This window comes from Perca flavescens, chromosome 2 (assembly GCF_004354835.1).
Source record: "Perca flavescens isolate YP-PL-M2 chromosome 2, PFLA_1.0, whole genome shotgun sequence".
Classification (NCBI taxonomy): Eukaryota; Metazoa; Chordata; class Actinopteri; order Perciformes; family Percidae; genus Perca; species Perca flavescens.
Window position 1 is genome coordinate 23,195,156 of NC_041332.1, and position 121,696 is coordinate 23,316,851.

At 41.9% G+C, this 121,696-nt stretch overlaps 8 protein-coding genes and 1 pseudogene across 14 annotated transcripts in view; 5 read left to right on the top strand and 4 right to left on the bottom strand.

The window, feature by feature from the left end:
• The first annotated feature begins 227 nt into the window (after positions 1 to 227).
• Positions 228 to 8,837, top strand: zbtb5 (zinc finger and BTB domain containing 5). 4 transcript variants are annotated; one of them, XM_028567092.1, is made up of 4 exons: positions 228 to 281; positions 2,437 to 2,650; positions 2,893 to 3,732; positions 4,973 to 8,837. In XM_028567092.1, the coding sequence occupies exons 1-4, from the start codon at positions 250 to 252 to the stop codon at positions 6,128 to 6,130; spliced, it is 2,244 nt and encodes a 747-aa protein (XP_028422893.1). In that variant the 5' UTR covers positions 228 to 249; the 3' UTR covers positions 6,131 to 8,837. The 4 variants fall into 4 exon arrangements, with proteins under 4 accessions (XP_028422893.1, XP_028422913.1, XP_028422883.1 ...); XM_028567112.1 differs by having other exon boundaries at positions 267 to 684; XM_028567082.1 differs by lacking the exon at positions 228 to 281 and adding an exon at positions 768 to 873.
• A 5,301-nt stretch (positions 8,838 to 14,138) lies between these two features.
• Positions 14,139 to 19,073, bottom strand: grhprb (glyoxylate reductase/hydroxypyruvate reductase b). Its single transcript, XM_028602990.1, has 10 exons — positions 18,718 to 19,073; positions 16,821 to 17,011; positions 16,182 to 16,315; positions 16,016 to 16,088; positions 15,782 to 15,898; positions 15,422 to 15,510; positions 15,208 to 15,312; positions 14,782 to 14,917; positions 14,477 to 14,607; positions 14,139 to 14,348 (listed from the first exon to the last, which is right to left on the bottom strand). Exons 2-10 carry the CDS (start codon positions 16,991 to 16,993, stop codon positions 14,227 to 14,229), a joined length of 1,080 nt encoding a protein of 359 aa, XP_028458791.1. The 5' UTR covers positions 16,994 to 17,011; positions 18,718 to 19,073; the 3' UTR covers positions 14,139 to 14,226.
• Positions 18,173 to 30,442, top strand: uba6 (ubiquitin like modifier activating enzyme 6). 3 transcript variants are annotated; one of them, XM_028602969.1, is made up of 32 exons: positions 18,173 to 18,382; positions 18,887 to 18,979; positions 19,134 to 19,228; positions 19,346 to 19,374; positions 19,500 to 19,594; positions 19,762 to 19,873; positions 20,269 to 20,349; positions 20,472 to 20,594; positions 20,972 to 21,095; positions 21,604 to 21,707; positions 21,798 to 21,860; positions 22,376 to 22,452; positions 22,629 to 22,695; positions 22,801 to 22,944; positions 23,162 to 23,308; positions 23,400 to 23,480; positions 23,597 to 23,674; positions 23,875 to 24,056; positions 24,261 to 24,366; positions 24,513 to 24,602; positions 24,703 to 24,783; positions 24,908 to 25,036; positions 25,151 to 25,202; positions 25,312 to 25,375; positions 25,465 to 25,534; positions 25,612 to 25,683; positions 25,772 to 25,895; positions 26,134 to 26,327; positions 27,566 to 27,693; positions 27,963 to 28,050; positions 28,196 to 28,290; positions 28,582 to 30,442. In XM_028602969.1, exons 2-32 carry the CDS (start codon positions 18,939 to 18,941, stop codon positions 28,721 to 28,723), a joined length of 3,078 nt encoding a protein of 1,025 aa, XP_028458770.1. In that variant the 5' UTR covers positions 18,173 to 18,382; positions 18,887 to 18,938; the 3' UTR covers positions 28,724 to 30,442. The 3 variants fall into 3 exon arrangements, with proteins under 3 accessions (XP_028458770.1, XP_028458762.1, XP_028458754.1); XM_028602961.1 differs by having other exon boundaries at positions 18,894 to 18,979; XM_028602953.1 differs by lacking the exon at positions 18,173 to 18,382 and adding an exon at positions 18,429 to 18,620 and having other exon boundaries at positions 18,894 to 18,979.
• Positions 30,230 to 48,663, bottom strand: polq (polymerase (DNA directed), theta). The gene is made up of 35 exons (XM_028602938.1): positions 48,340 to 48,663; positions 48,081 to 48,177; positions 47,506 to 47,960; positions 47,159 to 47,400; positions 46,345 to 46,521; positions 46,136 to 46,266; positions 45,864 to 46,020; positions 45,669 to 45,780; positions 45,369 to 45,570; positions 45,107 to 45,248; positions 44,845 to 44,991; positions 44,528 to 44,740; positions 44,204 to 44,346; positions 42,182 to 42,371; positions 41,839 to 41,981; positions 41,456 to 41,649; positions 40,834 to 40,958; positions 40,122 to 40,365; positions 37,928 to 39,428; positions 36,202 to 37,843; positions 35,810 to 35,950; positions 35,524 to 35,726; positions 34,956 to 35,163; positions 34,637 to 34,830; positions 34,405 to 34,533; positions 34,138 to 34,312; positions 33,886 to 34,009; positions 33,036 to 33,136; positions 32,849 to 32,931; positions 32,667 to 32,768; positions 32,482 to 32,593; positions 32,144 to 32,268; positions 31,888 to 32,023; positions 31,660 to 31,766; positions 30,230 to 31,245 (listed from the first exon to the last, which is right to left on the bottom strand). The coding sequence occupies exons 1-35, from the start codon at positions 48,408 to 48,410 to the stop codon at positions 31,132 to 31,134; spliced, it is 8,382 nt and encodes a 2,793-aa protein (XP_028458739.1). The 5' UTR covers positions 48,411 to 48,663; the 3' UTR covers positions 30,230 to 31,131.
• A 1,661-nt stretch (positions 48,664 to 50,324) lies between these two features.
• Positions 50,325 to 63,552, top strand: ptpn9b (protein tyrosine phosphatase non-receptor type 9b). Its single transcript, XM_028602980.1, has 13 exons — positions 50,325 to 50,418; positions 54,095 to 54,238; positions 55,977 to 56,066; positions 56,341 to 56,465; positions 56,638 to 56,743; positions 56,876 to 56,986; positions 57,088 to 57,989; positions 58,177 to 58,273; positions 59,120 to 59,189; positions 59,351 to 59,429; positions 59,580 to 59,730; positions 59,931 to 60,138; positions 60,807 to 63,552. Exons 1-13 carry the CDS (start codon positions 50,386 to 50,388, stop codon positions 61,028 to 61,030), a joined length of 2,340 nt encoding a protein of 779 aa, XP_028458781.1. The 5' UTR covers positions 50,325 to 50,385; the 3' UTR covers positions 61,031 to 63,552.
• A 1,235-nt stretch (positions 63,553 to 64,787) lies between these two features.
• adamtsl7 (ADAMTS-like 7) lies at positions 64,788 to 73,804 on the bottom strand. The gene is made up of 12 exons (XM_028605246.1): positions 73,613 to 73,804; positions 72,585 to 72,714; positions 72,254 to 72,429; positions 72,007 to 72,115; positions 70,038 to 70,214; positions 69,436 to 69,565; positions 68,444 to 68,666; positions 67,631 to 67,804; positions 67,299 to 67,472; positions 66,873 to 67,052; positions 66,320 to 66,464; positions 64,788 to 65,230 (listed from the first exon to the last, which is right to left on the bottom strand). Exons 1-12 carry the CDS (start codon positions 73,739 to 73,741, stop codon positions 65,076 to 65,078), a joined length of 1,902 nt encoding a protein of 633 aa, XP_028461047.1. The 5' UTR covers positions 73,742 to 73,804; the 3' UTR covers positions 64,788 to 65,075.
• A 5,100-nt stretch (positions 73,805 to 78,904) lies between these two features.
• melk (maternal embryonic leucine zipper kinase) lies at positions 78,905 to 86,182 on the top strand. Its single transcript, XM_028598038.1, has 18 exons — positions 78,905 to 79,077; positions 79,349 to 79,452; positions 79,546 to 79,631; positions 80,095 to 80,211; positions 80,344 to 80,487; positions 80,630 to 80,698; positions 80,984 to 81,076; positions 81,323 to 81,421; positions 82,199 to 82,267; positions 82,578 to 82,676; positions 82,992 to 83,078; positions 83,272 to 83,403; positions 83,577 to 83,696; positions 83,867 to 84,158; positions 84,979 to 85,075; positions 85,288 to 85,444; positions 85,553 to 85,656; positions 85,745 to 86,182. Exons 2-18 carry the CDS (start codon positions 79,383 to 79,385, stop codon positions 85,920 to 85,922), a joined length of 2,013 nt encoding a protein of 670 aa, XP_028453839.1. The 5' UTR covers positions 78,905 to 79,077; positions 79,349 to 79,382; the 3' UTR covers positions 85,923 to 86,182.
• A 20,098-nt stretch (positions 86,183 to 106,280) lies between these two features.
• On the top strand, positions 106,281 to 106,342 carry LOC114549043 (uncharacterized; annotated as a pseudogene).
• Positions 106,343 to 108,119: 1,777 nt separating this feature from the next.
• The window catches only part of pax5 (paired box 5), a 54,087-nt gene continuing 40,510 nt past the window's right edge, over positions 108,120 to 121,696 (bottom strand). For both annotated transcript variants that reach the window (XM_028595992.1, XM_028595984.1), the window contains exons 7-11: positions 121,487 to 121,619; positions 117,225 to 117,326; positions 114,496 to 114,582; positions 112,490 to 112,576; positions 108,120 to 110,531 (exon numbers count right to left, since the gene is read on the bottom strand). In XM_028595992.1, coding sequence (XP_028451793.1) covers positions 110,449 to 110,531; positions 112,490 to 112,576; positions 114,496 to 114,582; positions 117,225 to 117,326; positions 121,487 to 121,619 — 492 coding nt within the window. In that variant the 3' untranslated portion in view covers positions 108,120 to 110,448. The remainder of the gene's footprint in view (positions 110,532 to 112,489; positions 112,577 to 114,495; positions 114,583 to 117,224; positions 117,327 to 121,486; positions 121,620 to 121,696) is intronic.

The window sequence follows — 121,696 nt, forward strand, 5'->3', positions numbered from 1 at the left end:
CATATACAGTATATAAAATAGTACATTGAAAGCAACAAAAAGTCAAGAGCCCGGGTCAAATTCCTTGTACGTGTTTACTTGCACATTAAAGCTTTTTTTTTTTTTTTTTTTTGATTCTGATTGACACTCTATAATCTTCATCTTGACCCTCTCTATAATCTTCGGATACACAGGCTCTGAGAAACAGCGCCCCCCTGTGGGTGAAACGTATAGTTGCAACCCTTAATTCACCTCGGCGGATGTCATGCCATGGACATTAAAGTGAAGCACAGCGCCACCCTGTGAGTCTGGTTGGGAAAACCCGTCTGAGTGTGATACATTTTTTAGAAATGATAACAAGCATCTCGGACCCGCATAGAGATTAACAGTCAGTACTTGTCGTATTAATAGATGTTTTATCTGACTGTGCCTGGGGGTTACACTGACAGACGGTCACCGTGAGCTCACATCCCTGGCAGCTTTCGCCCCCATAGCCAAAACCGAAGGGGACGTGGGATGTAGCAGCAGAAATGTTACCCAGCTATTGCTACCTTTGATGGGGGTAAAAGCTGCTTCGATACAAACAAGCGGTCCAAGCTAGGTGACCGTATGCTAAGTTGCTGCTTCTGCTGTAGCTAACTTTAGCCTCGTCAGTTTCTGGTCAAGGCCTCTTGATTCTGCTAGCTACGCTTTGAGAAATTCAAGGTAATGTTATTATTGGCTCTCTTATCTCACCGTCATAACAATAGAATGATATGCTAATTTAGCTGGTCATGTGTTAGCCAATCTAGACTTCTTATCTAGCTAACGGTATTAAACTGCAGAGAAACGTTGCATGGCGCGGCTAACGTTATGCCCTGTAGTAGCTGCTGTGTTGTCATTGCGGTTGTCACGGTAAATATCATCTCTTAAGCAACAGTAAACAGTTGGCAGTAACGTTAGCTAAAGTGCAAGTTATTTCCATAGACCGTATATAATTTCACAGCAACAATAGCAAGGAATTCAGCCACTGTAAAACCTTGTTCTGGGTGCACATTAACTATTTCACTGGAATTTGTGTAGGCCCTCTTTATCTGCTTTCTCCTGAATACCACCAAGGAGCTCATAATAGACTACAGAAGAAAGAAAGCGGACATTATAACACTACGGGGAGGGTGGCGGACTTCCGCTTCCTGGGAGCCCACCTTGAGGAGGGCCTGACCTGGAGCATGAGCACCTCTGAGTTGCTGAAAAAGGCCCAGCAGAGACTGTATTTCTTGAGAGTACTCAGGAGAAACAACATCCCACAGAGACTGCTGGTGTCCTTCTACCGAGCCTCCACAGAGAGCATTTTGACATACTGCATGTGCGTGAGGTTCAACAGCTGCACAGTGGCTCAGAGGAAAGCGCTCCAAAGGGTCATTAAACACCGCACAGAATATCGCCGGCTGCCCTCTCTCTTCCTCACTGAAAGAATAGCTACACAGTTGTGTCTCAAAAAAGTCCAGAACATTCTAAAAGGACACCTCCCACCCAGGCCACCCGCCCTGTTCGAACTGCTACCGTCAGGCAGACGGTACAGATCCATCAGGGCAAAAACAAATAGCTAGATTCAAAAACAGTTTTTACCCAACTGCAATACCTAAACCGATGCTGCTAAATTGAACTGAACTGATAGTTCATTGAGGGATTGTGCAATAAGTGTGACTGTGTATGTAAGGATGTATGTAAGGATGTATGTATGCCTGTTGATGCTGCTGTGTATGTATGCAGGTATGAAAGCCTGTATGTATGTATATTTATCATTTTATTCTTTTTTTACTACTTGGTTATATCTTAAGAATGACGCACTGCCGGGCCAGTACTTGGAAACTTTCGTTGTACAAGTGACAATGACAATGACGTTCTATTCTAAATCTGTAGGACCACCACCACTTACAGTATGCCTGTTTTCACCCCATCTCAGTTTTTGGTTATTTTGTCACTGTGCCCAAATAACATTATCAACACCTTCACAAACAAAAGTGGCACATGAAAACCATCATCTGTGTAAAACCTCACTCTAACCCCACCTTTACTTCCATCTATCCTGTACATACCCTCATTAAGGCCACCATAATCTTTACAGTCTCTAAAGCTGTAATTTACACATATTTTATTTATCAGTTAATCTGTGCATAGTTAACCAATGAATCAGTTGATCATTTAGTTTATGAAATAGTGAAAAATGCTTATCACTGTTTCCCAGAGCTCAAATGTGATGTCTTCAAACTTTTTTTTGTCCTACCAACAATCTAAACACAAATATGTTTAGTTTTCTATGACAAATCATTACATGTTTGGCTTTTTTCGACAAACCTTTATCAAAATTGGTGTCGACAAAATATCCATTGACTAATTGCATCAGCTTTGATATTTTTTATTTTTTTTCCTCTACCCGCTTATCCGCCTTCAACCTTTGCCTGCCTCTGTCTTTAGGACCATGGATTTCCCGGGCCACTTCCAGCAGATCTTTCAGCAGCTCAACTATCAGCGTGTCCACGGTCAGCTGTGCGACTGTGTCATCGTGGTGGGCAGCAGACACTTCAAGGCCCACCGCTCGGTGCTGGCAGCTTGCAGCACCCACTTCAGAGCCCTGTTTACGGTTGCAGAGGGAGATGCTAGCATGAACATGATCCAGTTGGACAGCGAGGTTAGGACCTTAATAATACTGTGAAAAAAGAGGGCATTCATTACTGTACATTCATGTTTGTAGTCATGAATGGATGAGTTTGATGGTGATCAGAGGTAGGAGTTGAGGAGAGAGTGAGTCTTCAACTTCAGATAATCATAGAAGTGATAGTTTTAAAGTAAAAACAGATTTTTGTTTAACTCTGTGTTGCTACTGTTTCAAATAGTGGCAACAAGATGAATCAACTTCCTGTGTACTTGCAGGTGGTGACAGCTGAAGCTTTTGCTGCTCTGGTGGACATGATGTACACCTCAACGCTGATGCTGGGGGAGAGCAATGTCATGGATATGCTCCTTGCAGCCTCACATCTGCACCTCAACAACGTAGTCAAGGCCTGCAAACACTACCTGACCACGCGCACCCTGCCCATGTCCCCCTCGTCCGACAGAAGCACCCATCATCACCCTCAGCTGGAGCAACAGAGGCACAGGCAGCAGCAGCAAGTAGCAGATTTAGCAGTGAACCCTACTCTAGCAGCTAATGCTAACCTCGCAGCAAGCACGGCCACATCCAAGTTGCAGCGCTCCTTCCTCTTGCAGCAGCTGGGGCTTAGCTTGGTGAGCTCTGCTTTGGGTGGGATGGAGGAAGACAGAGTTGGAAATGTAGTTGGCAGTAGTGGGGTCGACCAGAGAGCCTCCTTCCCAATCCGACGCTTCCAAAAACGCAAGCCCTCCCTGGCCCTGTCAGAGGAGAGACCCAGGCAAAGGCAGCGCCCCTCGGCTCCTAACTTAGGGCTGTTAGGAGAAGCAGGGCTGAGCGTCGAGCGAGAAGAAGGAGCACTACTCTCCCCCGACTCCCACAAGATGGAGGATGAATCCAAATTGGATGCCGCTATCACTGGGCTAGTAGGGGTGTCACAAGATGATCCTCAGATGCCCAGCCAGTCAGACAGTGGGCATTGTGAGGAGGAGGACTTGGGTAGAATGCAGGGAGGGGTGAGGAAGGAAGAGGACATGGAAGACCAGGACCACCAGGTCAACAGAGCAGTTGGGAAGAACAAATCGGGGACCGAGGAGGAGGAGGCAGAAGAACAGGAACAGAAGGTAACGTTGTAGCCAGATTTATTGTTCTTGACATAGTAACTCTCGTTAAGCCGCATGGAACATTTGTATCCTAAATCTCGTACTTTAATTTGATGAGGTTTGCTCGTATGTGTGTTCGTATAAGTCAGATTCTTAAAACACTTAACTGCACAAACCTGTTATCATAAATTCCCTATTTCTACCTGATAAATGCCACCCATTAGTGAGCAGGTGTGTATTCGTGAGATTTGATCATGTGCATAATGCATGGCCCAAGTACAAAGAAGAACGTCACACACAGCATAGCTTCAAGTCCTGCCGTTGGAATTCAGCAGTGTCAGTAGTCATGTTATGGGACCCAAAACAAATTAGAATATAATACGTAGTTGGCAGCTGTATTATAATATTGATACAGCTTTACATGTCATCAGAGCAGCGCTGTACTGTAACAGATATGATTTGACATTAAGTTAGGTGCTTAAAAAAACATTTTGCCAAAGCAAAACAGTCAAGGGGACATGCCAGTCATGGAGATGGATAAAAGCAAATCACAACGTAGGTGAAGATGCAACACTGCCTGGTGCAACAGAGGATGATCCCTGGGAAGGCGACTTGTGTAAAGACCCTGAGGCAGCTTTCACAGTGTGAAATGCTCTCAAACCTTTCAGTAAATCTGCAAGACATGGTGATGATATGGTGAACAGAATATTAATGTTGTAATCTATTTAAACTGCACATTTATTAAGTCAAACAAGTGTTTTTTTCCCACTGGTTATCACTTGAAATGATGACCGCACTTGCAAATGACAAGGTATTACCAAATGCATTCATTTCACTCTACCTCTTCACTTAATATTTAATTTAACTAGAATTCTTTTCACAAAATAAACTAAACTACTGATAAAACGGAAGATTGTGGGTAGATAATAGAGAAAACATATGAAATAAATTAGAAAATTTCCAAACAGACAACAATCTCTAAACAGAAAGATAAATCACATTTGGATTTAGGTCAAATATTTATTGGAAGCTTGTTAACTAAATATTTAGTTAACCGTGAATGTGAGTTTTCTTAAATCACTCATATGGGCCATTAAAGAAAAAAGAAATCCGTTTGTACAGGTTCTTGAATGAGGCTTACTGACAATCCCAAAAGGATTGTGCATGTACACGTAAAATCATGCTGCTCTAGTTTAGCCGCTGTCTAAAGAATGTAAATCTCCTTTGGCCTGAGATGAAACTCCTCCTTTGCTCCACGTAGGTGGTGGTTAAACGAGAGCCGCTAAGTTCGCCTGAGCCGACTGATGAAATCAGTGACGTGACATCGCAGGCTGAGTCCGGGGGCCAGGAGGAGGAGAAGGCGGAGCTGAGCCCAGAGAGCAGCGACCGCAGCTTCACCACTGAGCCCCAACACAGCTCGGACTCTCTGCTGCAGCCGCTCCTCAAGGGCAGCATGGGAGGCGGCGCCGGGGTCAAAGGAAGTTTTGGCTGTAATAGCGGACTGGGTGCCAAACCTGGTTTTAGCATATCTAGCTTCCTCAGCCCTAAGGATTTTGGGCGTGGCGGGGCAGGGTTGGTAGCCGGAGAAGATGACCTCCCCAACACAACAACTGGCGATGCTGTAGCACACCACTTCCTGCTCAGACAGGAAGCTGCTGGTTCATCAGGCTCCGCGTCTTCCTCTCTTCTGAAGTCGGGTCCGCTCAGTGGCGAGAGTCGCAACAGTTTTGGAGACAACCTACACGCGGATTCTCTGTTCCTCCGCCCCCTGCATGATGGTTTAGGGAACCCTAGAGGAAGTGGGGAAAGTGGTAGTTCAGGGCATGGAGGGGGTGGAGGGGGAGATCCCTTTGGTTTGGACTTCCAGCGCTCTAGTCTAGGTCTTCACTCCCTGGGGCGACCGTCACGAGGAGCAGGGGGAGTGACTGCCGCTGCTCTGGGTTACCCCGGTTACAGACGTATTGCTCCGAAAATGGCCGCTGGCATGGGAGGAGGAGGAGGAGGAGAAGAGGGAGTGGGTGGTGTTCTCCAGGATGCTGCCTCTTCCTCCTCAAGTCTGGCAAGTCCTCTGCTCCTAAACGAGAGCGGTGGATATGAGATGAACAATGGCAGGCCCACCTCCCTCCCCCCTCAGCTGACCCGAGCTTCAGCAGACGTCCTGTCAAAGTGCAAGAAGGCTCTGTCGGAGCATAACGTCTTGGTGGTTGAGGGAGCTCGGAAATACGCCTGTAAAATCTGCTGCAAAACCTTCCTCACCCTGACTGACTGCAAGAAGCACATCCGCGTCCACACAGGAGAGAAGCCCTATGCATGTCTCAAGTGTGGAAAGCGCTTCAGCCAGTCCTCCCACCTGTACAAGCATTGCAAGACCACCTGTTTGCGCTGGCAGAACAGTAACATGTCCAATGCCCTGCTGTAGGACTGAGGTCACAGTGCGGCGGGGCGACCGGATGAATACAAATTAGGAATCAGTGATGGGCTGTATTTAAAATCCCAAAAGATGTTTCGATTTTTCTGAAGCTGTGACAGAGCAGCTGGATCTGATCAGCTGTTCTGTCCTGATGGCAGACCAAAGATAGGGATGGTAATGTAATCATACATCTTCTTTTGCAGGAGAGACCCACGCTGTCAAGTCAGCTAAAGTTATTGTAAACACATTTAGAAAGATTATAGGGATGCAGGACATGCAAAGGGGCCACATTTGTTACAATGGATTCGTCATAGAGAACCATGCATATACACTGTATACTCCCCTGTTGTAATCATAAGTGTGCTATGAGGATTTTCCATCAGTGTCAATGCATGCAGCCTACGGACTTCGCATAATATGGCCAGTCTCGGCTTTTTGAAAGCTGCTACACTGTGAGCTTAATTGTCTTTCTAAAAGGTATCATGTGTGCCCTCTTGCTGTCAAGTGAAATTTTGTTCAGTTGATTCCTCAGTGCTGAACATCTGTAGTTTATGGTACGCTCATTGACGCAAATTTGAGTCTCTGTGAGAGTGTTTGCAGATGACAGGCAGCTGTGCAGCACCAACATTAAGAACAAATATTATGTAAAATAGTGTGCTTATGTGTCGATTTGTAATCGCGCATTTGTAAAACATGTAGCAGCATCCCACATCAGACTGTGCCTTGTTCTGTGCAAGGCAGTCCTATAGACAGGACTAACTGATTCAGATTCAGTTTGTGCACCAGATATAATGCCTGTAAGTACTCAAAACTGTTGATGGTTGTGTGCTCTTGATAGTCTGCTGTACAAAAAGGTGGAAAGATTCAGTCCTGTGAGGTGGGCCGATGTAATGCTGAAATCTGTCACTTTTTGCAAGTTCAACCAACAGTTCAACCTTTCTCAATAGCTGATAATGGATAGTTATGCATATTCAACCATCAAGTCAGGTCAGTGTTTGTCCCCTGTAGTTACCTTTCAGGCCAACCCCTTTGAATTACCATCGTCAGAAGTGTTGATGAGCTCAGTTAAAATTGTGTCAACTTGGAGCATGGTTTTATTAAAAGCTGGAAAAAAATCTTTCACTGGGCCTTGCAGCATTTTTTGCATTATATCACCATTTTATTACCGAGATAACAACTTCACAGGAAAATGCGCTGTAAATGCACCTTATTTTGTGTCATGATGTGCAAGACTTGCACATTTGTTGTGATTTTCAATTGTATAAAATATGGTATTTAGCGACTTTCCCATCTTATTGGTTACGGACTGTGAACTGTGAACATTTCAGCTGTGGTTCAACAAGTGTACTGACTGTCCAGACATTAGCAAAGTTTCCCTGGTCGCCGGTGTTGTTGTGTGTCTGTTTATTAAAAGGGTAATGAAGTTTTCGTTGAGAGGCAGTGTTGTCTGAAGAAAAATGTCTAGTTTGCTGAGGTTCAGCATGTGTTGAAAAGTGCTTTAGAAATGTAAATATTACACATTTGTGGTTGATTTAATCATATTTCTCTTGGAGGAGAGACAAAACAACTCTTAAAGAACTAAAAACTGTGTATAAGTTTGCTACTGTACTTGATGTCAGTGCTTTATACATGTCTCTTTATACATCTAATGTTGCATCTTTTACAAAAGCACTTAGACAAATCGTTCTTTTTATAATATGTTTACTAGAATGTTGAACTATGTGAAAACGTTGCTGTTTTGCAATTAACCAACTCTACCAGCTCTCGGGGTTATTTGCTTCTTTACAGAACCATCAGGATGAGTTTGCTAGCTAAAGGTTGTAGCATTTCTGCTGGCAGGTGATCTATAACACATGATTACCACAGTTTGTGAAATGCAAATACACAAAAATTAAGAAAATAATTTGACAGGGTCTCCTGTAATTGTTTTTATGTTAATTTCAGGAGTTTTAGCTGTTTTGTATGTAACTTAATGTCTACCTGTAACTTGGTTACTGTAGGTATGATAACTATGTTTCAATTGGCGAGTTGTGTAAGATTTAAAGATAACAGACATGCTGTGAAGGAATCAAAATTTGCAGCTCATAGAAAATGACATATAAATGATTTGCCTGACTCCTGCATTGTTGTGAATGAGAGGGGCTTCATTAGGAGACCGTTGGTTGATTGAAATCCGTGTTCATGCAGTGTTCTGTTTGAGTTCTGTTTTATGAACCAAAATGAAAAAAATACATGTTTGCCTTTGTGTATGCTTAATTGCTTGCTGTGTTGCGTCATCTTCCAATGAGAAACACATTGTCATTGCAGTAATTTCTAGTCGGCACCTTATTGTACTGTACAGTCATTATTACACTGTTAGCCTGTACAAAATGACATGTCTTTTATGTTAATGGGTAATCTTGACTTTTTTACTTCAGAAGAATAATCGCCCTGTTTGCCCTGTAAACATAAGCTAGCCAACCGTTTGCCCTGTAATTCTTGACACCATGGAATCAATAGTAAAGTCGTTGAAGCTTGGCCACCGAATTTAAAATGAATACTGATCTAAAATCTGTTCCTCTTTGTTGCTTACTCACATCCAGCCTCCTCCACACTCTGGAATGAGGGATATGCTCTTGAGAAAAGCAGAGTTGTAGGGGAGAAATGGCTTCCACGCAGTGGTCTGTTAAAGCGTAACTCTTGCCAAAATGCAACCTAGGGTCTTTTTGTGAATGTACTCGAGTCAAACTTTCGTTTAAAAGCATATTTAGGACGGAAGCGCCACTTTTAAGATTTACCGTATTTTTGTTTTTCGGTCAAATGGCCTTTTGAATGGGAGTGCTAGGGGCACTTTTATGCTAGCCTCAAAATAGCTATTTTTAAAACACTAAGAAGGCTCGACACAACATTAAACTTTCCTCGAAGTATCACCAGGTGCTCTACACCTTAACGAAAGCATTGACAACACTGTTTTTGTACCCAGAGTTTACTAAAAAAGGTTTTTAACAATTCACCGTATCTCTTGTTGTTTCCAGCCACAGCCATTTTATCAGTGAATTTGTTCCAAATATGTGGAGCATAAAAACTGAACGCTGCTTCCCCCTGTTTAGTTCTGACTCTGGGGACAACAAGTAGACCTGTCCCAGACCACCTGAGAGGTCTGGGTGGGTCATAATGTAGTAGCAGATCAGAAATGTATTTTGGCCCTAAACCGTTTAGTAATTTATAAACCAGTAAAAGTATTTTGAAATCAATTCTTTGAGGCACTGGAGGCCAGTGTACTGTACTGGAGTGATGTGATCCACTTTCTTGGTTTTAGTAAGGACTCGAGCAGCAGCGTTCTGAATCAGCTGCAGCTGTCTGATTGATTTTTTAGGGAGACCTGTAAAGACACCGTTACAGTAGTCAAGTCTACTGAAGATAAAAGCATGGACAAGTTTTTCCAGATCCTGCTGAGACATAAGTCCTTTAACCCTTGATATATTTTTAAGGTGATAATAGGCTGATTTTTTAATTATGTTGATGTGGCTTTTAAAATTTAGGTCTGAGTCCATGACTACACCAAGATTTCTTGCTTTTTCTGTTGTTTTTAACATTGTCGTTTGAAGCTGAGCGCTGACTTTCAATCGTTCCTCTTTTGCTCCAAAAACAACCACCTCCGTTTTTTCTTCATTTAATTTAAGAAAATTCTGGCACATCCAATCATTAATCTGTTCAATGCACATATTTAATTGTTGTATTGGGCTATAGTTCCCTGGCAATAAGGTTATGTAAATTTATGTGTCATCCGCATAACTATGGTAACTTATTTTGTTGTTTTCCATAATCTGAGCCAGTGGAAGCATGTAGATGTTGAACAGAAGAGGCCCCAGAACTGAGCCTTGGGGAACTCCGCACGACATATTTGTATGCTCAGATGTATAATTACCTATAGACACAAAGTAGTCCCTATTCTTTAAATAGGATTCAAACCACTTTAGTACTGAGCCAGAAAGACCAACCCAGTTTTTGGTCAAGCAATATGTCATGGTCTACCGTATCAAATGCAGCACTGAGATCAAGTAATACTAAGACTGAAATTTTGCCACTATCTGTGTTTAAGTGGATGTCATTAAAGACTTTAACAAGAGCCGTCTCAGTGCTGTGGTGTGGTCGAAAACCTGACTGGAAGGCATCAAAACTGTTGTTTAGCGATAAGAAAAGGTTGAGTTGTTGAAAAAACTATTTTCTATGATTTTTAAGACTTAAAAATGGAAGGTTTGATATTGGCCTATAGTTGCTCATTAGTGTCGTGTCTAGATTGTTCTTTTTTAGGAGTGGCTTGATGACTGCAGTTTTCAGGGCCTGTGGGAAGATACCTGAGAGCAGAGATGTGTTTACAATCTGTAGAAGATCAGAAGCCAAACAATTCGAAACATTTTTACAAACACCCGTTGGTAGAATATCAAGGCAACAGGAGGAGGTTTTCAGATGTTGTATAATGTCCTCCAGGTTTTTAAGGTTGATCGTATGAAATTGTGTCATGTTGGAATTTGTTTTGCGTGCACACTGTGACAACACATATCCTGTACTTGATATGGAAGCACTGACTGTTTGTCTAATTTTCTGAATTTTGTCTGTGAAGAAGGAGGCAAAGTCATTGCAAGCCTTGGTAGACAACAGTTCAGATGCTACTGGTACTGGAGGGTTTGTTAATCTATCAACAGTAGCAAACAAAGCATGTGAATTATTATTGTTTCTGGCAATAATGTCAGAGAAAAAGGACCGCCTTGCATTCCTTAGTTCCATATTATAAATGCGAAGTCTCTCTTTATAAGTGTTGTAATGGACCTGGAGATTAGATTTTCGCCAACTGCGTTCAGCTTTTCGACACACTCTTTTTTTCTGTTCTCACAACTATAAAATTTCTCCATGGAGATCTTTTCTTACCAGAGACAGCTGATTATAGACAGCAGTTCAGTAAAGTCATCAAAGAAGGATGCACAGTATCTAGGTGGCCTGTACATATTTAGAAGTAGAGCTTGAGGGGAGGATCTTAGCTGAAGAGCCACATATTCAAAAGAAGCAAAATTTCCGTAAGATATTTGCGTACATTGGAATGAGTCATTAAACAAAATGGCGACTCCACCTCCTTTCTTATTCACTCTATTCTCACTCATAAAACTGAAGTTAGGGGGGGCTGACTCAATGAGAACAGCAGCACTGTTATTATGGTCCAACCAGGTTTCAATTAAAAACATAAAATCAAGATTGTGGTTGATAATAAAATCATTGATTAAAAATGATTTTCCCGCCAAAGACCTAACGTTTTGTAGGGCTAGGGTTAGTGCGTTTTCATTTTTTGGGACACACTGTGGCTGACGAGGAATGGATGCTAAATTTGCAAAGTTTGCAGTTACGTGCTTATTCACCATTCTTTTTCTATTACCTATCACAACATAAATTGTGGAAGAATCTAATACGCAGGGCCCAGGCTTGTCTTGGAAAAAGTCCTGAGTGCTACAAGGCATGCAGCCTGGACCCGGCCCATATCAGTTAATGCTAACTGCATTTTGCACACAAGCATCCTTATCAGTTTGGGGAGAAGGAATTAACTGCCGTCCTTGAGGGGGCAGAGGTGCCTGGCGTTTTACGATGGGAGAAGGAAGTGGGGCATACTTGGTTCCAGCATTTACCAGCTGCTTCATCTGGTCAGTGAACTCCAACGTGGGGATGGGGGAAAGAGGGGAGAGCGACGTATCCTTAAAGAGGTCCTCAAAGCTTTCGTGGTTGTCAAAGGGGTTTGAGGAGTGTTGGACGGGTGAGAAGGGGTGTTGAGATTTCTCATCTCCGGTCTTTGGTCTCCCATGGTCAAATCTTTGCTCAGGTGGGGGCTGTGGTGGCTCACTGCCGCACTTTGTTGTGTCTTCCTCTTGTTTTGGTTCATCTTGTCTCGTGTCCTTGGCCAAGGGAGCAGATGTTAAAATTGTCAATGAACTGCATAGAATGGTTGTTGGTACATGCAGTTGAAAGCCATCTGTTCAGTGCCAACAGTCTGCCGAAACTCTCAGCTCCTCCTCTGACTGGCGGTATAGGGCCACTGACAAACACCTTTGCGTTTAGTGAGCTGACTGTGTTCAGCAGATTCATAAAGTCACGATTCAGCACTTCAGACTTTTGCTTTACAACATCATTTGACCCTATATGCAGTATAATGTTCTTCACGGTTGGGTGTGCTGCTACGATGTCTGGGATTCTTTGGGCCAAGTTAGACACCATGTCTTTGGGAAAACAGAGTATTTTGGTGTTTTTACTGCTTGTTATATCTTTCACAGCAGAGTCACCCACAATCAGAGTTTGGGGCCCAGTCATTAGCTTTCCCTGTAGCTTTTTACTTTTAGAATTGCTCTCAGTCCTTACCCTGCTGTGTGACGATGAGACGTAATCCAGGTCATGTCCAGGGTCCTGCAACAGAGGAGCAAATCTGTTCTTCACCTGCACACTCAGTTGTTGGGGAGGCATTTTGTTGCTGATTTTCCCTTTTGCAGCTGTCCACGACCGTGTCCTACTAAGTACAGGGGTTGAAGAGGCGCTCTGCCTGGGTGGTAATGCAGGCCAGCCGGTCGTATCACAAATCTCAGGGCGCTGTGCCTGCCCGTTAGTAAATCCTCCCATTTCCCAGGAAAATGATTTACTCTTAGGCTTTGCACCAAAAGAGTTCCAGGGAGGACTACCACTTGTTGATTTATTATCCGTTCCACAGCCCTCCTGTTTCTTTGTGGTCTTGCTGGTGCTAGTTAGCCGTGTGTTAGCATGCTTTTGTCCATTGTTTTGGGTCACTGGTAAAGTGGTGTCATTTCCACATGATCCGTTCACTTCCATATTTACTTCTAACCGGTAAATTTTGGTTTCCAGAACTGCAATCTTCTGAAGGAGTTTGTAGTAGTCCTCTATGGAGAAGGGTGGCATCTTGCTGCTAATTAGCTTGAGCTACAGTCACTTTAGGACAGGCTTGAGCTATTGGTAGGCCACGCTCACGCAGAAAATTTTTCAAATATGACAATAGCCTACTATGTCTACAAAAAATGTATAGTCCAGTGATTTATAAGTATCCAAGAGCCGCTGCTCATAGTTTCTCTCAGAGGAAAAGCAAGATTATCAGCAGAAATATGCAAGCAGGAGCAAGCAATAGAGCGTCTGCACTGTAGCGACCGGAAACAACAAGAGCTACGGTGAGTTGTTCAAAACCTCTCTTTTTGTAAACTCTGGGTACACAAACAATGTTGTCAATGCTTTCGTTAAGGTGTAGAGCACCTGGTGATACTTCGAGCAAAGTTTCATGTTGTGTCGAGCCTTCTTAGTGTTTTAAAAATAGTGATTTTGAAGCTAGCATAAAAGTGCCCCTAGCACTCCCATTCAAAAGGCCATTTGACCGAAAAACAAAAATACGGTAAATCTTAAAAGTGCCGCTTCCGTCCTAAATATGCTTTTAAACGAAAGTTTGACTCGGGTACATTCACAAAAAGACCCTAGGTTGCATTTTGGCGAGAGTTATGCTTTAAGGATTATTATGGTGCTGTCTTCGAAAGCTGTTGCATAAACAAGTCAAGTGAATCTCTGAAAAATGCACTGACTGTATTACCCCTGTATGAATATGCCAAATGTTAAAATACATTAAAAGGCCTAAATTGATTATGAAAGTCACTGCCTTATGCTCTCTAGCTTGAAAAGCTGGGCTTTTGTTGATATGCCAAATCTGAAGTGTTTCTGTGCTTTCTTCTGTATACCTAACATAGTTTAACCATGAGAGGACTAATTGTATGTTTGTCTCTTTACTGTTGAAGGCTATGAAGATTGTACAGTATGTTCAGTTGTCGTATAGACTGAATAAAAAAACATTGAAATTCAAGTTTTGTTGCTGTTGACATTTTTATGAAATATGAGCTGAAGTGGAACAGAGGTTATACAAAAATAAGACAAAATGTGATGTTAATGTACATGTTGAGTTGACTGAGGAATTAAAACGTAAACAAATAACGATGCATACCATTAAAAACTTCAAGTTGTGGTTTTATTTTAATCTTCTAAAGAATAATTATGAGTTGAACTGATGGTCCAGTAATCAGCCGGAGTGGACCAGTTTATTCTTACAGTTTGAGTTCTTTGATCATCGTCTCACCCCGCAGGCCGAGGAGGAGATTGTTTGCTGCCAGGGCAGACATGGCATTACGGGTAGTATAAGAGGCACTAGCAATATGTGGGAGAATCACTGTGGGAGAAGAGAATTTAAAAAGACAGTGAAAATTGAGCTGTGACGACAAGTTAGCCTTAATAGTGTTACTTGAAAACCAAGTATTTTTCAGGCAGTTTAAGCCCTAATAAGTCCGAGAGACTCACCGCAGTTTTTGAGGGTAAAGAGTGGGTGGTTTGTGGGCAGGGGCTCAGGAACAGTGACGTCTAACCCAGCTCCTGCAATCTGTCCAGTGGACAGAGCCTCATACAGGTCTTCCTGGTTCACCACACCACCTCTGACACAACACAATGACCAGAATTACAGACATCCACGAAAAACAGATAATGTACTCATGGCCAGATTTGAGAAACCTTGATGTGCATCTTAGTCGAGTCTTTCATTACGAGGATATTCTGTAAAATATGTGTTAAACTCATTTGGTTTGTGTTTTTGTTTAGGATAAGGGTACCTGCTTGTGTTGATAAAGATGGAGGTGTTTTTCATCTTGGAGAAGAGGTCTTTGTTGCAGATCTCCTTTGTTTCCGGTGTTAAAGCACAGCACACAGCCAGGAAATCTGACTGCTTTGCCATCTCGTTGAAAGAGACTAGAACAAGAGACGGTGCCATTGATGTTATCACATTAAAATAAAAAGCGGACAGCAAATTCTCATTACATCTTATTTAATTTCTTCAAAATAACAACATACCAGCATATTGAGTATCTCTGAAATCAGGAAATGAAAGGTCTCTTTGACTAGCCAGTGAAGTAAATCATTATTAAACCACTTCACCATCCACTTTGTTTACAGTGCATGCATTGTGCATGATTATAACTGATATATGATTATAACAATACAAAATTACATTTTAGTGACCACAAATATATAATGCTTACCATACTCTGCATTAATGATACTGGCCAGCTCAGGCCTGGGGGCCACATCTGTGTAGATGAACTTCTTTACTTTGAAAGGTGCCAGACGCTCAGCGATAGCCACACCTGAGAGCACAAAGACACAGCGTAAGAAGTATCGGATTTACAGAAATGGCAGTTTGATGTTAAGATAATGTGCATGTTGTGTGTAGTGTTTCGGATAGTCTATGCTCACCAATCCTCCCCAGGCCCAGGATACCCACAGTGCTGTTGGCCAGCTCGTGTCCACACAGCCACAGAGTTCTCCATGTGCCCCAGCCACCACTGACACAAGAGAGACGATAATTTAACCTTTGACCCCAAAGGGGGGTGTGCGTGTGTTTGTATACATGGATAGATTTGAGTGTGAGTGTGTGTGTGTGTGAAATGTAACAAAGCTATTTACAGTACAGTATACCTTCTGGCTATTAATTACCATATTTATGTATTGATGTTGTTATTCTCCACTGTAGTTGTAATTCACTGTCATTATTGAATATGTTTACAATTCTGTGTGTGTGTGTGTGTGTGTGCGTGTGTGTGCGTGTGACATTACGTCTTGGCTTCATGTGTGGCCTCTATGAGCCTCCTGGAGGTAGTGAGCAGCAGAGCCACAGTCAGCTCAGCCACAGCATCGGTCAGAACATCAGGAGTATAACCCACACGGATTCCTCTGGGGAAAAAAAATAAAAACACAAAGTTACACACAACGTTATACACACATGACAGTCACGCAAGTATACACACAAATCAACCTTGTGTCTTAAGGAAATAGAAAGATAAGAATCACCTTTTCTTCAGCTCCTCCAAAGAGAGATGGTCAAAACCCACGGACATAGTACTGAGGACCTTCAGGTTTGGACCTGCAGGAGTTCACCAAACATAAACACACACATACATTAGAGAGGGCTTTCATTTCATTCATCATTCAACTGACTCAAAGACTGTCCTCAGACCTGCAGCATCCAACAACTCTGCATCAATCTTCTCTGTCAGCACGCAGACCAGACCATCAACACCTTTAACCTTCTGCAGGAGCTCTTTCCTGGGTACAGGGACATCATCTGAGTCCCACAGCTCAAACTGCACCCTGGGAAAACATAAACCATGGCAGAAGATCCAAATACAATGTTCTTAATTATTCACAGAAAGGAATTAATTGGTTACTAAAGCTTCCGTTAAAGCTCCAACTGAGATATGTATCCCAAACTATACTGGGACTTTAAGGTGCAGTGACATTTCTTCATCTCTGCTGTGGGAGAATACCCTTTTAGGCTACCAGTCTTATCTGACTGACCTAAGGGCAAACATAAGCAGTCCTGTTTACCCAAAGTAAATGATGAACTTTACAAAGCAGACCATTCAAAAAAGGTATCACAGTCACATCAGGTACATGTATCAGATTATATATATATATATATATACATATATATATATATATATATATATATATATATATATATATATATATATATATATATATATATATATATATATATATATATATATATATATATATATATATATATATATATATATATATATATATATATATATATATATATATATATATATAATGACTTAACAGGACTCACTGTCCAGATTCACGGAGGATCTTCAGGCCCTCGGGTGGGATCTGTCGGGTGACATACACCCGTGGCAAGGTGGACATCTTCCTCTGCACGTTGCTTGTTAGACCCCCAGTGATATTTAAAGGAGTAACAGCGATCCACTGGAGCCGACGCAGTGCCATACGACTGCACCACATTTCCAGGAGAGAGTAAATCTGTGAGCAGGTGAGATGACAGTGTTACTCTGGAGTTCAGAGTCTGTTGTGTGCATGTGATTTGGCCTATTTCAGGGGGAGGTTCCTGTGTGGGTCTTTGACCAATATGATTAGAGGGAGGGTGTCTCTAAACACACACACAAACACAGACACAAATTACACAAATATATTAAAGACAGCCTAGACCTCCTAGAATGGGAGTCAGTAGGATGTAAATGTTTCACTGGCCGTTGACCTTTGTTTCTTTAAACATTGGAGGACCCAAACGCTGTTTTGTTTCTGTTCTGTTTCTCTGGCTGGGACTGGTTCAGCAATCTGTCTTTACTTTGTCAACTAGCGCTTAGTTTGAAATAAAGAAGAAGAAAAAAAGTTACCATAATATATATTTTATTATATTATATTATATTTTATTATATTATATATTTTAAAAAGATTTTAAATAGTTTTTTGAGTATTTGGATTCTGGCATTTATCAATAGCATTAAAATAAATTTTAAATCATTCTTTAAAACAATGAATAATGGTTTGCTTGCTGACCATTGAGTTCAGAAATAATATAATTGTATCAATGAGATAAGAAGATTGATAATCAAACAAATGCCTTTGTCGGTATCATCATGAAATTCTAAGAGACACTGCTTGCTCGACGACTGATTCTCCTCAGATTGAAAGAGACTGTACCACTTCTTCTTAAATGTTGGTTGAGGGAGGCTAAAACATCCCAAGGCTCATCATCCAGAAATGTTTTATAGGATGGCAACCGTTTCTGTCCTATTTTCACACCTCTTTTAATGTCATTAATCTGTACATTGTATCAGGGTACACCTCCAAGTAAACCTTTCTTTCATTTCTCTTTAGTTTAGAACAAACAATAGAGCATAGGGCCTATTATGCTATACTGTCAACTCAAGAAATGAGTGTGTAAAATCTACTATTTCAGTAATCTCAGACAAATTAATATGATTGAGAAGATATGAGTTTATTTAATTATTTGTATTATTAGTATTAGTATTTTTTTCTATTTTATTTATGTATTTTGAATATTGTACATGTATTAAATATTCTGATCCACACTCCATACCAAGAAGAAGAAGAAGAAGAAGAAGAAGAATAAGAAGAAGAAGAACCACGGTTTCTCTCATGTTTTTTTTTTTTTTTTTTTTATGTAGTTTGGATAAATTGATTAGTACAGAAGATCTTTGATTACAGTAAGAGAAGGGTTTCTCTCTACATGGGGACCATGGATCCATGCCCTGCAGGAGTTAACTAACTAACTCCAGAAGATGGCAGTAGTTCAGCCTTGAGGATGCAAGCTGACGTTAAAACCCAAAGAAGAAGACATTCGCTCTAGCTCGTCGCGCATACTGACAGGTAGCTACGTATGATTATTTGTCTACTTTTAACAATATTCTCAACGCATTTTTCATATTAATTGGTAGAATGATAATACCTAAAACAGCTGTCGACCCTGGGCAGTTACTCGTAGCCTAACCTACGTGTCATCACTTTTAACGAGTTTATGACAAGTGTCCTCGCCTCCCGGCACCAGGCAGCAGTGGCACTCACTGCTAGCTAGCTGTAGATGCTAACGTTGAGCTTTCCACAGCAGGTTAAAAAAAAATCCACCAGCGTTATTAGTTAGTGGCTAACTGTGATCTTTGATTGTTAGAAGACGTTACTTCATTGGCTGAAGGCAGTCACCTTACCTTTGCACGCTGACAGCTAGAGTTGAGAGTAACGTTAGTAAGTTAGCCATTTAACGTTAGCTAACGGTAACCTACAACAGGGCGTTGGTTTTAGATTATTACCGGTAACCATCACATTTTATGGCTTTGGTAATCACTGTCTGTACTCTTTTCTTTTTTTGGTAATTGGTGGGTAGAGGCGTTATCGCAGACAGCTGAATCCCCCCCTATTCCCTCCCAGCATGGCTGCAGACTCAATGGAGATTGACGACTCTCTTTACAGGCAAGTCTAGTTACCTTTTCCCTTACTAAAATGACATTACAGCACTGTGCTTTATAACAGTCAACTAAACTACACTTTGTGCTCCTCCATTTCCTTCTTGATCTCTCTGTCACTTTCCTTCACACTTCCTCTTCTATTCTTTCAATCTGTCTAGCCGCCAGCGATATGTGTTGGGAGACAGTGCTATGCACCAGATGGCCCAGTCCTCAGTCTTTCTCAGTGGAATGGGAGGACTGGGAATTGAAATGGGTAGGCTAAATGTCACATTATTGCACAACAGCTCTGTAAGATATTTAATACCATATCATATGATTTACATTGCTGGCTGTGGATTGACACTAAGCAATTTGACTTCTGGTTTTACAGCAAAGAATATTGTCCTGGCTGGTGTGAAGGTACGCACTCTCACTAAATATATTAAATATTATGATTGTCCAATACAGTGACAATATATAATGTTTCAGTGTAAAGAATTGGTTTTCATGTGGCCTTATCTTTGTGTGTGTGCGTGTGCGTGCAGGCAGTCACCCTTCATGACACAAAGCAGTGTGAAACCTGGGATCTGGGCTCCAACTTCTTTATCCGCCAAGAGGATGTGTTGAGCCAGAGAAGAAGGTAAAACACACCACAACGATGGACTGTTTTGACTTTAGACACAATCTGAAATATCATTTTCTCACACTTTTCCTGTAATCCACATACATATGCAAACTCTTCTATTCTATCTCAATCCCTTTGTCGTTCTTTTATCTTATCCACCCTCTTTTACTTTTCAACCACAGAGTGGAGGCAGTGTGCCCTCGGGTCGCAGAGTTGAACCCTTATGTCCATGTAGACATGTCTTCCTCTGCTCTGGCCGACAACACTGATCTCAGCTTTCTTGGAAAGTATCAGGTATTGTTTTTCAGAATCTTTAGGTTGTAGTTGATCCTTTTTAATGGAGAACAGAAGGTGTGATTCATAGAAGTTACGATAGTTTCCAAGAGAGACAACATGTCATGCCGTCAATTAAAGCATTTCAAACCACTGCTTCAGCATGTAAACCAGGAAAATGCTGCTTCTCTCTCAGGCGGTGGGAATGCTACCGTGAAAGGTTGAAATTATAGTAACTGCCAAACACTCGGGGTTGATGTATTCTATTCGCTGACTGGCCCATGGGTTGTCTGCATTACCTGTTTAATTATTCATTAATGGAACAACTAAAAATGGTCTCATTGTCATTTGTTTTTCCAATTGCAGATAACCTTAGTTATAACCTGCATTGTTTTCTGCTATGCTCTCCTCTCCAGTGTGTGATTTTGACGGAAGCCAGATTGAGCCTACAGAAGAGAGTGAATGAGTTCTGCCACTCACAACGACCCCCCATCAGAGTATGTCTACAGTCCGCATAGTGGTTCTACATTAAAGAGCGCTAAGCCATGTCAACAACCAGTCAAATATCAACCAAACCTTTTGCCTGTGTATTTACTGTTTCACCTCATGTCCTTTCCAGTTTATTGGCTGTGATGCTTATGGCATCTGTGTGCGGGTGTTTTGTGATTTTGGAGAGGAGTTTGAAGTGTCAGATCCTACAGGGGAGGAGCCCAAGGAGATTTTCATCCAAAGTATCACTCAGGTAGTCTGAACACTTCAAACATTCTTAACAGTCTTCTATCTATCTATCTATCTATCTTTTTCCTATCTGACAGGTTTTTTTTATTTGGCAAATGTGATATATGATGAGCTACATCATAGAGTAAACTGGATTTGACAGATTTTTGCATTATCTAGAAATGCAGTTCCATAATTCATCTTTGAAAATACAGTATACCACAGAGGGTGGGTGAGGGTTTTTGTTCTTGTTCAGTTGTATTTGTCTGTTCTGTATGTTCAAAAAAATAGAAAAATAATAAAAAGTTGATCTTAAAAAAGAAAATGCAGTATGAGCCCTCAAAGGGGGTGTCTGCTCCAAAAAAAACATTTGATCTCCTTTTTGAATTTGCACCCCTTCAGGACAATCCTGGGGTGGTAACCTGCATGGACAACCAACCCCATGGCCTACAGACAGGCCAGAGTGTTGTTTTCAGAGAGGTCAATGGCATGGTGGAGGTCAACGGCACCACACAGCCAGTTTCAGGTATTATTTCTACATTGACCATAATAAGTTTAGTATATTTGATGCTTTTACTGTAAGTTTATTATTGTAATTGTGTGTTGTAAGTGTGTAACACTGGCATACCTAATAAATCACAAATGTACACAACATTTAAATTATGGTTGTGGTCAGTAGTATTTATATAAGGTGAAGCAAATGTGCTGTTTTTCATAACATTCTAGATCTGTTACCTTTGTCACAAAATGTGACAAAGGTACCAAGAACAGATTTGGTGAGATATTTTCTGTATAAAGTGACATAATTGTGTGTGTGTGTGTGTGTGTGTGTGTGTGTGTGTGTGTGTGTGTGTGTGTGTGTGTGTGTGTGTGTGTGTGTGTGTGTGTGTGTGTGTGTGTGTGTGTGTGTGTGTGTGTGTGTGTGTGTGTGTGTGTGTGTGTGTGTGTGTGTGTGTGTGTGTGTGTGTGTGTGTGTGTGTGTGTGTGTGTGTGTGTGTGTGTGTGTGTGTGTGTGTGTGTGTGTGTGTGATTAGTCCTTTCCCCTTACAGTTTTTCAATAGGAGACACATCCCAACTACAACCATATGCACATGGAGGTTTCTTTGTTATGGTGAAAACCCCCAAGACATACAGATTTGTAAGTTGACTAGTTGTCATAAATAAACATATATGAATAGAAATATTCTTTGTTTGTGTGTCCCTGCATTTATCCACTTTTGTATTTCAGGAGACAATGGAGAGACAGTTGTGTGACCCTCAGGTCCTGACTCCAGACTTCAGTAAACCAGAGGTGAGAGTGTTAAGATGTTCGTGGAAACGGCATTACAAAGCAAGATTAATGGGCCGGCACGCCAGCTAACTTTGGGCTGAACCCAGTTCTACAGCAAAACTAGCTCACTTTACCAATGCACATGCCAAAAAACCATAAACTATGCAGCATAATCTCCTCAAGAGCAGCAAGTTTAGATTGGATCAAAGCTACTAACCAATAGCTTTCAGGAATACTAGAGCCATCATACCTTCAGGATCCCTTCATGGCCAAAAACACTGCCTTCACATTATATTTACAAGTAAAGAAACACGTTGGTACAGACCAGTAGAGTCACTTGACTTCTTAGTGGTGTGCTTGTTCTTTTTTGCTGGGTAAATAGTTAATGCTATAGAAGCCAGATATTTCAAAGAAGTCTTACCAAGTCAACCTTGCTATGTGATATTTACTGCTGTTTACAAATGCCTTGTGTTTTTTTGTTTGAGTTTAACCAAGCAGTTTTCCTCACAAACCCTTTATTCAAATCTACCCATCAGGCCCCACTACAGATCCATGCAGCCATGTTGGCTCTAGACACCTTTCAGGAACAGCACAGTAGACTTCCCAACACTGGGTAAACAAAATATTTCTCTGCTTTTCACTGTCCTGATCTTATCTACTGTTTAACTTTAACTGGTACTTCCAACAGTACCCGAGGAAATCATTTGTCTTGGCTGTGGATTTTAGTGTGTGAAGTTGTTAAAATGTGACACATTCAGTTGTGAGCAGTTTTACTTTTAATGCCATCAGGTGTTTACAGGATGCTGAGGTTTTACTAAAGCTAACTGAGGAAGTGAATGCAACTCTCAGAAACAAAGTGAGTGCTTTTAATTTGTTTTATATCCCTCATGCTTTGATTTCCTTCAACCTGCATTGCATGCACTCGCTCTCTCTCTCTTCATTTTGTCCTTTTTTCTTCCAGGCTCCTGTGAATACTGAGTTGGTGCGCTGTCTGTCGAGAACAGCGAGGGGAACTCTTCCTCCGTTGGCAGCAGCTGTAGGAGGACTAGCCAGCCAGGAAGTTCTAAAGGCCATCACAGGGAAGTTTGCACCACTGCAGCAATGGGTAGGTTCCTCAATTTGAAATGAAGACCTGCTTTTAAAAGTGAAATGGTGCTTATTGATAATTCAATAGCTCAATCTACCACTTTTCCATTGCAACACAGCAACGGAAACAATAACTTTAATAGGTTTTACTAATTTTTGTTCACCGTTTTTGCATCTTTTTAAACATTTTCCCCTATCTGTTAATTTCATCATCTATCTCTGTTTCTCCTGTTTAGTTTTATCTTGATGCCATTGAGGTAGTCAGGCCACTTCAGTCTGTTTCTGCTGAGGACTTTTTCCCAAGGGGCGATCGGTATGATGGATTACGAGCTTGCATCGGTGAATCAATGTGTGTAGAACTGCACAAGCTCAGGGTCTTCATGGTGAGGCTTGTGCTTTACATACAAGGCTTCTTCATATTAAATAATTTTAAGGTTTATGTCCAAATGAACCCTACATTGTCTTCTCATCCAGGTGGGCTGTGGCGCCATAGGCTGTGAAATGCTAAAAAACTTTGCCCTGCTTGGAGTGGGATTGGCCAAGAGCTCAGGAGAGGTGGTTGTCTGCATTTTCTCTCCTCTGTTTGACTTTCTTTATGTATTGCAATACAATGCATAGCCTGACAATATGTATTTAGTGAAACTGTGTTTTCTGTATCTGTCACTTCTCAGGTATGCATCACAGACCCAGACCTTATAGAAAAGTCCAACCTCAATCGGCAGTTTCTCTTCAGACCACATCACATACAGGTGAACTGTTTACTACTTGTGATGTGTGACATTGTGTATCTTCTCTGTGCAGCTGTATTATGTAGGAAAATAGAAAAATATCGGATCAGACTGGCAGATACTCGTACTTAAGCACTCGGGTTACGATCAGTAAAAAACAAATGATCGGAATCAACCGCACGCTCCACACAGACATTCACTCCGGTCTTTCTGTGTCTCAGAAACCGAAGAGTACCACCGCAGCAGAAGCCACTCACGATATCAACCCAGACCTGCAGGTAGATGCTCACCTAAACAAGGTGTGTCCTGCTACTGAGAGCATCTACAATGACTCCTTCTACTCCCGCCTGAACCTAGTGGTCACCGCGCTGGATAACGTGGAGGCACGGAGATATGTAGACAGGTTGGTGCAAATATTGAAGGGACACGATCAATAATCTTAGCAGTGGCCCTAGTTTGATTTTCTCTGACTGAACCCATCCTTCACCGTAAACCCAGAAAGAGCCTGCTTGTGACATGAGTGGAGGAGTTGGCAAGGCATTTCATGAAACATTTACTAATTTGACCAACGACTGATGATGTGTTTCTGCATGTATTTCATTTCCAGCCGCTGTTTGTCCAATCAGAGACCTCTCCTGGACTCTGGTACCATGGGAACTAAAGGACACACAGAAATCATTGTGCCAAATTTGACAGAGTCCTACAATAGCCATGTGAGTATGTGTGACCATCTTTGTGTTGTTGTTTTTTTACTTAAGTTTATTCCTTGCATTATTTCAGTCCTATACCAGACCTGCTTCATAGACACAGACCTTAGTCTTAGAGTGCTCCTAAATATATCTTTTCCTTTGCTTACCAGAGGGACCCCCCAGAAGAGGAGATCCCATTCTGCACGCTCAAGTCTTTCCCTTCTGTTATAGAGCACACCATTCAATGGGCCAGAGACAAGGTCAGCCTACTTAAAACAGAACAAGTGATCAATGTTATTATTTTTGACACCGTGTGAGTGTACTGTCTTAATTTTAAACTTTCTCCTTGGGTTTGTCCAGTTTGAGAATTTGTTTGTCCACAAGCCCTCTATGTACAACTCGTTCTGGCAGACCCACTCCTCGGCTGATGTGGTGCTACAGGTAAGACTTTGTATGTCACAGTTGTTGTTGTGACTTATAAGTAGCATTTGTGTTGAACTTTGCCAGCAATGTAATACTTCATTTGAAAAAAACACTGTTTTTAAAGATTTCTTTGTGTGTTTAGAGGATGCAGGCGGGGGAAAGTCTGGAGGGAGCATTCCAGGTCATTAAGCTGCTAAGCAAACGCCCTAGCCAGTGGGAACATTGCATCACTATTGCCCGTCTGAAATTCGAAAAGTATTTCAAGAGAAAGGTATTCTTTTCCTGAAAATGCATATTCCTTTAAAAGATTGTATATGTGTGTTGGTGCAAGCTCCACAATATGATAGGCAAGTGTTTACATGTTATTGATTCTGTTTTTATGTAGGCCCTACAACTGTTGCATTCTTTCCCCCTGGACACAAGGTTAAAAGACGGAAGTAAGTTTTTCTCAAACACTTGTTTACCTATAAAGTTACCAAATCAATAATTAAAAATATGCATAACTACAGTATCAGTTGTACTTAAAATTATTCTTCCCTTCCTTAGGTTTGTTTTGGCAGTCCCCAAAAAGACCTCCAGCACCTTTTGATTTTGACTTGAACGACTCTTTGTGAGTATGCTCTTATGTTACAGTTTAAGCTTTTCTTGTATTGTACGTGTTGTATCTAAGATTGCCAAACTCTCCTCTTTCCCCATCAGGCACTTCACTTTCATTGTCAGCACTGCCCGGCTCTTTGCAGGGATTTATAACATCTCTTACTCAGAAAAGGTAGGTCACGTACACTGACACATGCACTCACTCGCTCACTCACTCACTTCCTGACTGAACTTTTCCTTCTTTCTTAGGATCTCTCTGAAGAGGCAGTGACAAGGGTTCTCTCAGATGTCAAGATCCCCGAGTACAGGCCCTCAGAGAAAGTAAGCATCTATATTCTGGTCCTGGTCCTTGATTTCTGTGTAACAAAAATCCTAATCTTGTTGATTGTTGTGGATCTATTCCTTCCAGTGTATAGAGACCAATGAGGCAGCAAAGAAGCCTGATTCAATGAAGATGCCTCTAAGCAGTGAAGAGGAGAGGGAGGCCATCGCACAGCTGGAGCAGGCCATTGCTACTGACAGTGTTACAGCAGGTTCACAATTAAAATAAAATCATAGCAAATACTCAGCAAGCAGATTTGTAAATGGACACTCAAGATGACTGCTAAATTTTGGAACTTAGAGTGTTATTCACTTATATCCATTACAACGGTGTGAATAGTTCGGGAACAGGCACTCTTTCCCCATCCTATTAAGTAGGCAAGCCTACATTACAAACACTGTAAAACTACTTTCAATAATTGGTGATAATGTCTGTGCTTTCACATGTAGAGAGGTTACAGGTGAGTCCACTACAGTTTGAAAAGGATGATGACAGCAACGGCCACGTGGACTTTGTCACATCAGCATCTGCTCTCAGAGCTCGAATGTATGCCATTGAGCCAGCTGACAGACTCAAGACCAAACGAATCGCTGGCAAGATCATCCCCGCTATTGCCACGGCAACAGCTGCTGTGGCTGGACTGGTGAGAAACGTTTGAAATTGAAATTGTGTTGATGGTTTAACTTGGTGCCTTTTTGTTTTGAAACCCCTACAGATGTTGGGCAATGACAATTTCTTCAATTTAAGAACAGCAGATTTTGGTATACAGCATTACTGCTTGATAATATGATTATCAGTATTTTTATTGATTTGTTCAAACTTGACAAGGCACCTGAACTCCAATGCCTACCCCTGAGGGGGGTGGGCCCATGAAGTCTTTTCGGGTTGTGCCAGACCAGGCCATCAGGCGCAAGCTGGCGAGCCCCCCCTCCCAGGTCTGGCTCCAGCAGGGGTCCCAGTTTCTCTTGTGTATTGTCAGAGGCGGCAACCAAAGGCAGGGACCTAGGCGTGTTGACCCCTGGCTTCGCAGACTGGGGCTGTTTGCAGTCGAATGCGAAGCGGTCAGGAGGAGAATCTTAGGCCATGGTTCTCTTACAGATTGCTCCCTCCTGGGTTGTGAGTGAGTTGCTGCCTTAAGTGAAGGAGTATCTCGGGGTCTTGTTTGAGTTAGGGTAAAATGGAGCGTGAGATTGACAGGAGGATTGGTGTATCATCAGCAGGAATGCAGGCGATCAACCAGACCGTCATGGTGAGGAGGGAGCTGAGCCGGAAGGCAAAGCTTTCGATTTCCGAGTTTACCAGGTCTCTGTTCCAACCCTCTCCTATGGTCATGAGCTTTGGGCCGTGACTGAAAAAAAAAATGAGATCAGGGATACAAGGGGCTGAAATGAGTTTCCTCCTTAGAGTGGTTGGGCCCCACTTTAAGGCCCTGACACACCAACCCGATTATCGGCCGTCGGACAGTCTGGCGAGGTCAGTGACTCGAGTCTGTTCCGTGCCGTCGTCCGTTGGAGGGGCCATCGGCCTTCATTTGGGCCGATTTGACATGTTGAATCTGAAGGCGGGCAGTTGGACTCGATCTCATTGGTGGAGCGCTAACCCGGAAATGACGAGCGGGATGAGCTCGACTAACTCCTCCGACCAAAATCTTTGTCGATCTGAAATGAACTGCATGGCCTATATATTGGGAGAGGGATGTCTGTGGACTACCTTGTGTAGCCTGCTGCCACCATAAGCTGGCCTTTGATAAGCGGATGGATGGACTTAGAGTGTCAATGTAAATTGATGTTGGAAAGCGTGGTTGAACTTCTGAAATAAATTCCATTGTTCAATATCCATGATATATTAATCCTTTTGTGTTATTATTTTTTATGTATTAAGGTTGCCCTCGAGTTGATCAAGGTGGTTGGAGGCTACGAATTTGAATCTTTCAAAAACTGCTTCTTTAACTTGGCCATCCCTGTAGTGGTGCTCACTGAGCCTGCCCCAGTTAAACAGTCACTCATTAGGTAAGAGCATATACACAATTCCTTAATCTCACTTTTACTTGATACAACACCTTTTATTTTTTTTATTTTCCTGGCATGAAGGCATCGCTGTTTTGAACCCATGCACAGAAAATGTCTATTATACTAATGACCAGACTTTACTTTTATTGCACAATCACAGCAGCAAAGTTAAAATTTCAGCTACAAGATGGCACCAAATGGAGAATCTTGAGACATTTCATTATTATCACAATGTAATGTAGTGACAGCTGTATTGATGTCTTTCCCAGGGACAACATTTACTTCTCCATCTGGGACTGTTGGACTATCTTTGGCCATGAGGACTTCACTCTCTCTGACTTCATGAATGCAGTGAGGGTGAGCTACCATTTACTTGTATTCTACTTTGTTGATGTATTAGCTATTCAGATGCAGTCACCACATTATTGTATTTCCCCTGAGGCTTGTCATTGCTTCTTTGTCTGTTTTGTTTATTTTTTATGATTTGTTGTTTTTATTTCAGGAAAAGTATGGAATTGAACCCACTATGGTCGTCCACGGTGTGAAGATGCTCTATGTGCCTGTGATGCCTGGACACTCAAAGAGACTCAAACTAACGTAAGTGTTTCCTGATTCTCCCATTCTTTTGTGATACTGCTGTTCTTTGTGACTCCTGTGCCCTTCTGTTTACCCTCTCCCAAAGTAGGAGTCAACATTACAAAACTGAACTTCTGAAGGTTACAGGAAATCTGTCTCATGCTCAAAGACACTTGAGCAGGGCATTAACAGATGCTCTTTGTCATCACTACACCACCCTGTGAACTTTTGCATTAGTGTCTGTATTGTTAAGAGGTTTCGTGGACAAAGGCTAATGCAGATGCAGCTAACTTTGCCTCTGACTCGCTACAGGATGCAGAAGCTGATCAAGCCATCAGTGGACCGCCGCTACGTAGACCTCACTGTGTCATTCGCTCCAGAGGCAGATGGAGACGACGACCTCCCTGGTCCCCCCGTCAGGTACTTCTTCAGCCGCAATGGAGAGACACCTTGACAACTTCCTAGATGTCGTCCTCAAACCTCTTGTGTCCTTACTTCCCTTCTTTCATGTCAATTGTTGTACTCCAATAACCTGGGCCATGGCCAAGAGTTTTCTTCAGGATGTTCTCTGACAAGGGCAAAGCTCCTGGCCCCCCCAACACCAGCCCCGCCTGTGCGTAATGGAGCAAGACGAGGCCAGTCCTGGTCCCAATTTTTCTTGCCCCAGATCTAGCCAACACGAGGCTGCTTGAGTAGCACTTAACTGCACCTGTGTACATATATTTTCTCGGTTCTGTTTTCTACTCTGGTGAAATGCACAGCTCTGCCTGTGTCAATGCCTTAATTGTTTAAAAACCATTTTCTGTTTGTGGCAGTGAGTCTGACTAAAAACTGTTTAAAGAAACCTGCATACTCTTAACACACAACCCCGTTAGTCTAATTTCTGTTTTAAGTCTGCTAAGCCCTAAGGGGGATGGTGGTAGGACTGTCGGGGCGGTGAAGTGGATTTGTAGTTGGTAAGAATCACACCTTCTCCTTCCTCAGAGTCCTCTCATTGGCTTTGCAATTATTGCCAACCACAGAATTAGCCAGATGTTGGCCATCTCCCTTTTATAGAAACATGTCAAGCCAATATTGTTGTATAATTTAGAGGTGCAAAAGGTCAGTGGACAATGGCGAAACCACCAAAGATACTGATTATCATTGTGTCTGCAGATGATTGTTCTCTTTTATGATCACCTTGACTGCCTCATAAACACACATTGATATTATGGGCAATAATTATTACCCAAACATTATAGCGCAACACACACTGGCAGCATCTTGACTTGCTTCATCAGTTTGATGCACGTCAATATTTTGGAATATGTCACTGTCCTATTGACGAGCATCAACTCTTCAGATGAGCAGCAATTTTATTACATTGCTCCCCAGTCAATTGACATGCATCAAATAAAACAGCAGACGTAGCTGCTAGTCTTACCTATCATGTTAAATACTTAGGTGATGACAGCATTGACATCAGTTAAAACCTTTGAGTAAACAATAGGTTCTTTAGATTAAGTAATGGCGTGAGTTCAATGGCCGTTTCACACAGAAAAAGCCATTCTTTTGACAGACATGAAACCTCTGTACCACCATCTGGGATCGCACTCCTGTTTCTAAAACACCCTTTTTTTTTGTTTTTAAACAAAACCTGTGCTGTTCCTGATTTATTTTTTTGCATTTGTTTATGGATGTGTGTCCATGACATGTATTTATTTACTTGTTACTCATTTTTGTGTCAAACTGAGCCCGTGTTGAAGAGCTCTGTGGTGTCATTGTGCACTGGTTAATTGTGAAGTGTTAAAAAGTAAATAATTCTTCTTATTTAGTTCCAGGGTCTATACGGTATGCATTGGCTTATATTGGCAAAGTCAATGTAGTTTTGAATGGAATCATTTAAAAATATATATTTTTTTGTATTATGAAGATCCACCTGAAGATAGTCAATTAAGGCCAAAGTCACACAAAATTGCTTCCTCGACCACGTTTATTCCCATAACTGAAGGTGGTGAATTTCCCTTTGCACAGAAAATGTTGTATCCTATTGACAACACTTCTTGTGCGTTGAATGTCATAAGTGTTAAACAAAATGTTAACGTGACAATGATAATGATGTATGTTCCTGTGACCGACAACTCAACCAATGGTCCAATAAAATGTGAGATTTCAGGATGTCCTCAAGACTACAGCTGGTCTGTCTTTGTTTTAAATGCATCACAGTAGAGCTGAAATGATTTGTTAGATGGAAAAATAATCAACTATTTTGATTTGAAAACATTGTTTTTCAAGCAAAAATTGTAAAAAAAAAAAAAAAACGCCAGAAATTCTCCAGTTCCGTCTCGTGACGATTAGCTGCTTTTTTGTGATTAAATCATTGTAACCTGCATATCTTTGGGTTTGGGACACACATCACCTTGGGCTCTAGGAAGTTGTTACAGGAATGTTTTCACAATTGACATTTCATAGAGTAAACAATTCACGAAAAAAACAATTGGCACATTAGTCAATAAAAATAATAGTTGCCGGCACAGGATTTCAAAGTATAGACAAAAATAATGTCAAGTTATTACACTGTTACTTTACAACGAATATCTTGCATAAAATCTCATGACATGTATTGGGATAAGAGTAAAAATTCCATACTTTTTACAAAAATGTATACTTTTTTACACTGTACACCAGTAAACAGAATTATAAATACACTCAATAGTTAATTTAGAGCTCATGTAATCATAGACATGTCTTACAGGTCATTGTTAATGTAGTGATTAAAAAAATTATTTTAGTACAAATGGTACAGCAGTATTAACATATTACAGAACTTTAAGCAATAAGTGCATGTATTTTATGTCAATTTAAAACATCAAAACATTCACATTATATATCTAGGTCCTGCAAGTTGCCCCAGCTGGGTCCCACCTTGACTTTGGCCTTAAGCTTTACATACAGTTTTACTGCCGACTCCATCTCCCTCTTTACTATCTGAGCAACCTGACAGAAAGACAAAGAATTATGTATACATGTGGTCTTTTTCAGAATGTGTTTTCTCCACCCTAAAAAAATAAAAAAAACTGTAGGAAATAGTCTACATTAAAGTAAAAATCTATTCAAAAATCACTTTTTTATCACAGGTCAACAATTACTGCAACCCTGTGTCAGTTAATGTTATTTGAATATCTGAAATTCAAGTAGTCATATTATGGCTGCTTATTTTTAACGTAAAAAGAGACTTATCAATACATATACAACTGTAACTATCCTGCTTTGTCGGCCCAAAAATAAATCACGCAAGATGAAAATCTCACACGGTGTAACTTTGAAGGTCTACTCAGTACCATGTTTTCTGTAAACTACAATACTTAACACATACTTCTGATGATTTGACAATCCAAATAATGTTCATACCTGTATGAGGTCTTCCTCTGTGGTTTCATAGATGAGCTCATCATGCAGCTGCAGGATGAAGTAGGCCCCTCTGAGTTGAGACGTCCCAACTCTGCGGTAATTGCTGGCTGTATAACGGACACAGTTAGGCATGATTTAATTTACAGACTTAATAATAATGCAGTGGTTATCTCTTTCTGCATGTTGTGTTGATACAGTATGGGAAAAGAAGAGTAAGTGTTAAGTCACCTGCGTGTGTGTGCTGGTGAGAGAGTGGAGCGGCAGGATATGTTTTTCGTAGCCGTTTCTGGATGTTTACGGTGGCAAGTTTAACAATGTCTGCTGCAGAACCCTGTACAGTTGTGTTCACTGCCTGACGCTCTGCCTAAAGAGAGACAGAGAAGTTATGGAATTCATGAAAAAGAAAAAAAATATCACACCTGAATTTTACATTGCACAGCTTACAAATAAATTCTGGCAAGTTCTGATGGACGAGCATGCTTACATGGCCTTTGGTGTGCGTATTGGCATTAGTGATCCCAGGTAGGTATCGCCTACGGCCCATCAGAGTCTGAACATAGCCGTTCTTTATACAGTTCTTCACAGTTTCTCTCAGAAAAACATTGATGCCTGAAACACAACACAGGACATGGATGTTCAATTTGTCTTTCCAGTACTTCAATGATTAACGACAATGAAGAAAAAAAAATACAAAAATATACAATTACGTTATGAACAATTATTTGTGTATGTAGGATTCTACTGCCACATACTTACATATACACACAAACAATTTGTGACACATCAACTGGGACACAATGTGAATTAAACAGCGTTGTATACCTTTGTATCTGGCCTTGAAACTCTCTATGTAGCAGGCCGCGTCATTCTCCTCCACTCCCATTTGCTCCCCCAAAGACTTAGCTCCCATCCCATAGATAATGCCATAGCAAATCTGAAAAGACAAAAACACACCAGTAAGAATGCATGCGTGTCCATGTCATCATCTCTCGCCTGCCTAGCTGTACCTGTTTTGCCTGTTGTCTGAGGTTGTCGTTCACAGACTCTGGGTCAACGCTTTTCCACTCAGCTGCGATGCAGCGGAACACGTCTGCGCCTCCATTCAGCACCTGATGACGCACACAGTTCATCATTCCTTTTACCGGTTTCTTGATGACTGTTACATGATGTTTCCTTGCTATTTACCGACCTGCAGAAGGCGTTGGTCCTTGGAGAGGTGAGCCAACACTCTCAACTCCAGCTGAGAATAATCAGCTGCCAATATCATCCCACCTACAGCATAGTACAGAAAGACACAGCTGGTAGAACAGTCGGAGACAAAGTTACAGACAGAGAAGGTGATCACCAACACAAATCAACTGTATCATCATAGTAACCTGAAAAAGGTACGAAGGCATGTCTCATGCTGACAGAGAAGGCCGGGCCTTGTTCTGCATGGCCAGCTGCAGCTGAAGGCACAACAGAACGTCGCTTTTTTCTGTAACAAAACCATACAAGCTTTAGTTAGACAAACATTGTAGTTATCTTAACACTTTTCATTCCCAACCATACACAGCATGTAACAAGTTTATTTTTCACTTTAAATGCCTACCAGCATCTGGCTTTATTAATTGTCACTTGTGTGTATTGTATGCAATACCCTGAGTTTTCTAATGTAGGTTTTATTTCACTTTTAAACCCTGTCTAAAACCAACATTCCCTTTATTGCAAAGTGAGACTTACATTGCCGTGAAGGGTATTATTAGTCCTAGTGTTTGCATATATTTCCATATCACACTATATTTATGTGTTAGCAATATTACTTTGAAAGAATGGAGACACTACACAAATTAACTTTGATATTGACATATTAATCTTTTGCATAATGGCGTTTACATGCACCCGCTAAAAAAAAAATCGGAATATTTGAATATATAAGATAATATAGAAGTATTTAAAATAGCTACACACTTTTTCTAAATGAGCTGGGAGTAAGATGTATCACTATTAGCCTGAATGTACTCAATTTGTTTCTCAAGAAGTGAAGTTTATCCACTAAAGTGAGTAATAAATATGTACATTATGATTAAAACAATAGCTATTTTACACTGTTTAGTGACATTAAACCATGTCTCATTTTACTGAGAAAACACTAGAAGCTTCTCAAGTACTCCGTCAGTAGTCAGAGCCCACTTTGAGAGCCACGTGCTCATAGATCAGGTGCAGTGAACTTTGATGTTGACCTACCCTGTTTTGGTGGTCGTGCTGCAGCTGTCTTGTGAAGGTGGGCTCTCCCCCACCACTGTGGGCATGTAAATCTCAAAGTCTTTGGGGACATTCTGTATGTTGGGCTCAGTGAAGCTCACTCTACCTGAGGACAGAATGAGCTGGGTCACTGCATGCTTTAGATTTACTTCAATAAAAAATTGTATTGCACACTGTAATACTCTACTTTAACGACAGGTGCGTGTAATGTCTGGGTGTGTATCTGCCTGTTACCTGTGGCTGTGTGTGTCTGAGCGATGGGGTATATTCTGTCCATGGCCAGTGTGGTGTGGTATTGCTTCTCCCTTTGCAGGGGGAACACCACTTTAGTCAAGGCATTAGTGATCCTCCTCCACTCCAGAATAACACCTGGCAACGGGTGGAGGGGGCGAAGCTTCTCCAGAACATCCTGCCAACCATCATTACAATTCAGTTTAAACATAGTCAACACTCACAAATGTTACCTTATCTTTCTCCCAGCGTTATAGAAAAACAGTTCACCTTGGTGGTGCTGAACTGCTTTCCAAGTCGTACTCTGCCACCGCCTCTCCTGGTGTAGCCAAGGGTCTTCTTACTTTTCAACCCACTCACGTCACCGTTTGGAGGCAGGTGTAGCTCTAAAAACAACACCTACAGTACACGCGAGATATGTTTGACAATTGTACGCTTTACTACGCCTTGTTGTAGTTTTGCAATTTGATTCAAAAACACGGCTGGGATAAAGAAGATGGACCTGTGCGATGTCGTCGATGCTGGTGAGAGAGAAGCTGTGTCCGGCCAGGTTGTAAGCCTGAGACTCCAGCGCGGTGAGTTTGGCTTGCATCACGTGTTTTTGTCTTTCACACTCTTTGACGCTGAAGCCCACTCCATTTAACTCCAACAGAGCCAAAGACACCTGGGAGGGCATCTCAACGCTCCTGAATAAGTCTGACAAGTGCATGCAAAAACATTACAACAATGGTTAAAAAAAACAAAAACAAAAAAACATCATGGTTACTACAGTTCTTACCACTGTAGGAATATTGTATGAATGTCTGCTTTGCTTTTTATACCAAGCATGCCATCCTTCTCTAGCAGGCCAGTGAGATGGTTCATGACAGAGTGTATGAGCACGCTCTTGGTCGCTGCCCTAACACGAGGACAGTGTGCAAGCGCGTTCCCAAGTCCATCCAGCAGAGGTAACTCTTCGGGGCAGTAGACAGTCACCATGTTGGGTAGAGTCCGCTCCTCACTGCCAGGGTCCACCAGCCAGCACGCAACCTATGGCATACATTCAAAACAGAGTCACTTTGATAAAAAAAACTTCATGATGCAGCAAAGGTTCTTAGCAAAACAATAAATATATTGACCAATTTTATTAAATATTCTCTTTTAAAGCCCCTATGTGTAGATTTGTTTATGTGATTATAGCACCATTCAAATTATTCTGATGGGGAAAGTTTTTTGTAGAAAATGAAAAGATCCCGGTGAATATTGGTGCATTGCTGTCTTCCAGAAGAGAGAGACGAGAAGAGGTTTTAAATGAAATCCCATGGAACAGCCTGCTCATAGTTACCAATATGCGAGTTTCCATATGTGCTGTATGTGTATGAAAATGCGTGCACACGTGATTTCCCTCACCTTGGGATCTTCGCAGTTTCCCTCCAAGCTGATGCTACAGCTCTGGACTAGCATCTTGTACACCTCTATGATGTCATACGTGACAACCACACCTCCTCTATGACCAGTCGGCGGCCTGCTCAGACAGGTCTTCACCAGCCGCAGCCTCTCACTTACTGGCAAATCATCATCCAGTGGAGGCGGGGCCAGACTGGAGCTCAAACCTGAGGGGTAATAGACTGGCTGGCTGAACAAACTATTTTGGAGTGAGCTTCTGCATTCATGTACAGTATGTGTGTTTCTATACCTTTGCTCTGCTCTTGCTGCAGAGAAATGTAGTATGCATCTCTTGCTCCCCAGCAGACAGACAGTCCAATCAACACCAGTCCATCACTGTCTCTTACTGGAAAACCATCGGCCCTGTGGAGCTCCTGATTAGCTGCTGACGCTGCACGCAATAAATACACGCATGGATGAGGAGACTGCATACAACACAGGCTTTGCTTATAATGTTTTAAATATGTCATGTGTTGTTGATAATATAATATAATAATATGCAAAAACACAAATGCAAGAAAGGAGACTTCTCTGCATCAAATACTTCATAGATGTAGTCAATCTCTGGGTTAGCGCATGGCAGCAATTGATATCAAATTGTACTGTGAGGTGATGTCACCTGGGTACATGTTTATCAGTTACCTCTCTGATGTTTCCCTCCTATTTCCTCCTCAGGCTGCTGTCTGTGCTCCCTCTTTTCACAGGCTAAAGCCACAGAGTACCGCTCCTTTGTTTTCCACTCATTAATGAAAGTGTCGAAGAGGCGCCGGTCACTTGCCACGTCTACGATGGAGAAGGTCCCCAAGTTGCTGGAACAGAGCGGTGCATCCTGGGACAGCTGGAGAGTGAAGCCCTTATCAGTCACAGGTGATTCTGCATCAGAGGGAAGCCTGGGCCGGGGGGAGGATGGAGAAGCACGGTCTTGGGGAGTGCTGAGATTCTGGTCGGTGTATAGCAGGGGTTTTGTTTTTGAACTTAAGGGTGGAACAGTCTTTGGTTTCCGTCCCAGCTGGTGTTGGTGGCTGCGATCTGATGTAGAATTAGGCTTTGTAGTGTCAGCAACCGCTTCTAATAGATGATTACGGTTTCCTGGATGAGATTTGGGACATTTTGTGATTGCTGGTTTCCGTGGCAGGAGGGTTGAAGGAGTCGACTGGTTGAGTGGCTGAGCGATGAGAGGCGACTGGACAGATGAAGTCGTCCGTTTTACTCTGGGTGTGACAGGTGGCGTTTCCTGAGTTGGGGGAATAAGATCACCAGCAGAGCCTGGTCTCTCTGTTAAATTCTCACTGTCATGGCTTGATGCTTGTTCCTCTCGAGAATCACTCCCAGCAGCAACAGCCTGCGCATTTGTCTTTCCGCCTTTTCTGTCCAACTTCATTGAGGGCTGAGGTAGATCTGGAACTTCTGCTGTATTTGCAGCATGAATGAGTGTATGAGTGGTTGTGTGGCCTGTTGTGGCGTTTTGCCAGGGCTGGTCAGACATACTAGGCCAGCGGTCAAAAATCTCTTGCAAACCAGGGCTGCAATAAAACGAGCTTTCAGGTGCATTTTGGACTTGTGGGTGTTTAAAAACTGCATTATCTGACAATAAAGCATTAATTTCCTCTTTCCTTACATTTGTCTCTAATTGCTTCCCATTTTCACCCTCTTCATTCGTAGTTTCCTGTCTCCCGCCTGGTTTATTGTCATGTTGTGCATTACTATGCTGTTTCATTTTGTGTGTATGGCCTTGATTATTACTGGCTTTATCTCTGTCATGCTCATTTTGAGTTGTTGTTGTAGTAGTTGTAGTGGTGGGTTGTGGCTGCATCTGACTGGTTTTAGGTTGTGGTTCTGACAGCTGTTCCTTAGGCACAACATGGTCTGCGTTGGGTTGACTTGCTTCTTGAGTTCTCTCTGTGTGTTTGAGCAAGCTCTGCCTCTCCAGAAAGTGTTCGCCCACCAGCAGCGAGTCGCCCCACTCCGACAAGTTGAAGGAGGACTCGCCCCATTGGACTGCCTCCTGCTTTTCGGCCTCCTGATTGGCGAGAAGCTCACTGCGTCTTCGCTCCTGGGTCGACGGAAGAGGGTCTCTGATCTCGTGGCCAACGGGCTCCTGTTCGTCCGATTGGTCGAGGATCTGGTGTGGGCTCAGACCAGCCAGTAGAGAGCTGTCATACAGGCTGTCAAACAGGAAGCTACTGCTTCTGTTAACACTCTCGGAGGCAGCCCGATTGGCATCCTCATCACCACTTTCATCTTTATCTTCAACAACATTATCACCATCTGGACCAGGAGAAATCTGGAAAAACAGTTTGATTTTTTAAGAGGCAAATAAATTAGGAGGTTAATAACCAAAACAGAATGGATGATTCTGGTCACTCACCTGGTGGCTGGTGTTAAGGATGAGCTCCATCTGGCTATCTGTGAGAGAAATGTTAAATCTGGGACATGCATTGTCAGTGGCTTCTCTTATCTTCTCCGTTTCTACCGATTGATTCGTACCTCTACCATTCCCATCTCTGTGTTGGCATACCTGTTGAACAATGATTCTTTCGGTCTGGGTGTCCAATTCAAAGCTGTCACCGAAAGTCTCTTCTCCGTTTTTAACATCTCCCTCTGCTTCCTTATCTCCCTCGTCTCCAGCGTACAGCTCGGGAGATGAAAATGTATCTACCTCTCCGCAGTCCATCTTTCTTCGCTTGGCCTCAGGAGAGAATAAGGGAACGGAAGCAGGCGAGACGGTCAGGTGAGAGTCTAACATATCTGCATTTGTAGGGGTTTCTAGCGCAGTGCCGGGAGCCTGAACAGTTGTAGGCACCTGGCCGGCAGGCGCTACATTTTGGACCGTAGAAACCACCAAAGGTTTTGAGTGTGACGTCTGTGCAGCCTCTACATTATCTTGTAGGCTTTTGTCAGTTTGTATAGAGTGGAGGACTTTGCTTAAGGCTTTCGAGTGCTTCAGTCTACCTGGATGCACAGGTGAGGCACCATCTCCTTTTGATGTCCTTATGGGAACGCCGTGGTGTACTTCTACTCGGGATACTGGAGCTCTGAACCGGGGAGGAGGCATCGGGGAAGGAGAGGGCTGAGGACGAGGCATTGGTCGAAGCAGGGGGCTGGATACGATTTCAGCCAATTCCTGTGTCAGGCTCCTTTCAGGAACAGGACCATTTGCTTGATGACTCTCCGGTCTGATTGAGGCAATCCCTTTACTCGTCTCCGCTTCTTTTGGCTCGGCTTTCTTGCCCTCTTCCCCTCCTTGCTTTGACCTTGTGGGCTTTTGTCTTTCTCTTTTTTCATCTGGATCTTCTGTGTCATTTGCCATTAATAATTTTTTATTTGCCTCGTCGTTTTTTGTTTCTTTGCTTCTTTCCACTTGCACTTCATTACCCGTTTGTTTGATTTCTGGCTCTGTCTTTCTGTGCTCCTCCAATTTTCTGTCTTCAGGCTTGGACTTCCCTTGCTCTCGGTTGACTTCTCCTTGTGCTTTCTCCATTTTCATTTCAGATATACCTTTCCTGCATTTATATTCTTCCTTATTCGCCCCTCCATGTCTGTCAATATCTCTACTGTCACTTTTCCTGACCCTGTCTCCTTCCTGGTGATTTTTATTGTTGTCGACCTGTGCTTCATGTGAGCTGAGATGTGAGGCAGATGAGGTTTCATCGGGGCTGTTTACAGCAGGAGCCCCAGGAGGAAGTGTTGTCGGGTCCCACTGAACACCTAACTGGGCTAGGTCTTCCTGAAGGAGGAGCCTTGCCTCAGACACTATCTCAACAGCGGCCTCCTGTTCCGTCAGGGCCCGACCACCAGCGACCCAGACACAGCGGAGGCTGCGTCTCTCGGCTGCCTCCACCTCACTCTCATCCACTGCACGCTTAGAGCTGAGGATGACAGACAGTACAACATTGGCTTTACTTCAGGGGTCATGTTTCAGGGAGATTATAGCTTTGGTGTGCTGATGCTACAGTTGCACATACTTTATGCAAGCTTAGGGTTTAACAGGGGTTTACAGGAATGTTCCTGCTTCTATCACCTTGACTTTTCCAAAATAAAGGAGGTTGCTGTATGTTTATAGTAGTGTTGTTAAGAATAATGCCTGCACACTCCAAACCACATATTTACTTAAAACGTTTTGAAAATGTTTGAATCCCCCCAGTCTACTAAAACTATTTGGATATTTTTTTATATATTTTGTATGCAGATGAAATACATGATTGTCTCTGTACATCCAGTTATGACTTCTTTACTCCATCATAGAATTTATTTTTTTTAAATTATTTTTAGGCTTTTATTACACAGGACAGCTGCAGATGTAAAAGGGGGGAGTGAGGGGGAATGACATGCAGCAAAGGGCCGCAGGTTGGAAGAGAACCTGCGGACTGAGCCTTAGTACATGGGGCACACGCTTAACCAGGAGAGCTATCCAGGCGTTCCACAAAGTGCTATTTTATGTACAAGTTTCAGTTGCTGGCACTTCAGTTGAAACAGCCTGTATGCTGTAAGGCTAATCATATTCTTGTTTACCTAATATGCATTTATATCTTAATGGTACTCACAAACAAGCACACACCTACCTCTTAAATGGGACAGCATTCCTCAGGGCTTTCTCCACATCAGCTACAGTAGCTCTGGCTAGTTCAGCGACAGTACAGAGGCCTTGTGCATACAGCGCTCTGGCTCGTGTTGCGTTAAGGAGGGAAACTCTGACGAGGTCGACCAGCTCCCTCTGGACTCCGAAGCTCAGCCTGGTCTGGTACTGGGACAACAACAGTTCCATGTTGTGCCAGCCCAGACGCTTGCAGAACACGGTTACCATTCCTGGAGGGATGACAGAGAGGTCTGAGTGTTTCTGTCAGCTGTACCACTGAGCATATGATTTAGAGTCATTGAAATACTAATGTGTTGCTGTTTGATTCTGGCTTTTATATATATATATATATATATATATATATATATACACACTCACACCCAGACAAACTTGTTCTGAGCCACAGTTAAGCACACACACTCAAAGTCTGAGTTACACTAAGACCTCATAAACCTCTCACTGTAACTTGATGCAAGAAGAATGAGCACTTTACGTGGCTTTGAAGGAATCATGTAGGTGCAGAAACATCAGCTAATGGAATAAAGTCTATGATGTATATCTGTCAGTCTAAAGTGCTCCAGCGTCTTGCATCAAGTTACTACCTTTGTTACTGCCCCCTTTTAAGTGTAGAATTCAGAGTCGGTATACTGTATATCTCCTGACCTTAGAGATGCTCAGCAACACTCTTAAGCGTGTACCTGCATATGTAGAAGCAGACTGCTGGAGAGACTGTAACTGTCCACGATTGCAGTTGTATTTGGATGCAACTGTTCCCAAAGGCACCTCATTCACCAGATCCTGCAGCACAAGGGTGGTGAAAAACCTGTGAGGAGATAACGGAGAGAGAATGGACAAAAGTCCTATTTGTTGTTTGACTCTTCATACATCCTTGAGTAGTTTGTGTTAGGGTCTCTCTCCAGAGTCAACTTTCATCCAGGGGCCACAACGTTGGGAATCAATGTTTTAAAGGAAGAGGACAAAATAGCAAGAACATCTGAATAAAATAATATAATGATATAATAATATATATAAAATATGATATGGATATTACATTAATCCAAAACCGAACACTATAAGCTTAACAAAGGTATTGATGTTTTATGGATCATGTAATTGTGCTCCCCCTTGTTTACTGGTATAATAGCATACAGAAGTGTATAACTGTGACTATAATTTAGTATGAAATTAGGTAATTGTTTTTCCAAACCGCACGTTAACTCCTTATTCCTTATGAACAGAAAACCAAATGAGGGGACTATTTGCCAGTTACTATCATATGCATACAGTATAGTTTGTGTAATTAACGTAAATGTGCATTACCGTTTATGAATAGCCATTTGTCTACGTTGCTTCTCTGTCTTGACGACAAGTTTGCCACTGACAGATCGTGCAAGAAAACCTTCCTGGACGCCCACGAGCTCTGCTACTCTCTTCATTGATGACGAGAGCTGTTCCCACAGACAGAAGAACTGATACCAATCTATGGTAGTCCACTCTGCATATAACGGGGTGATCTGGAGGGAATTTAGACATAGAATTGTAAATACTGTGCATTTGAGAAGGGGACATTTTTGGTTTGGTTAAGAGCTAGAATTAAGATTAAGTTACTATAAGGAATGTATGGGTGAGAGTACAGGGATGATAGGGAGTGAATAAAATTGACAGAAACCCATTAAGCAAATAATAAGACAAGATATGTGTACCAGATACAGAATGTGCAAGTCATTTTCCAGTACAAAGCCCTTCATGGCCCGCTGGAGATCTGCAAATATTCCCACAGCCTCAGGCGGGGAGAGGGAGGAGGACAGGGTGGCAGCACCAAGTTGAGTCGGACAGTACCGCTCCTCTATGAAAAGACATCAGGATATACAGTAGTTAGTGTAATGGCAAAGGTTTTTCAGCTAATGCTTTGGCTTGTACACTGAATAACGTAAGAAGACTTAACACCAACAATGGTTCAATTTGTAACTAAAAGGCTATTTTCATCGTATGTCAAGATATCAAGACTGCTCACTGAACATAATAAAGGCTGCACATAGGTAGTACCTTGTCCGTCCTTCTGGATACTGATAAATTCGTTCTCCATCAGCCATTCAACACAGGCCTCAATAGCTCCTTTGTTGGTGTCTTCATTTAATTCTTTTTTGCCTTCACATTTCATGGTAGCAGCCAGTAGTGAGCACAAAGCATACGACCTCACATCCTGTGGAGTGCTGGCCACACCTCCGACGATGATCTGCAAATTGGGATGATTCAAATTAGGGTAATAACACAAATATAAACACCTCAGACTTTCCACATCACTTACTCACTTCAAAACCGCACTCAAAACCCATCTCTTTAAAGCTTTTTTTAACTTGTAACCAAACTAGCTGTTTTTCTATTTGTTGGCTTTTTTTTTTTATCCTGCTTCTATGCTATTTTGCTTCACCTTTTTAATATCTATCTGTTACTATTTCTGTTGTACTGATCTTGTTATTGTTTTTCTACCTTTACTTTGTAAAATGCCTTTGAGTACCTTTTAAAGTGCTATATAAAATAAATGTATTATTATTATTATTGAATTAATCTGACTATGCATCAACAGCCTCGATAAGATGAGGCAACTATTCTTTAAAAAGGTCCCATGGCATGAAAATGTCACTTTATGAGGTTTTTTTAACATTATTTTGAGTCGCGCCAGCCTGCCTATGGTCCCCCAGTGGCTAGAAATGGCGATGGATAGAAAGCTCAGATGGGCCGATCTGGAAAGAGGAGGTAACCTTGCTCCTTATGACCTCATAAGGAGCAAGGTTACCTCCTCTTTCTCTGCTTTGCCCGCCCAGAGAATTTGGCCCACCCATGAGAAAGAGAGAGACATCATGGCTTGCAAACAAGCAAAGTGGCACTTGGTCAAGGCTACACCCCCACCCTCCACCTTGCCCCCCCTCTCTCCTCCTCAATAGCATTTAAAGCTACAGACACAGAAATGGCACGTTCTAAGGAAAGCTCATTGTGGGACTGGCTCTAGTGGCTGTTATTCTGCACCAAGGCTGAATTTCGGGAAAGAGGCTTCAAATACAGTATTAGGGGACCACTAAGGTCTATATAAAAGCATCCAAAAAGCAGCATGTCATAGGACCTTTAAGAAGGAACTATTCATTATGCTTATATAACTTTATTTACAGACTCAAGGTCCAAATATAAAAGTACACACAACATACCACAGACAGAAGGGTACACCCAAACACAAAAAACATACAGACACACTGTCCATCACATAGTACACAGAGGGAACATACAAAACATACATACCTACATACATACATACACAGACACAAAGATAGTTATACACAATACTTAGAACATATGCAAATGCATGTGCCAGTGTTTCCAGAGTTTGGGAGTAAATCTGGTATCACTAAGTGCAGGGTTAGTTAAGGCAGTTAAAATTGTATTCTTTGACTCTGTTAATCGGCACCTAAATTTGTACATAAAATTCCTCAGCACAGCATGGAAGGTGGGAACATTACTCGTCACAAACAAATGACTAGCACTGGTCCACCTTGGATACTTCAACAAAGTTCTAAATGCATCATTGTATGCTACCTTGTCTAACCCCGTTGGTAACTGGGAAAGGATCTGATGTAATCTTGCCCCATCTAGCTTGCATTGTTTGATGGGAGTACCAATAATGCAAGATACGTATTAGGTACGGAGGGACCCCTCGCTCTCGTAATTTAATAAACAGTTTACCGTGATTAACACGGTCAAAAGCTTTGGATGCATCAAGGAAACATAAAAACATTGTTGATCCATGGCTTTTGTACTTGGAAACAAGTTATTTCAGTGCATATATGCACAAATCTGTGCCATGTTTCTTTTTAAAACCAAATTGATTGTCAGTGGTTGTTATATATTCTTGTAGTCTATCAAATAAAATTTGTTCTAATACTTTAGAGAGTATACTCGCCAGAGCGATTGGCCTGTAGTTTTCTATGCTAGATACCTTACAAGTTTTGTCCTTAATAACTGGCACTAACAGTACAGATGTTGTGGGTGCAAAGTTCATTGAGATGTCCGCCATACCTCTAGGATTGCTCGCAGCATGCTGGTGGTGACACCTTCGCCCTCCCTTCTCACCAGGCAGCTGCTTATTGGCTGAAGAGCTCCCGTAAGGAGACTAATACCTTTCTGACGCTCTGCCTCCTTACACACCAGCACACTCTCACCTGAAAGAAGATGGACAAAATAATGCAAGGCCAAACAAAAGATGTTTTTTGAATTCACTTTTCAAAAATGCTCGGATATTATCACAGAAGATTAGTTTTTTTTCCTCTTCAGGCAACTGGAATACCAATGAACAAGCAATAATTTTAAGAAGCATTTCTTGCCCCATTCTTCCCTCCATACCTGTAGTGTCCACTCCTTTTCTCCCCGCTCGTCCAGCCATCTGTTTGTACGTGAGTGGATCCAACAAGTGTCCATTGAAGGTAGGGGTTCTAATGATGACCCTGCAAGCTGGAAGATTAACCCCTGAGGAAAGGGTAGAGGTGGCCACCAGGACTCTGACCATGCCCTGACGAAAAGCTCCCTCCAATATATCGCGCTCATCAAATGTCAAACCTACAGAGACAAACTTCATCTTATTTATAAACTCCCCCCCCAAAAAAAAGATCCATTCAGCCCGCTGTTTCTTTGTGGTTGAGATGTTGCGTGAGTGTGGTTACCGGCGTGGTGGAAGGCCACCCCCCATGGCACAGTTCGCTGGAGGATAGGGTCTAAACCAGCTGGAGTACGTCTCAACTGGGCTACAACATCCACTAACCCCTCCCGATCCAGACGCACGGGCTGTGGCTCTGCCTCGCCATGACGATCTGAAAGGATGAGACCAGAATCTAGACTTAACGCAAACTATCTCTAGAACAAGCTACAGCTGTACTTGACCTCACTGTTAAACATCGTATGCCCAAAACGTAAATGATCTTGCACCTGTATGTCTGAGGTTGTAGAATTCTCTGGCGATGCTGTCTACCAGTTTCTCACACCAGTTCTTCGAGGGACAGAACATCAACACAGAGCGGCCTTCTCTCACAGTCTCATAGCACAAGCTCACTATGTGGTCATCATCCCCCTTTATGAAATATCACATATTTATCACACACACATAGCAAATGATTATATTTCTAGTGTAGAAAGAATAATTCATGACAACACGCATGTTGGATGATATCTGAACTATACTCTCAACTACCTTAATTTGGAGTGCAGGGGTGAACTGCCGGACCACAGAGAGGCTCTTGTCGTAAATATTGCAGCCCACCTTGAGATGCTCCTGCAAGGGTACGGGTCTGTAGTCTGTCTGGTAAAGCTCTGCACCTAACCAGCTAGCCAGGAGGGAGAGGTTAGGCAAGGTGGCGCTCATGCCTATGATCTGTACACCCTCAGAAAGAGACCTGCAGAAAGAGTTGCACAGATTAGCATAAGAACTTGGATTTTTAAAACACTGTAGCTGCTATACAAGATAAATGTAGATAGACTAACAGACACAAACCCAGTGGTGTTCTGTTTCTGTGCAATGTAGCGGATTTTGGTTAAGAGCAGTTCTAGTAGGTATCCTCTTCCAGAATCTCCAACCATATGCAACTCATCCACCACCACCATACCTAGCAGTACAAAAACACACACTTTTCAAACTCATACTCTACGTTTTATACTCAAGAAAACACAGTTATCACTGGTATGTTACCTAGTAGATCCATGTTGTCCTCTTCAATGAGTCTGTTAACAAGAGAATTGGCTTTTTCTATGGTGCAAACAGCCACATCCAGTGCTGTGAACCCTCCAGCAGCTGAGGTGCTGCCCATATATCCATCCACACGAACTCCTGCCTCTTCAAATACACTCTACACATTCACAGAAACAAGTCTGTATATGTATATACACACACACACACAAACAGAGGGACAACACATTGTCCATAACAACATGTATGTGACTTTCTGTCCACCTCTCCCTCACCTGAAGGTAGTGCATCTTCTCTTTAGCCACAGAGACAAATGGCAGAATGAAGAGAGCTTTTCTTTTAGTCTCCAACACACGCTTCAACATCAGCAGCTCTGACACCAGAGTCTTTCCAGCACTGGTGGGGGCTGAAAAAGAAGGGATATAAAGCTGAAAATGACCCGAACAGTGACTCACTTTTTAGATAGAGATGTTCGGTTTCTTACCCGAGTACACCAGGTTACCTCCCTGCAGCACCTGTCCAACAGAGAGGCACTGAGCCTGCCATTCGAACATGTGAGTCACTCCATGTTTCTGGTAGCGCTCCAGGACAGGTTTAGGTAAGCCCCAACTGCATAACAGCAGCTTTTCGGCTTGCCCCGCAGGGGCACACAAGGCAAAGCCTACAGTACAAATAACAAACTCTATTTACATGAGGTATTAAATCAAACTGGTGGTAGGAGCTTTTAGTATTGTGACTTATGTATTTTGTGCACAGCAAAGTGGATTTCACATTGGAAAGAGAAATGATATCTCAGGGTGTACATCGGAGACACAATCTAATGTCAGATTTAAATGTAATTCAGTAAAATAAACTATCTGGACATACCTGGACAAGAGATATGTTCATACAAGGTTCAAGGCTGGCTTACCAAGCAGGCATCGTGGCCAATTGCCCCCAGGGCCCCAAAAGCTCCAGGCTTACTGTGTGTTCACTGGTTTGTGCCACTGCCTTTTTTTTTTTTTTTTTTTTTTATATAAATTTGAGGCTATTCATTTATATCTTGCAATGGACTGTAATATTTATTTTTCTTCCTTGTATCAAGTCTAATAGTATAGTATTTCTGCACCCAAATAGTATTCTAGTTTAGAAAAACATTATACACAGCACAGAGAGTGGGAGGAAAGGAGGATTAAAGGGGTGGTCCAGCATTTTAATGCAGCCATGACAATGTGTCATAAAGAGTGAACAACACAGAGAAACAAGAACAATTGCAGGAAATATCAACCTTAAAGAAGATTTTATAAATTCTACTTTACCTGGCTGAGGTAAAGTGTCACTGAGAGTACTAAGGTCTGAGCCAGTGGGAACTGTGAGCACAGAGGCAGACTGATTCTGTAATGACGGCTGGAGTTTTGCCCTCTTTATGGCAGCTGCGAGGCGGGTTGGGCTGAACAAGATGTAGTCCCTGGATACATCCAGAGGTTGATCAGCATTCATATTTGACCCACTTTTGTTTTTGCTACGAGGAGAGCTTTTTCTTCTGGATTTAAGTGTCTGTCTACGAAAACGCACAAAAATGAAAACATTTGTTAAAAGAAAAGAACTGAGGCGCACAATCGACAGAAAAGAAAAACTGGGCAATAACGTGTAGGTTAAAACTCACTTGGTGGAGCTGCCTACTTGCTGACCGTTTTTTATTTCTTGACAGGATAACCCAGTGATGCAGGCAGAAGGTGGTGATGGCTGCTGGATGTTCTCTGGACCCCTCTGAGCATGCTCCACTTCCTCAGAGTCCTCACTGAAGAGAAGCCTCTGTGCAAGGTCTTTGCAGTCAGCTCTCCATCCTGGTCTCTTACAATCACCACTACGCCCATGGACTCTCACCTGGGTGCTGGGGTCTCTGTGGGGCCCTTGGCCTGTGGACTGAGGAGCTCGGTCAGCTCGTGAGAAGGCAAAAACAGCTGATGATGCTGGCTCTGCGTGTGCATCCCTGTTTACTGTTGTTGGGCAAGCATTTCTAGCTGCAGGCTTCACAGAGTCTACAGCATCCAACACCTGCAGCATCTCTTCATCAAGAGCAAATGTGGATTCTCCCAGTGGAAACATTGCTCCTCCATCCTAAAAATGGAGATTAATACATGTCTGTAGATGTAGATGTGCAAAGGATGATAAATAGAGTAGGAGAAAAACTCTCTCTCTCTCTCTCTCTCTCTCTCTCTTTCAAGCTGTCACACTCACCAAGAGGCTGTCTTTGCTAATGTTTGTTTTGCCTGATATGTAATGAGTTTTCTGCAACAGTCTGTCTCCGTCTGGTGGCTCATCAGGAACCTGGAAACTGTGCTCAGAAAAATGTATGTTCACCACAGGTAAGACTGACGTTCATCGATAGAAATGCTACAGAGATTGGAAGATGTCTCTAGGCAACAGGAGGAATTTGGTCATAATTCTTCTAAATCATTATGAACATTATGAGTTAAGTTAAACTGATTAGACTTACCCTTTCTTCTTCTTGATCTGGTGCTGCCCCATGTAGCTTTTCTTTTTCAGGGGAGGGCCCGAAGTGCTCATACTGAAGAAGTTGTACTGTTTTTGACAAACGCGTGAGTATGTGGATGATCATTAACATGACATCACTTTGACTCTTGATACGAGTTTATAAACTAGCTATAGTTAACACTCAAAGGTAAGGAAAGCGGTTAGGCGAAAACAAGCGTCGCCGTAGAAGTATTTATTTTGGTTGCTAAGTGTAAACATTGTCTTTCTGTTGGGCAGCGCTCATGGCAGCGATGAACAAATGTGAAATCAAAAAGTCCGCCGGAGTGCCGCCCCGGTGCTCCACAAAAACAATTCGACGGAACAAATGCTTGAATACAAAAGTTCCCATGCACTCCTAGCCTACTCTTCCTCCTGCTCCTCCTCCTACTACTACAACCAATAGTTTTACTAATAATACTTCTAGACTTGTGATTATGAATAGACAGTCCTTCGATTAAATGTTTGGATGGAAAAATGCTTATGGTTAAATAAAAGAGTGGTAAACATTGTATCGAGGTTATGTGCTGAATTGGATGAATATTGATTTTATAATTTTAATGAAAAACAAAAATTGGCAATGAGCTCATAAGCTTTAAAATTATGTAAACAATAATGTCTTTTTAAATAACCTTCAGAGAACGTTCCCTGAAGGTTCTCTAAGGGTTATTTTTTTAAACCTTCATAGAACCATCACAGAATGTTCCCTGGAGGTTTTCTGATTATTATTATTTTTTTTTAACTTTAGAGAACCTTTAGGGAACGTTCTTTGGTGGTTACCTGTTTACTGGGTATGTGCTTAATTGGATGAATAATGATTTTATAATATATAATATTATAATATAACAAAAATTGGCTATAAGCTTTAGAATCATGCAATTATTAATTGTAAAATGTATGGCCACAATTTACAAACTGTACATATATTTAAATTATGCTATACTGCTGTACGAGGAATACTATCTTACACTACGGTATTGCTTACTATACTTAAGCTATACGTCTTAGTTTATACAGCAATAAAACATGGTTGTGGCCCCCAAGGCTCTGATCCAGTTGGAGATCTCTTCCTGGATGTTGACGGGTGCGCCATCTACCCACCCTCTGATGTCCACAACCTTTGTGTAAACCTGGACTCCACCCTCTCTTTTCAGAGTCCTGTCTGGGGACCCCAGCAAAACCCTAGACAGATTCCAGTATGTCCAAAAGCACATCACCCCAACCCTCATCCACCTTCACTGTCTCCCAATTAAGTCCCTCATCACATATAAAATCCTCCTTCTCACCTACAAATCCCTCCATGCCCTGGCCCCACAGTACCTCTCCGACCTCCTCCATACACCCCAACCCAAAACCTGCGGTCCTTAGTGTTGCAGCCCCATCATTCTGGAACACCCTCCCTGCAGATATCCGAAATGCTACATCCCTGGACATTTAAAAAAAAAAAAAAACTCCTGAAACACCACCTGTTTACCACAGCCTATAACCTCCTTTACCTTATAGTGTCCTTGGGTTTCTTGAAAAGCGCTATATAAATAAAAGTTATTATTATATCCCAGATAGATCAATTAGATTAAATTAAATGCAATGCAAACATCCTGATAAATACATAACTGTAAATGGTAATATATAGCCTACAGTTTATGAATTGTCAGTCAGCTGCATTGACAAATACAGTTTATGAACCTGCGCCTGCATTGATAAATACAGTTTGTGAAGCTGCATTAATATTGTATAATATAGCCTACATGAACCTGCATTTATAAAATAAAATCCGTTTGTGAAGCTGCATTGATAAATACCCTCAGTCTATGAGCTGCATTGATAAATACAGTTTATGAAGTTGCATTGATAAATACAGTATATGAGCTGCATTGATAAATACAGTTTATGAAGTTGCATTGATAAACACAGTTTTGTCTGTTGCATATGGGCGGGGCCTCGGTCTCCGTCTCGGGCGTGAGCAAGCGGCTGGTGGGCGCGCCCGCTGCGACGTTGCGGAGGCTTCAAGATGGCGGAAGCCCTGACAACTCAGGAGCAGCTGGTAAGGGTCTCTTTACGGATTGTTTTTCTCATCTCCCCATCATGTTCAATGTGTACACACGTCACTTTCAGTTTCTTCCCTAACCGGCGATTTTTTTTCATATAATTTGTCACGGTGATGTCCCTGGGAACGATGTGGTCTAGTAAACAGCAGCTGGCCCGTTTGCACCCTCCTGAGCCGACTGACAGCAGTTAGCATGTGTGTTAGCATGATGGCGTTTGCTACTAGCTAGTAGTAATAGTAACCTAGTGATCACTTAACCGGCCGGCTGTGTATCTCGGATACTCGCGCCTTTGATAACCTAGCTTTACATGGATCACATAGATATGTCCATATCGCTAATGTTAACTAACGACACATCGAGTCGTTACCTAGCTATGGTTTGCCCCATACATGTGGCTTCTAGTGTCTAAAACGGTATCGTTAGCCATCCAGCTGCCACATGTAACCTAGCTGCTGGCTAATGCTAATAGCTATTGTTGACTTGCAGGGAATTTCCTCGATGGCAGTGTTGTTACACGTCAAAAATCATGTTGGACCAAGTGTGAAGGTTAAAAATGACCGAACACTGATTGCCTCAAGTGTTGATTGTCATAATGTGCCATGACACAGATGAGACAGACCAAGATCATGACACGCGAGTGTTTGCGATGAGCGAACTAGCTCACAGTGTCCTGCCTATCAGATTTACGGTCGAGAATTCACAGAAGTGATCCTCCGGTTCCTAGCATTGTTGTTGCCATCACTTTTTAGCAAAAGGGGTGGGCCTGACTTTGATAGCAAGCATCAAATGTTACGCAGCAATTCTGACGACCGCTTCATTTCATAGCTAACGTTACTTGTTTTATCTTCATCAAGCATTCACAAGGTTAACTGATCTATGAGCTAAGTCAGTGGTTCCAAAACTTTTTTACATCAAGGACCAATAAATCTAAACAACTTGTTTTATTACAGAAAGATGAAACCATGACCAAAATAGTCACACATTCTGTCATTGTGATACTGGTGGATGGAATTAAAGTGAAAATAAATGGTTTCCCCTTTTGCTGGGTTACACCCTGCAACCCCACTCTGGGACCACTGAGCTAAGTTACAGGACACGCTTGTACTGCTCCCCAGATTTGTCAATGTGTTTCTTGATAGCTATCGTCACCAGATCCTGTAACATTAATCAATTAACTGCCAAGACAGATTTTAAGGCCATGATTGCTGCTTGAGTTCATCTGTAAGAGCCCTTCTAATGGTTCCAAACTCTCAACTAGTCAACAAAGGTGACAGGGCTTTTGCTGTCCGGGCCCCTCAACTGTGGAACTACCTGTCTGGGGATCTCAGGCTGGCAAACTCAGTATCTTCCTTTAAATCTCTTCTTAAGACTCACTTTTATCTCATTGCTTTTTCTTAACCGATACCATTTGTTGTGACTATTTATATTATTGTATATTGTTATATCTTAAGTTCTGGATCTTATTTGCCTCCTTCTTTCCTTGTAAATCACTTTCACCAAGGCTAGCAACCACCCTGGTGCTGATGTTCAGTTACTGGCAGTTGCATACAGTATCTCCGATTGGTATGATTTAATGGTACCCTCCCTGACTTGTTATAATGCCCCAAATCCAAAAAGCTTATCCCAACTTACTATTTGACATAAACATGTTTTGGCAACATCAACATTGATTTAGGGAAATAACAGAATTTGTCAGGACTAGTGTCCTTAAAATTACTTGATAAACAATTGTTGTTGATTAATGACACAATAAACTACCAGTAACTGAATGCCAACATGAGGGGTGTCAAGGGCACTACATTGTACCTTTCGCTGTAATTATTAGGGGTGGGGGAACAAATTTATACAATTATATTGTCTACTTGACAATCCCATTTTGCAGCAATAAAACTTAAGTGAGATGAACAAACAAAGAAATATATCTGTTTAGATAAAACAGATGTTGACAAATATTTCTTTTGGGGACATAATTTGAAATTGGGAAAAATTTGAAGCCGAAAAAAAGGTAATAAATTATAATATATCGCAGAATATTGCAATATCTTTAGAATCGCAATAATATTGTATCATGACATAAGTATCGTGATGAAATCATATTGTGAGGCCTCTGGTGATTCCCACCCCTAGTAATTATGTGTGTCTGATGTGATCCCTTGCTTCTCTTGTTTGATCAAAATAACAGGATGTTGGATACGTTTCACAGAATATGTGTAGTGTTTGTCTTTGTGACTTCAATATGTGTCCAGTCACAGCATCACGCTCAGTATATTCTTGGCTCAGACTTTAGACCATGTCACACACTGAAAGTCACAATCTTTAAAGGTCCCATGACATGGTGCTCTTTGGATGCTTTTATATAGACCTTAGTGGTCCCCTAATACTGTATCTGAAGTCTCTTTCCTGGAAATTCAGCCTTGGTGCAGAATTACAGCCACTAGAGCCGTTCCCACAATGAGCTTTCCTTAGTATGTGCCATTTCTGTGTCTGTAGCTACTGAGGAGGAGAGAGGGGGGGGGCAAGGTGGAGGGTGGGGGTGTGGCCATACACCAACTGCCACTTTGCTCGTTTGAAAGCCATGATGTCTCTCTCTCATGGGTGAGCCAAATTCTCTGGGTGGGCAAAGCAGAGAAAGGGGAGGTAACCTTGCTCCTTATGACCTCATAAGGAGCAAGATTCCAGATCCTTCCTTTTCATTTTCTCAAAGGCAGAGCAGGATACCCAGGGCTCGGTTTACACCTATCGCCATTTCTAGCCACTGGGGGACCATAGGCAGGCTGGGGGAACTCATATTAATGTTAAAAAAAACTCATAAAGTGAAGTTTTCATGCCATGGGACCTTAAGTCCAGGTGTTGTGACTGCATAATTGACCAAATGACCATTTTTGTATAGGCTCATTATTGTGCTGATGACATGATTCCACACATGTATTAGTGTTTCCCATAGTATTGTAATATGTATTATAATCCATCTATCATTAGATAAAGATTTCAGGTGAAAAAGGAGCAGGGGTGCTATTTATTTCACACGGCTAATGCCATGTATTTAATGAGTGTGTGTATATTTCTGTGCTTCATCTAATAACAAATTATTCATCAGGGTTTGGGTGCATCTTGTTACCATGTCCAACAAACAATTCATAGGGAAACCCTGTATTTGGATTAGTTTTTCACTTGAATCATCTGCTTTCTTTTTCTTTGTCCCATGAGAGTAGATTCAAGTTTTGTATTCAAAATTTGTTTATTATTAGGATAAACCCCTTGAGATGTATGATCTCTCCTTTTGCTGGTTACGTATTTGGACGACAGCCTTCTGCTACCATCTGAAGCATGCATTTTTGCAACTTTGGAAGGGAAAGAAATACAAAGCTGAGGGGGCTGACAGACTCATGCATTTTCTTTGGAATGTCAGTTGTCATGCCCATTTTCTCTCGGTCCTTTTGCTGTAGCTCTACTACTTAAATTCCATACATATATATATATATATATATACACACACACACACACACACACACACACACACACACACACACACACACACACACACACACACACCAGTTTTTCCTACTCTGGTTATTCCCCTTTTGCACAAATGTATATATTTTTGGCTTTAATCTCACCTCACACACGAACACACCATCTTATTCCTTCCATCTCCTCTCATGTTTTCCCCAGGCTGTGGAGGAGTTCCTGGGTGAGGTGCGTAGCAGGGAGCAGCCTCACAGTGCTGGGCTCGTGTCCCAACCAACAGCTGTAAAGTTTCTTATGGCCCGCAAGTTTGACGTCTCAAGAGCCATCGACCTCTTCCAAGCATATAAGGTACAGCAGTGCTTTGATTGGGGTCAAAACTGAGATGACTATTCACTTTTTCTATTATTGACAGGAAACCACAGGGCTTAATTGGGGCTGAATGTTTTGGGCAAGATATTCAATTACAAGATTTTCTGAGATTTTGTCTTTAGACTTATTTGATGGTGTATACAGTAAAAACTTGATAGGTTTGTACTAGTAATAATCACAAACTTTGCTTGTTTGTAAATGAAAAGAATGAGGTCATTTGACGCAGTTGCTTGCCGCTGTAAAGTGTTGCCTGACAGCGTAAAAGTTTTGATATCTGACTGACGACCCCTAATGATATGTTGACAGCTCTCCAATGTAGCAGCAAACCTGCTACCAAGTCGTAACCATGTCTTGTTAAAACACACCTGTTATCCAGTTCTGAATAACAACGCTCTTATTAACACAGTTTAACTCCCATATTGACAATGGCAGCATAAAATTTGCTCAGAGCATTTCGCTAAGAGGAAACTCAATAAATAGCTTACACTACGCTAAGGTAATTTTTGCAGACAGTAGATATCAAACAAAAGCCAGAGACTATATTGTAGTTGCCGTGAGCTGTAAATTTACCACTTCTAAGCAGAAGGCAGAAACGTCATCTCGGAGCCTGGCCGGGCAAAGCCTCTCTTCCTCCGGGCAGCTGCCTCCGTCTTACACAGACTCACTCTGGGTCCGATTCCACAGCTGCCTGGACCATGGAGTTATAATAATAACGGTCTGTACGCCGTCGTGGACATTTTCACCGTTCGGACTGGAGGACTTGAAGTAGATAGGGATTTTACCCTGGAGAGCACTAGAGGAGAGCACTAGAGGACTCTCACTGATTAAAATAAACAAGGCTGCTCAAGTTGGGCTGCAGGCAAACAGTGTCTACCTTTTAACCTTTCTCTAACTGTGAATGTTGGTATTGACACTGGTCGAAGTAGGAGGCCTACTCATAATGTTTTTTTTTTTCCTGAAGTATAACTATTAATACATTACAAGTCCTGCATTCAAATATTTTCTTTTACACAGTTTTCTAGTATACCGTAAGTGAGGTGACCTCTAGCTCTCCATGTAGTCCTTGGCCCTTGCTGCATGTCGTCCCCCCTCTCTCTCCCCTTTCCTGTCTTTAAGCTCTCCTATCAATTAAAGGCCATAAAAGACCCCCAGAAAAATAATCTTTAAAAAGTACACAGTAAGTCAGTAGTATACAGTTGAGTTCCATATCTTTTAAGTGCTTTGGGGGCCTATTATTTAGTGGTACAATGAGTTAGAATGGTAACATATTCAATAGTTCTCATATCTAGACATCTTAATAAATCTATAGCTGTTTGGGGCACTACTATGAAAAACCCAGCACGGGTTAGAAAAAAACAGTTGGAAGCAGAGTGTCTGAAATCTTTTTTGCTCACAGGGATTTATTTTACATACGATTACCCTTATTATTTGAAGCTGTGGCCATGTCGAATATGAACATCCGACATTGTAACATAATATATATGACAGTAAATAAGGAAAAGCATAATAGGTCCCCTTTAAAGACACAATCAAAAAACAAAAGTGTTGTCTACCAAAGACATTCAAAGGACAGGATTGGAACCTGCTCCAATTTGATTTACAGGTCTTTTAATAAAGACTAAGTCAGTAAGTTAGACTCTGGACAACAACTAAAATTAAGTTTTTGTTATTTTAATTTCCCCTTCTCTCTTGTCTCTACATCATGTATCGAAATTAGAACACAAGAATCAAAGAGGGCATCATCAATATCAACCCTGACGAGGAGCCCCTACGCTCTGAGCTCCTGAGTGGCAAATTTACAGTCCTGGTGAGTGTTGAAGCCATTGCGAGCCACACTTCAGGATACAAAGAAAATTGTACACATGCTGGTCATTTAAGAAGAGTCTGTGTATGTGCAATGCATGTCAGTCTGCACATGTATTCCTGCCTTTGTGTGTTTATGGATAGAGATGGAGTAAAAGATGGTCTGAAAATCAGTTTATGATCAGAATTTATTGCTGCCCTTTCTCACAAATCACATCGAATGGAATCACAATGAATTTGCATTCATGTGTTTGATAACCTGTTAATGTTCCCACCAGCCCGGTCGGGATGCAAAGGGTGCAGCTCTAGCGCTCTTCACTGCTCGTCTCCATCGGCCAGACGTCACCACCCACAAAGCTGTGCTGCAGGCCATCATCTATCAGCTGGACAAAGCCATAGAGAGGTGATGCCCTAACCCTTTACAAATTTCCTATTCGCACTTTAACCTGTTGTTGTGGTATAAAGTATTGCCTTATTTCTCTCAGGTATATTTTATAAAATGATATGCTTTCTTATGGCAAGCTTCTTTACCCTCTTCCTCTGCTTTTAATTTTAAAATCTTGATTTCTCCCCAGTGTACAAACTCAAAGAGACGGACTCATATTTATCTACGACATGACCAACTCCAGCTATGGCAACTTTGACTATGAGCTCTGTGTCAAGATCCTCAATTTGCTCAAGGTAAATAAAAGGAACATCCTCTGTCTTGTCTCTCTTATCTGCCTGCCTTCAAGGTTTTGGTGCCAAAACTTTCTCTCTGAAATTAAAAAAACACTTTCACTGTTTTGTCTGTCTGATCTCTGTATTTCCTAGGGGGCATTTCCAGCTCGTCTAAAATGTGTCTTCATTGTTTCATCGCCTCTTTGGTTTCGAGCACCTTTCGCGGTCCTCCGCCTATTTGTGCGTGAGAAGCTGAGAGAGAGGGTATGAATGTCGGTTTTCAGTTGGAGTTATGTCATAGTGTGTAAGATGTTTGGTTGTCATTCGTCAGTTGAAATGTGTTTTCTTTCTTTACCGTTCACCAGGTGTGCACAGTGAAAGCTCATGAGTTGGCCAGTCACATCCCAGTCTCCTCCATCCCTGAACACCTGGGTGGGACCTCCCAATATAGCCACGTGGCTTGGATCCAGTCCTGTGTTAACACACATGCAAACACTGTTCAGGGTGACACACAAGAACATGACACACAAGACTGTGTGGGAAGCCTTCTGCGCTCCTACAGCTTAGAGTGCAGCAACACAAGCGCAGGCGCTACACTGTCACACGCCCAAATAAATACACAGTTAGGTTCCGAGCTAGCCGTGGCTAACTCTAACTGCTACGATGATAGCAATGCTAACCCACATAACCACTGCGGTGTGGCGGACGGCAGGACTCAAGGCCAAGGACTGTACCAGCAGAGCCCACAGTCTGCTGCTAACAGGCCGCAGGGGAACCACCAACACTGGAACGGCTCAGCAGTGAGCGTGGCCAACATGGCTGTTAGTGGCTCTAGCCCCAACGCTAACATGAACGGTCGTGGCCGACAAGCCCCTCCCCAGTCCGACACGCCCCCGGACACACCGCATTCCCAGAAAGTTGATGGAGATGCAGTGGATGTCGAGGCAACGGACTCTGCCCACGGTTCTCAGAATGACGATGTGAAGGAGGATGACGACGAGGAAGAGGAAGGGGTGCCTCCGTTGCCCCAGAAATCTTTGCCTCGCCCCCCCCACCACCCTACCTCCCAGTCCCCACCCCTGTCTTCATCATGGGGTCCTGATGATGAGGACAGCTGCATGGAGGCTTCCATTCACATGCCAGAGCATGGAGGCATGACGGTTCATGATCTGGTGGAACATGTGAAGAGAAAGAAGAAGAAGGGGATTTATCAGGAGTACGAGGAGATCCGGAAGGAGCCACCAGCAGGCGCCTTTGACTACTCCAAGTAAGGGATAAAAAAATATATTTTCCTGGGCTCCTCTGTCTTGTTCTGTGTTCTTTGGTCTCTGCCGGTCACTTCTTCTGTTTTCAGTCTCTCTGTACCAAGGTGAAGGTAAATTACGTGACCGATGACACATCAGTCCACCGTTTAAGTCTGTCATGTTACCTCACATTGTATTCAATTTTTACAGGAAACTGTCCAATCAGATAAAGAACAGGTACAGTGATGTTCTCTGCCTGGACCAGTCACGGGTGCGACTCTGCCAGCTCTGTGATGACGAGGATGAGGTAATAAATTGAGTTTGCTCGCTCTCTGTTGTTTAATGATAAAACATTATTACTCTGTAGAAGATGGATGATTTTGTGGATGTTTGATGCTAAATTGTGACTTTGCTGCCAACATCAGTCATATTCAGATTAGTCCTCTGTTCCACCGTCTAATAGACGTATTGGTTACTTCTTAGAGAATGTAATGTTACATATTGCATGCATTTAGTTGAGTAATTAGTGGAGGGCACCGATATGATACGTAGAAGACTGGTTGGTTGTAAACATAAATGTTTAAAATTGATTTCAACATTTGGGTCTATTCTTTGTGATGTCTTCCCTTGTCCTTATCTACTGTATCTGATATGTGTGATTGGAATGTGGAATGCTTGACAGTATCAAATACAGTGGGTTTTATGTGACTAAAAGGCAACAAAAGTTTTATTGGCAACCTGGGTCTTATTATTTTGGTAAAATGAATACGTTATCGTAACCAATAAAATAATAATAAAATGAATTGATAATTAAATAAAAATAGATTTTAAACATAAAGTAATAGCTGTTGGTCGGTCTGCTGTCTGTCAAATCACAATTTTAATGAAATTGTGATGAAATACCCGATCAATCATTCAGGGACATCTGGGAAGTCCAGCTCTTGTATGTACTTCCCTTATCCAAAGGGTATGCCAAGAAGGTATTGGAGATTTCCACTGGAGCAATACCAAGCGTCTGGCTAGTAGGACTCCAGTCAACAGTTTTAACCATTTACTGCAACTAAGTGACTGGCCTAAAAATATTAATGTTCACTGTCCTCCTACAGGAGTCAGCAGATCCTAACACCAACCTTTTCTGCTGTGTGTTTTGCAGACATCTGATTACATTAATGCTAGTTTCATGGATGGCTACAAGAGGAGCAACGCCTACATTGCAACTCAGGGTGAGCAGTTCTTGACACAAACTACGGTCCCACTCCTTATTATCTTTATATAGTCCTCCATGCAACATACACCTTTTCTGCTCCAAATGCTACTCAGTCCTCCCTCAGACCTCAGTAAAGTTCGGTGTTACCATGACCTGACAGACTGTTGTGTCCTTCAGGTCCTTTGCCAAAAACCTTTGGTGACTTCTGGCGCATGGTGTGGGAACAGATGGTACTTATCATTGTCATGACCACCAGGTGAGACTCCTTTTACATCTGAGTTTTGAAGTCAATCGTGTGTTGGTGTGCAAAGGGGGGTTGTATATTGGTAGTGATAGTCCAAGTAACAACATATCCTCGATGGGCTGATGATGAGATTATAAAGATGTGTGCTTCTTTGTGTCCCAGAGTGGTGGAGCGCGGGCGTGTCAAGTGTGGTCAGTACTGGCCTCTTGAGGAGGGCAGGACTGAGCAGCATGGATACTTCTTGGTCAGGAACACACACATCCAGGTGTTTCAGGACTTCAAACTCTCCCATCTTGAACTTTACAACACACAGGTAAGTCACACCGACTGCATTAGTGCTAGTAGAATCTCTTACATTTCAATTAATAATAATAATTAATTAATTAATTAATTGAATTTAATAATACTTGGCATGAATATTTGCCCCTATTCTCATACATGCCATTTAAAAAAAAAAAAAGAAAAAAAAAGTGATATATTGGTCTTCTATTAACCTTTGTGGCCTTTCCTTAGTCTGGAGAGAGACGGGAGGTGTGCCACTACCTTTATGTCAGCTGGCCAGACTTCGGGGTGCCCAAAAGTGCTTCTGCTATGTTGGACTTCCGTGAGCATGTACTTCAGAGAAGGGAAGCTGCAGTCCAGAGCTTGGGCTCCAGTTGGACGGGGCCTCCAGGGGGTCCCCCTGTGGTTGTGCACTGCAGTGCCGGCATTGGCCGCACAGGTAAACGCATGTACCATTGTGGGGTTTGAATATACTTTTACGATACACTTAGTGGTCACATCATTAGATTGGTTTATGCTTATGCAAAGACATAGATGCTTTGAGTCATGTGGCTTTGTGTTGGCATACAGGGGTGGTGTAACTGTAAAACACAACAAGTTAGTAGGACTGGGTATCATTTGAAATTGGTAAGTACTACTAGCAGTACTTGCCAGTGCAATACCCGAGTTTCAGTTTTGCTACAAATCCCTTTTATTTTTTTTATTTAACAAAACAAACCAAAGTTTCAAAATGTCAAATGTTGTCTAAATAGAGCAGTAGTATAAAATGTACTTCTAAAATTGGTGATATAATGATTTAACCTCTCTAATTAAAGAGTAAGTAAAAAAGAGTGTGAACCAGGTATTATATGCCAGCTTTTAATACTATTTTTTTGACACCTATCCTTCAAGATATTCTTCAATGTATTCTTAATAAAAATAAAAACATATTCTTAAATGTTTTGCCACTTTGATGGCAAAACAAAGTCCTACCCAGTACTAGAGTTTTAGATTTTCCTGATGCTGTCGTATTGTCAAGGCTTTCTTTGTGACCTGCTAAGCAAGTGCTGCTAAGTGAATTTTTGTGCAACCTCTCCATTCTCATGTCCATCTATGCTCCCTGACCAGGCACGTTCTGTACACTGGACATCTGCCTGTCCCGGCTGGAGGACATTGCCACAGTAGATATCCGTCAGACGGTGAGGCGGATGCGTACACAGAGGGCTTTCAGCATCCAGACCTGGGACCAGTACTACTTCTGCTACACAGCAGTCATCGAGTACGCCCAGCGCCATGGGAAACTGAGCCCAGTGCAGTGGTCTGACTCAGACCTAGAGACTGACAGCGAGTGAGGGACACATAGAAAAATGGGATAGCCAACCTATGCCGAAGTCATAGGAACGAAAGAGACTGAAGGAATGACGTTTTCAGAAAAGAGGAGGGAGATGATTCTTCTGCCATAAGAGAGAAGAGACAAAGGATGGAGACCTTGTTTTGGCTCTTGATGTAATAACACAGACTCTCACAGTTGCTCTTCCTTCACATGAATGGATCGGCAGAGGAGGTGAAGAGCTGGAGAAAAAAACACACAGGGAGTGGGGACTGTGAATTGCGTCACCGCTTGAGCAAGCTGTCCTGCCAATTTCCGAGCCCCTTTTTATTTAGCAAACTACAGGGGGACTTGGCCTGCCCTGAACCTGTCTTGTTGACAAGATAGTTGTACGAGTTGTAGCATTTTTATATTGACTTGCACATGAGGAATGACAAACTTGAACTTTACCCTTTGAAGCCCTCCAAACCCCAGTCTTTGTTCCTTTTTGTATTTCTTGTTCCTTTTCAACCCTGAACACATCTGTGATCACAGATAAATTGTAAGGGGTATGAAAAGGTGAAACTTGAAAACTTTCTTTTTTTTTTTGGAGATGAAATGGTTGTACGTGAGGAAATGGTTGTTAAGTGACAGTGTGAGCCATTTAGTCCATTTTCGTTTTTCTTTTTTTCTATGGTGCATTTTCTACGTGTGTTTCATATTTGTGCATATGTAGACTTTTCAAAGCCAAAGTCCTCACCCTGAATGCTTGGATGTACTCCTTACTGAGATATTATAGACTGAAGCCCATGTATATTCTTGTAGCATACATTTATACGTTATCGTGCATAATAACAACCTCTGAAAGAAGAGCAAAAAAAGCATTGTTTAATAAAATTGACTTAACCGTGAGAAGAAATATCTATGTTGAGAGCCAGGCTATGACAAAATATAGAGAAGAGTTCTTGTATTAAAACTGATATCGTATTGCAAATCTGTGTGATTTGTCAGGTCTAACATCATCTTTACTGTTGGAGCGTTCTAATTGGACGATCTTAAGTAATTTGGCCTTAACTTGATTCACTGCCTCGTCGTTCTTAGACCTAAACCATACCTGAAACTGTAAACTTTTATTTTCCCTTTTGTTCTTTCCCCTTTTGAATCTTACTCCCTTGATACCACAACTGTTGTGTTATATTCTCGAGGCATATCCTGCCTCAGATAATTGTGCCTTCAATTTTTCCTTAGCTTAACGTTTCGCTAGTATAGTAATAACACCCAAACGAGTGCACTTGAATAGTACACGTTGACTTCGTGTCACACAGGACACCCACATTTTGCCTACAGTCCTGTACATAGTACACTCGTTATGAATAACGTGAAAGTAGTGAGTTATCTGGGACTAAGCTCTGGTTTGAGACATGGCTATTCTTTTCTCATTTGACCTCAGGGGGTAATTCTAGTGTTTTTTGCCTAGTGTCAAAGATCTGTTTCTGGGTTTGCCTCTGGTAAATTATCATTTAAGAAAAAGACTATATCAACTTTATTTTGTATTTTTTACTGTGTATCCTACTATATTTATGTCTTTGTAAAACTTCTACAATATTGAAATCCGTGAATGTTGGTACGATGCTACGAAGAAAAACAAACCAGTTGTTGCATTTGATAAGCTGAACAAATCAGAAGGGGGAATGAAATATATTTTTTGTTTTTCACGATGAAATTTTGGTGGAAAATGTCACTTGCCATTGTATTTTCAACTGACTTGTATAAATAGTGATTGTTCAAATTCTAGGACAAAAGGAGGGGGGGGGTCGGGTGAAGCTAACAAGTATGTTTTTAGACAGCTTATTGTTAAACTCAGTAACAATTACATTAATGTCTCGTACTGTGTGGTACCCAATGCCAAGGACAAAGCAAAAAATAGCTACCGAGAGAAAAAAAGAATAGCAAAAAAAAATACAAGTGGCTGCCATTTCTGTTCACAAAACCCCAGCTTGGTGTCTGTGAGTAAAATAAATCTATATTTAGAATGGGTTAAGGTTTATCAGCATGGAAAGCGAGCCTTGAATGTTTTTTGGGTAATGGTGTCCGAGCAATTAAGTCAAAACAGACATGGATATTGTTGGTGAATGTGGACCCTGCATCCCTCAATGCCAAAGGCCCAGGCTCACCCTAAAGATTTTTCCTATCGCACATCCTCAACAGCCTACTAGCATGGACCTACCAGTGCAGCCTTGCATCCACGGACACCGAAAGACTCAGAAGCATCTTGGGAACATAAACAAAATGGGAGAGTGTAAAAGAGTCTTTGTACCCATTTTAATTTGTTGTAAGAGAAATAGAGAATGCAACGTGCATTTGTCATTGGTGTTCATTTAATGTTTCTTACTGTGCTTTTAAGTTCTCGTGATTGGCCTTTTACATGCTGTCAGCCCGGCTGTCCCATTAAAGCAATGGTATTACTATCTTGAATAAGTACAAACCGAATGTGATCTCCTTTTGACTGGATAGTGTGGTGCATAGAATAAATGTGCAGCATGAACATGTGCACCATGTTTTCAACGGATGTTTTCCAAGCAAATCTTTACTTCCCATTTTTTCAGCTTGTCGTGGAGTTTTTCTATCTCCAAACAACAAAAGCAGCCAGCTTCAGGCTTGAAGATGTAGGTATGTGTCAACAGACTATGGGCCGTGCCTGGCACCAGAGAAGGAACGTAACAAAGTACATACTGCAATTAAGTTTAAATAAATATTAAAAATGAAAGTGTGTATCTCCACTCCACCACATTTTAGAGAGAAATAGGGTAGTTTTTACTCCCCAACATAATAAAATAACCGTTACTTAGATCATAAAATATGAAGCATTGTTATAAATCAAATTACCCAACAGTATATATAAAAAAAGATCCACCTCAACCAACTAAAACAGTTAAATGCTACTTACACACTAATGTATCAGTGATAAAAACAGTAATATATAGTATAGAATAACACGCACAGGGGGCAGTTTTTTGCATTGTTTACTTTTACACCCATTGCCAAACAGGATTATTGCTACTTTTACCCGAGTGAAGGATCTGAATACTTTCACCAGCGTTACCGTTTGACAGGCTTGCTATGTGGCAAAGTTTTGTACACAATGTGAAAGAAAGTCTCAGGAACGGTCAGAAGTCAACAGATAGACTATACATTAAGAATATTCAGCCTGAAGTAAATAAACCCTAATAATAAGCAAATCTCCGCATTGCACATCTACTTAATGCATATGTAAAAATAGTATAATAACTTCTATCAGTTACTGGTAATTGGAATGGCTGCTTTTCTTAAAGATAAATGGTCAAAAGATTCTTTTAGTTGAAGACCGTAAGTTTTACCAGCTAAAATAACAACTGTGCCTGGCAAGATAACGTTACAGTTTAATCCATTCCATTCTGTTCTTGCATTTTTGTAAAGGCAATAAAAAAAAATTTTATGATCCCCCAGCAAAAATGACTATAAAACTATATTTCAAAGTCTTATTTTAGCTTCAGCATATAAACTTTGGAATGTAGTTTTACAGAATGACGACTGGGGATGTTGTCCCCCAATACTTACATTGAACACAACACATAAGGAAAGGATCTCTTAATGGCCAGTATGAACAGGTGGAATGATTATAGCAGATTCCTGCCAGCAACAACTGGCACAGCTGTACCTTCCCAACGTTAGTCCCTTCTCACAATGGGTGGTTGAGACAAAACACTATCATGTGAACATTAAACTGTTAAATATTGCCTGTAGCATCTGTAATAATATGACAGCAGCTGAGTAACAGAAGCTATACACCCTTTATTAAGAATAAATATACAAGTACGTACATCACCAAATGTGAGCAGTCCAGTTTAAAGTTACACTGTAAATAGAAAGAGAATACAATTTCAGGTTATTTTTAATCCAGTTTGGTGTGAAGATGAAAAAGGATCTCACTCTAACACTGTTCATGGCAGGCTGAGTGACTGAATATTGAACCACATTCAACATTCTCACATAATGAGGCGATCTACAAACAGAGCTAGCGGAGTTGAATTTAACCTCCTGTGGCAGCATCACCTGCGGATGTGGTTCTTTAGATACGAGTTGGGGTATGTTTTGTGGGCACGGGAGCAGGCGGCGCAGCAGACACTTCTGTAGTAAGGGTAAACACACAGTCGGGCTTGAACCACCACCATACAGTTATGGTACTGGTCGCTGCATGATGGATCTGTGAAGGAAAAGAGGAACAAGTTGGAGAAACATGGGAGAAGCAAAGCAAATTTCTTTCAAAAATCTTTCTTCCATTCAGTGTTATCCACTACACTCTTGGTGGAAGTGTTGGTGCTAATTCACTGAGCCTTCAATTTAGTTGCTAAATGCTCAATACAGAGTCCAAGTCACTAAAGTCAAACTGTCTTTAGTTTTATGGCCTCTGATCTCAAGTCAGAATCAAATTCCAAGTAATCAAGTTAGAATAAATTACATGATACATACAAATTCACATTTGTCATAATATCTCAAAACCCACCTGTTGAACTGGCTTACTCACTATAATTTATACCACGTGTGTTTCCCTTCCCACAACCAATAATAACCAATAATATATTGGTTATACTGACTGGGATCATCTGTAAAATACATGTCCTTTGGAAAAAATAAAACAATGAATAAGCAGATTTGTATTGTATTGTACTCTGTTTGGACTGGAAAGTAAAATGAACGTATGCCATACTGTATTATACACTATATACCCTCACCCTCCATCACCACCCTGTATGCTTACGGAAGCCAGGCTTTAATAGTGGTGCATCCATTTACCAAGCAATACAGGACATGCTGGCCAATGAAAGCCTAAAAGAAGACGTGTTATGACAGTAGGTCCCATAAACTTTCTTGCATAAAGGTTATTAATTACACGCTTACACATTTGATTGTATTTACGACCCATTATTTATGTTCACAAGTCATTTATTACACCAGAACAGTGATTACCACTGAATATCAGAAGTGGTAGGAAGTTTGAACATATAAACCACATGTTCTTTTTACCCAATGATAAGAAAACGTATTGATCTTTTTGAGATTGGTTTTGGCAGGTTTCTTTATTCATGAGTCTTCAAAATAACGTGATCTTTCCTCACTGTTTCCTTACAACTCTTCACTTCTTCCTAGTTAAGACAGTTTGCCCCAGATGAACATCTTCATGGTAACATATCACAGAGAACTCTCACGTCTCTCTGACCCTTGTGTGAACTCTGACCCAACCCCACCTATAGTGGATGCACGGCAGTAATACAACATTGCTTAGCAGACTTACTTATTTCAGCTCCACAAGGTAGTTTGTTGCACTCTTCTCGGCTCTTTGGGGACAAACTGGGGTCACAGCGATCGCTTGGGGTGATGTTGTTGGCAAGACAACGCACCTCACGCACACGGTAGCCTCCGTTGCAGGAGCTTGAACACTGAGGTGATAGAAAGAGAGAGCAAAGGCAGAGATGAAGAGTTGCACATACAGTATAAATAATGTTATTTGAGGTCTGAATGTATACACCACTTAGTCGTCACAACTCATCCCATACTTCCTCTAAAAGAAAAATACCAATCTGTATAGCATATTGTCTATCCAGATGATGTCCTGATTACGCTACAGATTAATCTACAGACATTGCTGAGCAGAGGTTTCAATAAAACTACTTTTTAATGAAGAAATAAACAATATCAAACTGTTCAGGTCCAGATCTGTGGATTATCCAGATGATTTGATCATGATTGACAAAACAATCCCAACTCAAGGTCCACTACTACAGCGGTTTATCAGTTTATTAGATCTTCAATACCCCTGATAGTAGGACAGATTTTGGGACACTTACCGCACTCCACTCTGTGAAATACCACTGGACACCGCATGGCTTCAGTCTGCAGGGCTGAGATGTGATTGGCTGAGAGACATTGGAACATTGTAACTGGTCAACAACCTCCATACGACCATCGTTGTTGAAAATACAAGCCACACTCCGGGTCTGTGTGCCATTGCCGCACTCTGCAGAACACTTAACACACACACACACACACACACACACACACACACACACACACACACACACACACACACACACACACACACACACACACACACACACACACACACACACACACACACACACACACACACACGCATGCACACACACGCACGCACACGCACACACGCACGCACGCACATACACAAAGGTGAAACTTCAAATGGATGATGTTTTCATAGTGTGTACATGTGTACTGTATGTGTGCATGTAAATTACCTGACCCCAGGGTCCAGTGTACCACTCCAGGCGGTTCTGGCAGGGGCCTGAGTCACACACTGTCACTTCTGATGGACGTTCCCCTTCACAGCTGTCCAATGGGAGATCAGTCCCATGACCTATCAGACACACTGCCGTCCGGGTTTGTTTGCCTTTACCACACTCTGCAGAGCACTGAGGAATATCACACACATACATACATCATTTTTTTTAAACTTTTTTCCCCTATTGTGTCATATTCTCCTCACACACACACACACACACACACACACACACACACAGACACACACACACACATACATGCACATGCACTCTGATAGTTTCTGTGGTACCCGTTGGCTCCAGAGGGAGGTGAACCAGCTGCTTGCACAGGCTCCCATGTCACAGTTCTGTAGTGTATCTGGCTTTAGGTTCATGTTGCACTCCTCATCCTCCTCCACATCACCCTGGTTGCTCAAACACACCACTTCCCTGCTGCGCTGACCCACTCCACATGGCACTGAACACTGAGGACAGAAGGTGGGAGAGAGGGGTGGGCGCAACAGAAAGTAAATGTTTTGTTTTATTATTATAAAAGTGTACATGTTTATTGTATTCAATAAAAATGTGTGTAAATTTAGTTTTGGCAATAATGGTTGCATTATTTCTGTCTTTCTAAACGCCTGTTACAGTAATGACTGTAGTACTGAAATTTATAAGTTACATATAGCTCACCAAGCAGTTAGTTAAACATCTGATAAAATAGATTATGGTTTTGGGTATGGACAGAGTTAAATAAGCTATGACCGAAAAATAACACTCAGTGGTGGAAATTAAGTACATTTACTCACTGTATACAACACTGTACTTACATAAAATGTTGAAGTACTTGTACTTTCCTAGGTATTTACATTTTATGCAACTTCACTCCACTGCATTTGAGAGGAAGATGAAAGGGCCATTTTGCATAGTGAGCAGTTTTACATTTTATTCTTAAAGCACACTTTGCTAATACAGTAATACTTCTGTACTTTTATATATGTAAAAGCTAGAATGCAGGACTTATACTTGTAATGGAGTATTTTACCTTGTGGTATTAAGTAAGACTTCCTCCAACAGATCATGTTTATTAGTAGAGTCATGTACTAGTACTGAGGTTCTCTCACCGGGCTCCACTCAGACTGTATCTCCCACTGGCTGCAAATCTTCAGCTGACATATGGACTTGGTCACCGGCCTGTCAGACGACCCACACTGCTCTTGTGCCATGGTCACCGAGGTCTCCGTCCCATTGGTATGAACGTGAGTAACCTGTCGGCAGATGACCTGGCGGTGCTGAGTGCCGGGTCCACAGCTCCTGCTGCACTCGGACCACTCCCCGACGTCCCAGCTGTCGGCAAAGAAGGAAAGAGTTAGAGAAAATAAAGAGCAGCTCTCAGTCCTTCACAAAAGATGTGGTTACACATTGAGATGAATATAGAAATGATTTTCCTCAAGTAGAGTTTGTCCCAGCTCTATGTCCTAATTTTGACCACAGTTATTGTGTGTGGTAAGTTGACCCTGGTCTAGAGAGGCATTATAAAGCCTGTACTTTCCTCCAAAAGGAGATCATAAACGAAACAGGCAAAATAAGCCAATTTGTGCTGCAGAAGTACAGATGTTTCTCCTCATTCTAATACTTCTGAGGTTTCAGTTTTGTAACCCTCTGCTGCTGCTGCTGTTGCGGCTGCGTTCCCAATAGAATCATATATGTCAGCTATCATGGATCACTGACACTGTGTTTGAAATATCTCACAGAGCCACAACCAAACATACACTTACTGTAATCCAATAACACCCCTGCTATATCTTAGCGACAGTAATATCTGGTGGTATTAATTTACCACAAAACATGCAAACCAAAGCCACAACAAAGTCACTCAGTGTGAATGACTGGTGACTGGTGACTGAGTTATGGCTTGAATGTGTGTGAGTGATGAAGGCTTTCACCCTGAGTGTCACAGAACCGTGTGGAACTAATACAATGTACTGTATATGTGTCTCATATTGTGTATATGTCATGACTATTGTATGGGACATCAGATGTGTGTGTGTGTGTGTGTGTGTGTGTGTGTGTGTGTGTGTGTGTGTGTGTGTGTGTGTGTGTGTGTGTTTCTCACTATGCAAGACAGGACTGGGTGTTGCAGTCTTCTTCCCGGTTTGGTGGTTCAAGGGCAGGGTCACAGAGGTCAGCAGGAACAGTCACTTGGGAATCTTTGTCAACACACTCCCAGAGTACTGGACGCCTGCCTAGCATGTGCGCGCACACACACACACACACACACACACACACACACACACACACACACACACACACACACACACACACAGACAGAAAAAGGTAAATATGTGTTTGTCTACAAAATATTTTTTACAGAAAACAAAATAGATTTCATGTAATGTATGAGGCACATGCATTTTGCCAGAAATCTCAGCTACTGTTAATTGTTAAAGCTTTCACTTACATTTATGTGTCATCTTTGATTTTGTAACATCTTATTACGTATTATGTATATATGTTTCTTTGCTGCAATGTAGAATATGTACATCCCGATGGTCTGGGGCCTTTTGGCATAGTCAAAATGTATAGTAAGGCTGCCTGCACACTAAATGAATGCACCAAATAATTATATATCACAAATAAAAAAGTGCCGCATAAGGATTTGGAAAGCATTCATTTATGTGCGGTCACCCGTTCTTTGAATTATATGCATTTTCGTACCATTGCCACAGGTTGTGCTGCACTCTGTGCGCCCACTCTTTGTCCAGGTGTAGGTGGGCCGAGGGTCAGAGTTCATGCTGGGGTCAGAGCTAACCTGGTTAGGGTGGGTTTTCTCTTTGATGATGTCGTTTGTGACGTCACCTCTGTGGTCCTTCTCACCTGATTGGGATGGGCCTACTGTCTCAACCACAAGAATAGTGAAGGTTATAGGGCGGAGCCCAAATTTGAAGAAGAAGAAGGACAGTAAAGTTGTTTGCCATTTTGGATAGATAGGTAGTGTAATGAGGTGGCATGAAGCCTAAAATTAAATATACTAAGGTTACAGGCCCAGCACACATTTAGCACATCCACACAGGTGATTTCACTCATTTTGGTTTATTAGACCTTCTTCTCAGTTATGTGTGTGTACAGGCTGTGATTCATTGACACAGCCATCACTCTCCTGTTTGATTGATTGATTGATTTTGATTGATTTTATTTGACCACTTAAATATAAAAAAATATGAAACAGCACTCTGTGTCATACATTAAAAATACATAAATAGTCAGGGATAACACAATAAAGCCCAAAGACTTATTTCCATTGTGGTCCCTATAAGGGCAGGGGGAGAGGACAAGTAGCAGCAGGTAACACATTAATCATTCATCATACATTAAACAATTTCATCCATATTATACAGACAAATTAACAATAAAAATAGACTATGATATGATAATGACTACAATTGGCACCTAAGCCATACTTTCAGTTCCAAAGGGTAGTTCCAAAATAATTTCTAAAATATTTGGGAACATCTCCATGAACAATTTTATGTACCATACCCAGCTGCAACTGAGACACTCGTACCTCAACTTTCAACCATCCCACCCTTTCAAAGTGGGAAGATTCCAGATGAGTTCGTATGGGAAGGTCTAAAATAAGCCTTATTAATTTGTTTTGAGACGTCTGAAGCCTATGTTTCAGGTTAGGTGATTACCTTTTGGGCCTGACCTAGTCCAGATAAATTGTAATTTAACATACATCCAAGGTAACTGATTGATTCCTTGGCAGTAATTACAGTATCATCAGCTAGGACCTTAAAACCTGAAGCTTTCTTTAACTTTATCTTTGTTCCAAACAAGATAGATTCATTTTTCCCTAAATGAAGTGATAATCTGTTATCAGGCATCCATATGCTACCATTTACAAGTTCTGCGCTAAGTTTCAATCACATTTTTATCCTTGTGAGACACAACCAGCGCAGAATCATCTGCATATAAAAAAAGACTGCATGAACAAGCAGACTTTAGGTCATTTATATATAGCAGAAAGAAAAGTGGACCCAAAACACTCCCTTGAGGTACCCCACAGTCTATGCCTTTTGGTTGAGACATTTCCCCCCCAATGGCCACTACTTGCGTTCTATTCTCCAGATAAGAGCCCACCCATTTCAGCGCTGGTTCAGAACATTACCATGCCACAGAAGTTTCCATTATTCCAGAGGCACCGTCATTGTGTTGGTTTAAAGAAATGCCAATAAACCAGAACACGTTTTTCTCCTATCCTGAAATGTTGTGTGAACTAGCCAGACCTTTCTCCGGTGCGCTGTGGAGGAAGGTCTGGCAATGCAAGACTAAATATTAGGTAATGAAATTAAATCTGTCCCACGGGTGTTAGTGTGTGGTAAAGAGCTCTCTGCCAGAACAAAGTTTGGCTGCCTGCCTGCATCAAATGTTATCAAAATCTTAATCAAATTTTCAAAAGTACAATTTTGCTGAAAATGATACATATTGGCGTTAGCATGAAATCTGTGTGTGTCTGTTAGTACTGTACATGCAGACACAAACAGAGGCATCTGTTATGTGTTATGCTCCCTGAGGAAAAACCAGAACATTCAGTATAAGAAAATAGCACTATGGTCATTTAGGGTCACTCTAATATGGATTTAAGTTTGTGTTTGGGTGCTCATGCGTTAGTGTGTGCACTCACCCAGTGGCAGACTATCAGAAGGTGGATCTGGCTCAGGAGTGGGGGGTGTGTTTTGAAAAGGCACAATGTATTCATAGTATACACTGGGACCTGGTTGCTGGTAAATCAACTGTTGCAAAGAGAGGGAGATGAGGGGTTTATGGAATATGATGACATATAGCATAGTAGTACAAGTATTGTTTGTGTACAGTGTTTGTGCATTTGAATAAGGAACTGCTTCCATTGTGTAACCCAGTTTGTGTCTCACATAAACATGCAGGTCCTCAGTCAGGGGCCCGGGTGCAGTGATGGACTCTCCATTGCGAGAGCGGATTTCATTGGGTCTCTGGTACGTCAGCTGTGTTCCAACAGCAAGGAAGATCCCCGGCCTGTTAATCACCCAGTCACCATTGATGATGGAGACACCACTTTGGGTCTGCAGAGCTGGAAGAAAACCCCATTTTATACCAACACTGTAGTGTTTGTCATTCTAAAAAATATGCCTGCTGTTAGATATGTGCCTGTGTGTGTGTGTGTGTGTGTGTGTGTGTGTGTGTGTGTGTGTGTGTGTGTGTGTGTGTGTGTGTGTGTGTGTGTACCAAGGTAGTTTCGGCTCTTTATTGTCTCCCGTACGCTGATGTTGCGTGCTCCTGCAGGAATCTTTGCAATCTTATGGTAGCCAACGCGGAGGAAAGTCCTAGAGAAATTCCCCCTCACCACCTGAAACTCCTGCCAACACACACATTCACACACTTTTATGCACACAAAACCACAGGAACAAACATTATATCTGCCCACTCATGTATATCTGCAGACACTCTCTGCTTGCTCTCTGTACCATGGTTTCATCATCACTGGCACATGTTTAAACAAAAAAATCATAAATTCCGCTGGATCACATTACTGCTCTTTTTCTCTCATTTTCACTCATCCATCCCGCTCTCTAAGTCTCTCCCTCTTGCTTTCTGGAAATTCAGCAGCTCACTCAGTCCAATCCAACAGTTGGTTTGAGTTGGGGAACCTTTTCTGGTCTTCCTCTCCACTCCTCCTCTGCACAAATCTCTTTTTTTTTGCACATTTGCAAGCTTAGTTTTAACACTTCTATTTCTCTCATGTCATGTTAATAGGCTCCTCTGGTTCTTCCTTATTAATGCTTTATTCACAAACTGATATAGGTTGATCTGTTAGTGATTAGTTAGCCTGAGTAACAAAGACAAAGATAATCTAAAACAAACCAGTGGTCTCTCATGCAGTTATTCCCCACTGCCTGATTTTGACGAAGGATTTTAGTTGGCATGTGCATAAGAACAATAAACGCCAAACTTTAAGTTTAATATATTTGGTACAGTTAATATTTCTTTAATTAATTATAAAAGAACTCAGCAAAGTAGGTATTTTATGCAAATAAAGACTTAAAACATTTCAACGATTAAATTACAACTTATAAAATGCATGTAGGGGAGCGACCTCCGCCCCATCTACGCTGAGTCCTTGGCACTTTCTCTCCTCCCTTTCCTGCCTATCTGCACTATCTAATAAGAAAATGCCCAATTCCTTTTTTTGAATGCATGTAGCTATATATGGATTTACATTAATATTTTTTTCCATGACCATGTGAATTTCTTACCTTCAGAGGGGGAAGGCTGGTATCCCAGGTAAAAGCACCCAAGGTAGAGTAGAGAAGACCGATGAGGTGGAGGAGAGCCAGAGCTCGACCCTGCTGCAGGGAGCTAAGCTGCTGCCACAATCCAGCCATGGAGAGACTGAGGGAGGAGGACACACACACGCGTGTGTGTGTGTGTGTGTGTGTGTGTGTGTGTGTGTGTGTGTGTGTGTGTGTGTGTGTGTGTGTGTGTTCGTGAGGTGGGGTTGGCTTGAGGGGAGGGAGGGAAAAAAGACAAAGTTTGGGAGGGATGTGAGGAGAAATGTTTAGAGAAAGTGTGTGGAATTTGTTGGCACATTTGTAAAAGTTGTTGCAAGTGTAAGTCACACCCATTTTGCACCTCAGTGTGAATGTTGTGACAGTTCATAATGTGTGTTTGTGGCATGATGACAGGCCTCTGTAGTGTGTCCTAAAGTTTATCCCAAAAACAATTTCTCTCCCTGTGAATCGTCATGCAGGATTGTGAGGCTTTGGACAAACATCACTCCAGATCGTGCTCTGACTTCTCCACCCACTTCTTTCACTATTCCTATGTTTTTCTTTGTTTCACTCATAATGGAAAAAAACTAAGGATGAAAAATCTAAATTAAAAATACCACAGTAAGAATGGCTGATATTGAGGATAATAGAAAGAATATGTTAAATCTATTCACAACGTAACACTTTTCAGTGTGTGTGTGTGTGTGTGTGTGTGTGTGTGTGTGTGTGTGTGTGTTGTGTTCTACGGGGAATCAGTATTCCTTCAGTGATTCACACCCAATGGATGCCAGTTTTATAGTGACTCAGTTAACCACCATACCATGTCAGGGAACAATCTGATTCAGAAATTGCTGTAAATCCACTGGCCAGGAATCAAAACCCCACAGTGACACACTTTCATCTAGAGAGGTTATGGTAATATTTGCATGGACATAAATAATTTGGAGAAGTTCAAACGCATATGGGTGCAATATATCCCTCTGGCTGCATGTTTCAGTTCTGGGCAGAGAACTGTTTTAGCCCTGTAAACACAAAATGTAGCTTGCCTTGCTCTTTTACTTTCCACTGTTTTATGTTGGAAAGTGTGAGGAGAGACAAGATTTGTAAATATCAGAAAGCACTTTAACCATCAACTGTAACTTAATGTTGCAGTGCGGAGAAATGAAGAAATGCGTTTTTCCTATGTGTTTTGTGTGGAGTAGACATTTCATATCTAAAAAAGCATTTTGTATCGTAGATTGCCAGCCAATCGACACCACAGCTGTTCACAACATGGGTGTGAAATTGTCAGGGCTGAGAATTTCACAACATCTCTACGAAATTCTGTTTCTTTCTGATTGTGTATGTGCTTGTGTTGGTGCATAATATGTTTGTGTGTACCCTACAAAGATATATGAGTCACACATGTGTGGATAAAGCACTATGATGTCCGTAATACATGATGAATCAATCGGGTCACCGTGAAAGCAGCATGAGTGAGAAAGACAAGCAGAGAGAGATGACGCCATGTATCTTTTCCTCAGTCTTGATGCATCTGTCTGCATCTGTGTCTCTGTGTGAGTGTTTGGCACGGTGCCTTTTGACCTGAGACACAGAAGGACACCAAAGTTCTTCAACTCAAACCATTAGCATTACCACTATAGCCTAAACCCATCTAAACAACACAGTACAGGCTTTTATTTTTTTCTTTCTCCCTTCCTCTCTGGCACACAGTCATATGTAAGACGCCGGCCCCCTGCAGTGGATACCCAGTGGTCACTGAGCTATGACACAGACATTCGGGGAACCTCCAAAAGTCTGTCAGGAAATACTGGGAATTCTGTCCAAGATGGGCGCAACGTCTGTTTTCCACTATGACAGCTTAATATCTGAGTCGCTGAGAGTGGCTTGAAGTGGCACAGCAGCTCTTTAGCACACAGATCAACTCAAACCGTGACATGTCTACAAGCATACAGCCTTACATGCATACAGGTAACTACTACAACACACGTGTCAAACTCAAGGCCCGCGGGCCAAATCCGGCCCCTTGCAGATTTAGATCCGGCCCGTATATCAATTTGGGTTCACAATACATTTTGGCCCTCTAGTTGTGCACCAAACCAAAAACACAGGACAGTGTTTTTTTAACTGCAATTACCTGACATTCAAAGCAGAATATGGCAGATTTGCCGACTCTGAGACTCAGAAATTCCACCAGAAGAAGAGTTTAATATTCAGGCTGTCGTAAATGTCGTAAAACCAACAAATTTACAAAAAGGTAACCAATGTCTGAGAAAGCCACAAAAAAGTTGGAACAAAAACAATAAAAATGAAGAAAAAAGCTACCAAAATGTAAAAAAAAAAAATCTCTTTTTCCAGTGTGGCCCTCTGGGAAAATGAGTTTGACACCCCGTACTACAATAATCTGTACAGATGATTTAGTTATCATCTTTTGCAGCTTTTGGTGTGATTACATTGCGATTCAGATAATGACATTGAGTATGCCCGACTGCTATGGTTCAGTACTGAAACTTGTACTTAACTTGCAAACCCTCATGCGAATGCAGGCTGGCCATGGCCGTGGAAGGCCTGTGTCGTCTGTTAAAATCATTGACTGTAACAGAACTTACCTTCAAAAGGATTACAGCCATTTCTTTTTTTTTTTTATTAATTATAAAAGGACCCAAAGGGGGGAACACCCACTTGGTTACAGTATGTTGTAAAATATGTAAAATATGTTAAAATGTGCAGTACAATTGTGAGCTCATGCAGATATAGGAATGAAAGAGCCCTTACTGATAGTTTGTTGTGTGTGTATAAGCTGGCCACCCCCCCTCCCCTCCAAAAAAAGAAGAAAATTAAACAAAATGGCAAAAAAACACTTGCGAACTATACAGTCAACAGCAATTTAGCTCAACACTGAAATGAAAGATTTTTCTCCCTTACATCATCATACTATCTGATTCTCTACATTTTTCTCTCCTCTTGATTTACCCCTTTTTCTCTCCCTTCTCCCTTCTCATTTCCATTTCCCTCTCTCTTCTCCTCACACTCCATCCACCATCTTTTTTCCTCCAGGTGTGGGTTGTTTGATGTCTCTCTGTCCCAACCCGGCCAGCTGTCCCAGAAACCAAATAATGGGTTGTGTCATCCCACTGACACCTGGACGACCCCTAACCACCGGTTACTTCCCTAACGACCAACTCCTTCTCTAATGACCATGAGAAATACAGGACGACCACCGATCAATCACAGAAATTCCTCTGTAGCTGTCTGTCAGTGTTGGCTAAATGTCAGGATGTGTTTACTCGGTCAAAATGTCTTACATTTTACAGGCTAATGCATGACTGGGGCCTTGCTACTTACATGCTATTCTTCAGTTTAGACCTGACCTGTCCCTAATTGACAAGAACAGGTGCAATAAGTTGTCCCTTCCAGTACATTTGATGTAGAACAGTGACCAAGAGAAAATTTGTTACTGTGGCATTTACAGCTAACAAGAAAACCTCTGACAGTGAGAGTGGTCGTATATGGTCATTACACATGGCTGACAAGAAGGCAGGGTTCTGGTAAAATATATCCACTGGCCTCTGACCTGTCCTCTCACCTTTTACTAATTACAGGCTTGAGGAGTTGTGCAGGTGAAGGCGAACACACCTTTTGACACCATAAATATATCTACTGCAGCCACATGCCTAGCACAACAGTTCACACATTGCAACACACTTGATGCTTTCTATCCCACAGGTTGTATATACCTGCCCATGAATGCACATGAAGTTATGTTTGCAGGTAAATTTCAGACCTAACCAAGACCTTTTGGAAAGGTGTCACCAACATTCAATAATGCCTCCTACCCAAAAGTACCTATACAAAAAGTTAAGACCAGCTCCAGCTTGACCACCTACCATATCAAAATACTGCTTGCACATTCACACATTAAAAGTATCCAGGCTATGATAATAAATCAGTGACAGGGGTCATTCTGCCACATAATGTCTTTTACTTGCATACAAATTTGATGCACGACAATATTTTAATATTGTGGTTTTGTCAATTTTACTTAAGTAAACAACTTGAATTACATCAATCATGCAGTGCACCTATGAGGAAGCATCTCCATTCATATGTTTCTCTCATTTATTCAAGTTTTTCTCTTAATTTGTTATAATCTTTATACATGCACATAGGCCCAACTAATGGAGTCTACCTTTATAAAAAAAAAACTGTACAACTTTATGGTCATTTACAATGAGAGGTGTTTCTAATATGTTATCCCCAGGTTATCCCCCCTATCTATTTCAAAGTTAGACAAAAAGTTGAAAACACCTGTCAGTTTAATGCTCTACAGCAGCACTATAAACTACAACCTCCAAAAGGACCATAAAGTTAAGGGTGAGGCTATTTGCACCCCTGGTACAATTAGCAGTGTATGCTATTTGCACCCCTGGTACAATTGTCAGTATGCTATTTGTACCCTGGTGCAATTAGAAGTGTATGCTATTTGCACCCCTGGTACAATTAGCAGTGTATGCTATTTGTACCCTGGTGCAATTAGAAGTGCTATTCGTACCCTGGTGCAATTAGAAATGAATGCTATTAGTACCCCGCCGGTGCACACAGCAATGTGTTCTATTAATACCCTATCTGGTACAAATATCAATGTATGCTATTTGCACCCCTGTGCATTTACAGTACCTTGGCATATATTTACACACAGTTATCCATACTACTCATGTATTACACCTTTTGGGAATATTATTGCCCTGACATTCTTACCCTAACCTGACTTGCGCAATTGCATGCAAATTAACTCCCATGCCAAAAGTAAGCGTACTAACCACTCACCTAGCAATTGTTTCAGGAAATTGAATAACTGTTTACCACTTGGTTTCTTCAGCCTTGGTTGTTAGGTAACCATACTGTATACAAAAAAAATAGGTACTAACTAACTAACGGTTGTATGCTTTTACTGAAGACAGAAAGCGCAACTGTAGTATCCATTTTCCACTAGAAATTCAATTGTTATAAACTTTAGAGACAAAACTTCCCTAATATGCCAGTTTCTGCGGTCATGGAAGATGAACGTCCGCCATGATTTCGGTGCACGCGAGCAACGTTTTTTTGTTGTTACGTCACAGGGTGTAAATAGCTCAGCTGTGTGGCCGAGGCTATTCGTACCGGGGGTGCAAATTATATATATGTCAATGGTGCAAATAGACACTCCGTAAAGTTAAATTAAATCAACACCTTTTTCAAGAGTACAGTACTGTTATCAGCCACAAGGGTGCGCACGACGCACAAACCGGAAGCAGGAAATAGCGTCAACGTCGACGATGTGACGTCGACGTAGTGCGAAATTCAAACTTCTGTAACAAAACATCCTGCCAGAGGGCTTTTTTTCATCGATGTGGCGTATGGTTGCTAACTGATTTATACCTTCTTCCTCTCTCGTTTTCATACACATTCAGGTAAAATCGTAATGTCGAAAAGGGGTATTCGGTTAGCTGTCAGTAACGTAGGTTTTACTAACATTACTTTTATTACTTTTGGTGGTTAACGTTAGCTAACGTTACAATTCGTTTAGCGTCAATTGACGTTAGCGTACTTAAAAATGTTAGCGACTAACTAACGTTTATTTTGAACTCAAATAGCTAGCTAGAGTTGTGTGTTTCCCAGTTTAGTTTGTTTAGTGAGTTGAGTGCTAACACTGCTGCTAAAAAAACTTTTCTCTCCCTGCAGTGAGGTTTACCGTCGTGCGGCTGAAGCGGGGAGGATGCCTGTGGAAAGAACGGAGCACCACGAACTCTTCAAATACTATGAGGTTTATGAGACTATCGGCTCAGGTAATGGCGTGTTCATGTGTGTCAGTGGGTAAAACAGCTCTGTCGCTGTCATATCCTCTCTGATGTGTGTTATGAACATTGTGTGTTTGTCAGGAGGCTTTGCTAAAGTCAAGCTGGGTCGACACATCCTGACAGGAGAGAATGTTGCCATTAAAATCATGAACAAGAAGGATCTCGGGGTGAGTCATGAAAGAGAGAAACGTTTGCATTAAACGGGTCGACAAAAACTTGAACAAAATCAGAATAATTTTGACATAAAAGCATTAGCGACAGTTATTTTCATTAATTAAAGAATAATTCAGTCAATAAAGTTATGATAAATGCAATTGATGTTGTTCCACTATTATGCTTTACATTAGACAACACTCTTCACAATAGTAAAAAAAAAAAATTGACTAACAAATGGACAGCAGAGTTTTGTAAAATGATGACAGAATATGTTCATATAATCACAATATGATTCCACTGAAAGTCAATAAACAATAATATCAAATGTTACTCAGTCCTACTCAGAATCTGATCTTTCTAGGTTCTGCATTAAATATAAGTAAAAAAAAATGGCAATTAAAAAAATGATACCGAATAAATGACAAATTATACAAAAAAAAAAAAAAAACAATAGCAAACTGTTTGTCACCCCAGGATGACCTGCCCCGTGTGAAGGTGGAGATTGAGGCCATGAAGAACCTGAGTCATCAGCACGTCTGTCGTCTCTACCAGGTCATAGAGACCTCCACCCAGATCTTCATGGTGCTGGAGGTAAGCACACGGACTGTGTGGGTGGGTGGGGTGGGGTGTTGGAGGTAAGCACACTGTGTGTGCGTGTGTGTTTGTGCATTATGTTCATCAATTTTGCATCTTTCTCTCCCTCTGTCCTTTCTTTACCCTCAGTACTGTCCAGGTGGAGAGTTGTTTGACTACATCATAGCAAAGGACCGTCTGTCAGAGGAGGAGACCAGGGTGTTTTTCAGACAAATTGTGTCTGCGATGGCCTACGTCCACAGCCAGGGCTACGCACACAGGGACCTCAAACCAGTAAACACAACCACTGATTGCATTTTGAAAGAGTGACTGAGAGAATGTGACACGAGAGAAACTAAAACAAAATGTGTCTGCTTGACTGTGACTGAATATTAATGCTAAGGTCTGCTGCAATTCTTGTTTCTTTGAACTGTAGGAAAACTTGTTGATTGATGAAGACCACAACTTGAAGCTTATAGACTTTGGATTGTGTGCCAAACCTAAGGTACATCACCACATTCCCTTTCTCATTGTGTTAGTGTCAAAAATATTTGGCCTGTTCACCGTCTAAGCAAAGAGAAAAGGGGGACGGGGGACATAAACATATTTTTTGGTGGAGGCAAATATATTTGGTTGGTCTCACTAACAGGCTTTTCATTATGAAACACATATTTTGCCATTCACATTCTATCTAGATTGAAGCTGATGCCTAAAGGCAAGTGTTTTACATAGTGGTTAGTGCCTATAAACATGATGTGTACATGTACACATCACGTCATCTCTCTGATAGGGAGGTTTGGGGTTTGAGCTGAAGACGTGTTGTGGGAGCCCTGCCTACGCTGCTCCTGAACTCATCCAGGGCAAAGCATATATTGGTTCAGAGGTGAGAGATGCATGCTGTTCACAACTTTTAGAACCATCGAGGGTTACAATTTCAAGATTTGCCCTTATTTAAACCCACAAAACTTGCATTTGTTTTTCCACTAAAAGTCATGTTTACCTGGCTGTTCCAGAATTCTGCTTTTTCATGGTGTGCTGTTCATATTCACTGGTGCATGACTCAGTGCAACTGAGCTGTGAAATCTTTACTGTAAAGCTGAAATAGTGCCGTGTGATGTGTAACCTCCAGGCCGATGTGTGGAGTATGGGAGTGCTGCTGTTCGCGCTGCTCTGTGGATACCTACCCTTTGATGACGACAACTGCATGGTCCTCTACAGGAAGATTACAGTAAGAGCACTGACGTTTCCAGTTGCAAAATCACTCTTAAATATATCTTTTGTCCATTTTCTACCAGTATTGTGTGTTCTTATTATCTAATGGAATATTAATATCTAAGTAAAATCCCAATACCAGAGAACCCTTATGCTTGTTTTTGTTTAGTGTATTACAGTTTCATAATGTATGTAGCTCTCTTCACGACAACACAGACACAGGTTGGTTCTTTGCTCTTCTGTCCTTAATGCATCCACGTCACGCCATGAGAACTATATGTGAATGAACATAGTAGGCACGTCAAATTAATTATACATTACCGAAGAAAATACACATTGTGCTGAGCGCGAATATAAATAAAGCTACGCGTGTAAGATAAAATACCTCGTTGGCTGCATGTCCTGAAAAGAGGTTCTTAAATCCTTTTGAAAATCCTTTACTGTTCACCTTGGCCTTTGACAACAGTGTAACTTCCAAATTAATTATCACAGCGGCGTAACATGCGCTCACGTTAGATTACCCTTGGTCCATTAACAAATTCCGCAGCAGTGGAAACCACAACAGAGAACTTTAGTTCCAAGAGGAACAAAAACACGATGGACTATAATCTTTAACTATTACATCACATTCATTTTAACCTTTTACATTAAACACATTTCCTATTTATTTACTGTATGAGACTATAAATATAAACTATAAATTTACTATGAATTTTGAATTAATTATGCATCATAAACGGGACATATTTAACAGCACTTACAATGTGTCTTTGTATGTCTTCTATCTCTTTAGAGAGGTACATATGAAAACCCCCGGTGGCTGTCTCCTGGTAGTGTTCTCCTCCTCAACCAGATGATGCAGGTACGTAGTAATAATAATAATAATAATAATAATAAGACGACACACTCTCCCATGTCTTTCACTTTTTGGCTATTTTGCATATATTTCACTCCTTGAGTTAGCAGACTGGTTTTTATTGCACAACACTGGAACTCACCAAAACACATTGTCACTTGCAATAACAGAAGACTTGAAGGAATTTGGAATTTACATAACTGGAATAAAAATTTGTATTCTTTTGATAACATCTACAGTATTTTAGACGCGTTGTAGATTGTTTGGTGTGTAGTCTCTTGCGTACTGAGTTGTAGTTTCCGCGTGTGTCCTGTAGATGGAGCCCAAGCGGCGTCTTAGTGTTCGACATCTGCTGGACCATCCCTGGGTGATGAAAGACTACAACAGCCCCGTGGAGTGGCACAGCAGGCAGCCGGTACACACGCACACATTCATACATGAAAACACTATATTACACATACAGTCATATTCATATAAACAGAACTGCATAATCACAAACGCCATAGTATCTTTTAATTGTTAATGGGGCAGTATGCTGCCTCTTTTGCTTTAGGATCTTTAAATTTCAAACTGAAAATTTTATCCACTTTCAAAGGGGTTTTCCAATTTGCCAAATTTTGTTTTAAATGAATATTATTATTTTAGAATTGTTTTTTTAGTGCTCACATATAATTAAAAAAAAAAAGTGATTTTGTGTGAATATACATCCTTTTTTTTTTTTTTTTTAAAGCTCGGCCACATAGATGAGGACTGTATCACTGAGATGGCTGTCAACATGAAACGGTCTAGGGCAAGCACCACAGCGCTGGTCAAGGAGGTGTGTTTCTGTTTGTACTCACATTTGCGTATTATTTTGGTCAGTTCATCATGGGTAGATTTTGTTGTGATGTGGACGGTGACATGACAACTAATATGTTAAACATTCTGCACCCCTTGCATTCTGTGCAAACATAATATCGTTTACATACTTCCTATTTGATATGCAGTCTGTTACATCTTAACTCCTACAGTGGCGGTATGACCAGACCACAGCCACCTACCTGCTGCTGCTGTCAAAGAAGCAGAGGGGCAAACCTGTTCGCCTGCGCCTTGAACCAACCGCCTGTGAGGACTCCTGCTCTCCACTGCACCAGGGACTACAGGTCAGACTCTGGATCACAACTCCCAAAATGCTTTGTTCTTTTTCTGGGCTACTGACTACCCTATACAGTACCTTACATACTTAATGTGTCCCAGTACAGTAGTGTTGTTGTAGATCTTTTTGTCTCGTTTCTTTTTCTTTCCATTTCTTACTTTCTCTCTCTCTCTCTTTCAGACAAGGGAAGCCCTTCACTTCAGCGAGGATGAAGATGCTGTTATTGTGGGTTCTCTGGAATTTTGCTCAGACTACATTGATGATTGCCCATGGGTTTCAGTTGCAAACAACAAAGACATGGTATGTGAAAGTTGGAACACATGTATTTTGTCATTTTTGCTGTCTTCCATATCCTTACAGATTAAGTTTGGGTTAGAAACCTTGTTAGCTGCTATGGTGAAGGGCCATGACTGTTCTCTTCCAGAGATATCTGCTCATACCATGTGTATCTCTTCTTTGTATTCCTAAAGAGACTGGCATCTCCTTCAGTGGAGAAAAAGTGTGTTTACAGCTCGACCCCAGAGAGGGGGCGAACAACGGCACAGCACCACCAGGAGAGGAGGGACAGAGACCAGGGTCAAACCAGTGAGAACAAGGAGAATATTGCTGTGCAGGAGCAAGATGTCGAAATATTTGCGTTGCCTCCTCCTCGAACTCCTGCGTCCAGTAAAAAGAATGCACGGCCCAACAAAAATGTGTTGACCACACCCAATCAAAATGCTAATGTCAATGGCACCAAAACTAATGCAGTCACACCTAAAGGTAAGAGGAGTCTCTTGTTTACTCAACCCATGGCAGTAATGAATTACATACAACACAGAGTTTCAGTTCATCATGCAGTTTATTTATATACTGTAATTGTTTGTGTTCCTAACAAGGGCTTGAAGTACAATCTCCATTAGATTATTTGTATTAGCCAACTGCCCCTCTCCACGTTGCTCTCTTTCATTTATCTGTCCCTCGCTCTGTCTTCATGCAGCTCTCATAATCACAAGTGCCACGTCCACATGCCACACATTTGCAAGTAAATTGTCTTCTGGTAATAAACTCATTTATTGGGCCTTTTTTTTTTTTTTATTCCAAAGCTTCTCATATTTCTATAATTTAGCTGTCATTACTGAATCCTCTGAAAATGAACACACACTTATCATTGTCAACTCAAAGGTGAGGTTATTATCAAGAAGCTAATTCTATTCACTTATCTATGAATGGAGAATCATTAAAGTCTTAATTATGTGAATTCTCTGCTCAGATGTCCGGCCTCATTAGCCTCCTCTATAAACTCCGCCACAAGCCGGTTTACGCGCCGCAGCTGACCTATTTGGTGTTAAACCCTTGGAATCTTGCTCGGTCCTGTTCTCTAAGCTACAGAGCAGACATGCTGCCTCTGACAAACTTGTACACACACACACACACACACACACACACACACACACACACACACACACACACACACACACACACAACCCCCTCTGTCCCAAGGCGTGTGCTGTGACAGGTGTAGCTGTCTCTTTCCTCTGCTCACCGTCCCGTGTGTGTGTGTGTGTGTGTGTGTGTGTGTGTGTGTGTGTGTGTGTGTTAGGTGGAGGCAGTGCCTCTAAAGAGCCAAATAAGAAGAGAGCAGCAGAGTTCAAGGAGCTTGCAAACGTTGAAATACTGGCTTTCAGTCCTGAGCGAAGGTGAGTGGAGACCTTCAACAGCCTTGCTCACTCAGTTTGAGTAAGATAATCACCTAAATTACCAAAGAATAGGACAGAAATGGTACACAGCACAATAGTGCCGTTTCTGTCCTAATACTGAAACCTGTGATCTAGTTGAAAGGTTAAGTAAGAGCAGTTTGATCAAATGATCCGCCAAAGTGATTACATGTCGGACCCTGTTTGCTCTCCAGGTCTCGGTCGTTGGACATGGCTGTTACGGGAGACAGCGGGAAGAAAAAGAGAGGAGGAAAGGTGTTCGGTTCCCTGGAGAGAGGCCTGGATAAGATGATCACCATGCTCACTCCCGGCAAGAAGCGAGCCCTGCGTGTTGGCCCACGGAAGATCAAGGTATAAAGTGTGCCAAAGAAAGCGTGCCAAAGTTGCACACCTTGTCCCATGTTCTGCGTCACAAGTATTGTACACATCACATCATTTCTTTGTCTCTTTTTTCGTTAGGTACAGTACAACGTTACTCTGACCAGTCAGACCAACCCCGACCAGGTCCTTAACCAGATCCTCTCCATCCTGCCGGAGAAAAACGTAGATTTCACACAGAAAGGGTAAGAAAACCCGCCTTACCCCCCTTTCTGATCAGAAGACCTAGTCTTTGATCCAATCCTATTGTTTCTGTGTCGCCTTTCATTTTAGGTATACCCTAAAATGTCGGACCTGGGGCGACTTTGGGAAGGTAACCATGGCGTTTGAGCTGGAGGTGTGCCTCCTGCAGAGGCCGGAGGTCGTCGGTATCCGGCGCCAAAGGCTGAAGGGAGATGCCTGGGTCTACAAGCACCTAGTGGAAGACATCCTTTCCACATCCAGTATCTAAGAAATGCACTTTCCTAACAATGTAAATGGACACTGGCGTTTTTGTGTCCAAAAATAAATTATGTCTGATTAGTGACTGTACATGTTACATTAAATGTATGAGCATTACATCTCAGAATCCTGTACAGCATATCATGATTTATGTATAGTATTGCTGTTTTACTTTATAATTATTACGCTGAACAGGATCTTTGTCAATCCTGTGTGTGTGTGTGTGTGTGTGTGTGTGTGTGTGTGTGTGTGTGTGTGTGTGTGTGTGTGTGTGTGTGTGTGTGTGTGTGTGTGTGTGTGTGTGTGTGTGTGTGTGTGTGTGTGTAAGCTATTTACAGTACAGTGCTAATTACCATAAACTTTGTCTTAATGTTGTTATTCTCCCCTGTAGTTGTTATTCACTGTCATTAATTACATGTTTACAATTCTTCCAGTTCTTTCAAGTTTGCGTTGTATGAAATGTCTGCTTTTATTTCTAGTTTGTACTGTCTGTCGCATTTTGTCTGTAAGATTTCTACTGACATAAAATAGCAAAATAAATGGTTTCTGGTAAATGTCCCGATGTGTTTATGGAGACAGATGATTAAGGAGATGAGATTCATTTATCTACTTCCCTGACATCAAATGTTCTTTTTTTTTTTATCATTCACTCAGCAGTTTGATGGAGCAGTGATGTGTTTTTCATCATCCTTCTGTTCGTCTTGTCTTTACTTCTCTTTGCTACAAAGATTGATAGTTTAGCTTAGTGATGGCATTTCTCAGTTCATATTTAGTAAAACAAGTGGTGAAAGGTGTCAAATGTCTACGATGTTTGAAAGCACATCTTGCACTTGTTTTGATTATGGAAACCAACTACGGCATTTTATGCAAAAGTAATGCACATACGTGGAATATAGCCACATTTTGCATATTTTATCCCTAAAAATGTAAATGTTGGCTCATTAAACTGCAGGAATTCAGATGTTTTATGTTCTCAAGTAAATTTATAAGCACAGTGAAAGATAATGATTTAGTTCGGACGCTCAAAATGGTGGATGATCATTGTTATGGCAGAAATGGCTGTAGGAGCATGATTGTTATGACTGACTGAATGACTAAATAATGATTATTGCCAGCAACATCTGAACAGAGTAAAATAAGGGTGCCTCTCCCCTCCCTGTTCCAAGACTAGATGCCACTTAGCCGTAACAGTGCTGCAGCTGATTGGCATTTATTTGTGGCAGGTTCTCCTTGGTGTCTCAGCAGGGAGGGGAAGGGTAACGATGGGTTGAGGTGATGATAAGGGGGGTTTAACCTTAATGGAGTCTGAGAGAGAATGGGGGGGTTAGATGATAATTTAGGACAGGAGGTGAAGGTTGGAGTTGGAGAGATAAAAAAAAAACATCCTCCTTAGCCCATATCCTTCATATTATTCCATCAGTGTTAATGACTCCTGCTGGGCTGAGGTTGGAGGATCAGAGATGTGTGTGTGTGTGTGTGTGTGTGTGTGTGTGTGTGTGTGTGTGTGTGTGTGTGTGTGTGTGTGTGTGTGTGTGTGTGTGTGTGTGTGTGTGTGTGTGTGTGTGTGTGTGTGGGGTATGGACAACAGCTGGAGTAAAAGCCAGCTGTCACCTTTCTCACATATAAAAGAGACTCTCCCCTTTTTTTCTGGCTTTTTCCCATTTTCTCCAGCCACTACATGAGCCTGATTCTTCTCACCTTTTTGTATTCTTTTCTGTGACTTTTCTATTAAATATTTTGGTTCTTCTTGGATCATAAGTTTGGTGCCTTATATTGTTTCATTTACTTCCATCTCTCAGTATCTGCAGGAGTAATGGGGCAGGTAGATTATTCACGGTTCCTCCTTTTAAGAAAAACTAAAAATCCTGTAGTGGTCTGCTAATCATAATAATGTTCATGAAATTAATCTTGTCATTGTCCCTCCATTCAAACAGGGGGCACTGCAATCCCTATTCCTTATAAACTGTGACATTCCGTCCACGCTTGTTTGGAAACTAGAACAAGAGAGCATGTTTGCCACAAGTCCTGTAGAGAATTATTAAAGCTGAGAAACTTTGCAGAATATAGAGCAGTGTGAAACGTACTGTATGAGGAGCAGAGTGAGCTGAAATACAGTTCATCCAGTTTGGAAGCAGTGTTGGGTAAATACAAATTATTTGTGAATGCTAGAACAGATTAGAGCAGATTTGTGTTCACTTGTTTTGTTTCTTCTTTTCAGGCCTGTGAGTGTAAAGACGAGTAGGAGAAATGAGGCTTCTGCTGACAATCATTCTCATTCTCCTTTTCCTATGTGAGTTTGTCTTTTTTTTTAATTTATTTTTTAGAAGAGCTGTTACACTGATACGGTCCAACAATTTTTCTTGCTGTTTTTTTGTGAGGCAGCTGCATGACACATCCATTTCTTTTTGTTCCTCTGACTGTCTGTCCATTGCTCATTTTTCAGGGCTTCACAGGGCTCAGATGTCTAATGACACCTTGCATGGAAATCCCTGTGAGGTAGGTTGATGGAAATATACATGAACAAAGTAGTTAGGCCTACATGTGCTATAATATATTGCTTCCCAACTTGGGGGGTTGTGACCCCCCGGAGGCATCCCAGTATAAATTTCAGGGGTCAAAAGATGGATAAGATATTTAAAAAAAGGAAAATAAAATAAAATTGTTACACGCAAATGCATTTGAAACAAATTTTCCGTGGTTCGATTTCAGCCAGGAACAGATCTCACATGTCCCTCTTTCTGCCCATGTTTCCTGTCTCCCGCTTCACTACTGACGAAAAAATGCTGTTAAAAGATTCAAAGTAAGCGACTATCTGGTGAACATAGTGGTGCATTTAGATGCTACAGAGCCAAATAATTCCCTTGAGTTACCAAAACGGAGCTAAAAGAGTATTGGACTTACATTTGCCAGTTGGACAGAAACACAATTCCAAACAAATTCCATTGTTGCTCCGTAAGCTTTTTTTATCAGCATTATCCTTTCACATGTCTACTTTGCATTTCTTCTTTTAGGCTGTATCCATGAGTGAGGCAGCCGTGTCTCTCCTCTTGTCTCCTCTGTCTCTGTACTCCTGGCTGGCCTCCACGCTGCTCAGACTCGTCCTGTCCGTCCCGGCTCTTGTCCTCAGCTCCCTGCATCACTCCCTGCTGCTGCTCCTGGCCTGGCCGTGGTGCGTTTCCATTGTCTGTGTCTCCCTGCTGCTGACTTGTGTCCATGTTGCCCTGTACCTGCTTCACCTGGCCCTGGTGGTTGGGGTGGTGGCCATTTTGACCCTCACGCAGCACAAAATGGCTGACAGTGACACCACCAAGGAGAAAGTGTTGGACCAGCAGAAGAAACTGGAGAGGTTTCCCACCCAAACCAGACTGGGGATGTTTGGTTGTAGGGTTGTGCAGCATGGCTGAGTTCTGCTGTAAAATCATTTTATTGTCTTTCTTCAAATAAAAATCTGCCTCAATTAGTTTGGACCTGTTTTGACCTTCATTTATTTAATGAACGTACAGCTGCAGTTGATTTTTACATAGATTTTGTGTTTAAATTGGCTTCGGGACACTTTGTAAGAAGCAACAGAAAGAGAAAAGCACTGATTAGTGCGCGTCCTTGTGACCTAAATGAGGGTGAAAATATATCTGCTGGTTGCTACTTTAACAGTGTACAGTTGTCCACTTATCTATCTCTCTCATTTTCTCTCTCCTCGTCTTTTAAATGTGGCCCCCCAATTATCTGCGGATTGTTGTGCTGTTTTCTTCCCATCGGAAGATGTTATCATTAGACATGTCTGTCAAATGGAAATGAGAAAAAAAAATATTTTCTACATTTATTGCGCCTTTAGATTTGTGTGTTTATACAGCGCCGGGCATGCAAGCCATATTCCTGAAAAACACTAATAAAGGGAGTTAACAGGGAGAGAAACTACATGTGTATAGGCGTTGAGCCAAAGCGACGAATGCTTGGCCAACCAGTAAACCGTGTGTGCTGACACGCTGTGGCTCTCAGATCTCAGGCAAGCATTAAAAATTGCACGAAAAAACAATTTTATCAAAACTATTAACACTCCAGCCGAAGGGTGTAGCCATACAAAGTAATGGGTGAACTTTCTGTGCTGTTGTAAATGTGTGTGATCGTGTGTGAAAGAGACAGACAGAGAGACAGAAGGGAAATGAGGCTGGATCATAGAGATTTATTACATGGCCGTGGCATCCTAATTAGCATAAAGACTGGACCGGCCCACTCAAGCAGAGAATTAAAAACCTTAATTGTGCTGTCAGCCTTCCTCTCTCTTTCTCACTGTTGACTCTACTTCATTCCGCTCGCATTCGTTTCCTCCCGATCTCCTCGCCCTCTCCTCTCTGCTTATGAAGTAGCCTCCGTCCATGCTGTTTAATTGTTGGTGATGAATGGGAAGCAGGATGTTTGTAATTGTCTCAGAGATGGGCACGACGGTGATCATCTGGAGGAAGGAGAAGGGCAGGGAGAGTTTTCCTATTTGAAAAGAGGAGAGTGAGTAGGCCATTTATCAAATGTTTGTCTGAAGGAGGAAAATTAGCTTGGCAGACACAGGCGAGGAAGCGTTAGTGGGATTTGATCCCAGGCCAGACTGGACCTATACGTGGAGCCAAAGTTTTCCAGTATAATGCAACGTTCACATCATATGGGATGAATGGTAGAGATGGGAAAGGTTCCCATGTTTATGACGTGAAAGTGTTCTCATTATCAGACAACTCAAGACGGTTGTGTGAGGGTTTAAATACCTTAAACAATGGACTTACGATAAAATGAGGCGTCAATGTTTGTTTGTTTGGTTGGTTTTCCGGCACTTCTGTTCTATCAAGCATGTTTGATATATTGGAGCTTTCAGAAAAATCAACTTTACTAGGTGTAATTATGACCTAAAGAATGATTCAAATGCGCGACAGTGATAGTTAGTCTTCAGTCCAATATCAGTGTCCTGTTTGGGATGCGACTGTGAGTACGTATTCATTATTGTGAGGCATTTTTTTGCCAAATCATTTTGTTTTATTACGACCCCTTAGAAAATGTTGCATGGATTGGGAACCACTGCAGTAGATCCTCCATTTTTGCACTTTTAAACTTGTAGCATGGTTACTAAAATTTGTCTTAGCTGGTTTTTTTTGGATGGCATTTCTCAGAGATTGCCTGCAAATCAAAAGGTATTTTCATTTTCTTGTTTGGGTTGGCTATCAGTGCTAATGCTAACTACACAAATTGTTTTCAGCTGACAAACCTTTTACTGCCATATAACATCACTCCCTTACGCAAAGATATACTACAAACAGACGATGTGTTATAAATCACTCCCTCTTTCAATCATTATTCCTTAAATTATAAACATATTTAAAAGTAATGAGCATAAAAAAGAGATTTTTCTGTCTTCACTGACAGATGTAATGTCACACAACTAACTTTCACATGAAGCTTTGCATTGTACGTTTCTTTAAAGAAAGTTAATGCTTTGGACACTACTTTTTGGGAATTTTTGAGGGCCTCAAACAGTGCATAAATGTCACATGGTGCTCAAATAAAATTGCAAAAAGTAAATGTAGTGCACTTGGTAGTAAATAGGGAGTTATTTCAGACACAGCAGATGTAAACAGCTGCAAATATCGACAATGAAAGGTGTCATCAGATGTCTGTAGGTTGAATCACAAGACAGAGTAGAATAAAAAAGAAAAGCATTAAACCAGGGATGCCTATACTAGCAGACAGTACCTTTATTGATATAGCTTGGCTGCTAACGGATTAAGGACTAACAGAATAATAAGCAGGAAGAGGACGACGTGGAACAAGGAGTGCAGCAGTGAAAGGTTTCTCAGGAGGAGGAAGAGGAGGAAGTATTTTGCGAGGGTCAGTCCTGTTTGTGCGTCTCTGCTGTCAAAGCCTCTCCTGCTGCAGCAGACGAGGTTAAGACTTAAGAGGCCAGCCCCTCTCACACTGCCTCTCTCTCAGCACTGACAGCTCACACACACACACACACACACACACACACACACACACACACACACACACACACACACTACTCCAACATGCTTTGTCTTAAACTTTCCACTTTAGCCTACCCCAATCCTCACCTCATTTTTAACCTATCTGCCCTTCCTTCTCGATCTTTTGTGTCTCTTGTTCACCCTTTGCTTCAGTTTCTCTCATTGTTTTTCTGTTTCTATCTTTCTTCTTCTTCTCTCTCTCTCTAATTGGTCTCCGCTAGGTTAGCTTAGACAGGCCTATTCATCATAGCACTACGCTCAGAGACAAACCCTCAGGGAGCAAGGGGGAGATAGACGGAGTTAGACGGGAGGGCGAGAGGGTCTGCCGCTTGTCAACACACTCCTCTCCTCTTCTTTTCCCCTCCTTTCTCTCTTTTTCCCTCCCTCCTTTCTCTGCTCAGTTCATATATGTCAGTTTTGCAGAGGAAAGAGGGGGTGAGGGAGGTAAGGAAAGGGAGGGAGGGAATGTAGACACATTAGTTAGGCTATTAGCTCAACAAGCTGCTTCCATGCCTGTCAATGGTCCGACATCTCCACACAGACAGACATGTACGCACACACACACACACACTGTACTCACATCTGACATTTGTTACATGTAGTATCTGCGTGAGAGAGTGATTGTGAGTGACGGGCCGAGGGGGGGAAATAACTTTACATTGAACTACATGTCTCGTCATTTCTGGTGTCCAGGGGGCCTTAATGAGTGAAACACAGCGCATAAGCACTCTGTACAAGCCTCACTCATCTTTACCACTGTTACTGTGTAATGCATCTCTGTGACTTTAGTGTGTGTGTGTGTGTGTGTGTGTTGGGGGTGTGTGTGTGTGTGTGTGTGTGGGGGGGGGGGGGCAATGAGAGGCATGTAACAGCTCATTCTGTGAGGTCCAAATGTCTTCTGTGATAAGGTCAAACCATATTTTTTCACTGTAGTGTGTCAGAGAGTTTCTCCTCATTTGATGAGCCAACAGTCAGACCAGCAGACCTGGCTCGCTTCTCTCTGACGCTGTGGATTTTTTAAAAGACTCACTTGCACAGTAATGAAACCAAATGATTAAAGGTAATGATGGAAACAGGTGGCATGCAATTACATCTGGAAGTGGGATTGAAACTTTCTTGTTACCCATTAAAATGAAGCAATGTTGGCTTGCAATCCCTCATTGCACTGGGTGATGGCTAGTTTTTGCTTCTCAGACTGTTTTATTCAAAAGGTTTTAGGAGCTTTAAAGGTCCAATATGTAATATTTGTACTGTAATAAATCCAAAAATGACACCAATGCCTCATCAGAAATGAAGGAAACATGTTAAACTGAAATACTATCTTTTCTGACAACAATGCTAATGTCAGTATTTTTTCTTTTTGAAATTTACATTCCGTGACGGAATTTATGTTTATGTTTTGATCTGTGTGTTGTTATCAACGGCCCAGTTTGACAGGCAGGCCGGGTTGCCAGATATACCTGTAAAAACGTAAACCCATCGCGCTACAGCTGTAACGTTAGTACAGCCATGAAAGCAGCAAACAAACGAACAGGATCAACGGAGATAGATTCTACATGACATAAAAAAAGAAAACAGCATGTTTCTAACAGTTGCGTGACCAGAGACGTAACAACCCCCTGGTAAATATTGGAGATGTATTTGAAAGATGGAGACAGCTTAGATCCCAAAAGGACGCAGAGTTGGCTTATTTTCTCCTGAACAGGTAAGCATTAGCTTCAGGCTAATTTATCACAGCTACTAGGGATGGGCATTTTTTGTCATTTCAACATTTGTGTACTCACATTGAATTATATAACTAGAGTACCTGAGTTGGTTACTCACAAAAATAATTGAGACATAGCCAGTAAAGTGATCCCGACTGGTCCTGGCTAACGCCGCCATGCTAACCCTGCTAACTGTTAACGTTACCGGGCAGCCCATGGCTGTTTACAGCGTGTAGCCTCTTCAGCGGCTGGAGCCGACAACGGTGAGTTATTTTAAGCCACGAGAGGGGGGCTGTAAATCGGAAAGAGAGGACTGTGAGTTTGCAGTGTGTTTAGCGATTGTTGCCGTAATTCTAAGCCAATGAAGTGTGTTCCGTCGGCAAGGTAGTGGTATTTTTAGCGTTTCGTATTGTAATTCTAAGCAGAGGAAGTGTGCCTGACTGGCGTGTGGAAAGGACAGTGAGGTTGTTGTGTTTTTAGCGGTTCATACTGTAATTTTAAGCCGAAAAAGTGTGTCTGTCAGTTGGTTACAGAGCTCCGCGTGAGCACGGGCTTTTATGACTGTCAATATAGCCAGCATCTACCGTTAGCTACTCCGCTGTGCTGTGGAGTAACGTCTGGCTATGTAAGAAAAGCGTCTAGCAACATTGTTGTGAATGCTGCGGTCTCAGCCTGGCAACCCCCGTGAACTTCGAGTCTGGGCAGGAGGGGGCGGGGGAGACGACTCTCCAGTATTTTGAATTGGTAGTGCAGTAACTATTTTAACCGCTAGCTGCCAGTATTACACACAATATTACATATTGCGCCTTTAAGATGTCAAATCATCAAATAATTACAAGCAAAAAGCATTAATTAGAAAAAAGTTAGAAAAATTGACATAATTTTGACCCCCAGGTTGAGAACCACTAGCCTAGAAATCTAGATGCACCCTAGCAGCAGCAAATGTAATTTGCAGCCAGGGTCAGTCTAGCAACTCTCCGTTGGCTTGCGAGCTGGAAAAACCAAACTCTACTCAGGCCAATCACATCGTGTATACAGTCGTGGGGCGGGCTTAACATAATGACGGCAGAGTTGCAACGGTTCCGTGTGAATTCACTACTACTTGAAAACAAAGAAAATGGCTGCTGCTGCTAGCGAACAGTGGTCTTTCGAATTGGCTTTGGCCGTGACTCTGGAAGACTTGGAGTTAAGACTTTCCTTTGAGAAAAGAACAAAGAATGGCACTAAAGTCATTCATAAAAAAGGAAGATGTGTTCAGAGTTTTGCTGACAAAAGTATCTATCAACTAGCGTTGCTCTGGTTGGTTGTAGCGCTATCCTGTTGCGTGCAGAGAGAATTTGAAAGGCAACCGTTTATCCCGTCCCTCGGATTGAGCGCTGCCAATGGTGGGTTCCCAGACCCTACATCTTGATGTGGGTCTGGTTTGTCAGGCTAGAGAACCACTGCTATCACACAAGATTACGTCTCCTTAAATAAAGAAATAAGAAAATGCTCTTGGTTATCGGGATCCATCATGTTGAAGTATCATTTTGGTTTACTACAACTTGGGCCTTATTTTCTTTTGGTACTTTTGGTCATTATCTGTATATGATTATGAAAACATTGCACCCACAAAAGTAATTGCTAATTACTACTGATTAAGAAACAAAAGCAACCCAACTATATTATGATCAAACATGATTTTGTGAGGTTAAACTGAATGTTAGCAGGCCTGAAATGTGGTAAGGTTTAAGAGGTCAGTATGTAAAGAGAGGGGTGTTTACAATGGACAGTATGAGTTCACCCTTTACTTTCTCTTCCAAATAAAATTGGCTAATCTAGAGGTTTGATTAAAACCCAGCCCATTACCCCAAGGAATCCTGTCCATATTGGACAATTCTGGACTTCACAATTTACTCACAATCCCAATGTTTATGTGACAGTAGTAGTGTCTCCTTGATAAAGTGAGCCTGATATTGCCATGTGTGGATAATGTAGAATGTGTTGCAGAATCATCCAATATAGACGTTCTTTTTTTTGTTGATTCGATTAGATTTAACTTTATTGTCATTTTGCAGAGTACAAGTACAAAGACAGCAAAATGCAGTTTGCATCCAACCAGAAGTTTTGTCTGGTGATGCGGTTATTAAAACTTGTATGATCGTCGGACTGCTTGTGTTTCTTGCCCTGTCAAATATCTTTTTAGTGAATGTTGCTGCATCCCCAGATATCAGCAATAAAAGTATGATGGTCAAATCTATGAAAACCAAGTTGTAATAAACCAGCGGAATCCTTTAAATGAATGAATACAAAATGATTAATAAAGCATAGTATTCACATACAACACACTACATAATATTGAGGACAAAATGCACTCATGGACATAAATAGTATAGAGCAGAACGAGAGCAAAGAGGGCAGAGAGAGTGGGGATACAAACACAGCAGCAGTCATGAATATGCAACACATGTATTAGCACACTGCTCCATCCTTTTCCTCTATATGTTTTGTCAGTTTCTCTCTTCATTCTCCTCCTGTTTGATTCAAAGGCCCTGCTCTCTCACTCCTAATATCTCTTCAGCATCTCTTCCTCTCACCCCCCCTCCCTCTCTCTCTCTCCTGTGTGAGCCCCTCTTCACTAATCAGCTGAGGCCCAATTATACTCAGTTGGCCCCACACCACCTCTCTACAGGGGCTCTGGAGGGCCAAAAAATACTGATGCTGACTGACGTTAATTTGCATGACTTTTTGGCCTCCACAAGTACCACTGTTGTCTGTCTCCTGCTCTTGTATAGGAAGCCAGAGGAGGAGGAAGATGAGGGAAAGGGGGAAGAGAGAACATGTCAATGCCTAGTCATGTTATGTAATCTGGAGCAATATGAGGAGAATGAAGATGGCAGAAGGTGTGGCACTGCTTTCTAACTAACAGTCTAACACTAACACTGTCAAACCCTTATTTGTCAAACTGACAGTGATCTCACAGATCATATATCATCTTTGCAACTTTCAGACAAACATTGTTACTAACAGTCAATGTTTGGCCACATTGCAGTAGTCTACTAGCATAGCCTAGTTTTTTAATACACGGCAGTGCAAAATGAAATTTTCCATCCATACCTTATTCATTGTTTTTGTTACATGCATCATGAGTGCACAGGGAGAATGGTTGATAAAGGCCCCTTTCAGTCTGTATTGGAAGCTCCAAAAACACTGGATCCTACAGTCCCCATATCAATAAAAATCTATCTATCTATCTATCTATCCCCATATTGAAACTCAGTCGCATCTTGCTTAACACCCACATCTTTCAAACTCCATGACTCCCAGTTTTTCAGACTTTGCAAAGCTCCCACCAGAGCTCCAGATTACATTTTAAGGCTGATTTCACAGGCGGTGTCATAAAGTTGGTGCAAAGCAGGCGCATAGTCCACTTTATCCATGCTTACGCGAGGTAACGTAACCTGATTTGTACAGGTCCTATCCCCTGACCAATCGGCTATCCTAACCTTAACCACTTGAGGTGAAATGCCTAACCCCAACCAATCAAGCTACTTCGTAGGGCGGGTCTTGGCGTGGCCATAGTGGGATTTGTAATTTTTCCTCCGGGCTGCCTTGAGCAGCTCACGTTAGCTAGCTGGCTTTTTAGACAATGTAGGCATGGTTGTGCCTACATTGCCTACATGTTAAAATTTACCGCGACAACAATAGCTTCTCTTTATAGTGGTATAGACAGTTTTCTTGGGTGGAATACAGTGTAAATAAGGATGAGCTTTTCTGCAGCACGTGCAGACATTTCCCCAGCAGAGCTGACAGCCCATCAGCCAGAGAGGAGTTTGTTTGAGTGCTGGCCCTCACAGAGGTACACATTAAGTAAAACGTGTTTCATGCTTCTTGCGTTATTATTTAAGTTACCTAGTAACCTTCCTATTTGTAAGAAATCACGAACACTGATGATGGCTTCTAGCTGAGTGCAGTATGTAAACGCCTTCTCTGCTGTTTGGGTTCATGTTTAGTTGCCACTTTGTGCTATAAAATGGTTAATTTTATAACAGTGCTGTGCAGAGTCAATACTGCTGGTTTGGCCGGTGCGAATATATTTTAGCCTGAATATGTTAAAATCAACAGGTTTTTGTCTATATTGTTGTTTTTTTCAGTTTGTCCTTTTTGCTACTTCTACGTCTTTTTGAAAATGGCCCACTCACTTTTGTACTGGCCCATTCAAAATACTATTTCTGCCTATGCCACTGGTACAAAGCACCTTTAAATAAAAGAGTTTGTAACAAACTAACTGACACCGTAATCCTGGTTAGTTTCTGGGACAAAACATGTGTGGAAAGGCCCACTAGGGGCCCACAGCTCATGTTTGCCCCGGGCCCCTTAGAGGGTTAATCCAGCCCTGATTGCTGGAATAATACAGTGATCATTACTTTTCACTTAACCGTTTATACTTTACCATATGATACGTTCTTACACAACTTTACAGGGATGCCTTTAGTTGGCAAGTATCCAAAATGAGCTTGAATACACACACACAGCCTCTCCGTGAACCATCACCTTATCGTGGTGGAGAGGTTTGTGTGTCTCTGTGAACCTGAGGGTTGTGTTGTCTGGAGCTTTGTGCTCCTGGTAGGGTCTCCCAAGGCAAAGTGGTCTCAGGTGAGGGGCCAGACAAAGAATGGTTCAAAAACCCTATGGAAAAACAAGGTAGAGATGGAGTGACCCTGCCCGGAGGAAGCCCGGGGCCCCCGTCTGGAGCCAGGCCCAGACGGCGGGCTTGTCGGCGAGCGCCTGGTGGCCGGGTTTGCCACGGAGCCCGGCCAAGGCACAGCCCGAACAAGCTACGTGGCTCCCATCTCTCCAGCCCATGGGCCCACCACCTGTGGGAGGAACCGCTGGGGTTGGGTGCGCTGCCAAATGGGTGGCAGTGAAGGTCAGGGGCCTCGACGGACCAGACCCGGGCAGCAGACGCTGGCTCTGGGGACGTGGAACGTCACCTCTCTGTGAGGGAAGGAGCCGGAACTGGTGCGGGAGGTGGAGCGCTACTGGTTAGATCAGGTGGGGCTTACCTCTACGCACAGTCTCGGTTCTGGAACCGTACTCCTGGATAGGGGTTGGACTCTTTTCTTCTCCGGAGTTGCCCAGGGTGTGAGGCGCCGGGCGGGTGTGGGGATACTCACAAGTCCCCGGCTGAGCGCCGCTACGTTGGAGTTTACCCCGGTGGACGAGAGGGTCGCCTCCCTACGCCTGCGGGTTGTGGGGGGGAAAACTCTGACTGTTGTTTGTGCATATGCACCAAACAGGAGTTCGGAGTATTCGGCCTTCTTGGAGACCTTGAGTGGAGTCCTGCATGGGGCGCCAGTGGGGGACTCCATTGTTCTGCTGGGGGACTTCAACGCACACGTGGGCAATGATGGAGACACCTGGAGAGGCGTGATTGGGAGGAACGGCCTCCCTGATCTAAACCAGACTGGTTGTTTGTTGTTGGACTTCTGTGCTAGTCATGGATTGTCTATAACAAACACCATGTTCGAACATAGGGATGCTCATAAGTGTACCTGGTACCAGAGCACCCTAGGCCGAAGGTCAATGATTGATTTCATAATCGTTTCATCTGATCTGAGGCCGTATGTTTTGGACACTCGGGTGAAGAGAGGGGCGGAGCTGTCAACCGATCACCATCTGGTGGTGAGTTGGGTCAGGGGGTGGGGGAAGACTCTGGACAGACTTGGTAAGCCCAAACGTGTAGTGCGTGTAAATTGGGAACGTCTGGAGGAGGCCCCTGTCCGACAGACTTTCAACTCACACCTCCGGCGGAGCTTTTCGTGCCTCCCTGTGGAGGCTGGGGGCATTGAACCCGAGTGGACAATGTTCAAAGTTTCCATTGCTGAAGCTGCGGCGAGGAGCTGTGGTCTTAGGGTCTTAGGTGCCTCAAGGGGCGGTAACCCACGAACACCGTGGTGGACACCGGTGGTCAGGGAAGCCGTCCGACTGAAGAAGGAGTCTTTCCGGGATATGTTATCCCGGAGGACTCGGAGGCAGTTGCAGGGTACCGAAGGGCCGAAGGGCTGCAGCCTCTGCCGTGAAAGAGGCAAAGCAGCGGGTGTGGGAGAAGTTTGAGAAGACATGGAGAAGGACTTTCGGTCGGCACCAAAGTGCTTCTGGAAAACTGTTCGCCACCTCAGGAGGGGGAAGCGGGGAACAATCCAAGCTGTGTACAGTAAGGATGGGACACTGTTGACCTCAATTGAGGAGGTAATAGGGCGGTGGAAGGAGCACTTTGAAGAACTCCTGAATCTGACTAATACGCCCTCTATGTTAGAGGCAGAGCTGGAGGATAACGGGGGATCGTCGTCGATTTCCCATGCGGAAGTCACTGATGTAGTCAAACAACTCCACAGTGGCAAAGCCCCGGGGATTGATGAGATCCGTCCAGAAATGCTCAAGGCTCTGGGTGTGGAGGGGCTGTCCTGGTTGACACGCTTCTTCAACATTGCGTGGAAGTCTGGGACGGTGCCAAAGGAGTGGCAGACTGGGGTGGTGGTTCCCCTTTTTAAAAAGGGGGACCAGAGGGTGTGTGCCAATTACAGGGGTATCACACTTCTCAGCCTCCCTGGTAAAGTCTACTCCAAGGTGCTGGAAAGGAGGGTTCGGCCAATAGTCAAACCTCGGGTTGAGGAGGAACAATGCGGATTCCGTCCTGGTCGTGGAACAACGGACCAGCTCTTCACTCTCGCAAGGATCCTGGAGGGAGCCTGGGAGTATGCCCAACCCGGTCTACATGTGTTTTGTGGATTTGGAGAAGGCGTATGACCGGGTCCCCGGGAGATACTGTGGGAGGTGCTGGGAGTATGGGGTGAGGGGGTCTCTACTCAGGGCCATCCAATCTCTGTACGACCAAAGTGAGAGCTGTGTCCGGGTTCTCGGCAGTAAGTCGGACTCGTTTCAGGTGAGGGTTGGCCTCCGCCAGGGCTGCGCTTTGTCACCAATCCTGTTTGTAATATTTATGGATAGGATATCGAGGCGTAGTTGGGGTGGGGAGGGGTTGCAGTTTGGTGGACTGGGGATCTCATGCAGATGATGTGGTCCTGATGGCATCATCGGCCTGTGACCTTCAGCACTCACTGGATCGGTTCGCAACCGAGTGTGAAGCGGTTGGGATGAGGATCAGCACCTCTAAATCGGAGGCCATGGTTCTCAGCAGGAAACCGATGGAATGCCTTCTCCAGGTAGGGAATGAGTCCTTACCCCAAGTGAAGGAGTTCAAGTACCTTGGGGTTTTGTTCGCGAGTGAGGGGACAATGGAGCGGGAGATTGGTCGGAGAATCGGCGCAGCGGGTGCGGTATTACATTCAATCTATCGCACCATTGTGACGAAAAGAGAGCTGAGCCAGAAGGCAAAGCTCTCGATCTACCGGTCAGTTTTCGTTCCTACCCTCACCTATGGTCATGAAGGCTGGGTCATGACCGAAAGAACGAGATCCAGGGTACAAGCGGCCGAAATGGGTTTCCTCAGGAGGGTGGCTGGCGTCTCCCTTAGAGATAGGGTGAGAAGCTCAGTCATCCGTGAGGAGCTCGGAGTAGAGCCGCTGCTCCTTTGCGTCGAAAGGAGCCAGTTGAGTTGGTTCGGGCATCTGGTAAGGATGCCCCCTGGGCGCCTCCCTAGGGAGGTGTTCCAGGCACGTCCAGCTGGGAGGAGGCCTCGGGGAAGACCCAGGACTAGGTGGAGGGATTATATCTCCAACCTGGCCTGGGAACGCCTCGGGATCCCCCAGTCGGAGCTGGTTAATGTTGCTCGGGAAAGGGAAGTTTGGGGTCCCCTGCTGGAGCTGCTCCCCCCGCGACCCGACACCGGATAAGCGGCCGAAGATGGATGGATGGATGGACACACAGACACACGCTGCAAACCTAGATTTAGTTGTAATTAAACTTTTTAGTGGTCACTACTTATTCTTTCATGTTTTGTTAAAAACCATATGCATTACTAAACCACATTAGTTGTTTGTAATAATCATCTTAAGTATGCAGTGCACAGATAATGTTAAGCAGAGATAACCATGGATCTTAAAGCTATAGTGCATAGTTTCTGTTGCACCCATGAGGAACTCTAAGTAATGACAACAAAACTGTTGGGGCATCCACCTGATACAAGCCTTCTGTGATCGCTGATATATGAACAAATTATTTCTTTAGTAGTGATAAGTAGCCTAATGTTTTTTTTTATTTGTTATGTTTCTTTGCATGTTTGAAGTGACTATATGTAACTTTTAAATGTTTCTGAAACTGTGGAATTTTCCATCTGATTATCATAAATAACCTGTAACAGCAAACAAGACTAACTGTGAAAAGAACGCTATTTTTATATAGTTTTTATTAATGCCTTTGCTCGATTTCTTTATATAGGCCTAATTGTATTTTAATTTTATTTGAGAAGTTATCTGCTGTAGTAATGACTGATACTGGGGCAGGGCCATCACAGAAAAGAAGGAAATTAAACGAAGAACAACTAAAAGGTAAAAGTGACTGGCGAAATCTTAGTCAACTTAAGTCAGGCTTTCAACAGATGGAGACAATTACAGGTTTCAAAACTGACCCAAAATTGGCCCTCAGGTATGTTATATGTCTATTTCATTCATAAAATAATTTCACAGTGCACGATGTGGTTGTACGTCAGTAGCCAACATTAAATTACGTCCCCCTTCCGCTTAGCGCAGACGTTTTATTCCTTTTAGTCCGTGTTAGTGTTGGCCTACTATTTTCTTTTTTCTTGTCCCCCTTTGTGTAAAGCGTCCTTGGGTTTCATGAAATGCGCTATATTAATCTAAGTTATTATTACTTTGGTTGCTGAAACAAACTTTTATTGCTTTGGCTCGTGACACAGTGACAGTGATACCTGGTTTAGATTATGAGACATCCAAAGTAGGCTAAGCTACCGTATGCAACACATGAAATGAAACGATGCATCTGTAACGTATTCTCTTATTGTAAATGAATGGTTTTCTGTCCGAGCAAAACATTCATCTTAACTATATGACTTCCCCATATTACTAACTCCTAGACGTTTACGACAGCAAGTGGGGTAAAAACACTACCGCTTTTGTCCAAAGGGGCTGCTGAAATCAACACAAACTGAAAGTTACACATAGCCACCTTAACTTAACATGCTTATGTTAGACAACTAAACTAAGTTTACTAATGATTTTTAGTAATGACTACTAATGTAAACTTGATTTGTCTAATGCATAAACTTACCGCTCTGTGTTAATACAACTTAACCTGGTAAACGGTTTAAGGCAACGGGTTTCCATGCCAATTTCTTGTAAAATCAACTAATTTGGGATAACAGTGCACACACACACACACACACACACACACACAAACACACACTCACACACAAATACACTGTGCTGTTCTGGTGTCCTGGGCATGCACCCAAGCTGCAGACAGCCCGGCCTGTGTCTCAAGCTGGGTTTGTGCTGTTTTCTGTGTATGTGGCGTGTTGTCACCATGTCGTGGCTTGTGTCCTATTATCACCCTTCTCCCCTTTCCTCCTCCTCTCCTCTATTCCACACACACACACACACACACACACACACACACACACACACACACACACACACACACACACACCTCTGCCCCCTCCTGGACTCGGCCAGCAGCCAAGAGCTGCAGCACTGGGACACTCCATTCTCTCCATTCCACAGAGTGGTGGGGTGAGGAGAGGGAGGGGGTTTAGCTGCCCCCCCTTGCCTCCAGATAGATGCCCCAAGATTAGATCGGTGTCCCCAGGATGAAAGCTGCGCTGCGGGGTCACACTGAGACATTAATGTCCTCCTGCTCTGGAAGTCTCCGCCTATCCAGGCTGAGGCTGGATGTTGAGGAATGTTGCATTAAGCAATAAGTATGTGTGTGAACTGTTTGTATGCATGTTGGCTTCTATGAAAAACAAGTGCAATTTCAGCTAAGTACGGACACAGAACTTCCAAAAAATTATTTTTTATTCTGAAGGACCAATAAAATTATGGCAAATATTTACAAATAATTACTTCTTAGCTTCACATTACAGGTACATATATGGAATAATTCACCAACAACAGTCACTCAGGTGGACAGATGGACAGGTACACAGACTGAGTATGAAGAGATGCATCAAGCAAACTGGAATTTAATATTTCACAGTAAACTCAAACTCAGGAAATAAAATAACAATAATATTAACAATATAAATGTGAAAAATAAGCATAATTCACCATTTATTTCTAGTTTTCTGAACAAAATTGGTCACAATTCAGGAAAAATAAAATAAACAAAAAAAGGAGAGAAATCAAGTGATATGATATCTTTGGCAAATTTGCACTGCAGTAAAATACATTCAAATATTAAGACAACACACAACACACAAAGAGGAAAAAACACCAAGTTTTGTTTGCAACTACTAGAAAATTGAATAAAAAACATACACATTTTCTTAAAGAAACATTTCTTTTACTTTTTTTTTTAAATCCTCCCCTCTAGAATATTTGAAGGCATTCCTCATCTTCATTTTGTGTTTGGATCTGTAAGTCTTTTCTGTGATTTTATATGTTTTTTGTACAAGAATCTATTGTTTAAAACAGGCATCACAGGCTTTGGTGAATGTTACAGATATGTTTTCTTTTTGTCATGTTTGATATTAAAGAACAGAGCAAGCTGAATTGTTGGAACCTAATTTGGATGTCTTTCTGTCTTTTGTTTGATCCTTTTTTATACCAAAATGTTACAGATATAAATATCTCTTTAACACCCCAGATATTAAGCCATGGACACAAAAAAAACTCCAGATTGTTACACGAAAGGCCACAGTAAGGTGAAAAATCATGTTATTTTTTTTTTTTTGATTGAAACATCTGCTCAAAAAGCACAGTTGATTTTTGTAGGAGTCCTGTGTATTTCTCCTCTTCCACAGTTGAATAATATTAAGATGTACAGAACATTGTAACACTTCAGTATGAGATCTGTCCAGAGCCTATAGGTATATCAGCAAGCATGAAACAGATTGTGCCACTAATTGCTGTCAAGATGTGATGCTGAAATCCCCTCAGGTTTTACAAAGGCAGTAGCAATCTTCATGGATTCATATTGAGATACAGTCAGGGAGTGCACACTCGGTGAGAAATCATAATAAAGAAAAAAAAAACTAATTTGCATCTATTTCAGTTTCCTATTTGATTTAGAGCTGGGATAAAAATGCAGGATGCAATCACATTTTCATGGGCAGTTCAGTTTTAGCAAAGCTGGAACTGAAACATCTTTGTTTGAAACTAGTTTTTCTTTGTGTTTTTAAATGCTTTACAGATACATAAAGAGAAAACAAAATATTAGATGCGATCTCACAGAATGTTCTTGGCCAAATAAAGATAGCGGCAGCAATATTGCCATTGAAATGACCTCGCTTTGACGCAAAACGCCCTGCTTCATTCCTATGCAGAATTTCTGACAGGACAGTGAGCATCACGTCTGGATAGTCAGAGAGAGAGAAAGTAAGAAAAGGTGAGGGAAAGGGGATTAATAGGGCTGTCTGAAGAAAGAGGGCGGAATTTTTGAGGAAGGTCACAGGCCTGAAATCAACAGAATAGTTTTAATATTCCTAATCCTGGTGGTGTGGCAGTGCTACTGGAGGGGAGGAGAGGGGGGGGCAAATGCATGAGATATGATGAGATTAGGGCTGAGGAAGGAGAAAAAAGACGGGATGAGCTTCTGATGGCACAGCAGGTTTGGGCTCCCCTGGGGAACACAGGGGCATGAGAGGAGGGGCGATCACTACTCCGCAAAGGACAAAGGGAGGGAGAGAGTGTGTGTTTGTGTACTTATATTTGTGTGTATGTGTTTGTATGTGTATTTGTATGTGTATGTATCTGTGTGTGTGTGTGTGTGGCCTCTGCCCGCCGTGCTTCCTACAGTACCACCCACAATGACAGTCCCCCCTCATCGCTGCAGTCAATGTCACGGCTGCCAATTGAAACGACTGCGGGCCAATGAGAACCCATTCTCTCCCCATGTGAACCAATTAGGTCAAAGCAATGGCAAGGCAGGCTGTGTCACCATGAGATGCATAGTTAACAAATAATCCTGTTAATGTTTGGCTGGATTCTTGGCTACACCGGAGAGCGAATTTGGCCTGTTTGGTATTGCAGCTTCTCGCAAGCGGACACAAGGAGGCACGACTGGATTCACCTCCTCAAGGAGCACGGCTTTCAATCAATATTTCTTCATGTTTACAGTAGTGTGTGTGTGTGTGTGTGTGTGTGTGTGTGTGTGTGTGTGTGTGTGTGTGTGTGTGTGTGCGTGCATGCGTGTGTGTGTGTGTGCGTGTGTGTGTGTGTGAATAAAAAAAGCAATATTAATGTACAGACTTGCAAAATGTCTGTCGCTTACTTGGCTTTTTTGTATATTTTGTGCCTTTTTTCACCCCTAGTCAAGCCAGTGGGTCGTGTTTAGCCATGCTAGTCATGCATGGATATTTCTCAGAACTTCAGTCAGAGATTCACTCCTAATTTTTTTATGGAAAAGTAAGGAAAATAATAACTCGACTTCTGACAAACGCTGTCAGATGGCTATGAAGTAACAACAAGACTAAGAGTCTACAGCTATGCTAGCATGTGTGCATTAAGTTAAATGCTAACACCGGCATGATAACATGCTCACAAAGATTAGCATGGCCCCTGCGCAAAGATGACACACAAATTTGTGAAGCGTTCTACATTTTCTTCAGTTTGGGGTTCAAGTCCCTATATGAACCAAGTATGGAGTGCGGACTGGCAGCTGGAGAGGTGCCAGTTCGGCAGTTTGCCTCTTGAGATAGGCACCAAACCCCCTAACTGATCTAGAGGCAGCGTACCATGGTTAGTTACCCTGCACTACCCACTAACTTCCATCTGTGTACTGTGTGTATAAAGAGGGATTTGCGAAAGATAAATTTCAACTGCCAATTACCTTGTGGATTGTGTGGATTAAGAAAAGGAATAATTTTTAAAGTAGTTTAAAACAGAAAATTCTAACGGGTATAGTGTTTACCATTATGTTTAGCATAGGTTAAGTAGCCTATTAGTTTAGTTGTAGTTTATTCAACAAATTTAAATTTCGACCTGATGATGGCGTGAGAGAAAGAGTCAGTCACTTAAAACCACATGCCAACCTTCATGGTAGCACTAGAGTAAAAGTCAATGGAATCATGAATGTGTGTGCCAAATTTTGTGCCAATACATGTAGTGTTGATATATTTATTCACTGGAAGTAAAAAAAAAATCGACCTGCTGGTGGCGCTAGAGGAAAGTCGGGGATAACCAAAGTTTGTTCACGCTTGTGCTAAATTTCATGGCAATCCATGAAATACTTGCATGGCTAAAAACATTTATTTATTCCATCAGAGAAAGGACTCTTCTATTAAAGTCAATACAGCTCATCGACTGGGTAACTCAGTGCTGCCTTTGGTGGCTGGAAGCCATATTTGCAGGAATACTCACAATTCAAACTATAATCTATTTTTTACCGAGGCAGCAATGAGTGTTTCGCTGCTTAGAATCAATCCAGTTGATGAGCAGGGACAGATTCCTGTGCCAACTTTGATTTTATATTTGCTTATACTGATTAAATGAAACAGACCTTTTTTGGAATATATTTAGATTGTTACTTTCCAGACACCTGAAGTCATTTGTTAATTGCTCAGAGCATTTTCCATCAGATGAGTTAGAATTTCCACACTATCCCTGTTACAAATGTTATGAGTGAATCTGTGACTGAAATGTCCATGATGAGTAAGTATAGGGTGCTGGATCAGGGCTTGGTCCTGTTATCAGAGCTGCAATGTTGTCATTGGTACAGTATGTAAATTATCAACCAGAGTTTGCACTGAAATTACTGTTTGCTACATATTTGTGGAAGGCTTTACATAATCTACAAACCTGTGTTCGCAGATAGGCAGAGTTTTGTTGAAGGAGTTGCAGGGAGGGACGCTGAATCTTGTTTTAGTGATGCGTGGTCAGTCAGGGGGGAGTTGACATATAAAACTAAAGGCACTGTCCTTGTTTTCAGCTGGTGTGGTTCAGGTTCAATAATGCCTCAGTAAGATCAAGAGAGAAAGACAGAAATAAGGAAAGGTTCCTGCTACGGTGCACGTTAGCAGCACAGCGGGCGAGCCGTCATAAGAATCTGCTTTAGAGTTGTGCACACACAACTTTTAAGTTCTACAAATGTAAAAGGATCCACTATTTTGAAACGAAGAAACAACAAAGATTGAGAAACTAACAGCTTTGTTCAGTGTTTATAGTTATATGTTTATATAGCTATATTTTATGTCTCACGCTGCAGATTGGTTGCCTTCAATCTGTTCGCTAGAAAAACTACACAGTAGCAATGAAGCGCTACGGTCAGCCACACACACCCCAGACAAACAAAAGATATGTAAACACTTGCAGATGATGGCTAAAACAATACCACACACCTCTTAGTCTTTTTTATCATAAAAAACTTCAACACTAAATTCTAAATTTAAATGTGAATAATTGAAATTGCTATTGACATTGTGACTTCTCTTCTTGTTCACTGATTACTGTACAAGTCTTGTATGGACAGAATTGAGAAGCTACGTACAGGTTAAGGAAGATATTGCCCTCTCACAAGGTCAACACTGGGCCCTCAAACATTTGCGAGGGATAACACACTGATTTCAGATCAGCGCTGAAGGGCGAACCTGTCCTACTCTGTCTGTACATGATGGGTAAGGCCTCAACCCTGGTGTCATACATTGTCACAGCGCAGAACTAATGTAGGAGACAAACAAAAATAAAACAGTTTCACTTGTTTTTTCACGAAAGCATTTCTTTTTATAGAAACAATTTCAGGATATCAAACAGCACAAGGACAAGCACTCAAAAGGGGGAGAAGGCAAAGCAAAGGGAAGAAATATGTAATGGTTCTAAAAGTAAGTCAAAAAATTAAAATTTGCGCCTTTAAATGATGATTGAGTCTCTTTGTGCTTTTGTAGTTAGTCAGCCGATCCACTAGGGGGGGCCCATCTTTGGGGAGTTTAAAGAGAGAAACGGAAAGAGAGCTAGAGCGAGAGAGAGAGAGAGAGAGAGAGAGAGAGAGAGAAAGAGAGGGTGCCACTGCTTCCCTGTTCTTCTTATCAGTATTCAGTAAGCAGATAAAAATGGCGTCTTATTCAATGGCACCTGTGTCAACTGATACCAGGCAACAAACTATAAACAGGAAAATCGCAATCGGATCATATTTATAAACAAAGACTTCTTTTCATATTGAAAATTTTTAAGATTTCATATCGCATCGTCATCATCATCATCATCATCATCATCATCACTATTCTAGCACAACAGCGTGACACATATAAATCATTACAGGCATTCACTCTCATTACGGAGTGCAGCGCAGAAAAGCTTCTTAATATATTACTCTGTCTCCTCCCATTATAAATAGCTCTTGATCAGGACTAAATCTTGGCTGTGGAGGTAGGATAGCACCTTCCTGTACAATAACCCTCCCTGGTGGATTTGATTTTGGTCTGATGTGAACATGTACACTGTTCATTTTATAGTAGAGCGCTCAGGTTTTAGGCTGTGCTTTTACTGAAAGTTCTGTCTGTCAGTCAGTCAGTGGCATTCAAACCACTTTAAATGCAAGTGTGGATGTTAGATGTTCTGTGATACACTTTGGGAACTGGCAACAACCACTGGAAATTGAGCGTTTTCTAAACCTCACCCCCAGACAGCGATTATCCATTTGTAGCTTAGCAACCATAACTAGGCACGGCTGGCCTGTCAAGCTCAGGATTTCTCCACATGTTGAAGCAGTGTGCATGGGGCTGTCGTTAGAGATATATTCTACATTTAAAGAGATTGGAGGGTGGAATCTTCTAGCCTTTTTCCAAACCAAAAACAGAAGAGCAAAGGTGTAATGATAGATTAAACTATAGGCCAAATTGGCTAATGCTGTTTTTGTCTACTTCTGTCTGAAAGGATCCATTGTTTCAAAAGCCCCTACAGTTTTGAAGGTAAATCTGCCACTGATATTATTGTAGGCTGCATATGTGCCGTGCGAGAATACATAGAAAGCTTGACAGGCATAGCAACAGTGGCTAATGGGGGCGGGGCTTAGTGATATGTGAAACTGAACACTACCATTAAAAGTTATGGTATCCCATTTATCTACCATTGTGATCCCAGGGAAAATGTGTTGAATCTAAGGAGCCTAGAATGATAATGATATGGGGGATTTTGGTCATTCAAAGTTATGAAAATTGGATTGTCTTTACTTCACCATAACATAGCATAGAAAATTGTTTGATTGATTTTGGGGCCTATAAAGACTGTTTGAAAAAGTGATTTTGCTTTAATCAACTCAAATAATTTCCTAAACATTTTTCCCAAACTGAAAACACAACATCTTACCCAGAAGATCACAATATAGTTTCAATCACTGCTGCACACTCAGTCCACTGACTTCTTGGATTTGTAGACAATTGGTTAAAAACAAGAAGCCAAGCCTTGATTTATTGTGGTAGGGTCCAAATTCACTTGCTTCTGACCAGTCCTACAGTATATCTATCAGTTATTGACACTACCATGCCTGTGTCCTCACAGTAATGTAATACCCACACAGTTTGTCGGTGTTGCAGCCCAGCAGTGCGTTTGTTGACTTAAGTGTCAATCAAAGAAAATTTAAACTTCACTGACGTCAAAAACTTGAAATCTTCATCCTCATTGTTGTCCGTGTGTAGGCAGGTTTGTACTGTGCAGTGCTGGTGCTATCCCTCCCCCGTTTACTTCTCTTCTTCCTCCTCTTCTCTCAGTAGGAGGGGTCAGTGGCGGTCGTAAGCAGAGGCTGTTGCAGTGCCAGCAGGGCCCGCCCCCCGTGATGTTGCACTGTAGTAATACGGTGAACCTGGGAAGGAACACAGAAACAATTATTTTGTTGAATTTCTCTTCAATGAGACTAAAAATGATTAGATCAGTTTATTACAACTTGGGTCTTTTTTTTAATTTTGGCCTCATTTCTATTGGTTATGATATAATTATGCTCACCAAGTGTTGATGGCATTGCTACAACAAAGCCAACCAAATTTAACCAGATTATTTAAAGCTACAATAATACATTTGTAGCCACTTGGGGGCAGCTTAACAAGCTATAAACACACGTTAACATTTTAATACCTTATAAAGTTGAAATGGGGAATGTGTTAGCAAACAGCCTATGCCTATAAATCCAGTAGATACAAAGCAACATCAGTATTCATGTAAAGTTGTGTTTCTGGCCACCTAATGAATATTAGTCCAGTATTCACTCCCGTCTCCACCAACTCTTTAGAGAAAAATCTGTCTCTTTAGCTTTTTATTAGCTAAATGCTACGCTACGTTCACCAGCTAGTCTCTAACTTTGCCTATCTGCCATTTGGTCCTGAGCAAGTAGTGTACAGGGGATTTATCGGAGCTTTTTGCTGAAAACAGCTGCCTGGTACATCTGGAACAAGGAGGTGAGATTTGGTCAAAATAGTAAAGTTGTGGGTAGGAAAAAGAAAATAATTAGTTAAGAGATGCTAATATGCTTCTTAGAGATGCAAGTACTTTCTCTTCCAAATGAATTTGTTTGAAACTTGTATGATTGTCTCGTGCTTCTACTCATGTTTCTTTCCCCTTCGGACTTCTGCAATTAAATTGGCGGGTTCAATTTTTATTATTACCAATAGAAATGATGGTTAAAATGACAAAAATAAGACCCAGGTTGTAATAAATCTGAATTATTCCTTAACTACTTTGGAAATGCAGTGAAAATGAGCAGCTTCAATTTTCTGTTAAGATTATATTTTACTTTGAATGTGAATAATGAAAGGCAGGGATGAGATGACATGAGGTGATGAAGCTAATGACAGAAAAAAATGAGTCTCCTTGTCGTGTACAACTAATAAAATGAACTCAGTCTACTTTCTGACACTTGTCTCTTCAGCTCCCACCTTCACTCTTTTTCTCTCTCTCTCTCTCTCTCTCTCTCTCTCTTCTCTCTCTCTCTCTCACACACACACACACACACACACACACACGTACACACCTTTATACACACACACACACACACACACACACACACACTATCTAAGTGACAGTCTAAGCTGACACACTGAGTACAGCTCTACTACTGCTGATCCCTTGAGTCTATTCTCTCCTCAGGGAAGAGGTCAATTCAATACTGTAACCCCAAAGACACACGTAAACCCACACTTACACACCTTTATACACACATAGACACACACACACACACACACACACACACACACACACACACACACACACACACACACACACACACACACACACACACACACACACACACACACACACACACACACACACACACACACACCTGTCTCTGTCACTTCCATCAATCAACCCAGCTGTGTGTTGACAGGTTATGTCTGTCCACAGTCCAGGTAATCTCAGGAGGCTCTTTGGGGAAGTGAGGCATTAAGCCGGCCTGACAAACTATTTAGTCTCAGTCAAGACTTCAGACGCCCTCTCTCCCCTTTTGCTTCTTTTTTTTATAAAACTCTTTCTTTCATTTGTCACTTCTACTCTCATTCTTCCCCGCCTCCCCTCTGTATCACAGCCTCTCTGTTCCCGCTGCCATCAATCTTAAACCTTTCAGTGCCTACTAATGTGCATCTTGTCCTCATATTATGTGGTTGCTCATCCGTTATCATACGAAAGTTCCCTTACAGTCTCTTCCTCTTTTTCCCTTGCATCATTTCTCCTCATCATTGCACCTTTGCACATACACACCTGAATCATCACATATACTCTTTGCTTGCATTTACTCTTTCATTTACTTTCTTTCTTTCTTTCTCCACCTACCTTGCATCTGTCCTGCCTGGCTGGTGAAGAGACTGGAGGAGCAGCCGATTTCCGTCCCCAGGAGAGACCCATAATCCTGCTGAAACACTGGGGACAGAGGGATGAAGGGAAGGAGGGGAGAAGAGAGGTGAGGAGAAGAAAGGGTGGTGGCAAAGCACTGACCCTTCTCACCTATTGACCTATACACCGTCACATGCTGACAGTTTTACCTTTAAATGTGACCCCTAAAATGGCTCCCTATAGACAATGACTTTGACTGTTTGGCTCAGGGTTAATCTTTCCTGTTAAACACTGATGCAGAGAAGTGAAGACAGTGTTGGGATGTCTTTCAGTATAACAGTTGCAATCAAGGTTTTTGGAAGGTGCAGTTTTACTTCTTCTTTACGTCTCATCTAAAAGTGATTGATGGATTTTCTCATTAGTTGGTAGGAGTGAAGAAATATGTAATTGGATGTCAGGATATTGATATATGTGGTGATATAATACATTTTCTGGAAATGCATTTTCTGGAAAATATATTATATTGAGAAATTATGAATGGACAAAAAAAGCTGGACTACATGTTTTTGGCTAATCCAGTAAATTAAATACCTGAAAGATCAAGGTATTTCATCATGTTTATGCAAAAAGTCATATAAAAATCACATAAAGCAGTCCTGCTTGTTGATATGCAACATTATAAATCATGGCCTCATACCCCCAGATTCATCAAAGGGATAGGTAGTGCCAGAAGGCGATATGAGGAGGCATCCCATCTCCCTTGTTAGCAAAATTACCAAAATGCATGCCCCTTGTTAACCTGCCATCTCTGCCTGACTCATTAATCCTTTATCTTTATCTGAGGTTTGTGCAAGTTAGAATCTATGGCCCTGACCATGGCTCTGGAATATCTGTAGCCTAAAGGCACCTACACATGATCTGTGGTAGAACCGCTCTGCGCTGGCTGTGCAATTGTTTTCCTATGGGGAGAGCGGTGGCGACAACTCTGAGGAAGCGCTACCCTTGGCATAGCCCACCGCTCAAAATTGCCGTTGAGCGCTGCCTTCAAAGTCCAAATTATTTTAATTTTGACCTTGTTGCCACTGACGTTTCAAAGCGCAACCAAAGCCAGAAGCAATGATGACATATACCTTCGGTGACCTTTGCCTCTGTGCCTAAACTGTGTATTGATAAATCCATGGCGCTGTCTGTGGTGCTGAAGTAGCACATGGATAATAGCGACTTTGCTCTGAGTCCTGCCCTCTTGTCAGTTACGTCTTGGACCTATAATATTCTCTAAACTATATAGCTACAATACAGAACTAAAAGAGTCATTCATGGGGCGGTGTGCTACAGTAGTTTAAAATGAACAAATCGCCTAGCGCAGTATAAATGAGGTGGCAAAATCTCTGATGGTATATATTGTCATATCACCCACTCCTAGCCCTAAAGTAGAAGAAACATTTTAAGCCACAATCCAAAATGAAAATAAATTTTAATTGTTTCAACAGAAGACATCTTTTTCTATATTTCTGCTGCCAGGTTGTCTGAGAACATGTTTTTGAGACTGATGTCACATTGCCTTTTACAGCGAATTAGTTCATAGGTTATAAACTGACATTGCCTGCTCACTGCAGTCCGGCAGATCACGGCTTGTGACTATGTAATAAATTAAAAATAAGTGGTCAAAGCTAAAACCCAGAACTCTCTCTCTCTCTCCCCCCCCGCCCCTACCCCCCTTCCTTTTCTTCCAATCCATTCACAGCCCAAATTGCCAGTCTTTTAAAACATCCTTTTACAGAACCATTAGTATGTCTATGATGTATTGTACTGTACGGTACAATACGGACAGAAATGTAATGTAATGAAAAAAAATGAACAGCGGAGCATGAAAGATACAGCATACAAGAGAGTATTAGCGAGGTTGGAACTGGGATGTGAGGTGGAATGAAATGAAATTCATTAATACAATTATTGATCCACTTCTGGTAAGCAGAAATGGTTGCAGAGATATGCGATACACCTACCTAATAAGCTGGGGTTAGGAAATCTCCACGATTCGTTGTATGTGGAATACTGGGGATGGGAATATGGACTTCCGGAAAAATCTCCCCCTGAATGAAAACAAGAGAGAAGGCTTAGAAACAGCAGAGGATAGAGAGGATGATCATGTCTGTTTCTTTGACTTTACCTTGAGAAATAAGATGCAAAACCTTTTTGGTTTTTATCTTTTCCTTTAGGTTTTTTGAGCTACCAGCCTTTGCTAAGAACAATCAAGCTGTAGTTAAGTGCTATCAGGACTTTAATTTATATTTCGGTGCGATCATATTTCCTTTCACTGACTAACAAAATGTGTAAACCAAGTTCATGATGCAAATTGCAAACAATGACACCTGAATAAGCCAAAGAATCCCAATTATTTATTGGAGTACTCCAGCTTCAATATTTGGGCTAGTTAAACCAGGATGGTGCATATTTATAGCTAAAGATTTTAATAAAGTGCAGAAATGTTTTGACTAACAGCATGTATCATATCTGGTATACTAGTGTGCACATTAAAGCAATGGCAACATTAATTGTTTGTTTAAATGACAAATGTCATGAGGACTTGTTCAGATTCATTTTGCTTACAGTAAAGCTTTAACCTGCCCTTAGTTTTCAACAGAATGTTTTGCAGACTAGTTGAGAGTGACTGAACAGGAGATCTCAGCGAGACTGAGAGTGGTCCTCTCATTCAGTGGATGATGGCGTAGCTTTTCTCCCTCATTTACTACTTACTGTCTGGGGTCTACTGTTCCTCTTGTCTTCCCTTCCCACTCTTCCCTTCACCCCTTTTCTCTTTATTTTTCTCTCTCATCCTCTGGCCCGCCTGACTACGGCCCGCCCATCACCCTTTACATCAAAACAACATTCTTCCCCATTTTTTTTTTTTTTTTTTTCTCTCCTCCACCTCTCTCTTTTTTTCAATCTTTTGCTCTTTCTTTCTTTTCTCCTGAACCTTCACTCCTCCCGGGGGATCCCTCTCCCATAGCTGACAGTCACAGACCCTGATGCCCCCTCCTTCGAAATCCCCCCCTTCCTCCTCTCTCCCTCTCGTTCTGTCGGTTCTGCCTCACTGCTCCTCTACACCCCCTCTGAGTGTCAGCCCCCCTGCTGCAGAAAGAGAGACAGAGAGAGAGAAGAAGAACAGCAGCAGAAGAGAGTTGCTTGCTTAATGAAGGTATAATATTAGACAGAGCGGACAAAAAGAAGGATAATTTGCCTGAGAAGTGCTGAGATAAAACATGGCGAAGCTGGAGAAGCAAAGTTGGAAGATTATCTTTTCTATTCACTCCAGTCAGCTCGAGGATTCAGGCCGCGTCAAATATTCACTGAGAAGAATTTAGATGTCGAGACTGTTTGTGTGTGTATTTGGATGAACAACCAAACAAGTTTTCTTTTTCACACACTGTGTGTGTGCTTATGTGTGTGTATGTTTAGCTGCATCTGTCAGGTGGGGTCGGGATACAGTCTCCATGGCATCCCTGGGCGCGAACATCCTACCCTTGTCATCACCGTAGTGACGGCAACATGTCAGGTTGTTTAGGAGACAAGAGGAGGGAGAGGGGGTTGGAAGGAGGCGAGAGGAGGCTCAGGGTCTCCCTCGTGTAGCTCAGTGTCAAGGTCGCATACACACACACACACACACACACACACACACACACACACACACACACACACACACACACACACACACACACACACACACACACACACACACTGTCAAAAACAAACACACATGCACACAAACAATCTCATACCAGCACACACATAAACATACCCCCCCCCACCACCACACACACACACACACACACACACACACACACACACACACACACACACATACACACACAAATATGCTGTCAAACCGGAGGACAGGGTGAGCGCAGGGGGACAGGGCGACAGGGTTACCCATCTTTAGACGTGCTGTTCCTACATGTCCGCTGAGAGAGTTTGTGTGTGTGTGTGTGTGTGTGTGTGTGTGTGTGTGTGTGTGTGTGTTTGTGTGCGCGTGTCAGCCCAGGTGTGTGTGTGTGTGTCACAGACTGAATGATTGGGAATACACAGAAGAGACAAGAACTTGTAAACAACATGGTATTGAGTTTGTTTCCCTGCAGTTGTTGCTTTTGTGTTTCATCCTTTTATTTATCTGCAGTATACTTCACACTGACCACAACCACCACTGCAAGACTGAGAGAGAGAGAGAGAGAGAGAGAGAGAGAGAGATAGAGAGAGAGAGAGAGAGGGAGAGAATGGGGTCCAAGATTGAAACACAAAAGCAGCGTAGAAGGCGTAGTGGAAGGGAATGAATGAATTAGTCGTGGGTCACTGGTGATTCTCATTAAAAACAAATTACTAATGTTGAGGAGGGACAGCTGTGCTACTGTGGCTGGTTTCTAATGATACACAGAGACACACAAACGACACACGCACAAAAACACACACACACACACACACACACACACACACACACACACACATACAAACGCCACCCCCTGGGAGCACTGTCAGCCATAGTGTAGACAGACAAGAAGGAGGAAGTGGCAAAGCTAAGTACACCCCCTAAAGACACGCACACATCCAGTGGGAATCCAAACAGATATGTATGTTACAGATCTGCTGAGATGATGGGTGGCGAGAAATGACAGAGTTACTGTAAAAGAAAGTCAAGCACGATGGCACTATTGGTAATGAGAAACAATGTGTGTGTACTCACCAGGTACCATGCCAGTGAGGGAGGGGGTGGAGTAGCTGCCCTGTCCAGTGGGAGGAACATGAGGAGGGTAGCCTGGCAGAGTGGTGCTGGCTAGGTCGCGACCTGTAATCACACACACACACACACACACACACACACACACACACACACACACACACACACACACACACACACACACGTATGCTGTCATCAATAACCTGCTATCAATGTCATCATCAGTGTCAACATTGTTATTGTCATCAGTTGTACCTCCTGGCTCTATTCTGTATGTTAGTTATGCATGCTAAATTGTTACTGTTCTATATTCAACCTGCCCAGAACCAATTCCTTTATGGCAGCAACTAACAATTATTTTCATTATCAGTAAATTTATTAACCCAAGTCAAAGATGTTGTCTTGTTGTGTGCGGCCAATAGTTCAAACCCAAAGAGATATACCTTATTTACCATTACATTTAAGAAACTATAAAAAAAAAAAAATAATAATAGTAATATTCATGTTTACGGAGCTCTCACCTGTGAATCTTTGCCATTTTTGGTTTAAAAATTAAAAGTTGATTATCAAAATTGTTGCTCTTGTTACTGTTCATGTAGTTAGTCCATCAATTGATCAATCGACTTGTGTCAGCACCAAAATAAAAGTTTGACATAAGATGATTTTAATTTCTGAATTCTGATTGTGTTAAAAAGGCAAGAGTGCACTGTTCTTCTTTACTGTGCTGTTTCACAGCAAAATAACTATAAAGGAAAGAAAATTAACTGTAATATGTAAATAGTCTGCATTTATATAGCGCTTTTCTAGTCTGAACGACTACTCAAAGCTCTTGTCCACATTACAGGCACCATTTACTCCCACGCTGGTGGCTGAAGCTGCCATACAAGTTGCCACCTACTCATCAAATAAACATTCACACACCGACAGCGCAGCATCGGGAGCAATTTGGGGTCCAGTGTCTTGCCCAACACTTCAAGGGATCGAACCACCGACCCTTTCATTTGGTAGACGACGCTCTACCACCTGACCCACAGCCGCCCCAATATTCTCCTGATTGTGCTGATTTAATTTCAATAATATTCACAATGGCTCTGTTCCATTGTGGTGTCCCAGTAAGCCACAATAATCATAAGATAGCTGAAAATACTGCAGATATTGTTCATGTTATTAGATGCACCTGTTATGCTATGAAAAAAGGCAATTATAGGAGAAAAAAATTAAGTTCTATTCGTTTATTATTTGTTACTTTCCACTTCTTCACAGTAATTATACTAAATACTCAAAATAAAAGATCACCATCAAAACTTGACACCTCATGTAGGATCTTTACTGAAATTAAAATGCAGGAGCACATTTAGGATGTCCCTCTTTCTTTTGTTTCTTTCCTCCTTATTTTCCATCCACTGACATCCATTAATTTACCAACTCCCCTTCTCTCGGTATCCCCCCCTCCTCTGTCTGTCACTTGGTGGATAGGATATATAACTGCATTAGACTACATGACAGTGTGTCGGCCCAAATCATTTCTCTATGTTTGCACGCAGTAGACATTGGGAGTGCATGGAGAGGGAGCCCTCCATTCATCATCATCATACACACGCACACACACACATGCATCGACACCCTCCGCCTCCCTCCCCCCTGCACACACACATTTATCATCATCATAAACAGCTCAGATGCTAACACCATCATTCCCATTCACTTCCCCTCCACTTAACCACCACTAACTAACTGAGAAGAGGAGCAGGAGGAACAGGAGGAGATGAGAAATAGAGAGGAGAACATATATATCAAAATTGGCTTATATCTCGACCGATTAACAAAAAAAAGTATTGCAGTACAGAAATGCCAAAGATATTTAAAGTAATTTAGAAACAGTATTGCGGACAATTTTATTTTTGAACTGTAAAATTTCCTGTTCAGAACAGTTCTTAGTCACAGGTCAGCTATGCTAGCGGCTCTGTGAGGCTTTATTTTGGCCCAATGGTGCTTCATGGTGCGAAATGCTAAGGTCAGTATACTAACATGCTCACATGCTGCTAACAGTGCTGATGTCAAGCAGGTATAATGTTCATGTTCATGTAATGATCACCCAAGTTATTACAAGTCATCGTGAGGGGGAATATCCATCCAAGAGTTTGGGAGGGACATTTCATACATTTTTCACTCAAAAACAGAAATGTTAACCTCATGATGTTGCTAGAGGAAAGATCAGAGGATCACCAAAGTCATTAAAATACATACATCCTCTGGGGAGCATTGCCATTCTTTACAGCAATGCTGATAAGGATCCCTTACATTTCAGGGATCCTTATCAAATGCTTGTTTGTGTTACATGTTAAAAAAAATGACTATCAGCAAATTCATTGTTGTCCTTTTTTTAAATTTCTCAAATATAAAATGTGGTCACCCTCTGGTTTTACTTGAAAATCCAAAAAAATCAAGGAGAACAGAAATGGGAGAAGAAAAGGAGATGATGAGAAGAAAGGAAAATACAATGTGGTTACTTATCAACAGAGGCTTATATTTCTGTCCTCTTCACTTAATATTTGCCTCTTCCCCTCCCTCCCTACTTGTGTTTCTCTCTTCACACTTCCCATCTCTACTCCAGCCTCCTCTGTCCCTCTCCACCTCCTCTCTCCTGTCTCAGTGTAGTAAAGTTTTCCTCAGTGTTTGACGCGACAGCGAGGCATTAGTGCAGACGGGCTACTCATCCGCTCAGGGTCAGTGCACAGGGCAAGGAGGAGAGGGAGGAAGAGATGGACTCTCTACAGCCCAACTTAGAGGGGGCAGACGGGGCCAGATCCTCTGAGGTGTGTGTGTGTGTGTGTGTTTGTGTGTGTGTGTGTGTGTTTCTGTGTCTGTGCATGCAGTGTATTTGTGCATATGTATGCCAGTTGTGTTGATGTATCTGTTCTCCACAGCTTTGCCGTAGAGGTCAACCAACAAGTACAAGTCTCCTCTGTGCTCACTTGCAGCTACATGAACACACATCCTTTGCCTCCCTTTCTCTTTGACTGTCTCTCTTTCTTACTCTTCCCCACCAAAAAGCCATCAGAGCAACATGTCTATATGTCAAACCTGCAGGTAATCGAGGGTGTACAGTTTGTCCCTCTGCAGTCGAGTAGACTAGGTGAAGTCCTGGGTAAAACGAAAATGCCCTACAGATTTGGAAAGGCCTCAGAAACGAAGATTGAATGTGTAAATGCTGCTCTACAGTGTGTGTCCAGAGCATCAACACGTCAGGGGTGAAATACCATTGCGTCAATGCGTCAACACACGGACGTCTGATCCCCTAGAGGGAGCTCTATTTTGAGGGAAAAGACAGGCAAGGAAATGCATGCATAATATTAAGGTGTGTGTGTGAATATTAATGTGTTTTTGCATGCATAAGCAGAAATGGAAATTCTCTCTCGCTCTCTCTCTCTCTCTCTCTCTCTTGAGCAGGTAATATTCCTCAGTGGTTTCAAAGGGCAAAAAAGAGCCCATTCCCAGATATCCCAAATTCCCAGCTCTATGATTCCCCTCATTATAGATGGGAACGTCGAAGCCTTGTCCATGTGCTCCCAGGTCTACTCTTAATTAACCACTGCCTCTCCCAGTGCACCTAAATGGAGTCAGAGGAAGATCTCTTTAAACAGGTTCAATCACTTAGAATCCATGTAGCTGCTGAGGTAGACTTAAAAGGCATTTGGCTTAGTGTGTCTGGAATATGAATTACTGTTTTTTCGTCTATGTACTACTAAGCTCAGACCTGTGCACTATAGGCTTGATTTACTATGAAGTCATATTCTCTTGCATTTAGTAATAATAAAAAAACATCATATAGATAGATAGATAAATAAATAGATAGATAAAATATTGTTTTCCTAAATTTCTAAATGCTCTAAATTTGCATCTTATAATTGTAAGCCTTATTGTATTGTTGGATTCATTGTAGGTTTTATGGTAATATACTAAAATGATGAAAAAAAATATTTTGACTTTTTGGGTCTCTTTGTGACCACTTAGAATGCACACTAGGTAATTAGCTTTAGTCACAAATTAGTGTATGCACATTCAGGTTTGTTGCCAAAATGGCAAAACAATATAAAGAAAAAGGCATGTGCACACTGGAAGTCCAGTTACATCAGCTTAGCTGATGATGAAATGTAGAAATGTTTTAAATCTTATTAGTGTATGCCTTTATTCTTGATACAATTCCATTTAGTTTTTAATCAGGTAACAAAAAGTCTTTTCAGTTATTAGTTGGATGTCTTTCTTACCTGGAACGAGTGAATAGGACTGTGGACCTGACATGCTGGCTCCTAACTCCGCTCCTGTTCCAGGATTGGCCAAACTGTTCTTCATCTCGTCCAGTCCACCAGCTAGTGAGGCCATGGCTGAATAATCTGACGTCTGAGTAGAGACAGAAAGTGGAGAAAGAATAGAACAGAAAAAAAAGAACATTACATTTTCAGAATATACTGTAGTAG

Excerpts from the sequence above, each read along its gene's own strand:
- zbtb5 (XM_028567082.1), top strand. The coding sequence starts at position 815 with ATGGCGCGGCTAACGTTATGCCCTGTAGTAGCTGCTGTGTTGTCATTG. Across the intron at positions 2,651-2,892 it reads TGATCCAGTTGGACAGCGAG|GTGGTGACAGCTGAAGCTTT; the intron begins GTTAGGACCTTA and ends GTGTACTTGCAG. Across the intron at positions 3,733-4,972 it reads CAGAAGAACAGGAACAGAAG|GTGGTGGTTAAACGAGAGCC; the intron begins GTAACGTTGTAG and ends TGCTCCACGTAG.
- grhprb (XM_028602990.1), bottom strand. The coding sequence starts at position 16,993 with ATGTGGTGCAGTCGTATGGCACTGCGTCGGCTCCAGTGGATCGCTGTT. Across the intron at positions 16,089-16,181 it reads AGAGTTGTTGGATGCTGCAG|GTCCAAACCTGAAGGTCCTC; the intron begins GTCTGAGGACAG and ends GAACTCCTGCAG. Across the intron at positions 14,349-14,476 it reads CTTTACCCTCAAAAACTGCG|TGATTCTCCCACATATTGCT; the intron begins GTGAGTCTCTCG and ends CTTCTCCCACAG.
- uba6 (XM_028602953.1), top strand. The coding sequence starts at position 18,594 with ATGCTAACGTTGAGCTTTCCACAGCAG. Across the intron at positions 24,603-24,702 it reads TTCAATGGGCCAGAGACAAG|TTTGAGAATTTGTTTGTCCA; the intron begins GTCAGCCTACTT and ends GGGTTTGTCCAG. Across the intron at positions 27,694-27,962 it reads GTTAAACAGTCACTCATTAG|GGACAACATTTACTTCTCCA; the intron begins GTAAGAGCATAT and ends TGTCTTTCCCAG.
- polq (XM_028602938.1), bottom strand. The coding sequence starts at position 48,410 with ATGAGCACTTCGGGCCCTCCCCTGAAAAAGAAAAGCTACATGGGGCAG. Across the intron at positions 46,021-46,135 it reads AGAAGATGCACTACCTTCAG|AGTGTATTTGAAGAGGCAGG; the intron begins GTGAGGGAGAGG and ends GTGAATGTGTAG. Across the intron at positions 44,992-45,106 it reads CTACAACCTCAGACATACAG|ATCGTCATGGCGAGGCAGAG; the intron begins GTGCAAGATCAT and ends TCATCCTTTCAG.
- ptpn9b (XM_028602980.1), top strand. The coding sequence starts at position 50,386 with ATGGCGGAAGCCCTGACAACTCAGGAGCAGCTG. Across the intron at positions 56,744-56,875 it reads AGATCCTCAATTTGCTCAAG|GGGGCATTTCCAGCTCGTCT; the intron begins GTAAATAAAAGG and ends TGTATTTCCTAG. Across the intron at positions 59,430-59,579 it reads ATCATTGTCATGACCACCAG|AGTGGTGGAGCGCGGGCGTG; the intron begins GTGAGACTCCTT and ends TTTGTGTCCCAG.
- adamtsl7 (XM_028605246.1), bottom strand. The coding sequence starts at position 73,741 with ATGGCTGGATTGTGGCAGCAGCTTAGCTCCCTGCAGCAGGGTCGAGCT. Across the intron at positions 69,566-70,037 it reads CAGCACAACCTGTGGCAATG|GCAGGCGTCCAGTACTCTGG; the intron begins GTACGAAAATGC and ends CGCACATGCTAG. Across the intron at positions 65,231-66,319 it reads ACCTTGTGGAGCTGAAATAA|ATCCATCATGCAGCGACCAG; the intron begins GTAAGTCTGCTA and ends TTTCCTTCACAG.
- melk (XM_028598038.1), top strand. The coding sequence starts at position 79,383 with ATGCCTGTGGAAAGAACGGAGCACCACGAACTCTTCAAATACTATGAG. Across the intron at positions 81,422-82,198 it reads TCCTCTACAGGAAGATTACA|AGAGGTACATATGAAAACCC; the intron begins GTAAGAGCACTG and ends CTATCTCTTTAG. Across the intron at positions 83,079-83,271 it reads CCACAGCGCTGGTCAAGGAG|TGGCGGTATGACCAGACCAC; the intron begins GTGTGTTTCTGT and ends TAACTCCTACAG.